The sequence below is a fragment of the Lissotriton vulgaris genome, chromosome 4_1 (genome assembly GCF_964263255.1).
Source record: "Lissotriton vulgaris chromosome 4_1, aLisVul1.2, whole genome shotgun sequence".
In the NCBI taxonomy this organism is placed as follows: domain Eukaryota; kingdom Metazoa; phylum Chordata; class Amphibia; order Caudata; family Salamandridae; genus Lissotriton; species Lissotriton vulgaris.
This window is the reverse complement of record NC_141691.1, coordinates 116,778,895-116,923,073: the sequence shown is the minus strand read 5'-3', so window position 1 is coordinate 116,923,073 and position 144,179 is coordinate 116,778,895.

Genomic DNA, 144,179 nt, shown 5'->3' with positions numbered 1-144,179 from the left:
AAGCTTTGAGATCCAGACAGGCTTTGCTGGGACGGCTGGATTTTCCACAGTGGTGGTTGGCTTCAGGAACACGTCGCTTTGTTTCGATCTAAATTCATTTAAGTCCTGTATAACAGCCAAACGATCTTTGATATAAAATTCTTTATTTTTGACCAATGTGCCCTTCATGTCAAGGTCCGGTACCAACATTCTAGTCCCAGATAGGACCTCATATGGAGTGTTTCCCCTTAGAGAACTTCTTGGCAAATTATTTAATGAGCGCTGGACCTCATAAAGATGTTTGACCCACCCATCACCCGAACCTAATACCCTAGCTGTTATAGACTGCTTTATGTCCCGTTTTTTTCTTTCCACAACAGAAATTCCCACAGGATAGAATGGAGACGAATACCGCAATTCTACGCCCAAACTGGCCATGGCTTCTTTGTAAGCTCGAGAGCTAAATGCAGGAACCTGGTCAGAGTGTAGTGTGCCAATTGCGTATGTGCCGATAAAGACTAGCAAATCCTTTATAACAGTTCGAGCGTCAGCCGCGATCTGAGGCCAAATCCATAGGAACCTTGAACACGAATCCACTGCGACCATGATATATTTATAGTTACCATCCCTTTGTAAGGGACCACAGTGGTCCAGGTAAGCACAAGGTAATGGTTTATCTGAAATTAACAGGGGCATCTGCGCAGGACATTTCACAGTAGATACTTTCATCTTTTGACATATTTCACAGTCCAAAACATAGTTTGTGGTCTGTTTCCTAATGCTGGGCCACCAGTATCTCTGTTTTAATAATGATACTGTGGTGGAAACACCTGCATGAGCAGAGGCGATCCCTTCATGTGCTGCTAGGATTAGTCCTAATCTATGTTCCATGTTTGGTATTACCCTATCCCCCACTCCAGGGATTCGAGCAAACATAACATTGTTCGCATCAATTGTATACAAGTATTTGAGTGGAAACTTTTTAGGTTACTCTGCACCGCTGCCTTTGCTTGAAGCATTGACAGCCAATATTATTTCACTGTCTATTTTCGTTTTTGAATGAGTGATTGCATCTACGGAAGCTGTTTTCACAGCCCCCTTCGTGGCTTCATCAGCCAATGAATTCCCTTCAACGTGAACGCCATCACGTTGCTGACTCAGCGTGTGTATCACATGAGTGTTTTCTAGTCCATTTTGCAACTGAACCACTTGTTCCTAAAGCGTTTTATGCTTGATTGTGCCACCTTTTGCATCTTTGAAACCATTTTGAAGCCAATTCTGTAAATATTTATTATATGATTGAACACAGTAAAAGGAATTGCACACTATGAGTGGGGGTAATTCGCGATTCGTAGTTTCAAGGACCATTTTAAATGCTTGTAGTTCAGCTCGATGAGCTGTACAATCTCCTAGAGATTGCGTTTTTGTGACCATTGGTTTTAATTTGCCATTGCGCATAAGACCTTTAACGATCGCGCAGGCAGCATTATAAGCTTATTTCCCCCGTAGAGGGTTGTGCTGATCTGTCAGTATAAATTATAAATACGTACTGGTCAAGAGGGAGAATTTCAGTAGGCAGAGGACATTCGTGTTCATATTGCAGGAATGCTTGAGTTTTCAAATAAGGATTAAAAAAATATTCAACATCAGTTGCAGCAAGTGAATAAACCCATTGTATCCATCTTGGATGAAAAGCTTTTGCATTCGAATGCTCGCTTTTGTAAATGCCTCTAAGGCTGGTACAGGAGTTACGACCATAATGCGTGTCCCCTGTGCTAGGACTATTTCTTTTGCTACAGCGGTTTGAACTGCTGTCAGAATTTTTTCTGTTGATGTAAGTTTTATTTCTGCTTGTGTGTACAAATATGATTTGTATGCAATTGGTACCTTTTCACCTTTGTTAAAAGTTAAGTAGGTGAATCTGCGTTGACTCAGATTGATTTGGATCATTAAGTTGTGCACGTTTGCGCTTGTTTGTAAGTGTTTTGTTACTAAATATCTGCTTGAAGTGATTGCAGGATATCTGTGTGTTCCTGTGTCGAATGTGTGATTTTAAAATCAGGTTTGATTAATTTGTAGAGAGGTTTAACCCTTTCTGCGTAGTTTAGAATGTATCCCCCACATGCATCAACCTATTTAGGAAGTGCAAACGGTGCGAATCGGTAAAATCGGCCATTTGCACTTCCTAAATAAGTTTTTGGGATGCATCATGCTTTTTTGTGAAATTCGCTATTTTTAGCGATTTCCAAAAATGCGATTGCTTTTAAGGAATCGCAAATTTGCGATTCCTTAAAAGCAATGCATGATTGTTTTTCTAATTGCGAATTAGCAATTAGAAGGTGCAAATTACCACAAGGTTGAACCTCGTGGTAATTTGCGAAAAGTTTTGAAAAAGCTCAAAAATGCATTTTTTAAACGTTCATGTTTCAGACACACATGTCCTTAGGACATGTGTGTGTGAAACATGCACTTCAAATTACATTTCTGAGGTCCAGGGGGGGTCCTTTGGACCCCCCTCTGCACCCTTGGAATGCATTAAAAAATTGCGATTTTCAAAAAGAAAATCGCAATTTGTTAAAGCCTTCCCATTGATCCCTATTGGCCTTTTGGCCCATAGGAATCAATGGGAATTGCGAATTCGCACTTTGGAATTCGCATAATATTTGCGATTCGGTAAAAATTGCGATTTTTACAGAATCGCAAATAATTTGTAAAACTATACATGCATCCCATTTTGCGAATTCCAAATTGCGATTCCCTATTTTTCGCAATTTGGAATTCGCAAAAGGCCGGGATGATGCATGTGGGCGTTAGTTCTTCCAAAATTCAGGAAACCTAGAATCGACTGTAAGTTTTTCAGCGTTTTTGGAGGTTGGAGCAGCGCACACTTTTCTAAAAAGTTGGATGCCAGGCTTTTGCCTTCACTTGATAGTTCATATCCTAGGACAAGGAGATGGGCAATTCTTAAATTTTTTTAATTGAATTTATAACCCTCAGAGGTGAAGCCCAGTATAATGGTGTTCACCCTGTTCAAGTACCTGTCCAGGTCATCGTCTGTCAGATAGATATCATGGACATATGACAATGCCTCGTCATCATAAATTTGTAGTAACTCTGTTACCCTTTCTGAGAATAACCCTGGGCTGTTCTTGAACCCCTGTGGGAGTCGACAAACTTGATGTTGGGTCCCCATTATTGAGAAAGCTGTCAAATACCTGCTTTCAGGTGCTATGTTTGACAAAAGAAACAGTAAGAAATATTTAATGTGGTTTTATATTTTTTATGAACAATTTTATTCATTAAAGCTGTACTGTGTGTATTTTGCACTGCAAATGTTTTACAACAAGAGTTTAGGTGTCTTTAATCCAAAACTAGATGATATGTATTGTCTGGTCTGGAAACAGGACACAACGGAATGTTAATTGATGAGGTGCATGTTTCAATCATCTCTTGGTATTCAAGTTGATCTAAGATCTCCATGACCTGTTTTTTAGCTTTTTGCTTAATCGGGTACTGCCTTTGTGCAGTTGGTTGATTCTTTAACTGAATCTTATGATGAGGTGAATCCTCATCCCATCCTACATGAATTTTGTAATATGCTGGGTCCTGGGCCACTGCCCATTTCCTAGCATAAGCATATTTTAAATGTACTGGAACATGGTTGGAGAAGGCTGGCATAATGATGTCTTCTCCATGTGGGCACTCAGTGACAAATTTTAGTGGCCAGTCCTGTTCTTCTAGAAGTATATCATAACCCTTTTTAAAGATGCTCCGAAAAGAGTACTTTAACTTTTCTTGGTATGTCTCCCTCCATCCGGAGTGTTATTTCATATAACCTATGTGGAGAACTAACCCTGGTGTCTACAGTCTAAACTTGAATGTCCTCATTCAAGTCCACTGACTCCAGAAGTCCCTTCAGGTTCTGGCAAGCTATTGTTACTTCTGCTGCATTGTCCAGCATTGTCTGAGCCCATTCTCCATTCTTGAGTCGTGTTCTCAGAATTCTCGACATGTCTGATCTTCAGACCTGCTACCTTCTTCTTGGAGAATTGAGGTTTTTGTTTGTTTTTCTGAACGTGCTGATCGTCTTTGGACTTCACGCGTTCTTCTTTTTGATCTGACCGTCCTCTGCTTTCGGATGTCTGTGACGATATCTGAAAGGTACAAGCAGAACGTGTATCAGTATCTTATACCTGTCAGGTAATATCTCAAATTTTCCCTAGTCCTGAGGTTATACCTCCTTTCAGAGGGCTCCTTTTGAGGAGATCTATCTCAGTATTGAGAGCGTTTCTCTTTTGAATGTTGTTTGTTATTTTCCCACTATTTTTAGAAGAGTTAGGATTGTGTTTAATAGAGTCCTTCTCGGGACCTTCAGACAGTTGTGGTTTAACTGGTTTCCCACCGAAACTGTCTCTGCCTAAATCTTCATAGGATGTTTTAATTATTCTTGCTAATTCTTTTGGTTGTTCTGTTACATCAAATTCCCTTCAATTCTGGTGGATTGCCACTGATGCTGTTTATCCTTTAATATTAGATAAAATTATTGTCGAGACCTGGTCAACATTTTTCAGTAACTTCATACCTTAATTCAGAGCAGGCTCTGCCCCATATTTGTATTGAAATTGTTTCAGGACATCAGGTATTACCGCCATAGACGGAACACCATGTGTTTTAGTGTAGATAGCTGCAAAGACTGTGCCCCAAGTGGTGCAGTCTTCCAGATGTGGTATTATCCCCATTGGTAAACAGATTGTTAGAATTCTGTGTTTCTCATAAGGGCTAGTATTAGGAAATACCGCTTCGATTTGAGTATTTTTTTGAGCTACCCAGAATGGAATCTATTCACGTTTGTGGGCATTTTACCCATGATTGTGTGTAAAGGCTCTGAAGTGTTTTTTTGCGCATTCCCCTTGTGAGAGGTTTGTCTTGGAATAGCTACTTTTGGTTGGACTGTGAAAGTCTGCATGACATATTGAACCAAATGTCTATGGTATGTTATGTTAACGTTTATTTATAAAGTGCGCGGCTACTCCCTGGAGTGTCCCGGCGCTAGAACATCCAACTGTCACGTAACATAGAACACAACCAACCCACTGCTAATGACTCACAGCTGAAAGACCCATGTCTTAAGACTTTTCCTAAAGGAAAAAAGATCCGGTCTCTGTCTGATCGCCGGAAGGCTGTTCCACAGCTGTGAGGCAGTTGCATGAAAAGATCTGCCCCTTATGCGGGCACGTAGCACCCTAGGAGTGATGATCAAAGTTGAGATGAGGATCTCAAGGTGCACTGAGGAGATAAGGCTGAAATATGGCTCTAAGATAAGAGGCTCCGAACATATGGAAAGCCTTAAAAACCAGGACCAGTGCTTTAAACTGAATTATTTTCCGTATCGGAAGCCAATGAAGAGAAGACAGGAGCTGGGTCGTGTGCGTTCTAGAACCTGTCAAGAAAATGGCTCTGGCGGCCGAGTTCTGAATCACTTGGAGTCGGCTCAGAAGATATTCAGGAAGACCGAGATACAGGGAATTAACATAGTCCAATCTGGACATTATCAGCGCCTAAACCAATGTCTTCCTGTATGGGATCGAAAGCAATGGCAGGACATTTCGCAGCATTTTCAACAGCCCAAAGCATATCCCGGCTACCGAGTGTACTTGGGCCTTCAAAGAAAGCTTGGAATCCAGCTTAACTCCCAGATTTTTCACTGTGGAAACGGCTGACACAGGGGGCAACATATCCCGGGGTCACCATTCATGCCAAATATCCGGAGGCTGAGGCCCGAAAAAGATAATCTTAGACTTCTCGGAGTTGCATTTTAAATGGTTGTAACTTAACCAGGAGAATACTTTGGAAAGACAGGTGTTAATTAATTTGCAGTCAAACTAGACTCCCTTCTCGCAGGTGAACAACAGCTGAGTGTCATCAGCGTATGACACTATTTTGGCACCATATTTCTGAGTGAGAGGGGCCAGGGTGGCCATATACAAATTAAAAAGTGTGGGGCTCAAAATAGAGCCCTCGGGCACCTCCACATTCAAAAGAGGGATTGCCGCTGAGAAAGGAGGTGACCAGATGGTTTGAGGGCGGTTGGCAAGAAAAAATGCAAACCAACTCAACACCGTGCCTCCAATACCGCTATCACTGAGTCTTTCCAGTAATCTCCGGATAAGGCACAGTGTCGAAACCTGCAGACAGATCCAACAGCACCAAAACAGCTCTCCCTCCTCTGTACAGTATAGCTTTAATCGTTTCTGCGACTTCCAGTAGGGCTGTTTCGGTACTGAAACTGGCTCTGAAGAAAGATTTGCTAGGGTGAAGCAAATCATTGGTCTCCACATAGTTCATTAAGACTTTATTAACAAATGTTTCCAAAACCTTCGAAAAGAAAGGCAAAAGCAATATGGGTTGATACATTTTGATTAACTCTTTGAGTTGAGCAAGTAATTCATCATTTGACATTTCTTCAATGTCAAGTTGAGGTGTGTAACCGGCTGAAATTGGCCATCTTGCTCCTGGTCTACCTAGTGGCCCGAGCCTGGTAATGTGATTGTAGAGTTTTAGGGCGCCTTTAAACCAGAGAGCATGCTCCTGGTATGCAAGTGCAATTTCAATATCCTCTAAAGGAATATATTCTTCAGGTGGTTCCTCTTCTTTGTAGAAGTGAAACATTTTAGTTACTGGATGTGATTCAGGGAATACTATCCACAAGTAGAATACCTCTGTCTGGTGAGTTTCATGTGCCTCTATCACAAAAACTGCTCTACCACCTCTTGGTGTTAGGCCATGTTTTATAGGTTTTAGAGTGATTGCTCTCCTTATATTTGGAGCGATGATTATAGCATTCTCATCGGTTTCATTAAAACCTGTGAAATCAAAAGCTGATGCGACCTCGTCGGTTACAGCTCCACCGGTTTCGGTGTTAGTCCCGTTATTAGACATTCTTTCATGAAAAATGCAGAGCAAGTTTCAAGGGAACAAAGATAAGGTGCACAATATTTTTGGAATACTGTATCGTTCAACGTTGAACAAACCAAACAGCTAATACATAGGATTTTTGTCCTACTCGGCTATGGCGGCTATTATCCCTACCCATTCCAGACGTTTTATGGAGTATAATGAGTAGGGAAAAGCACGACTGAGTTACTTCAGTATCTAGCGTTAAATCAGTGCCTTACCAAACCATTGGGCGCCATGTAGTGTATTTCCTATATCCCTGATAGGCTCTGCGCATTGGAATAATATACACTATAGTTGTGACATAGGATTGAGGTCAGTATGTCTCTATCGAGTACATTGAACTTAATTACTTGTGTGTGCCAGTTAACTCATAGGTCACTGAAAACTTCTCGAATAAACAAGAAGGGATTAGTTTCTGACAACCGCATAAACATGACAACTTTGTTTCCCTTTAGAATCGTAACAGTCTCAGAAATGTGGAAAGAATAGATAACAGTTTCACTCAGTCAATCGAGCATGCTTCGTCTCTACAGAGTTTACACAGAAAAAGGTACACGGCCGTTTCAATAAAAAGGGTTTATTGAACAGTCTTATTCTCATGCAAGATATGAACTGCTACAATCGCAAGACAGAATGCAAAGTATAATACGTTCAGTGTTAGTGGTAAGATAAAATAATACTGCAATAGCATGGCTTGCAGCTATGACATATATTCATAAAAATACATACTATAAATAACACAGGCTAAAATGTGAATATTCATCTGGTGCTTCTAGCTAGTTCTACCCCAGTGTACTTAACCTAAGTGTAGTACGAGGTAAGAAGTAGGTACTGTTTTTCTATAGTCTAGTTTAGCTATAGTTAAGATTGGTGTGCCAAGATTTGCCAAAAGCCCCTCTAGGTTCTAGTCTGATCCATACCGTAGAATGAGGGAAGTTGGAATCTCTTTCGGGGTCTCGATCTCTAACACCCCGCAAAGGAAGTCAGAAACACTCGAGCTGGATTCTCTCTGAGGAGGATGATAGCATCTAGTCAGTGCGTCAGGCGGGGACTAGAATTCCTTCTGGACTTGCCGTGGCGAGCCGTGCAAGTATGCAGCCGTGACTTACCATGGCAAATGAAGGTATATTTATACCTTGAAGGTGTTTAGGAATGCCAGTAAAGGCTTAAGAGTCTGGTTTTCCAAGAACTCGAACTTGTCACATGGATGGAAGGATGTAGGTGGCCATGCCTGTATTTGGTTAGCATGGATAATGCCTAAATAAGGATTGGATATCTATGCCTAAATAAGGGCAATGTGAATTGTGCCTATATGAGGGCTTAAGTTGGAAAACATGTATTCGGTATCTAAATCGACACACAACAGAGCTAAAAACATGGCTCTTTAACAGTTAGGCTCCTTTCCTGCTCAGTAGTAGCCAGCGCCAAGACACCTCTGGGTAGATGTGCGCTTAGCAAATTGCTGTAAAATAACATAACTTCCACACAGTGGTTGGGTAGCACTTGCTCGCCAACGTTATGTTGCAGAGCGATGAAAATGTTACCCCAGACCACGTCCTGTGAGATTTCTCAACATAGGCGATCGCAGATGGTCACTTTCCACTCACGTTGTGGAAGCTGCCGCTCGAGTAGAAATAGAAATCATATTGTATCGCAATAAAAATCAGTAAAGCTACAGTTAAAAAAGAGGTGTTTATGAAGTCACTGAGAACCCCAAAGTGAAAAATGTTGTCCTACGCAACTAAAATCGTATGTTGTATGTGGGTCACTTTCATAATTATTATCAACAACACCATTTTCTTTCCCACAATAAATGAGTTTTTTTTCATGGTTGTTTCTTAGCCCACATTTCTGAGACGTGTGTGGTAGTGTAAAAAAAATCTTGGTCACTTTTGTCGATGCCACAAAGGTTTAAGGTAATCAAATCAACATGCGTATGGAAACATTTGCAACTTTGTGAACCCCTAGTTTGACGTGAAAAATTGGTTACCATTTGGAGAATGTGCACTTTTGCTGTAAGTGTGATAAGTCCCCATTTGGTTTCAGGAAACAGAGTTCAGTTTGAGGTGGATTTTTAAGAATATTTTGATAACAGCGTAGTAACCAACTGGACTTTTAAGAATGTTTTGCTAACAATTTAAATGTTGAGCACCCATACCTTTGATATCACAACTCCAGCCTAAAAGAATTATGCATTCTTCTGCTTTTACACATGTACAATGTAATGTTTTTATACAAAACTCCCCCTCCATCCATTACTCATTTGTTAATGCTTATGATAGATACACAGCGGTAGAAGAGTAATGGAGGAGGCAACCCAAAAAAATAGTCTCATCTTCTTCAGCCACCTTCATGTGATCTCAAGGACAGTGCTGAATTTGAGCCTGTGGTTGCATGTGGAGGCCATTGGCATTGATTTTTTGGGTACGGGCACTTATTTTTCCATATGGGACACTTTCCAAGAGTAAGAGGGAGAAAAACATACAAACAGATAACATGGAGGAAGAAAAAGACAGAAAAACTATGACAAAGGGAGATAGCAAGGACCGGTAAGAGTGAGATAAAGAGGAAGGGGATGTCAGCTAGTAAATTAAAGAGGCATGAGGTGGATTGTTGACTGCGCAGCCTTGGTATTCAGTGCGCGGACTTTTAAAAGGGTCAGAGCCAGGCTTCTAAGCAGAGCTTTGGGCACCGACACTCATACTTTGACACATTATGCACTGATCAATGGTCTTGACACCTGCCCCAACCTTCTGCTGACCATTCATCCCTTCCCCCATCCCAATCTTAAGAAAAAAATACTTGGCTTCTTTCCACTCTTTCCTCAGAATCAACTCCTAATTTCCCTTCCCAAATATAAAAAATATTGTAGGTCAAACTGAAAAAAGCTGGCTCCCTATCACTCACCCTGTTACCCTTTTCATATACCATCCCCCAGGCTCCACCCAAATTGAAAATATACCCGGCTTCCTGCTTTGCCCACCTCCACTGCCCTAACATGGGATGGGGCAGTTAGTGCAAACATTGCTCCGCCCATCTTTTCCTGCATCCCTCAGGTCTGCAGAGACCTGGGAGAAGAGGATGGAGGTGGGTGAGACTGCTATTCCGCAGCATCGCTTGGGTCGCCACAGACCCCGCTAAGGGGAGATAAAAAAGGGGAGGTAAGTAACACAGGTGTTGAGCAGCCTTTGTTTGCCACTGTTGTTACGTCATAGCAGTGAATAACCGCATTTCAAATGCAGTTGTTCATGCTAATAGCTCTCAATGAGAGTCATACATAACATAAAATTATAAATGGGTAACTGAAAATAACAAGGATGTTTTTATACTGAAAGGTTTAGATAGATATATACCATCCACCACCAACCTCTGTGCCTTTCCTTGGCTTCTCTACAGAAAGCTCGTCTATATGCTCTCACAATGAGATTGAAGAGCTGGAATTAGGCTGACAGCGCGTCTGGGAGAGCTGCTCATCAGCGTGTTTTGACACAGTCAGTGCGGGTCAGGGGAGACCAATTTTGACAATAAATGTGCTGGTTGGTGCAGCCAGCACTCAACCCACAATCTCAGAACCATCAGTGGATACAGATGATAGGTGGAAGAAGGTAGATCAGACTCCAGTCCCCACAGACCCAGGCCAGGTGGGGGGATACCTGGGCAACAGGTGTTACCACTGGTGATGTAATAACAGTGGCACACATTGAGGCTCATTTATGAGCCCTTGCGTCACTTTTACGACGCTGGTGCGTCACTTTTTGTGACGCACCAGTGGCGTAAAAGATGCGCCTTGTTCCGCCATATTTACAAAGTGACGCATCTAGGTAGATGCGTCACTTTGTAAAACCCTGCGCCACATTATACCTGCACGAGGTATAATGTATGCAAGGGGGGCGTATTGACGCAAGAAAGGGATGTAGAAGTGACGCAGTGAAATCTATCAGATTTCACTGCGTCACTTCTAGGATGCAAATGCATCAATTTCTTACGGCTGCCTTACAGCAGGCGTAAGACTGACACAGGCCCTTTCACATGGGGCTTGCCTCATGTGAAAGGACACATTGCTGGAGTTGCGTCACTTTTGTGACACACTCCAGCAATGCGTCACTTTTGCGCCATACAGATACGTCAGAAATACTGACTTATCTGTAACTCCTTGCGCCATGATGCTTCATACTGTAAATATGACGCATCATTGGTGTCGCAAGGAGGGCGCAGTGAAAAGTGACGCATCGCTGTTTTCATGCAGCGATGCGTCACTTTTCATAAATGAGGCCCATCTTGTTCTCCACTGTTGTATGTCATAGCAGTGAATAACTGGATACCGAATACAGCTAATTAGGCTAATTGTCAATGATGCCAAGCATAACAACACTGTTTTGTTGTCAGGGTTTGGGCCCTGTTGGCTGCAGATAATAATCAAGGCTTCCTTTCCAGGTTACTTCAAATTTGAAGATCTTTTAACTTGAGCAATTGAGGCCTATCTGAGGCACAATTCAAACCTGGTTGCTCAATAAGATCTTTGTCACTTTAAGAGCAACCTTCAAGAGTTTGGGTCAGATTTGTCATTCAAGAGGAGGGACAAGTGATACATGTTGTGAGAAGTTGGCCTGGTATGTGATGCTCACTAGTTCTAGTGATCACCTTGTACCATGCCAAGCAACCCTTATGATGATTGGTTGTAAGTCAACCTTATAGACCAGCTATCCTAGTGGTAGCGTGGACAAAGCAGTCTTAGGCTAAACTCTGAAAGGCATGTGAAGCAAGCTGTTTTACCATATACAACCCCTTTGAATACCAAATGAAAGGACACCACACAGATATATATTGAAAATATATATATATTTATTAACTACAAATATCCCCTATACTCTTTATGAGCACAGAAGCACAAGCGTTAAAACAAAACACAGTTAAAATACACAAAATTTGCACAATATGGATGAGCCCTAAGGGCCACCTAAACCATATACTAAGAAAGTAGTATAAGAGATACCAATCGAAAAAGAAATAGGCCTAGGGCCTTGGGAATCGCTGGAGCTGATCGGGACTAGCAGTGACTAAGTCGGGAAAGGCCCGCTGGACTCGGGTGCAGTGTTTAAAGTGCACGCACTCACCAATGCAATGTCTATGGTGCGTAAAAGTTACAGAGTTAGTTATTTAGAAACCTTCCGAGTGACCTAGAGGAGTGAAACTTAAGACACAGACACTAGAGGTGTGTACCAGTGTGGGAACACCGGCGTTGCTGAGTTACCTCACCCACAGGACGCGGGTGCATAGGGTCGAAATAGTGTCGGGTTTCGTCACGCTGGTCGATGGTGCTTGGAGCTGAAGATGCTGCAGGCGGCTCGATGTGAAGAGTTCCGGTAGATCCAAGGGTGGATCTGAAGTGGTGAAGACCTGAAAGCAGAGGGGACAATGTTCAAAGTCACTAGCCAGTGACTACCGTGGAACCAGATTGGAACAAGGCGATGTCGGGTGCAAACAGGCGATGAGGTGTAGCTTCTCTCTGCAGCCATGTGGACCCGAAGAGGTCGAGGACGTCCAGGAGTCAATCACGAGCTGTCCCACGCAGGCTTCTCACTGTTGGCGGTGTCGGCAACTTGATTGGAGCAAACAGGCCTTGGCTAATGCAAGCCACGCAGGAATCAAAAAAGGCTTATCACTCGGACCAGCAAGGTCAGAGCGGGTGCTCCCTTTTACAGGAGCGAGGGCAAATCTGGAGCAACCAGACCCGCAGTGTAGTTTGTAGGTTTCGTCGCCAAGATGGCCGCTGACCACGTGGCAAGTGGCCGGGATGGCGCGTCGAGTGGCACAATGCAAAAGGGCCCCACGCAGATCGTGGAGATTCAGGGGGCTGATCTTCGGTGCAAGGGCTGCTCTGTGGTGGGGCTTCTCAGTCCCCAAAGCACAACGTCGAGGGTGCCTCGGATGCTGCGCAGTCAGCTCTTCGGGGGTCTTTCAAGAGGTCCGGTCCCACGTCTCTCGGTGCCTCCACGGATCCCTTCTTTGCAGGGACTGTGAATCGGGCTCTGAGAAGTTTGGGCGTCTGGGTCTTGTCAGGCTCTGGGCTCGGGCTCCGGCAGGAGGCGGCGGCAAAGCAGACGTTGAGTTGCTGGATGGTGCCTGTGTTCACAGGGTGGCCACTCCTAGGCCACAAGGGAGATATTCTTTAGTCTTCTGTGCAGCAGAATGTTGAAGTCCAGTCGTCTTCTTAGTTTAAAGTTGATTTCAGGATGATCTGAGGTGCTATGGCACTGCTCCCACTCTTATTCCCAATCTGAGGGATGGATCACCTGCTAGGTCCCTCCTCTGGGTGGGACCAGGAAGGGGAGTGGTTACACCCCCTTTCCTTTGTCCAGCTCCTCGCCAGGCCTGGGTCTGGAAAGTCCCAGGACCGGTTTGGACTGGCTTATGCACGGGGACACCTTGTGTGCCCCGGGCATGTCTGTTTCTATTCAGCCCTGTCCTACCCAATACACAAAATCCTGTCTGGGGTGGTGCTCGCACCTCCCAAGGCAGGAAACCCTTTGTCCAAGCCTCCCTCGCTGGAAGGACTCCCAGCAGCAGGAGGTCAGACTTGTGTCTGTGGTGGCAGCATCCATTTTGTGATGCTGAGGCTCTGGTTAACTTTAACCGGGGTTAAGGCTATGTACATGTCGTGTCCCTCTAGAAGGGTGGAATGCTATCCCCGTCGACAGAACTGTCGAGGGGATAGTATTCCAAATCGTATGACACCTTACTCGACATGTTTTGATAAAGCCAAACCAAAGTTAGCATATAACCGCGAGGATTATAATGCACTTAAGAGTATATGGTATGGCAATATCCCGGAACAGCTAAGGGAGTTGTTCCCGACAGCTGCAGACAGGCTCAGCTCATGCTAGAGCACCATCTCACATGAAACCACGCACTCTGCCCCCAGGATTGCAGGGGCCTTCCATAGGAATGGCTGCTAGGTTAACATGTGTCCAGTTAAGGTTAGATATAGGGATACTATATCTTAGTAAGAGGTGATTACACCAACTTACCCCGGCTGAGTGATCAGCCAGTTGTGTCAAAATATGGAGGCCAGGCCAGGGGTGGCACAATACATGCTGCAGCCCCTGGTAGGCCTTGGATGCACCTATGCCCTGGGTACCTATGGTACACTGGTACAGGGCCCTATAAGGTGAACCAGTTCCAATTGTGTATGCACCTAAGGTACATGGAGTCCATTTTAAGGAGAGAGCAATCAGCCTGGGGCCCTGAAAAGCAGGATCCCAGGCCAACTATGTCAAAAACCAGCTAAACACCAGGCAAAATGTTTGGGGGTAACCATAGTCAGATCTCCACCTTCCTACACATGTTCATTAGTAAATAAATATTAACACAACCAAAATCCATCACAACAGCCAAAGAGGAGTTGGAGCTCCGAATAGAGCTCTTAGTTATAATTTAGGGAGTAAAAATGACTCTGCTAGTTTCAATCAATCAATCAGGATTTATATAGCGCGGCTAATCACCCAATAGGGAAGCTAGGCGCTTGCAAGTCCCGGAGGCTCATTCGAGCTGCCAGGTCTTGAAGGCTGTATTTCTAGGACTGTATGGCATAGCCCAATAGCCTCAATTTTTTTATTTGGTTTTATTGTATTCATGGTTTGCTGTAAAGAGTAATCCAATCCTCATCTTGGAACGAGCTTCCCTGGCGCGCTTTAAGTTGGGGAAATTAAAAGAGTGGCTGGAGTGTAGTCTTTATAGGGTATAACAAAAGGGGTGTCTTTATATTAATTAATTTTCATGCAGATATCATCCCAGGAGGATGGTGCAGTGACAGGAAAGTATTTGTTTAGGAAGATTTGTACTGGGCTGGGTGGTAACCTCTCCCGGGAGAAAATGTTAAGTTAAAATCAGCAGTCACCCTGAGCCCCAGCAGAGGGAGCTAGAGAGAAGAGATGAATGATCCACTTCAGACTGACGCAACAATTAAGCAGAAATGTGAGAATGACTCAAAAGAGATTTTAGAAATAAGGTAATAAACCTAATGTGTCCTCGGTTTTTATTTTCCCTAATTTTATAACACCTCAGAGAATGACGTCCATTGGGAGCAGCAGAGTCAATGGGTCATCCCACATTAGAAGAGATGAAGGCTCCCATTGGATAAACTGAGGTGCTCATGAAAATATTCAAAGTAGGCCCAGGAGCGGAAGTCCTGTTTGTCTGAAACACATGCTCGCCTTTCCGGGGAAGGAGCATTTGAGGTTCGGGCCAACCCATAATCATCCCACCTCACCCAAATGACCAAGGCAGCTAGTCAGTATTTATTGAAAACTCAGTTTAAACTCAGTTTAGCCTAACAAATGACATTCACATGTGGATGCATACAGTCTAATCGTAATAAAAAACCTTGCTGTATCTGTGTGCAGAATCCTCAGCGTCTCGTGTCAGTGTGTCAGCATGGAAGTCTTTTTCCAATGGTTTGCCTATCGAAGATGTGGTGCTTATATACCCGAAAGCGACCCTCAGAGATTCTACCTAGATGTGCCATGGTATTGTGGGCATGACGGCCACATGTTGACGATAGTGGTGACCAGCCGCAGTTCGTGCAGGTAACAGCGGTGGGGAGGTGGGTCCAGGTAAGGGGAGATTTCGAAGGACGATGCTGAGGGAAAATTAAATAAATAATTTTAAAAAATGGCAGGTGGTGACCCTTATACAGAGTTATTATGCAGAAGATTGTAATCCTGCTGTGATACTGATAAACCTCATGCATAATAAATCAGGCTAGTTTTTGGAGAAAACTACACAACATTTATGCAGCACCTAAATAGGAAACAGGTCAGCGCAGACCCATTATGTTGAACAATGGTAGGACAAATGTAAAAGGTCGTGCAACTACCTAGGCCCATATTGGGGTACTTTGTGGTTCATAACAATCCGTTGGAGCAAGAAACTACATTTATTTTGTTGAACTTTGCAGATTATGCAGCAGATGAAGGTTTATGTGGCAAATATAACAATTATGCGTAAAAAGCTGTGGCTGCAGAATCGTATATTTCTAATGGCCCTGCATTCAGGGAGTGCGAAAAGAAAGACTGTAAGTTGTCAATTTGTTTCTAATACACAAAAAGTGTAAATACCTGTAAATGAACTGTACTAATATTTTAACATATATCAGCATTTATGAAAGCGCTAATGAAGCACATTTCGTTTTGTAATTCTGACGTGTGATGGAAACAAATTAATTAATAGAATCAAAACAAATCTTGGTGATGCATATATGATTAGTATTGTATTGTATTGCAGCATTTGTTTAGCGCTTACTACCCCTATTTGTGGCACTTAGATGTTTTACATGGGTAGCAGCTATGCCATATACGATGATGTGTGGTTGGAAGGGTGTTGTCTTTGTTTTGTGATCCTATGTGAAAAGTGTTTCTATGTTGTGCATATTGACAACAAAAGTGTGGTTATTGTGTTATGGGACGTATCAGTGTGGTGGGTGATGAGGTCAGAGAGACACAGTACGCTGGCATTTTTAACAGATTTGCAGGTCCCTTTATGGTATTTCTTATGATTACAGACTGTGAGTATTTGTGGGTCTGAGCTGGCATGGTTATAAGGAGAGAAAAGTGGTGAGATGTGCATTGTTACTATCATCCCATATATGAGCGTCATTGTGAGATGTAAAGAAACGGCCATAGTATATATGTATTTGATACCTACAGTTTTGGATTAGATTAAAGTTTTACATTTGACCGCAGTGTGTGACATATCTCTTTAGTACTGGTGATAAACTACTCTTGTATCAGATATGTCTTATGTCCATTTAAGAGGTGCAAGTTACAGTTGGCTGTCGATCACTGAGTATTAGTGTGGGACAGAAATGTTGTATGTGAAAAAACAAAACTATATAATACCCTGGGGAACCATAGGTCAGGCCTCTTTAACCTATCTGCTTTTCGGAAATAATTTGATAGTTGGGTTGTTTCCAATCTTTGTATTGTAAGCTGAAGATAGAGCTTGAGGGTGTTACTATGTTTAGTGTTCTGTTGCTGACATGTGGGGTGGTGTAGTTGTCTTTGAAATAACCATGTTCTCAACTGTTTTCTGTAGAGTACACTCCTGGGTGCTTTGAATGCTGGCTGGTAGTGAGTTCCAGAGCTTGGTGGCTTGTATTGAGAAGCCAGTGCCTCCTACGGATTTCTTATTACAAGGTGGTATCTGGCATGATGATAAGTGGTGCAAGTCTGGAGTGCAATGTCCTGTTTTGTTTGTATTGCTTGAATTTAGCTTGTATGCATAGCGGTCCTTTTCCTTGGAAACTCTGTGGACAATGCAAAATGCCTTGAACATTGCCCTTGTTGCTATATATAGCCAGTGGAGTAAACATGTTGGGTGAAGGCAGAGGAAAAGCTGGGCAGCAGAATTTTGGATTAGTTGTATTTTGCCTATGAATAATAAATGTGTGCCATGGTATAGCCTGTTGGCATAGAAAAGATTGGAGATTATGGGCCTGATTTAGATTTTGACAGAACTGGTCCCGTCATCACTTTTTCAATGTTTTCACCATTTTTACTACTTGGCAATCCACCCGCTCTATTTAGATGTTAGCGGGTCCATGGACGATAGACCATCCGAGTGCCGCTAACTCTGCTGGGATTTCCCTCCTGAGTCAACGGCAACCAAGGCAAAGGCGGCTGTCGGAGAGAGTCCAGACAGGATTACCACCAGCCTAATCACGATGTGCCTTTCCATCGGGACCAATGTGGTGGGGTTACCTCCATACTTGAGTTGGCAGAATTTAAAGTAATGAGGTAAAACATACCTTTTTTATGTTTTCCACTTCCATTTTTGTCTTGAACTCCATGGTCCAGGTCCCTCCTTTGTTGCTACAACTCGACCATGACGCTATTTAACTCCGTTATCAACAGAATCAAAGGTAATTTTTCTACACATGTCTTACAATGAATCGTGTGTCAACATTTCCTATAGCCTCATGTATTTTTACCTTGCGCTTACATGCAAGATTATTCTTATGTGTAATCAATTAGTGTTCGTTTTACAACTAATCAATGTAAAATTTATACACCTGTATTGAAATTGATTTATTTTTTTGTTGTGGTTGTGGGCGTTGTGTTTGTGGTGTATGTGGGTGTACATTCAATAGTGTGTGAAAGCTGTGTGTGCTATGCTTTATGTACAAAAAAGGGGCATGACACATTACCTACACATATTTTTTAACCACACACAATCTATATGTGTAGTGGCACATTATAAAAGGAGTACTTACCAGTCACTCCATCAGGAAACTGCTGCTAGGACGCTGACAGCACAATGGAAACATCTAAATTGGCCCTGCGCAAACACACCAGCTTGACAATGGCGGATTACTGTTAACCAGCAATGGAGTCTGAACTTGTGACCGCTGCCACAGAGGGATGATGGGAGTCATTCCAAGATCAAAATCAGGCTCTATGAGTTTGAGGATGGTTTGCAGTTTGTGTTGGTATCCAAGGGATGGAAAGATGCAACATAGGGCTTCAGTACGTTGTTGGTCAGAAAGACCCCAAACGGCAGACGACTTCTCCTAAACCATGTCGGAATCTACGTTTCCGACCGACTCGGAAACAATTCTAATCGGTCGATTTCGATGGAAAGGTAACCGTTTGGTTAGTCCGAATCGGTTCTGACCGGCATACAGAGACTCCGCGTCAGTCGAAGCTGAATCGTATGTTTCCGACTGACGTATTACAATGTCGGATTCGGACAGCTTCCTGAATCGGACTGTCTGACACAGATTAACTGTTGGAAACTGACTTTGGGGGCCTGTAGCAGGTCCCCCTTCACCCTGAGGCCTCGGTTGGGGCCCATGGGGGTACCCAAGGACCCCCCTTTAAAACCATAAACAGTGTGGCAGGCACCATGGGGTGCCTGCAACAGGGTGCAAGGGTTTCCACAACCACCCTTTTTTTCAACGGCAGCCTGTGTTGTCGGTCAGGACACAGGCTTACTTTGAAGTCAATGAGAGACTTTCCGAACGGTGTTCAGAAACATCGTAATCGGTCGGTCAGAACCGATTCCGACAAGGAGTCGGTCAGATTGCTTTCCGACCGTCATCGTAATGAGGCCCATAGTGTTTTCATTATATAGAAGGCGCTCTGACGTTATTAACATGTGGTATCAAACAGAGGCCTGACTCCATGTTTACCCTTTGGTTTCTGACTTCTCTTGATATTGTTGGAGGAGCCTTTTGTTTCTTATACTATATGGTGGTAGGCTAGTGTTTTTTTCATTATCCGCTGGTCATGAATGCTGAAGTATTTAGTTTTAGATGGATATTAATAATCCATGTGCACATGGCCCAAAGGCAGTCAGCAAGTTTTAAATTATAGAGGTCTTCCAGACCATCTATTTTTAAAATGATTTGAGTGTCATCTGCATGGTTGTAATAAGTGAGGTTGAATGCTTTAATTAGATTTGGTAAGGTGGTTATGTAGATGTTGAATAATAGAAGGGATATGATGGACTCTGACGGACTCCACAGTATTGGGTGTGAGGAGTTGATGTGAAAGGTGGTACCAACACTAGTTCAAAGTCACAGCTGAGAGGCCAAGGATTCAATAGGCATTAGCTGAACTACATCTCCGCTTTCACATGTGGAATATGTGAAACAAAACTTTGCTGGACAGGACAGTCTTTGGGAAGGACCAAGATGTCTGGTCAAGTGAGTGGTGGCCTCCCTCTCTTGGAGCCTGCCCCACCCCCTCTCAATCTGCCAGAAATCTGGGTGTGGTGTTTGATACGTCACTCTCGATGTCCCTTCAGGTGAATCGGACGGTTGCAACCTGTTGGGGAGTAATCAGAACTCTCAATAGAATTTGCAGCTATCTGTCCCTTCAAGCCCGTAAGCAGATTTCAGTTGCCCTTGTTGGTTCCAGGTTAGATTACTGCAACTCTCTCTACATGGAGTCCAACAAGGGCCTCATACATCGGCTGCAAATCGTGCAGAATGCTGCTGCACGTTTCGTCCTAGATCTTCCTAGGGCATCTTCTGCTACTACTGCGAGGAGAGACCTTCACTGGCTGCCTATCCAGCACAGAATTTACTTTAAAATTCTCTGCTTGACCTATAGAGCCCTCGAGGATGGACCTAAAGGCGCCATCAGCTCTCTGCTTACTCGCTACCATCCCACAAGGTGTCTCCGTTCTTCGGGACACTTCCAGCTTGTTGTCCCTTGTTTCAAGCTCACCAGATGGGGAGCCAGGGCCTTCTCTGTCTCTGCCCCCCAGCTCTGGAACATCGTGCCTGTGGAGATCAAAACTCTACCCTCCCTAGACCTGTTTAAAAAGGCCCTAAAAATGTGGTGCTTTTCAAGAGCCTACATAGGTTGAACTTCAGGGTTTTTGTTATGAGCTGGTTCTTGAATTAGGCGCCTTGACGCCCATTGGGCTAAGTTTGCGCACGACAAGATTCCTTTATTATTAGTGAGTCATGTTGTTCTTAAGGCAGCAACTTTCATGACCTTTCCAATTCCTGATACATTAGTGGTTGTCACTACCTAAACATACCAGCCATTCAGAAGCAATGTCCGACCAAGAATTCTCCTAATTCCAAATTGGCATAGGGACTAACTATACTCCTGCCTACCGCCTTTCTAGGGGCACTGACCTGTTTTAAAATATAGCCTGGTGAGATAATGTATCTGCTCTAGAAATCTTTATTCTGTTTGCAGGAGCCAAATAGTTTGTTCGGTTAATTTGCACGCCGAATAGGGCTGCAAATACCCGAACTAGCAGCAGTGTGAATCTGAAATGACACCATATAGCCTAGAAGTGTAGGAATGTAGTGTGGGAGCTCATTTGTGGATTCCTGCACATTCCATTAATTCAGTCTGCTTTCACTTTTGTTTTGCTGTGTAACGTCAGAGCCACAGCTGCACAATACAGCCGAACAAAAAATCTGACTCGGGGCTTGTGGGAAACATTTCCTTCACATGTTAAAATCTGGTTTGCGATGTCAACATTATCGGCGCCATCTTGCCCCCTTTTTAGGCTCGTATGTGCGCGTAAGCAGCAGCCATTTTGAGTGTCATGGCCTCTCTGCCCAGTGCCGCTAGCTAGCGCGTCTCTCCCTCTGACCTCGCAAGCATCCCCCGCGCTAACAGCCCCCGCTCTCTCATGCCTGAACCATAAACCTCCCCTTCAGCGCAACCCTGCCTTGGAACCCCATCCTGTTCCCAACTCAACACCCTCCCTCCATTCCTTTCATGATCCTGTGTCCTTTGATAAAACACCCCTTTTCCTCTGTGCCCGATTGTCCTGCTCGTTCCCAGGCCACCACCTGGCCCTGCGGATGCTGTTTATTGCCCCCATACAGTAAGCAGCTGCCCCCATTCAAAGGATCCCCGACTGATCAAGGCCCCCACCCCATGAGATCCGATCAGACACACACAGTCCGGGAATCAACGGAATATCCTGCTGTGCGATAGTCATCACCTACAGTGACCGGGGTGGGGACTTCTACTGTAAATGTGTGTGGGAACGGGCTTGAAGCGGGGATTCCGAGGATGCCTTTCCGTACTTCAAAGTGTTTGCAAGAGTGTACCACATGCAATAAACTGTAATAAAGACCATAAACCTGTGTATAAGAGGCCAGGCCTCAGGGATGCTGCTAGAGCACCTCGAGAAGATACCCTGTTGTCTGATTTGACGTGTTCTGCTCATTCGGAATAAACTCTTGTTCCAGTCTTCCAGTCTCCAGCGCCTGCCTCTTTGTTTGGTAATATTAAAAGGTATGAGAGGCGGCTAACGCCGGGCAAATACTGAAGGGTTCTTGGTCGAAATCGGCCCTACCTTTCCACAATTGGCGTCCCAAACGTGGGGCCCATCAGCGACACGTGGATCCAGTGGGAGAGGTCCCAACGACAGAGTGAACGACTGCAACGATCGGGAAGTGCACCTGCCCGATAGACCCTCGTCTGGCAGCCGATCATCCGAACTTCACCGGTTCCGAGCAGACCTCTCTCGAGTGATCTACGGTCCTGACTGGGAACCACCAGGAGTGCCGCGACAGAAGATAGAGGACGATTGGGCGCTGGATTCGGAAGACAAGAAACTGTCGATGCGGTCCGGGTAAGGTCGTGTAACACGACAAATTGCGAAATGATTGTTTGATTGTTTGGAAAATACTAGTATTACTCTTTGAATTGTTGGTTCTCTTTGGAGATTCGCTGTCTGCAAACGGAGAAGAATAGATTCTCTGTTCCTTTGCAGGTAGTGAAGGGTAGGTAACGCAGACTTTTGTCCCCGTTGTAACCTGTCGTGCCTATCTTTCTCCCCCACTGATTGATTGTTTGCCCGAACATTGTTGTTCGCGGATTGTTCTCTGGAGATTCCCTGTCTGCAAACGGGGAAGAACAGGTTCTCTCTTTGCAGGTAGTGAAAGGGTAGGTAACGCAGACTTTTGTCCCCGTTGTAACCCGCCGTGCCTACTTATTCTCCCCATTGATTGTTTGATTGACCGAACATTGACTGTTCGATATTGGTTCTTTTGAGGTATTCTCTGCTTACAAATAATGAAGAATAGAAATATTCTGTCTAGTCTTTGCAAGCAGTGATAAGATAGGTAGTGCAGACTTTTGTCCCCGTTGTAATCCGTCATGCCTATCTTCTCCCCACTGATTGGTAGTTGGTTCAGCCCGGACCGTTTATTAGAGGTAGATCTTCCGGCTCCACCGGAGGGCACCCCTAATAAAAAAGGACATATATATATAAATATATATATATATAAAATGCGGATTAGCCGCTGTATCTTTCTAGCAAACTATGGCATAAAAATCGCTAAGAAAAACAAAAGGAATCGAGCAAAATCAGTAGGCCACTGATGGGATCCTTTTGACCCCGCTAAAATAGAAACACTAGGAACAACCCTTCACGAGAAATATGAAACTAGTGGGAGGAACCGAGCTCGACACCATGATGGCAGCAAGGTAGCTCGGCTCCGCCGCCCATCCCGCCCAATAACGACAAACCCTATACAAATAAAATTCTACTGATACCCACCATCAGTGTTGCCCGATTGGGCAAGATCACGCACTATTGGGCTATACTTTTCCTGGTTACGCAGTAACATTTTTGTTTGTGCTAGTTGCCAGATTATAAACATATATACAGCACTCCAACAAAGTAGTATGATAAAACACTTTATTAAGATAACTATTTACATGGCAGCCTGCTGCAACATCAATCCCAAATGCATTTACCGTCTGCTCGACGCTGCCCCTGTCCCTCCTTCCTTAGAGTAGCAACATTGGGCTACTTTGGGCTACTTTTTAGTCGGCTTTGGGCTATAGAAAGCCTACAAAATCCGTCAGCCGGCGAGGTGGTATCAGTGGCGGCCTGAGGTGGAGGACCATTGTGCGAGTAGGCCGGAGGCAACACAACGCGCCGAGGCCCGTCCCCGTATAGCTCAGAGGTGGTGTCCAGCAAGGTGTGGGCGGGGGATGCCTTGATGATGGCCCCCCGCACCGAAAGGTGGAGACTCCTCTTCCGCACCGGAATTGCCATTAGCGTTTCACTCGGCGACCCCCCCCCCGCGGTCGGCTGGCCGGGGGACCCGCTCCGGTGGCCGTGGTGAAGGGGAGCCGCCGTGGGACTCTCAAGATGTCAGCCGGCTCCCCGGATTTGGGCCTGGTCCACTGGGATGGCTCTGGACTGCCATGGAGCTCGGATGCTTGCCTGCTCGGGCATGAGCCCCACTCTTGAAGACGTCCTCTCCGATTTAAAAGCTTCTACGAGAGTCGTTGGCCCTCGACCCCCACGGGCTTCCGGTGGGGGCAACCGCCACTATTGCTCGATCATTCCCCATTGACTTGCCTCCGCCTCGGGTGAACGCCGCCTTATCCCCCATCTGGTGCCGTGAGAGAGGCTGACTCGGTGCATCGGCGGAGGGATACGCCTGCTGTCCCACTCTCCGGAGTGGCCGCGACGTTGCCACGAGATGATGGTGCTCTCATGATGACGCCAGCCTTTGTCTGAATTACCAGGAGACACTGTAGACTACCAACTTGATCAGTTCCGGTGGAACCTCAGCGTGACCCGGTAGGGAAGATTTGCTTTCCTCACCTTTGAGCCAACGGTTCATGCTGCGTGTCCTTTCTGTTGCCATTAACAATTTTTTTTTTGAACTGCCGAAAGGGGTTCTGGTCCGGCCGTTAGTTATGGGAGGCATTTGGACTATACTCTGGACCCGCCCGGCCTCGCCCCAAAATGGCGCCAGTATAGGCGGGACTTGCAACTCCTTATGGCGTTCCCGTTACTTAGCCTTGATGTTATAGGATATGTACGCGATCTTTGTGCACATGGCGGGTGGGGAAGGGTACTGACTGGGCATGCGTACAACCCTATTGATGTTGGTCCTTCATTATTGATTATTGTATTATCGCAGCTTCAAAGTGGTGTTACTCATGATACTTGCCAGCGGTGTGTATCTGGACGACTCTATTGCAGCTGATCCTATTATACCTTCAATGATATAAATTAACCTTCATGGATTCTACAACTGTTAGTCACGTTTAGTTTCTCACAATTAAATGACTCGTCCGTTACGAATTTTTTTTATACTACAGTGTAATCTCTCCTTACCTTATGCGCTTCCGGCCTGCACCGTGGCCGGCCTATATGGTTGTAGGTCCGTATTTGTATGCTGACATTTTTCACAATAAAGGTTTTCAAAGAAAAAAAATATATATATATATATGGAATCAGCGTCATAACAGTCGCCTAGATTGGTAAGGTTTTGAATAATGGCTGTTATTTTCAAATAGTAAAGGACAGATAATGCAGACCCCTTGTCTGAATTTAGGATTGATTGAGATTCATTTCCATCGTGCCTGTCTTTTCCAAAAGTTGTTGTTAAATGGTTGCCTTTTGAATTATTCGCCGAATATAAGGTATGGTATTTTGTCCCATAATGTACGACTAATTAAGAAGCAAATGCACAAAGGAGAAACTCAAATTTAGGGACAAGTAAAATGAAGCGCTTCGATTATAAAAAGTAAAAAGGATATAGTACACAGAAAATAATGTGAAAAGAATAGTCAAGATTCTACATTCCTACAGCAGAAGCAATCGGTAAGGATCCTGATATTTAAATATACCGATGAATAGGACAGTAGATAAACCGGGAATCTACAGTTGTAAATTTCCCGGAAGTATGTAATAGACGGCCTATCATTGGTTACCTTTGCCGCACTACCAGTTCCTCTGGGCTTCAATGCCGAAATGCCGGGAACTGCATCCCAGAGAGATAGATCAGGCACGCGGTAAGTAGAACATTTTCGTCTTTATGCACGCTGATATGCTTTGAATGTTGCCCCCTCCCCCTCTTTTCTTTTTCTGTAGGTTACATCGGAGTTTCGACTGAAGAATGGAGTGGACATGGACCGCACCGTGTTCCACGCAGGGAAAAATCTAGACTAGTGCTGTGAGATGGTGCGTGGTGTGCAGAGGCTGACTCCGGGAGCGTGAAGAATTGTATGGTATGACTGTGCGTGTGGGCCCTGATTGTACGGTATGAATGTGTATGTATTGCATATGTCTGGGTCGATGAAGAGAACGTTTTTGTATGACTGAAGTGTTGATCGAACGGTCAATGGGATGTGAAAATAAGCCCGAATATGGTACCTCCTCACTTAAGAAATGGCTCTCCCTCTCCCGGAAGCTAGTAAATAGGAGGGTGGCCTATACCAGAAACTTAAAGGATTATTGCAGTACGACGAACCCGACTCCAACCGATATCCCAAATGTGCAACCAAAATAATGCACACCCGTGAACCAATTTATGTGCTGACTAAGTAAGAGAAGTTAAGAGTACCCCGGGTTGGGGTTCATCCGAAAACCCCCCCTCAGCCCAGAAGTTAGGGATAGTGGCGTGTTTTAGATTTACCCCTTCTTCTTCCATCCTCATAGGAAATAAGAAATTGTACCATTGCACGACCGGCTGACACCCCTCCTTTACCTAAGCTTGGCCACGGTGAGTATAAGCACGACTGGACTAGTGTCCGACCGAGTAAAGGAGAGTAAGTATTTTTTTAAATGAGGCCTCCAATAAAACGTCTACTATTAGGAAGGGAGGAGAGTGAAAAGCTCGACCCCCAAATAAATTAAGTGGGAAACTGAAACTGCGGAACAAGCATGAGAAAGAAAGGAAAAAGAGAGGTCCCTTTGCCCAAAATAGCTCTGTGTTTTGTCTTAGGTTTTCGTACTTGATGTATGTACTGTCGCCCCCTATCCGGTATTCATGTGTACGTAAACGTTGAATTTATGTTTTCCCTCAGCTTGTGTTTTTATACATTAAACTGGCCCGTACTGTTCTATGTTGTGTGTGCACCGAGTAGCCTATTATCGTACACGTCTCTCTCTCTCTCTCTTTATGCTGTACGTGTACCAAATAGCCTATTTTATGCGCACGACGCTCTCTCTCCCTCTGAGGGCTCCCTTGCTCTCTTAAATAAATGACGACACTGTACCTCACCGGTACATGTATAATTGGCCTAAACACGACAAGTGTTTGAACAAATTGACAGAAACAAACGATCGTATCTTGCCATGTTACTACCTCTCCTTTCTGTAAAATGATGGAACTTAATTGGCTGAGAAAGAAAGGACAGGTAAGACGGCTGATGTCCCCTAATCTGGCCCTTAAAAGGGAACTATATGTCAGTGGCTCTTTGTTTTAGTGCTTTTATAACACCACCTTCACCGTTCAGATCACCCCACCCATTGCACAATAGTAGTGTACTAGCCGTCCCAGAAAATTTCAAGAAATATAGCTGATGACCTTGTTTTTAAAGATAAATCGTCTAAAACTGGTAAAGGTTAGCCGTTGTTTCCAGAAAGGGAAATGCTTAACATGTACCACCCCACCCCCGAAAAAGGTGCCTATAAGCCCATGATAGTAGCACCTCACATTTTTTCATAAAATTAGCAGACCCTGAAGAAAAATATAGCTCAACAGGATTTGTTTTGGAAAGACGAGTCTCTACCGGAGGAGCCGGTTTGAAATTGATAGACCATGTAATTGATGAATATCAGACTTCTTGCCACGTTTACAAATGTAACAGGAATCGCCACCTAACAGACATGATGATGGAAATTTGTAGAAATGCTTGCAAAACCTGCACCACAGCAATGATTTATGAGTTAACAGCATACCCCGATGTAAGGGTTTATGGACACCCACCCTAGCGTGACGATAAACGTTTCCCCGACTACTTGGGGTTGGGAGAGAGATTGAAGTGTGTAAACGTCTTCCCCTGCCAGTTCTCTAAGACTTGTTTTTGTACCTATTTAAAGATAAACGTGCAGTTGTCGGAGGAGAGGGGTCGGACGTGACGCACAGCCTGGCTGCAGATCATGGAACCTCTATGACCTCGACCAAAGTGGAGCTACAGAGCAAAGAGATGCGGGACGAGGCACCATTCCCAACATGGAAAGTAATGGAAAGAAGGGCTGTCCAGAAGCCCCCTGCTTGTTGATCAGTTCGTGCCGAAAGTCCCAGCCCATCGAGCCCGATTGATGGGCCCACTTGCTTGATAATTCTGCTCTCCTTGGTCCATTTCAGGTCTGATCCCACTCCACCCTCTCTTCCTTCGGCCTCCCCAAAGCACGCCCCCACCCCCCTTTTTCATATGGAATTTTTAACTTGACTTGAAGAAGAAACACAGCACAAAGATAGAATAGGGTTTGTAACGAAAAAAGAACGGAATGCGGGTACCCCGCTTAAAGGTACCTATGATAGATTAGTTAGGGAACAGGACAAACAGGACTGTGGTCCGAGAGCAAAGAATGGCCACACCCTGCAACGCGAAATTTGGACTAGAGCTGGACGCATAGCTCCACCGCCGGTGCTCAACAGTGCCAACGAAAGAAGAAGAACAACGAGAGCCTGCCAGTGATGGCTGGCTGTAATAGGACACTGGAAAGAAGAACTCTTTTTGAACATTACCCTCCCCCTCTCTGACTGTAACTTGTTTGAATTCCTCTCCCAACCACTTTGTATTGACTATCACCCAATCGAGTTTTTGAAACATTACATCGGTCACTTTCAACTGTACACGGATAGCTAAGAAACCGTTAACTCTGTATCATGATGATTGTCAAACACCAGTCATGCACATGAATATACTGTCTAGTTCGACCCCCATGAAGTCTAGACCTCAAGTAATGTACTTAATAGCCCTTATTCTGCCAGAACATTCTTTGTATGACGTCATGTTTGTATTCGAACGAACTCCCTTCTTCATCTAAGTAAGGTCTCCATCTCCGGGTCTAACGTATGACGCCGCAAATGTAATTTGTATGCACTGCCTCTCGCCTATCACATTGACTACATATGGTTACGTACGATTCTGTCAGCATTGATAGCAGGATTATTTCCATCTGCACTAAGACTCTGGACTTTGAAGGAGAACGTATGAAAGTATTGTACGATGTCGAGGTTGGGGATTTGATGAAGATAGATATCGACTAGGCAAACTGGCTAGATATGTTGAAAAGGGAGGACTGTTAAAATCTGGTTTGCGATGTCAACATTATCGGCGCCATCTTGCCCCCTTTTTAGGCTCGTATGTGCGCGTAAGCAGCAGCCATTTTGAGTGTCATGGCCTCTCTGCCCAGTGCCGCTAGCTAGCGCGTCTCTCCCTCTGACCTCGCAAGCATCCCCCGCGTTGACAGCCCCCGCTCTCTCATGCCCGAACCATAAACCTCCCCTTCAGCGCAACCCTGCCTTGGAACCCCATCCTGTTCCCAACTCACACCCTCCCTCCATTCCTTTCATGATCCCGTGTCCTTTGATAAAACACCCCTTTTCCTCTGTGACCGATTGCCCTGCTCGTTCCCAGGCCACCACCTGGCACTGCGGATGCTGTTTATTGCCCCCATACAGTAAGCAGCTGCCCCGATTCAAAGGATCTCCGACTGATCAAGGCTCCCACCCCATGAGATCCGATCAGACACACACATTCCGGGAATCAACGGAATATCCTGCTGTGCGATAGTCATCACCTACAGTGACCGGGGTGGGGACTTCTACTGTAAATGTGTGTGGGAACGGGCATGAAGCGGGGATTCCGAGGATGCCTTTCCGTACTTCAAAGTGTTTGCAAGAATGTGCCACATGCAATAAACTGTAATAAAGATCATAAACCTGTGTATAAGAGGCCAGGCCTCAGGGATGCTGCTAGAGCACCTCGAGAAGATACCCTGTTGTCTGATTTGACGTGTTCTGCTCTGTCGGAATAAACTCTTGTTTCCAGTCTTCCAGTCTCCAGCGCCTGCCTCTTTGTTTGGTAATATTAAAAGGTATGAGAGGCGGCTAACGCCGGGCAAATACTGAAGGGTTCTTGGTCGAAATCGGCCCTACCTTTCCACACACATCCCAACTTTGATTTGAAAACAAAATGTTTCGGGTGTTTTTACCAAAAACATTTTCTGTTTCAGTACCGTGAAAGACCCATTGAAATCCACTGCACTGTGAAGGTAGTGTGGACAACCTCAACTGGTCGACTTCCCTAAAGCCAACAAATCCATGCAGCCTGATGTCCAGTCCAACAGGAATTGACAACAAGCTGCAGGGATGTGAAGGTCATATTGCACTAACTTCTTTGTTTCATGATCATAGGGTACCTAATCTTTTCCAGGAGGCCCCTAGGATGGCAGGCTTCTGGTACTGGTGAACAGCAAAAAGCACAGTTGTCAAAGAAAGGTAGCAGGTGCTGCGAATGGCCATGCACAACCAAGAGAAGGTTTAAATTGCCATACATGGTCTATGGAGAAGAGGGCTAGAGACAGAATAACAATATTGAGAGGTACAGAGAAGATAGAGAGAAGAGGTTATAAAAGAGGAGAAGATTAAGAGAAAGAAGGGAGAGAGGTCAGGAGTGAAAAGATAGACGCAGCAAACATAAAGGCGTAGCGGTGAAAAAGTTGAGAGATTCAGTAGGGACAGAGATTAGGAGATGAGGAGAGGATAGAGAGAGTAAATGAGAGACTAAAGGAGCAAAATGAGGGCTAGATACTTGTGTAGAAAATATGATTTGAGATTTTAAGAGGAATTTGTAGCTTATAATGTTTTGGGCAATACTTCTAGCCCAAGACTATTTGAATGCACATTTTTGCATTTTATTCTATAAAAGGGATCTTAATTTAAGATACGAAAATCACCCTGCATAGTGGTCTTTAAAGTCATAATAGGGTCAAAACATTGTTACATGATCTACATCACATTTTGCAAATTGCTTAAAAATGGCAGCCCTTTGTTATTTATTTCTATGTGCTCTTTGTGAGAAGTGCTGACACCTTCTCTTTTAATGCATATCAGCCACTTCTTTTTGCTGTTATAGTCACTGGAAAGTACAACATACCTGCTGAGAAGTCCAAGTTCCGTTAAGGAGGTCATTTGGCTTTCTAGTGTTCATTTAAATATGGCAGTCTGTTAAATGTTTCATAACATGAAGCTTGACTTTTATCTGCACCTGTTGTAATGCTGAACAATCCCAATGCAATTAATAATGCAAGTAAATATTTTCAATTTTTAGTACACATGGCAGGCTTCCATGTTTTTTACATTCACCACTTTGAAAAGTGCACACTTATCAAAGCACTATTAGCCAAATAGAGGGTGCCACCTTGTGGATTCTTTGCAAAGAGCCTAGTGCATGTGAAAGAGTGGAGAATGTCCATCATTCCGGAAGTGGAGGACTTTGTGGCATCCAAATGGGAGGTAACATACAAGAAGCAACAAAGATAGATGTTATCACAGAGCAGGATCCCAGATGCAAACTGAAACAACCATTCAGAGGCAGTGCTGCTTCCTGCCCATCTAGGACTCCTCTAACTGGAAACTGAACTAATGTGTTCAGCCAGGCGACAGGAATCAAATAAACCAATTAAAGGCTCAAACCATCACCTATATTTTACCATGCATACCTGTCTTTATAGTCAATGTGAAACAAAGGCCTGCTTTTTGTGCAACACCTTTTGCACAACTTGCCTGTAACTATGAGGGCTATTCCAATGCCAGAGCCTACGTCAAGTCCATGGAGTTTTGACTGGTGCTTTTGATCAAATCTACTTGAACTATCAATCTTTTGTTGCAACCTTATAGCGAAAGTCATTGTGAGAACTTCCAAACTTACCCTGTAAAATGACATCTAAATTCTGCTTAATTTTCACCATTATTGTAACCCTGAAATGTTTAAAGCACACTGTATGCTGCTAATTTACCAAAATGTTCTTGATGGATGTGTTGTATAAGCTATCTGCAAAGTCATTTTAAATTAGATATGAGTTTAAATAAAACTTCACTTACAAACCTGGGTGAGATTAGGAAACACCATAATTTACAAATCAGAAGTTTCCTAACTTTACATAAGGTAAAGTTTATCATTTTGGGCCTTCCAGGTGTGATGATTGCTTGATGCAGATTTTCTCGGGTAGGACATCCTCCAGCAAAAAAATGTTGAGTCTGGAGGATGGATATCCAACCCCTTAGGTAAGAGTTGTGGGAGGGAGGGTCCTGAACAGTGGCCAGCTCATTAAAAAAATAGAGGTTCTTAAGGCTTCTCACAAAGCTTGAACAGTTTAGAAAATAGACAAAGCGGCGAGTCAGCCTACTTGAAAACTTTACAACTCTCTACTTTAAATACTAATTGAAAGAATTTAAAGTTGGATTCTGGAATGTTGATTGAGTGAGCTTTAATATGTACCTTAAAAAAATCCATGTATTCCTTTACAGAGAATCTCATGGATGTGCACCCTGAATATTGAAACAAGAATATCAATGGCACAGAAAATCTAGGACAGAATATGAAATCCAAAATATTGACCGGCAAGTAAATATAGATTTTTCTTGTTCCAAATATAGGTATCTTGGTGCAATTGACTGGGGGAATGAGCCCACTCAGGGCAATACAATGTGTTTGCAGTTTTCAGGACTACTATTACCAGCATGCTGCTGACTGTCTCGTTGTGTGCCCCACGGAGGGCATTCTTTCCATCAATAAAAGGTTGGAAAGTGTAAAGCGGCCAACGTCTTGGCCCCTCTGTGCATAATCCATGAATAAGGGGCGTCATCGCCTTGAAACGCGTCGGATTCGATTTTAATACAATGAAGGTTAAGGAGGCGAGCATTTGACAGGCGTTATTACCGGATGGTGGGTAGCGTGCAGTGTTCCCTCTCAGAGCTCAAGGGCTCCTTGTTGATCTACGATAGTATGCACGGCTTCCCTTGGCCGTGGAGAGGTGAACCACTTTTACCCTTGACTAGCAGCAGTCTGGGTGAAAAGAGCTTCTGAATGGAAACATGTTCCAGTATTTGAAGTGGTGCGTGCCACCAAAAGAAATACTATCAAACAACAACGGTCCTTGACAATGAACTATACAACCTTTAAATAATTATAGGCCACGATCTGCACTATAATGAATGAGGTGTCCAGCCGGACCCTATAATTTAATCAATGAAAAAATAGAAAGCAAATACAAGAGGGCACATATATAGTGGGACACAATCCTGTATGCAAGACATTAAACAAGGCAACACAAAACAATATTTACAGGGTGAGATATTTGTCAGGCAATTTTAAATTAGTGAGACGCTAGTGTAATAAGAAAAATCAACCTAGCTGTACTCATCAAAACACAATCATGTCACACAATGGAGAACTATTGTTTAAACAACATCAACTGTCGACGGCGTTTCGATCCCATTACCAATGGAGGATCATCATCAGGACAACCAATGTATTGCCTGAATATGTAAGCCTAAAGTACGAAGAACCGGGTCCAAGGAGGAGTTGCAACTGGGCCTGAAGTGCCAGTACGGTGCCACAGAACAATAACGGAAACTTCAAGGTTGAACCAACCTATGGGTGGAAAGGTCGTAAGCCCCAGGAGGTGGCGCCGCTGTGCCTCGTGCCTCAGGGCTCAATTCTGAGCCCGCTATTTTTTAATCTGTATCTCCGCCCTCTCGCTGATTTAGCAGAGCGAGCAGGCCTAGAACTTATGACATATGCGGATGATTCGCAGATTATTTTTTCCCTCACCAACTCTAAGCCTTCATCCCCCTCTGCGTTGAAAATAGTCCTTCAGGAAGTCTTCAGCTGGATGTCAACAAATCAGCTGAAGCTCAACGGGGAGAAGACGGAGATTCTTCTCCTAGGTAAAAAGAGAGATCTATGGCAGGATACCCACTGGCCGCCATCCCTGGGTACTTTTCCCAGCCCGGCCACTCAAGTCAGAAACTTAGGGGTATGCATCGATGACTCTTTATCGATGAAACAGCAGGTAAACAAAGTAGCTGGTACGTGCTTCACTATCCTTAAATGGTTGCGGAAGATCATTTGGATGCTGCCTATAGATACCCAGAAGACCGTAGTCAATGCACTGATTACATCTAGGCTTGACTACGGTAACATCTTATATCTGGGCTCCAACTTAGCTGTGATTAGGCGGCTCCAACTGGTCCAGAACTCCGCAGCCAGGCTGCTTTGCAAGATCCCTAGGACAGCTAGGATCTCGAAACACCTAAAGGACCTGCATTGGCTTAGAGTTGAGAACCGGGTCCGGTTCAAAGCATTGACCTATATGTTTAAGATCAAGGCAGGGACCGCGCCAAAGTACCTGCAGAATCTGATTAGGCCCTACGTTCCTGAACGCAACCTCCGCTCCTCAAATGGAGCAAACTTTGTGGTTCCTAGATTTAAACTGGCCCGTATGGGGGGAAAGTCTTTTTCACATCTGGGACCAGTTCTTTGGAACTCTCTGCCCTTGGCTCTGCGTAAGGAGGTAAATCTCGCCAGCTTAAGGAAAGGCGTAAAAACCTGGCTCTTTGATAAATAATTGCGGTCTTTAAATGGGTTGTTTTCTGTGCTTTCTGTGTTCTCAGCCTTCCTATCTTTGCGCCGGGAAACCCTTTGTGGGTATCTGCGCGCATTATAAGTGCAAAAAATAAATTAAATAAATAAATAAATAAATAAAAGGAGACGGGGACCGGGATAGTCCATGGGTTGCCAGGAACTTGGAAGACCAAGGCGGTAGAGGAATTGATCTTCAATTCAGGGGTAACCTGGAGGCTAAGAATAAAGGGATCAGTGTCCCAGGCGGTGGCACCACTATGCAACGGTTTCTTAAAGGAGAATTAAGGATGTGAAGATCATATCTAAGGTTACAAGGAACCTTTCGAGTGCACGGGGTTGAAGAGTAAGGTGGCAGTTCCGGCAGGATGAAGAATGATAGTGTTCACAGAGGACATCTAAAGACGTCTGGAGGGCAGAATGGCTCAAGTCAGACCAACTTCAAGTCAAGGCAAGCAAACCGAAAGGAATACAGCACGCAAACTTGAACTCCTACCTACTGAAGGAAGAATATTGTTGCAATTGACGGGGGGACTGAGCCCACACAGGGCAATACACTTTGTTTGCCGTTTTCAGGACTACTATTACCAGCATGCTGCTGGCTGTCTTGTTGTGTGCCACACCCATGGAGGGCGTTCTTTTATTCAATAAAAGGTTGGAAAGTGTAAAGCGGTGAACGTCTTGACCCCTCTGTGCATAATCCATGAATAAGGGGCGTCATCGCCTTGAAACGCTTCGGATTAAATTTTAATACAAGGATGCGAGCATTTGACAGGCGTTATTACCGGATGGTGTGTAGCGCGCAGTGTTCCCTATCGGAGCTCAAGGGCTCTTTGTTGATCTACGATATATATATATATATTCACTGAAAAAACCATGGGTTATAGACCATATATAGTTAGGAATTAGCATTTACAAAACCTTATTTTACTCACACAAAACCATTGAAATTTCATACATAGTTAGTTGCACTAACTATATATCGCGCACCCGCAATCCACTGCTGATCATGTCACATATTACATCATTCATGACATGATCAGTGACATCACTGATGACATCACTGATGACATCTCAAATGACATCACTGATGACATCACTGATGACATCTCAAATGACATCACTGATGACATCACTAATGGCAACATCCAGTGACTGTATGTTTCTGAAAAGTCAAAATATGTCTTACATATTGAAGAATGAGTGGATGTATAAGTGTCTGGATGAAGGATTTAGTAGGTGCATGACTGACTGTATGAGTGAGTGATTAAATGTGTCTCACTGAGTGCATGGGTTAGTGACAAAACTGTCTTAATTTGTGCATCATTATATCTGTTGTTCTGTAAACTGCTGCATGTGTTGATCAGTAGCTTTATGATTAAGTATATGGGTTATTGATTGGTTGCCCAAGTATTTGTATGGGAGAGTGAGTGTGTGTGTGTGGGTGGCTGTGAGGTGTGTGACTATGTGCATAGATGTGTGAGCAGTTGATTCACTAGATGTATGGGTTCAAAAGTGCATGTGGAAACAGCTGTATGGGCGGTTGACTGTGTGCATTAGTGAGTGAATGGATATCTCAGTGCTACATGTCAAAGTAAGTACATATGTAAAACACAGTACATGTGAGAGTTGACATATATAAATAACTGTGCATAAGAGCCAGTGAATGTGTGAGTGGCTGTATGGATCATTGTGAACTTGTATCAGGGATTGTATAACAGAGTAAATATGTGTTAGTATATGTTTGAATAAGTAAGGTGTGTATAACTGTATAGTTGAGGAAATGGAAGTGTGATTGATTCTTTGCATGACTGACTAGGTGTGTGAGTAACTCCATGGATGAGTGACAGTCTGTGAGTGTCTGTTTACTCTGAGTGTATCTAAGATTATATTAGAGTCTGAAGAGGTTCACCGTATTATCACATGAATGATGTCATCAGTGATGTGATCAGTAATGTCAAATGAGATGTCATCAGTGATGTCATTTGAGATGTCATCAGTGATGTCATCAGTGATGTCATCAGTGATGTCATTTGAGATGTCATCAGTGATGTCATCAGTGATGTCATCAGTGATGTCATTTGAGATGTCATCAGTGATGTCATCAGTGATGTCATTTGAGATGCCATCAGTGATGTCGTCAGTGATGTCATCAGTGATGTCACTGATCATGTCATGAATGATGTAATATGTGACATGATCAGCAGTGGATTGCGGGTGCGCGATATATAGTTAGTGCACCTAACTATATATGAAATTTCAATGGTTTTGTGTGAGTAAAATAAGGTTTTGTAAATGCTAATTCCTAACTATATATGGTCTATAACCCATGTTTTTTTCAGTGAATTTTCAAGGTTTTGTAAATGCTAATTCCTAACTATATATGGTCTATAACCTATGGTTTTTTCAGTGAATTACAATGGTTTTTTAATAGCAAATATCAAAAGCTTTAAAATGTCAAGTACGTGGTAGGTAAAAACATTTTCGTGTTTATGCACGCTGATGTGCTTTGAACGCTGCCCCCCCCCCTCCTCTTTTCTTTTAGGAGTATTCTCTCTTTGCAGATAGTGAAGGGTAGGTAACGCAGGCCTTTGCCCCCGTTGTAATCCGTCGTGCCTGCTTCCCTCTCCATTTGATTGATTGTTATCCTAGCATTTATTGTTTTGGAATTGGTTCTCTTTGGTTCATTCTCTATTTACAAACAAGCACAGAGTCGCAATACTCTGTTTAGTCTTTGCAGATAGTGAAAAATCGTTAAAAAAACAAAAGGAATCAAGCAAAATCAGTAGGCCACTAATGGAATCTCTTTTTGACCTCGCTAAAATAGAAACATTATGAACAACCCCTCATGAGAAATACGAAACTAGTGAGAGGAACTGAGCTCGACACCACGATGGCTGCAAGACAGCTCGGCTCCGCCGCCCACCCCACCCAAAATAACGACAAACCCAATGCAAATTTTATAAATATATACAACACACCAGCAAAGTAACAGGGTAAAACGTTTTATTAAATAACTATTTACATGGCAGCCTGCTGCAACATCGATCCAAACAAGCCTTTGTATTTGGGGCTCAAAATCAATAAGTAACAGGGTAAAACGTTTTATTAAATAACTATTTACATGGCAGCCTGCTGCAACATCGATCCAAACAAGCCTTTGTATTTGGGGCTCAAAATCAACCATCAATAGTAAGATTTTCATAGGTGAGTGTAGGTTCATGGTTTTCCATCCACAGACTAAAAGCCTGGAGTGGGAGTGAAAGAACAATAACTAGGTAAGAAGGAAGGCAGAGGCTGTGGGAAGGACTCTGGATATGGTATGTTGCTTGGTCCCTGAGATGCTTCGATGTCACTGCCTTGCACAAATGGCATAAGTCCTGGATGTTGGGTGCCATAGTTGAGGGTTCCGAGCAGCGCTTGTTACACTGTCTGAAGCTTATTTGCACCTGCTGCAGCTTCACTATTCTCAAAGTAAGTGGGGGCTTTTTGTGGACCTGACTGCATTGGAAAACAATGTGATGCGGTGCCTCCCTGAACCGCTTGACGGAGGCCCCCGAGGGGCGGTGTGATGGCACGGACTCGGAGGGGCGCTTGGCTCCTGCCCCCTCCCCAAGTCTTGTTGCCCTGGTGTGGCCTAAGATCGCCCCCGACATAGGCGGCCGGCTCCCGGGGTCAGGCGGAACTTTTTGCCTTTTAGTGACTCTTCCATTCTGGACCTTGTCCCACAATCCGTTTGACCTGAAGACACGTCCTGCGGTGCCCTGGTCCGACCATCACATATACCTGCGCCAGGAGACGGCGTGGGGTGCACTAGAAGGGAGAGGCGGCGCGAACGAGCCCCCCCCACCTCCCCAGGTGGGGGTTTCTCAGCTACACCCCAGCGCTTCACTCGACCAGCTGACTTGCGCCCACTCTTGCGACACAGTGCCTCGCTCGGCCAGCTGAATTGCGCCTGCTCTTGCAATTACAACGTCTCACCCGCCATCCAACGGAATTGCACCCAATCTTGCGGTACAGCGACAGACGGCTGCTACGGAGCTCACGAAATGGCGGTCGGCTCCACAGACTTGGGCCTGGCCTGCAAGGATGGCTCTGGGCAACCGTGGAACTTGGACGCTTGACTGCTAGGGCATGGGCCCCATTCCCAAAAGAGTCCCCTCAGCCTTGAAGATTCTACAACAGTCACCGGGACCCCCGACTCCCGCAGACTTCCGGTGGGGAGCGACTGCCATGATTGCTCGCGGAATGGCCACGACGTAGCCACGGGGTGCTCTCATGCTGACGCCAGCTTCAGTCTGAAACATCCAGAAACACTGTAGACTACCAATTCGATCAGTTCCGGTGGAGCCCCAACGTGACCCGGTAGAGAAGAACTTGCCCTCCCCTCTTTGACTGATGGTTCTTGTTGCCTGTCCCTTCTGTTGTCATTTAACAGAACTTTTTGGACTGCTGAAAGGGGTTGTGTTCCGACCGCTGGTTGGTGGAGACATTTTGACTATATTCTGGACCTGCGTTGTCGCGTAATGCGTCATATGACGCGCCGCGTTAGCGCACCCGGAAGTGCTCCGGTGCGCGAGGCGCAGCTTCCCGGAAGCGATCCAGGGCGCGGCGCGCAGCGCGCAATGTAAGCGTAACAGGTCATGTGACTTGTTAATAAAACTTTTCATTGGTTCATTTTACTTTTGTTTTTCTAATGATGGAAGGCTTGGTCAAATGACCTAAAAATAACACTTTTCATTGGTTTAGAACATTTTTTTTCCCCAAATGATGAAAGCCCCACCTTTTTTTTTCTCACTCTGACTTGTAAAGAAAAGGACCCAGATGCATTTACAGTTTATCACTAACAATGTTCCAGGCTAATGTATTTTCCCGGGAAATTTACAACTGTCCTGCAAGTAAAATATTCCTATTTCGAGAAAAAGGGCGTTTCTTCGCCCCATGAGGGAGCCGTTGAACAAAAGAGGCTCGACCTGCTGTCTTAGTCGCTGATAGGCATGAATATCGGATTCTTATCGATCACTTTATGTTGCAGGAGTGGAAAACACAACAGCCCTTGACCATTTATCTTTACTGCTTTCCTGCGTATTATACCTTTTAACCGTCATGTAATCGGGCTGCTTTATTTCACTTGCCTTTTACTGATTCGAAAACAGTGGCTATTATTCAAAACTTTACCAATCTAGGTACTACTACCATGTTTTGTTTTAAAAACCTTTATTGTGAAAATGTCAGTATACAAATACGGGCCTATAACCACGTGGGCCGGCCACGGAGCAAACTGTAATCGTATATGATGAGGGGACATTTACACTGTAGAAGAACGTAACGGGCGGGCCATTAGGCTGCAAGAACTAAGGTGTCTAACAGTTGCGGAATCGGTGGACGTACATTTTATAATTAAAGTACGACAGGGCCAGTTACAATAAAATTATCTAGATATACATTTGCGGGCAAGTACCATGGGTGACGTTAATTCGAACTTTCAATAGTACAGTAATCAATAACACAACAGAACTTAATATCAATAGGGATGTCCAAATGTTCAATCAGTACTCGTCCCCGCCCGCCATGTGCTTCAAAACTGCATACGTATCTCCTGATATCAAGGCTGGGCAACCAGTACACACCAAGGAGTTACGAGTCCCATTTATACCGGCGCCATTTTGGGCGAGGCCGGGCAGGTCCAGGATATAGTCAAAATGTCTCCACCAACCAGCGGTCGGACCAGAACCCCTTTCGGCAGTCCAAAAATGTTCCGTTAAATGACAACAGAAGAGATAGGCAACAAGAACCATCAGTCAAAAGAGGGGATGCTTTCGGGAATGGGGCCCATGCCCTAGCAGGCAAGTGTCCGAGTTCCAAGGTGTCCCAGGGCCATTTTAGTGGACCAGGCCCAAATCCAAAGAGCCGGCCGCCATTTTGAGAGTCCTGTTGCAGCCGCCTATCGCTGCACCGCAAGAGTGGGCGCAATTCAGCTGGATGGTGGGCGAGACGCTGTAGCCGCAAGAACGGGCGCAACTCAGCTGGATGGCGGGTGAGGCACTGTGCCGCAAGAGCGGGCGCAATTCAGCTGGATGGTGGGTGAGGCACTGTGCCACAAGAGCGGGCGGAACTCAGCTGGATGGAGGGTGAGGCACTGTGCCGAAAGAGCGGGCGGAACTCAGCTGGATGGCGGTGAGGCACTGTGCCACAAGAGCGGGCGGAACTCAGCTGGATGGCGGGTGAGGCACTGTAGCCGAAAGTGCGGGCGCAACTCAGCTGGATAGCGAGTGAAACGCCAAGGGGCGCCCCACTGCAGCTGAGGAGCCTCCACCTGGGGAGGCCCGTTCGCACCGCCTCCACCCCCCCCCCCCCCCCCCGGGGCACCCCACGCCGTCTTTCGGCGCAGCATTGTAGGATGGCCACACCAGCGCAACTTGCTGGACACCACCTCGGTGCCATCCGGATCTCGGCGCGTTGTGCTGCCTTCGGCCTATTCTCACATCGATCCGCTACTGACGCCGCCTCACAGGCCAACGGATTTTGTAGGCTTTTTATAGCCCAAAGCCGCATAACAGGTCATGTGACTTGTTTATAAAACTTTTCATTGGTTCATTTTACTGTTGGTTTCCTAATGATGGAAGGCTGGATCATATGACCTAAAAATAACACTTTTCATTGGATTGGAACATTTTTTTTTCCCAAATGATGAAAGCCCCACCTTTTTTTTCTCACTCGGCAGTCCAAAAAGGTTCAGTTAGATGACAACAGAGGGGACAGGCAACAAGAACCATCAGTCAAAAGAGGGGAGGGCAAGTTCTTCCCTACCGGGTCACGTTGCGGCTCCACCGGAAGTCATCGAATTGGTAGTCTACAGTGTTTCTGGATGTTTCAGACTGAAGCTGGCGTCAGCATGAGAGCACCACCATTTCGTGGCTCCGTCGTGGCCATTCCGCAAGCAATCATGGCAGCCGCTCCCCACCGGAAACCTGCGGGAGTCGGGGCCCCGATGACTTTTGTAGAATCTTCAAGGCTGAGGGGACGCTTTCGGGAATGGGGCCCATGCCCTAGCAGGCAAATGTCCGAGTTCAAATGTGTCCCAGGGCCATTTTAGTGGACCAGGCCCAAATCCGAAGAGCCGGCCGCCATTTTGAGAGTCCTGTGGCAGCCGCCTATCACAGCACCGCAAGAGTGGGCGCAATTCAACTGGATGGTGGGCAAGACGCTGTAGCCGCAAGAGCGGGCGCAACTCAGCTGAATGGCGGATGAGGCACTGTGCCGCAAGAGCGGGCGCAACTCAGTTGGATGCCAAGGGACGTCCCACTACAGCTGAGGAGCCTGCACCTGGGGAGGCGGGGGAGGCCCGTTCACGCCGCCTCCCCCCCCCCCTGGGGCGCCCCACGCCGTTTTTCGGTGCAGCATTGTAGGATGGCCAGACCAGTGCGGCAACTTGCTGGACACCACCTGGTTGCCGTCCGGATCTCGGCGCGTTGTGCTGCCTTCGGCCTATTCGCACAACGGTCCGCTACTGACGCCACCTCACAGGCCGACGGATTTTGTAGGCTTTTTATAACCCAAAGCCGACTAAAAGACAGACCAAAGCAGCCCATTGTTGCTACTCCGGGGAAGGAGGGGCAAGGACAGTATCAAGCGGACGGTGAATGCTTTGAGATGGATGTTGCAGCAGGCTGCCATGTAAACAGTTGTTTAAAATGTTTTTTTTAACGTGTTTACTTTGTTGGAGCGTTGTATATATTTATAAGTTATTAAAGTGTTATAATCCTACTACTCTGTTGGAGTGCTATATATTTTTGATGTGACACATAATTGTGAAGACTTTGATGTACAAAAAGGCATCCCTGGAATCTTCCGCTTCAGGCTCGGTCCCACACATCCTTACAGTGAGAATCCCCTCCCCAATCACAATACAGGATCGTTATCAGATAGTAGGAACGCGTGTGGTGTGACGGATCTCATGGGGTGGGGGCCTTGATCTACTGTAACTCCTTTGAAGAGGGGTGATTCTTTACAGTTGGGGCCATAAACTACATCCGCAGGGCTAGGTGATAGCCTGGGACCGGCCTGGACAATCGGACACAGAGGAAGAGGAGTGTCAGAGGGTGCAGTAGTGAATAGGGTAAAAGAGAGGTGTCGGGCGGGCACAGGGTGTGATTCTCAGGGAAGAGCAGCGCAGATGGGGGAGGTTTATGGCCCATGCATGAGAGAGAGAGCATGGGTGACCAGTGCGTGGGGGAGATGCTTGCGAGGGTGGGGAGCCATGCTGAGGATCGGCGGCGTGCAGAGAGTGGGTCTGGTCAAGGCATCTAAAATGGCTTCAGTGCACGACAAAAGTGTGGCATTGGAATAAAGGCAAGATGGCGCAGACAATGTTTATCAATACGGATTAATTTATAACAATTATTTTTAACAATATATTTACTCGCAGTGACAAAATGGCGGTCAACACTTCCTGATTTCCTTCGAATCGAACGTTAACAGACGTCACACAGCAAAGCAAAAAAAATCCGCTCACGCGCAGCCGCTGGAAGACATGTATCAACATATATGAGCATCCTCAGCCACCCTCAGAAAACATAGGGGGTCAGGATACGTCTCCCGTACCCCCTTATACCCATTTCCCACATTGTTTTTCCTCCATCTTGTAATTTAATTGAAACGAAACACAAAATGGCGAATTCCCGTTTCGCTACCGGTTCACGACCCGGTTCGCGAACCGGGAAGTGCTTCTACCGCGAAAAATCAAATTTTTTTAATTTGCCCCACGGGACCCTTTAATAACCCCAACATCATTCCTAGGGGGTCAAGAGGGGTCTACCTTGCCCCCTTTCATTAAATTCCCTCTTCGTTTTTTTCCTCCTCTTGTCTCTCGATCCTACCGAGAGACAAGATGGCGGCCGTTCCGGACTGTTTAGAATGTTGACAGACACCGGAGAGCCAATCAGCTTCGCTTCGCAAAGTTCCGTTACGCGAAAAGTACGCGAACCGGAGCGCTACCCGGGACGCTGTCACAGATATATCTGTTTTTTAAAACGTTAATTTCTCAAAATCCACTGGAGCACATATATTGAGACCTAGCAAAGGCACATCGGGCTAACAGTCCCTACAATTTTGCCAAGTTTCGTGCAAATCCATTCAGCCGTTCGAGCTAAAAGTGAGGCCAACCGCTCTATGGAAAAATGAATGGGAAAAACGCGTTTTGGGACCCCCCTTTTTCCTCGGCCCCCCCTTGACGAAACCCCCCAACATTTTCCTGAAAATTTCAGCCGATTCCGTCCACAAACGCCAAAGTTATTAGACATAGAATTTTCAAAAGTCCCATAGAGAAAAAATCCTAACTATAAATACCTACTGGCGACCGCCAGTAGGTAATATGTATATATATTCACTGAAAAAAACATAGGTTATAGACCATATATAGTTAGGGATTAGCATTTACAAAACCTTATTTTACTCGCATAAAACCATTGAAATTCGCATATATAGTTAGTTGCGCTAACTATATATCGCGCACCCGCAATCCACTGCTGATGATGTCACATATTACATCATTCATGACATGGTCAGTGACATCACTGATGACATCTCAAATGACATCACTGATGACATCACTGATGACATCTCAAATGACATCACTGATGACATCAATGATGACATCTTAAATGACATCACTGATGACATCTCATTTGACATTACTGATCACATCACTGATGACATCATTCATGTGATTATACGATGAACCTCTTCAGACTCTGATATAACCTTAGATACACTCAGTGTAAACAGACACTCACAGACTGTCACTCATCCATGGAGTTACTCACACACCTAGTCAGTCATGCAAAGAATCAATCACACCTCCATTTCCTCAACTATACAGTTATACACATCTTACTTATTCAAACATATACTAACACATATTTACTCCCTTATACAGTCCCTGATACAAGTTCACAATGATCCATACAGCCACTCACACATTCACTGGCTCTTATGCACAGTTATTTATATATGTCAACTCTCACATGTACTGTGTTTTACATATGTACTTACTTTGACATGTAGCACTGAGATATCCATTCACTCACCAATACACTCATGCACACAGTCAACCGCCCATACAGCTGTTTCCACATGCACTTTTGAACCCATACATCTAGTGAATCAACTGCTCACACATCTATGCACAGAGTCATACACCTCCCAGCCACGCCCATACACACTCAGTCTCCCATACAAATACTTGGGCAACCAATCAATAACCCATATAGTTACTCATATAGCTACTGATCAACACATGCAGCAGTTTACAGAACAACAGACATAATGATGCACAAATTAAGACAGTTTAGTCACTAACCCATGCACTCAGTGAGACACATTTAATCACTCACTTATACAGTCAGTCATGCACCTACTAAATCCTTCATCCAGACACTTATACATCCACTCATTCTTCAATATGTAATACATATTTTAACTTTACAGAAACATACAGTCACTGGATAATGTCATCAGTGATGTCATCAGTGATGTCATTTGAGATGTCATCAGTAATGTCATCAGTGATGTCACTGACCATGTCATGAATGATGTAATATGTGACATCATCAGCAGTGGATTGCGGGTGCGCGATATATAGTTAGCGCAACTAACTATATATGCGAATTTCAATGGTTTTATGCGAGTAAAATAAGGTTTTGTAAATGCTAATCCCTAACTATATATGGTCTATAACCTATGGTTTTTTCAGTGAATTTTCAAGGTTTTGTAAATGCTAATCCCTAACTATATATGGGCTAAAACCTATGGTTTTTTCATTGAATTTCAATGTTTTTTTAATAGCAAATATCAAAAGCTGTCAAATGTCAAGTATGTGATAGGTAAAAACATTTTCGTGTTTATGCACGCTGATGTGCTTTGAACGCTGCCCCCCCCCCCTCTTTTCTCTTACAAGTACTCTCTCTTTGCAGATAGTGAAGGGTAGTTAACGCAGGCCTTTGCCCCCGTTGTAATCCGTCGTGCCTGCTTGTCTCTCCATTTGATTGATTGTTATCCAAGCATTTACTATTTTAGAATGTATTCTCTTTGGTTCATTCTCTGTTTACTAACAAGCACAAAGCCGCAATACTCTGTTTAGTCTTTGCAGATAGTGAAAAATTGTGTAAAAAAAAAAAAAAAAATCGAGCAAAATCAGTAGGCCACTAATGGGATCTCTTTTTGACCTCGCTAAAATAGAAACATTAGGAACAACCCTTCATGAGAAATACGAAACTAGTGAGATGAACTGAGCTCCACACCATGATGGCTGCAAGACAGCTCGGCTCCGCCACCCACCCCGCCCAAAATAACGATAAACTCTATGCAAATATTATAAATATATACAACACACCAGCAAAGTAACAGGGTAAAACATTTTATTAAATAACTATTTACATAACTATTTTATACTTTTTGTTGCCTGATCCGGCTAGCTCAATCGATCGAGCATGAAACTCATGCACTCTGATAGCAAGCGTTGCTGCTGATGCTATGCAAACAAAAACTGGTTTTCAGTTTGTACATTCTTCAAGATTTTTCATCCAAGGCTGGTTGAGAGTTTGTAGAACGATGGCTTCAGATTTTCAACATACGGTGTGGTGGCGCGGACTGGGAGGGTGCGCTTGACTTCTGCCCCCTCCCCAAGTCGTGTTGCCCTGGCGTGGTCTAAGATCGCCCCCGACATAGGCGGCCGGCTCCCGGGGTCCGGCGGAACTTTTTGCCTTTTGATGACTCTTCCATTCTGGACCTTATCCCACAATCCGTTTGACCTGAAGACACGCTGTAGTGGGGCGCCCCTTTACCGTTTCAGTTGCCATTCCGCCCGCTTTTGCTACACTGTGCCTCTTCCGCAATTCAGCTGTTTACCGCCCGCTCTTGCGACTACAACGTCTCGCTCACCATGTAGTTGAGTTGCTCCCGCTCTTGCGATGCAGCTATAGGCGGCTGCCACAGGACTCTCAAAATGGCGGCCGCCTCTTCAGATTTGGGCGTGGTCCACTAAAATGGCCATGGGACACCTTCGAACTCCGACGCTTGTCTGCTAGGGCTTGGGCCCCATTCTCGAAAGCGTCCACTGAGCCTTGAAGATTCTACAAAAGTCTTGGGGGCCCCCCCGACTCCCGCAGGCTTCTGGTGGGGAGCGGCTGCCATGATTGCTCGTGGAATGGCCATGACTGAGATACGAGATGGTGGTGCTCTCATGCTAACGCCAGCTTCAGTCTGAAACATCCAGAAACACTGTAGACTACCAATTCGATCAGTTCCGGTAGCGCCCCAACGTGACCCGGTAGGGAAGAACTTGCCCTCCCCTCTTTGACTGATGGTTCTTGTTGCCTGTCCCTTCTGTTGTCATTTAACAGAACTTTTTAGACTGCTGAAAGGGGTTGTGTTCCGACCGCTGGTTGGTGGAGACATTTTGACTATATTCTGGACCTACGTTGTCGCGTAATGCGTTATATGACACGCCGCGTTAGCGCACCCGGAAGTACTCCAGTGCGCGAAGCGCAGCTTCCCGGAAGGGATCCGGGGCGCGGCGCGCAGCGCGTAACGTAAGCATAACAGGTCATGTGACTTGTTAATAAAACTTTTCATTGGTTCATTTTACTTTTGTTATTCTAATGATGAAAGGCTTGGTCATATGACCTAAAAATAACGCTTTTTATTGCTTTCGAACATTATTTTTTCTTAAACATATATGTTATAATGTTTCAGGCTAATGTATTTTCCCGGAAAATTTACAACTGTCCTGCAAGTAAAATATATTCCTTTTTCTAGAAAAAGGGCGTTTCTTCGTCCCATGACGGAGCCGTTGAGCAAAAGATGCTCGGCCTGCTGTCATAGTCGCCGATACCCCTGAATATCAGATTCTTATCGATCACTTTATGTTGCAGGAGTAAAAAACACAACAGCCCTTGACCATTTATCTTTACTGCGTTCCTGCGTATTATACCTTTTATCCGTCATGTAATTGGACTGCTTTATTTCACTTGCCTTTTACTGATTCGAAAACAGTGACTAAAATTTAAAACTTTACCAATGTAAATACTACTACCATGTTTTGTTTTAAAAACCTTTATTGTGAAAATGTCAGTATACAAATACGGGCCTATAACCACGTGGGCCGGCCACGGAGCAAACTGGAATCGTATATGATGAGGAGACATTTACACTGTAGAGGAATGCAACGAGCGGGCCATTAGGTTGCAAGAACTAAGGTGTCTAACAGTTGCCGAATCGGTGGACGTACATTTTGTAATTAAAATACGACAGGGCCACTTACAATAAAATTATCTAGATATACATTTGCGGGCAAGTACCATGGGTGACGTTAATTCGAACTTTCAATAGTACAGTAATCAATAACACATCAGAACTTAATATCAATAGGGATGTCGAAATATTCAATCAATTCTCGTTCCCGCCCGCCATGTGCTTCAAAACTGCATACGTATCTCGTGGTATCAAGGTTGTGCAACCAGTACACAACAAGGAGTTACGAGTCCCATTTATACCGGCGCCATTTTGGGCGAGGCCGGGCAGGTCCAGGATATAGTCAAAATGTCTCCACCAACCAGCGGTCGGACAAGAACCCCTTTCGGCAGTCAAAAAAGGTTCAGTTAAATGACAACAGAAGAGATAGGCAACAAGAACCAACAGTCAAAAGAGGGGAGGGCAAGATCTAAAGCCATTGTTCTACAAACTCTCAAGCAGACTTGAATGGAAAAATCCTGAAGAATGTACAAACTGAAAACCATTTTTTGTCTGTATAGCATCACCAGCAACGCTTGAGTCAGCTTTGTGTGAAGCCGCCATTTTGATTCAATCAATAGCGTCCCCCTGCACACATTCAGGGACCTGGTCGTGTCTAAAGGTCAAACGGATTGTGGGACAAGATGCAGAAAGGAAAAGGAAAAAAGTTCCGCCGGACCATGGGAGCCGGCCGCCTATGTCATGGGCAATCTTTGGCCACACCAGGGCAATAGTGAAGCTGCAGCAGGTGCAAATAAGCTTCAGACAGTGTTACAAGCGCTGCTCAGAACTCTCAACTATGACACCACCTCCGTGCCATCCGGATCTTGGCGCCTTGTGCTGGTTCCGACCTATTCACACATCGGTCCGCTTCTGACACCACCTCATAGGCCAACGGGACACCCCACGCCGACTTTCGGTGCAGCATTGTAGGATGGCCACACCAGTGCGGCAACTTGCTAGACACCACCTCGGTGCCATCAAGATCTCGGCGCGTTGTGCTTCCTTCGGCCTACTGTAGCCGCAAGTGCGGACGCAACTCAGCTGGATAGCGAGTGAAACACTAAGGGGCGCCCCACTGCAGCCGAGGAGCCTCCATCTTGGGGGCGACGCACAGCATCACATTGCTTTCACAAACAGCCCCCACTGACTGACGCGACCTCACAGGCCAACGGGGCGCCCCATGCCGACTTTCGGCGCAGCATTGTAGGATGGCCACACCAGTGCGGCAACTTGCTGGACACCACCTTGGTGCCATCCGGATCTTGGCGCGTTGTGCTGCCTTCGGCCTACTGTAGCAGCAAGTGCGGGCGCAACTCTGCAGGACGGCGAGTGAAACGGTAAGGGGCGCCGCACTGCACATCAGGTGCCTCCACCTGGGGAGGCGAGAGAGGCCAGTTTGCGCCACCTCCCCCCCCCCCCCCCAGAAACCCCACGCCGACTTTCGGCGCAGCATTGCAGGTTGGCCACACCAGTGCAACTTGCTGGACACCACCTAGGTGCCATCCGGATCTCGGCGCGTTGTGCTGCCTTCGGCCTATTCGCACATTGGTCCGCTACTGACGCCGCCTCACGTGCCAACGGATTTTCTACGCTTTTTATAGCAGCGCGTAACGTAAGCATAACAGGTCATGTGACTTCTTTATAAAACTTTTCATTGGTTCATTTTACTTTTGGTTTCCTAATGATGGAAGGCTTGATCATATGACCTAAAAAGAACACTTTTCATTGGATTAAAACATTTTTTTTTCCCAAACGATGAAAGCCCCACCTTGTTTCTAGATGTTTCAGACTGAAGCTGGCGTCAGCCTGAGAGCACCACCATCTCGTGGCTCCGTCGAGGTCATTCCGCGAGCAATCATGGCAGCCGCTCCCGACCGGAAGCCTGCAGGAGTCGGGAGCCCCTAAGACTTTTGTAAAATCTTCAAGGCTCAGGGGACGTCCGAGTTCCAAGGTGTCCCAGGGCCATTTTAGTAGACCAGGCCCAAATCCGAAGAGCCGTCCGTCATTTTAAGAGTCCTGTGGCAGCCGCCTATCGCTGCACCGCAAGAGTGGGCGCAACTCAACTACATGGTGAGCGAGACGCTGTAGCCGCAAGAGCGGGCGATAAACAGCTGAATGGAGGATGAGGCACAGTGTAGCAAAAGCGGGCGGAATGGCAACTGAAACGGTAAAGGGGCGCACCAGTACAGCAGACGAGCCTCCACCTGGAGAGACCCGTTCACGCCGCCCCCCCCCCCCCCGGGGCGCCCCACGCCGTTTTTCGGAGCAGCATTGTAGGATGCCAAAACCAGTGCAACAACTTACTGGACATCACCTGGGTGCCATCCACATCTCAGTGCGTTCTGCTGCCTTGGGACTATTCGCACAACAGACCGCTACTGACGAGGCCTCCCCGCGCACCCCCCGGGACGACACACGACGTTTTTCGGAGCTGCATTGTAGGATACCAAAAACCAGTGCGGTACCCAGGTAACATCACCTGGGTGCCGTCCAGAACTCAGCACGTTGTGCTGCCTTGGGACTATTCGCACAAAACACAGCTACTGACCATTGTTGCTTCTTTTTTCAAAAAAATGTTTAAATGTATTTACTGTTTTTGTTGCGTTATATATATTTATAAGTTATTAAAGTGTTATAATCCTACTACTTTGTTGGAGTGCTATATATTTTTAATGTGACACATAATTGTAAAAACTTTGATGTACAAAGAGGCATCCCTGGAATCTTACGCTTCAGGCTCGGTCCCACACACCCTCACAGTGAGAATCCCCTCCCCAAGCACAATACAGGATGGTTATCAGATAGTAGGAACGCGTGTGGTGTGACGGATCTCATCGGGTGGGGGCCTTGATCTACTGTAACTCCTTTGAAGAGGGGTGATTCTCTACAGCTGGGGCCATAAACTACATCTGCAGGGCTAGGTGATAGCCTGGGACCGGCCTGGACAATCGGACACAGAGGAAGAGGAGTGTCAGACGGTGCGGTAGTGAATAGGGTGAAAGGGTGGTGTCGGGCGGGCACAGGGTGTGATTCTCAGGGAAGAGCAGCGCACATGGGAGGAGGTTTCTGGCCCATGCATGAGAGAGAGAGCGGGGGTGACCAGTGCGTGGGGGAGATGCTTGCGAGGGTGGGGAGCCATGCTGAGGATCGGCGGCGTGCGGAGAGTGGGTCTGGTCAAGGCATCTAAAATGGCTGCCGTGCTCAACAAAAGTGTGGCATTGCAAAAAAGACAAGATGGCGCAGACAATGTTTATCAATAAGGATTAATTTATAACAATTATTTTTAACAAAATATTTACTCGCAGTGACAAAATGGCGGTCAACAGTTCCTGATTTCCATCGAATCGAACGTTAACAGACGTCACGCAGCAAAAAAAAAAACCGCTCACGCACAGCCGCTAGAAGACATGTATCAACATATATGAGCCTCCTCAGCCACCCTCAGAAAACAAAAGGGGTCAGGATACGTCTCCCGTACCCTCTTATACCTAGTAATTTAATGAAATCGAAACACAAAATGGCGAATTCACGTTTCGCTACCAGTTTGCGACCTGGTTCGCGAACCGAGAAGCGCTTCTACCGCGAAAAATCTAATTTTTATTATTTGCCCCACGGGACCCTTTAATAACCCCAACATCATTCCTAGGGGGTCAAGAGGGGTCTACCTAGCCCCCTTTCATTAAATTCCCCCTTCGTTTTTCTCCTCCTCTTGTCTCTCGATCCTACCGACAGACAAGATGGCGGCCGCACCGGACTGTTTAGAATGTTGACAGACACCGGAGAGCCAATCAGCTTCGCTACGCAAAGCTCCGTTACGCGAAAAGTACGCGATCTGGAGCGCTATCTGGGACGCTGTCACAGATATATCTGTTTTTTAAACGTTAATTTCTCAAAATCCACTGGAGCACATATATTGAGACCCTGCAAAGGCACATCGGGCTAACAGTCCCTACAATTTTGCCAAGTTTCGTGCAAATCCATTCAGCCGTTCGAGCTAAAAGTGAGGCCAAACGCCCTATGGAAATGAACATGGGAAAAACGCGTTTTGGGACCCACCCTTTTTTCTCGGCCCCCCCCTTGACGAAACCCCCCCAAATTTTCAGGGGCTGCTCAGAAACAAAATGTGCCATTTTCCTGAAAGCCGATTCCGTCCACAAACGCCAAAGTTATTAGACATAGAATTTTCAAAAGTCCCATAGGAAAAAAATCCTAACTATATATACCTACTGGCTATCGCCAGTAGGTAATATATATATATATATATATATATATATATATATATATATATATATATATATATATATATATATATATATAACAACACAGGTTAGCCCCAAAGACAGAAAGCCGCAGGCAGGAGAGGATTTTCAAGGGAGGCCGTCTACAAAGGAGTGGAACTGGAAAGCAGGGCAGATTGCAGAACGAGGCCTGGCAGCGCCCCACTTGGGTTTTACATACTTTTAACTTTGCCACTGAAGACGGGCTCACTTGAGACATTGACATTAGCCCGGCACTACAGGACCCACAAGGCCTCTGGCCACATCCAATGGGGTGGGTCCCTGGAAGGTACAAAGTGCGGGAAATACCGTCCGAAGTTGTGCAGTGATATAGGCATTGAAGAAGGGAACTGGCGTTCCCGAAACGTGTCTGGCGTCTTGTGAACTATGTTGCCTGTGTTCACGCCTCAATCTGCCGGCAAGTTGACTCCCTATTAAATTTGAAAATCCTCTCCTGCCTGCGGCTTCCTTTCTTTGGGGCTAACCTGTGTTGTGAGATGTTAGCGGCTGAGCCCAGCCGCAAAAGGAGGCCCGCTGCGCTGTGACAGACCATTGTTGAAATCAGGATGGTGTTCGCATACGAGGGAGGCAGTCTACAAAGGAGTGGAACTGGAAAGCAGGGCAGATTGCAGAACGGGGCCTGGCAGCGCCCCACTTGGGTTTTACAAACTTTTAACTTTGCCACAGAAGACGGGCTCACTTGAGACATTGACATTAGCACGGCACTACAGGACCCACAAGGCCTCTGGCCACACCCAATGGGGCGGGTCCCTGGAAGGTACAAAGTGCGGGAAATACCGTCCAAAGTTGTGCAGTGATATAGCCATTGAAGAAGGGAACTGGCGTTCCTGAAACGCGTCTGGAGGCTTGTGAACTATGTTGCCTGTGTCCACGCCTCAATCTGCTGGCAAGTTGACTCCCTATTAAATTTGAAAATCCTCTCCTGCCTGCGGCTTCCTTTCTTTGGGGCTAACCTGTGTTGTGAGATATATATATATATATATATATATATATATATATATATAATAATGATATATATAGCATATTTATTGTCTCATGCACATTTGCACTTTATCAAATTGAGTGTTCTTTGATTTATGCTTTACAAGAGGATACATGAATTGATTCCAGAAAGGGGATTCTTGAAATGAATTGTTTCGTGGTTTATGCAATGCTGGAACTTGAATTTAACAAACCGTTTTTTTATATATGGAAATTGGGAATAATTGTTTATGTTATGCACATAAGGGTATTCGTTATTTTGCACAAGGTACTGTAGGCACATTTATAATAAATGGTTGATGACTTGTACATGGAAAATATTATTTTTTTGACTATGGGTTACATGCATTTAAGCTGATATTAATAACATATATTTTAAATGTATTTTACATTTTAGATTCAGCGTAAACATCGTTCAAACAATTTGGCTGCTTAATTTCATTTATGTTTTTATTTTTAGTCAAAGGGATGTCGAAAAATAACTAGTAACTTCTTCATGTCTATGAAATGACCAATTGCACTTGCACTTTATAAGGCGGTGAAAACAGTCAGAGAGTTGTCATGTGATCAAGGGCAGAATCACCCGAAACGTGTAATGGCAGAGCTGGCTAAAGAGAAATATAAAAATCTGCGCATACCTGGGTCAGAGTTTCTTTTCATTTCACTATTTTGAAAGTTGCGTGCAAAGCTCCTTCATGGCGCGTTTCGGCCACTTAGCCCTTGGCCACATGACCACATTACGTACATGCAGAGTTTTTATTGGTGATACTTCCACCACCTGATTAAGCATGTGACTACGCCCATAGTAGAGCTAAACAAAATATTCAAACGTGTGGCTTAGATACAGTGTACAGAAAGTATATTGTAAGCTGACAGATTAATTGAACACAATCACGTCTTATATATAAATTCTAATTATACCCACATTTCACAAACTAATGATAGAAATGCATTGGATGAAATCATATCATAGCTGAAATGCTCAAAACACCTAGCTAATTCAGCACGTTAAAATATTTACATTCTGTACAGGTTAAATACAACTGGCCACATAAATATCCACATAATAGTAAATATTTTCCATAAATAGTTGATACTTTGTCATAATGTCCTTGCAAATACTACTTGTGCAACACATTTATTGGCCTCAAAGGGCCTTATCAACTATAATAATTCATAAAGAATAGGTCTCATAAGTAGTCACAAAGTGCAAACCTCCTGTGCAAAATGCAAAAAAGTGTCTAAACTGCTTGGGTGATAAAAAATATGTACAAATATAAACATGATAAACTTTGTTTCAGGTGGCAAAAAGACGAGAAATGCTGTTATACATCAGAATTACTCCCATCTGTTCACGCTATAATTTGCCTAGCCAAAAGACCCCCTTTGGACAAGTGTTCAAACTGAAATTCTATTTCCTAATTAATCAAGCCGTTTTCAAAGATCAATAATTCTAAAAGGAACCAATTCTGACATCAAACAATTGATTATTGGATGTAGTGAATGGGTGTGATTCTGGTCATGTTACTGTGGTATTGAGAACCAATACCAATTTATACACATTAAAGCCAGGCACAGGTAATAACGTGGACAGAAACCATACCACATTAAAATATTATTCGGATAGTTAATGCAACAAATCTGAGCCTTAGATCTAATTTAAAACCACCTTATTATAAAAGTATATAAAAATATAAATATAAAGATATAAATGTATAAAAAGTGTGTGGGTTAACATTAAGATTATTTGCATTCATAACTGATACAGTAGGGGCAAAACAGTACAATTTTAAAACTTAGGGTCAAGGATTATAAAAAATTGTACATATCCTCCCCTGTGTTAAGTCCATGCAGGTACTTTGTGCCAAGCTCAATGATATACTTGGACTCTAATTGACGCAGCCTTTTTTCCCTGTTCCCACCTTTTTTGTCTAACGGTACACATCACATAATATTGTAAACATTTAAGATCATTACCATGCTCAGATTTAAAATGCCGGGCCACCGGGTACGTTGCATCGTAATTAACGATGACCCTTAAATGTTGCAATATACGGACATGTACCTGTAATTTGGTACTCCCTATGTATTTGTACCCGCATCTACATTCCAAAACATAGTCCGCATAGTCTGGCCTGCATGTATAATGAATGCCCTTTTAACTCGATAGGAGTGGGATCAAAAGGTGTAATGTATGTACAAATGTTGGTTCCAAATTTACAAGCACATCAAGTGCTACACTTGTAAAAACCTTTCCGCGAAACCAAGCAGCTGGTTTTGTTTTCTAATTCTGGGCCAGTCTTAACCAGGTCATTATGCATGGAATATGCTTTTTTACAAGTGAAAGTCGGTGTGTCTGGGAGCACTGTTTTCAAGGTACTGTCAGTTAGTACTATTCACCATTGTTTCTTGATAATGGTTTTAATCTCTTGGGCTTGTTTACTATACATGGTGATTAGACGGCATTGATTAGTGTCTGTATTACAGTCCTCACTACTGCCCTGTATGAGAGTACCTTTACCTTTGTTTTGTTCTGCCGCACTTTTCAGTAAAATCAGTCTATCCTTAGTGTTAGCTTTTTTGATAGCGGCATCCAGTTACAAGCGTTATAACCTCTCTCTATGAATCTCTGCTTAGCTGCTTGTTGGTGAAATATCAAATCGGCTTCCGTACTGCACGCTCTACGAATACAGAGAAACTCGCCGTATGGAAGACTGGTAATCATGTGTGCCGGGTGGAAACTCTTTGCGTGTAGCAAAGTGTTACCGGCGGTGGGCTGGCGATATAGACTAGTTCCTATTGTGTGAGCGGATGCCTGTACTTTGATGTCTAAGAAATTGGTACTGGCTTGGTCTATGTGTGCCGTGAATTGCTAATTCATATTATTCACATTCAATTTGTTTACAAAATCTTCGGCTTCACTAGACGACCCTCCCCAGATGACAAAAATGTCATTGATATATCTCCACAATTTAACCACATTTTTCTCCCATATAATGCAGTGTTCTTTGAGTAGGACATGCTCCTCCCACCAGCCCACGTGGAGACAAGCGTAGCTGGGGGATAAGCATGCCCTCATAGCTACTCCTTGTAGCTGTTGAAATAATGCCGCATCAAATGTGAAGATGTAGTTGTGCAGATACAATCCAATCATGCTAAGTAGAACTTTGTTGTTAGTGTGTAATTATAAGGGTCTTTTCTCTAGATGAAACTCAACTGCATTGATGCCATCTTGGTGCCTTATGCTGGTGTAAAGGGATGTGATGTTTAAAGTTAAAAACCGAAATTAATTCGACTATGTTTGCGAGCTTAGTTTTTGGAGAAAATTGTTTAATCAATGTACCTAGATGTGTTTTCAAAAATACTTCTTTTGGCCAATATTATGGGCCTACCCAGTACTTGACTAACCCCCTTGTTCACTTTGGGTATAAAATACCAAGTCGGCATTACAGGATAATCATTGTTCAAAAATGCCTATTCATCCTTGCTAATTAGTCCTTCTTTTCTCCATCGGTTGAGGTCATCTTTATAATCTTTACCAATTTTCTTGACCTCGGCTGGATGTATTTAGCTGTAACATTCCTGGTCATTTAAATGCCTGAAGGCCTCGTTTTTGTACTCCTTCTTATGCCATAGCACTATATTGCCTCCTTTGTCACTTTTATTTATGATCACTGAAGAATTATTTTTTAGCTTTTTCATCAGCTGGAAGTATGGTGCATTATTCTTGTGAGAAACCTTGTTGTGCTTTATTGTAGCAATGTTTAGTTTCTTAAGTTCATCAGTGACTCTATCGTGAAAGATGTCAATGTCATTACGTGGCATATTAGGAATGAATGTTGATGGAGCTTTAAACAGACTGTGGCATGTTGATGACAAGCTGACATCTGTTATATGTACCAAACTTTGAGTGCTGGTTACTGCCGGTACATGGGGGTCACTTTAACTCCCCAATCGATTTAGGGTTCTCAGCAATGGCACATCTCCTGCTGTTAATTCCCTATTACATTCAGAACTAGTTTGTTGAAGATTTGAGTCTCTAGGGGATTGTCGTTTGATGGTATAATAGTTTTTGAGTTTGAGCTTCCTGATGAATTTAAAAACATCTATTCTTGTTTCCCCATAGTAAAAAACTGCTCTCAGGACAGAAACTTAAACCCATAACAAGCAATTGTTTCTCCGCTTGACTGAGCTGCACATCTGTTAGATTGATGAAGGTTTGGTCTACATTGGTTGATGCTTCTGCCACCTTTTGTTCTGTTGCCCTTTCCCATTGCCTTTTGGAGCATTTGCGTCTCTCTCTCCTTCTGTTGTTCCTTTTGTGCTTGAGGCATTCTTGCCATTGTTTCGTGGTCGTAGGGACTGTTTTCTCTGTTCCCGAATAAAATCCATCTCCTCAGCATAACTTAAAACTCACAAATCGCCTCAAGAGCTGGCCGCATTTTCACGACTTGGTGCTGATTCCGAATTGCTTGGGACAGTGCTGCTGTTCGATATTGAGAGACATGATTCTTGATTGGCCGATGTATAAGGGCCATGCTGGGAACAGTTCTCTAACTACTTTCTGTTTCCTTAGTGAATCAAATTTGCTTGCGAACGTAAATACCTGTCCCAGTTCATAATTGTTCTTGTTGCGTGCAAATTTGTACGCTTTCCTGTTCTTGATAACTTCCTCTTGCTTTTTAAGGCGCTCATGCATTTCCCGGATACTTTTTTCAATATAATCCTTGTTATTGGGATTTTCCTTTTTGCTTATTTCAATATTGATGCAGGAAATGTCTTTGATGTTAAAGTCCTGGTCAATTTTACCGTATTTAATGAGCAAACACACAAGAAGCATGGAGGCCACCAAAATGCTCTCTGCTCATTCTTTTAGAAGTAGAGCATTTGGACTCTCAAAGCTTGGGGCAAGCATTCTTCGAAGTCCCCGAGGAATTCTCCCTGCCTCGTGGTCCCACCATTTGATTAACTTGCTGCGATTGCATTTTTTCTAACTGTCGCAGCAGACTCTTCACATCCACGGGTAAATCATTTTCTGCTTGATTTGATGTGATGTCATTGACCATGTCAAGAATGATGTAATGTGTAACGTCATCAGCAGTGCATTGCGGGGGTGTGAGTTATAGTTAGCTCAACTAACCATAACAGCAGAATTTCTCTGGTTTTGTACGAGTGAAATGTCCAACTAACTATAAGGTGCCTGAAACCTTTTTTTTCAGTTAATTTCTACGTTTTTTTAATGCTAATTTCTAATTATAACGTTTTTAAAACCTATGTTTTTTCAGTGCATTTTGAAGGTTTTATAAATACTAATTTCTATCTACAATGTCCCTGAAACCTACATTGTTTTTAAGTACATTTTTCAAAAAGAATGTGCATACTTTTTGTAGTGAAATACTAACTGTAACAGTAGTCTGTTATAAGTTATAATTTAACAATGTTTAAAATTTAGTTAGCACTAATTAACATCTGAGTGTGGAAAAAGTGTGAAGCAGCAGCTATGATACCTGACTTCGAACAACAGCATTTATGGTTTGATTACCGGCTCCGGCGGCAAATTAGCCCACCACTATGTCATTGTGGGCAATACCTTGCTTAATCTTCCCGACGCCCCTGAGCGTCGGGAAACCTCTCTGGAGGTTGCTGTATGCTTTACAAATACTGGCATTTTTTTTATTTAAAACTATAGTGATGAGAAATATTAGCACCTATTTTTTTTTCTTCTATTCTGAACAATATTTTTTTCATATCTTCTATTTACAATTACGGTAATTAATAGATGTTTTTAATCACGAGAAAGGAAATGACACAGTTTGCCGGGTAACAGTTTTTAAGCTCTCCAATGTATGTACATATTAAGGAGCTTATGTGTGTGAGGATCGAAATCGAAACCTTTACCGCTTCAGATTTTGTAACTTTTGCCAACACATGCACAAGTTAAACGGTAAAAACGTGAGCAAGTGTCAACTGTAAAACGTGACATCTAAATAGGCGGAGCCGCATGTTTCTTTCATAGACTACTCAATAACCAAAAAGTATATAAACCACACCCATTGATCGATTAGTTTTGTTTTTGCAAGTTATTTACGCATGTCCATTCTGTGGTGCAGGTTCCGTTTTCTAGCGTTGGATTCTTCTTTTGAGACAACAAAACATATTACGGAGTTGGAAGTTGTTTGATAATGGCATAGCAGATATTTATAATACATAGCTATTTGTGATTATTTAAAGATTTGTATTTAGAAAAAAAGTGTTATTGATTGTTTTTGCCATTTATATGTAACATCAGCAGCTTCTATTCAGAAACAGACAGAACAGAGAAAACACTGTTCCTTTTCTCGCTCCTTTGGGCTCATATAGTGTGACTTTGTATATTATAATATTGACACTATACTTGACTTCAGAGGTGTTGGTGACCCGTGGGCACGTAGACTAAAGATTTATGTGTAACGTTAGCAGCTTCTGGTTCTTACTCTGTTTCTCCCCTGGGATTATATAGTGTGAATATGTATATTATAATATTCACAGTCATTATGATCTCAGAGTAGTTTATGACCCGTCGGCACGAAGACAAAAGATTTCAAAGTCCTGGAGAAAAGAAGCTTTGAACATATTCACCGCTGGAAAATATTTTGTTATTCATCTTGTTTTGTGTTCATAACTTTATTTTCCTTTTCCTATTGTCTGGCATCAGTGACACGCTGTAAATTTTAGTATAGTGTCCTTTTTTCAGACAAGAGTTGGAGATTTGTTGGCGCCAGGAGTAAACCATCTAAAATATAGCTTACTGACCTTTATAACTTACTTGATCAGATATTTTTACAGTGAGAATATTTTTGAGAATTGCAGTCTGAAAAAATATTGTTTGCATATGTACTTTCTTACTGAATGCCTTTGATAAACCCTACATTTCTGAATTATATTTTTGTATTTCTCTTTTCATCTGTTGTGGTTCCTATTCTCCTTCTCCCTATAGAACATATACCAATAGTAGTGATATTATACTACTATGCTATATGTTCTTAAAGGAGTACGTGCTCTCTTAGTGGAGCAGAGAGCAACCTTTAAGCACTAGGACAGAAATTTCCCGAGTTCTACAAAATATGAATTGTAAAGATTTTGAGTTTTTTGTTGTGGTCCTTATTCTTGTTCTCCTGTGGAATACTATAAACTCATCCTGTATATTTTAATACTGTAACTTTAGTAGTTCAAAGGAGTTGGAGATCTATCTGTGTGAGAAATTAACAAAATATACTACAGTTATTTCAGTTGATAACTTACAGTTTGTAACACTGCTAATGTTTTATAAAATAGTAGTTTCTAAAAAAAAGTTGTATACATAGTGCTTCAATTAATATTTTGATAAAGCGTACATTTCTATGTAATATGACGTCATTTGTGTTTAACTGTTTTTTACTTCTTATTGTTGTTGTGACCTGAGATGATGTAGTGCGGGAGTGTTTGTTGTCGCACTTCTTTTCTACTTTATCTAAAAGTAACCAATGCCCTTTTATATTAGCAAGAATATGAGGCAACACTTTTACAAACTATAGGCATCAAAAAAAGGCAGGGTGTGGCCACGCTTAAGGGATATTTTTATAAATTGCGTTTTTATTTGTCACCCCTCTGATATATACAGCTTCACTTTCCTAAGAAAGTATATTTGTGATTGCTTAATAAAAACTGTTTCAAACCTAGACTGACATTTTTGCAGCGCATCCACACCTCCCCGTCAGAAAAGTAAACACCACATTCTAAGTAAATAGTGCTCCTGGGAAGTCTCTCACCCGTGGTCCTAATAAAAAGAAGACCGCAACACACTCTGTTATTTTCCCTCCATGATTTGTAGGCCCCACACAAATTATATAAATGGCTCTTAAAATATATAAAAATCTATTTTTATCCTCACAGTCCATGTCCACCACCTTGTGACCACTGTACAGAGTTAATAGTGTTCCTACCCTCCCCTCTACCACTTTTTTTCCCTTACTCCTTTGAAGTGAGTCACAAAATGGCTGACAACAATTAACCAATCCCAGCCAATAAGGAGCAAACTTGTATTCAGAACCCTTTAGCCAATAAAATGCCCATGGTGTTCAGCAGAGGGGCAGGGAATGGCTGCCAACACTTCTACTTTTAATGCTTCACAGCCAATGAACATTAAGCTAGGGAAGGTCCTGCTTGGAACACGTTACCCAAACAAATGTCCTTGATACTCCGCAGAGGGGAAGGGAATCTCTGACAACACTTCTCCTTTTAATTGTTTACAGCCAATGAACATTAAGCTCTGGAAGGTCCTGCTTGGAACATGTGAGTCAATCAGATGTACTTGCTACTCCGCGGAGGGAGAGGGAATGGCTAGCAACACTTCTACTTTCAATGGTTCGCAGCCAATGAACATGAAGCTTGTTGTAGAAACACCTCAGCCAATTAAACATTAATTTTCTTCTGCGCACAGGGACAGAACACTTCCTCCCACATAATATTAAATTTCACCTAAACAAAGTGACACTATCCGTGATAAAAGTGAGCACTGCATTACAAGTAAGCATTACTGTGCATTATATTAAAGGAAAGCTGCAATACGGCGCATAGTTTCCACAAGCCTACTGAACATTGCCGCAATACCACGCATCATTGTTTTGTGGACCTGATTTCCACGGCCTATGCAACATTCACACTACCTGTGTGTGTACCCTACACAGTGCTTGCTGCAATACGGCGCATTATTTTCCCGACAGGATTTCCAGAGACAACTCCACCTTGCCGCAATAACGCGCACTGTTGTTCAGCCGACGTGATTTCCACAGCCTACGCAACATTAAAACTCCGATCCTCTGCACTTTACAGACTGCTTAAACTAAGTCCACAGTGTTCCTACTATATCCTCTTATACAATTTTTCTCTTTTTTTCCCCGTACTCCTTTCAACTGAGTCACAAAGTGGCTGCCAACACTTCCTAGTTTCAACCGTTCACATCCAATGAGCCCCAAGCTCGTGCTCGTAACGCCTCAGCCAATCAGATGTCAGAATTCTCAAATATCGATATCTGTAAATTTTGATATTTCTCAAAAACTACTGAACGGATTTACAGCATTTAAAAAAAGTGTGCTTTCTGTAAGAAAACCTTTCTCCCTGCCAAATTTGGCGAAATTCCATTCAGCAGTTTAACCTGTGGCCTTGTCAAAAGTTTCCTATGGAAATTGCATGGAAAAAACATGTTTTGGGACACCCCTTTTTTCTTAGCCCCCCCTTGATGAATCACCCGCAAACTTTCATTTCATTTCAAATAGGCTTTATTCGATAGCAAGTATCATAAAAACATTTCAGAATCGTAAAAAAGTATAACATTTGCATTTCATATCAAAGTTAAAACATTTAAAACCTTGCTATACAAAACCACTCTAAGAAATAAGCATCATATCCAAGTCGGCATTCCACCATTAAGTATCAAATTTACAGATTTACTAATACAAATATCTCGGACATAACAATTAAACAACAGTACTTTACAAATCATTCCTGTATGTAAATTTACTCTCAAAGCCCTGAATTTAAATACTATTTATTTGGACATACTTCCTTGTTTTGTGCTTTTGTACGGATAATCCATGCACATCCCAAGTACTTAGCAACGCCACATACAAACAGGGACCTGGATGAATCTGTTCTCAGGATACGTAGGGCCACAAGATGGTGTCTAGTGCCAGTTGGAAGCAAATAGGCGTGAGCCATTTTGCCCTGGCCTGTTTGTATGCTGGGCATACAAAGAGTAGATGAGCTATAGTTTCTTGCTGAACATCACAGCAGGGGCAGTTAGCTAAAGTGGAGTTTATGGGATCCCATTTTGCCAGAGTGGTGTTTAGCATTAGGGACCCAAATCTAAATTGCATATATAATGCCCTGTCTCTAGGTATCCTGATGAAATCTAAATAAGGTTCCTGGGAACCAACTAGTTTATGCTGGAAGAATTAATCAGTTAGCATCCCAAGCCTAGAATTGAGTAGGAGCTGGTGATTAACCCAGTTCCAATAGTTTTTTTTTTAGGTCACTCTTGGTCGGGGGAACCTGGTTAGCCCAGGATTCTGCAAAAACCCAATTTAGTCAACAGGTTTTTCATGTCCCAAAGACATTTAACCCTTTTGTTAGTATCCAGGGTAATCAGCTCGGAAAGACCAGTCGAGTAATTAGAAAGTTCGGGGGTGCGTCTTAGTCTTACCCAGTACAAGAGGGGACGAAGTCTGGCCACCTCACTATAAGGGCGTCTACCCATGTCAAAGAATAAAGGCTTAAGTGGGGTATTGATGGGGACAGATACCAGTTCTCTGATGAATTTGTTCTCTGATCTTCCAGTCTCTTCAGTTTTTTCAAAGCCCCAGAGTTCAGCACCGTACATTGTTGAACTCACTGCTTTTCCTTCATAAACTACTAGAACTGGGGCTACCAGTCTAGTTAGAGAGTAACGTTGGTCTCTGGCGATGGCACCCGCCACCCGCTTGTGACTCAATAACATCTTGTTCAATTGCGTCCCCCAGTGCATTTTATCAGAAAGCCTAGTACCCAGGTAGTCAAAGGAATGGACTCTCTCTAAAGGGGAACCGTTAGGAGTAAGTTTATTTCTAAAATGTTTCCAGGATTAAAAGCCATAAACTTAGGCTTTGAGATGTTTATTGTTAGGCCCCTTAATGTGCAGAACGATTGAAAGCGGTTGAGGAGTTTCTGAAGTCCCATCGGGGTTTTCGAGATTTGATGGGTATCGTCAGCAAACAAGAGGGTTGCAATTTTTTCCCCCGCCAGGGTGGGAGCATCAGCTGGAACTTGGCTCAGGAAACTAACCACTCAATTCACATAAAGTAAAAAGAGGGTAGGGGCGATCACTGAACCCTGGCAGACCCCCCTGTTGACCGGTATCTTCTCAGTAGTTTGCCCTTGATCCCCCCATCTAACTCGGGCATAAGTATCCTCATGAAGGCGTATTAAGAGATTTAAAATGTAGGAGGGTATGCCCTATTCCTGGAGCACTGACCATAGCTTTTCGCGTGGCACTAGATCAAAAGCAGTCTTAAGATCTATGAACGCAAGGGAAAGGCTTCCCTTGCCAATAACAGAAGAAGTAATCTGAATACTTGGTCTACTGTGCTGGTCGCTTTCCTAAAGCCTGCTTGGTAGTTGGAAAGAATACCTTCCTCCTCCACACAAACCTGATTCCTATTTAAGAGGGATCTGCCAACCACTTTCTTCATAGAATCCAGTAAGCTAATAGGCCTGTAGTTGGCAGGGTCCTGGCGATCTCCCTTTTTAGGTCTCGCCCTGGAATTCGCATCCGAAGGATGCGTCCAGGGTCGGAGACTTACAGTTATCGGACACGGGGGAATGAGGACAAGAAACTGTCACGAGCTTTTGAAGGCAGATTTGGCAGATTTGGCAGATTTGGGTGCGCGAACGCGCACGTTCTGTCCTGCGCCGCGCCGTGCACTTCCCTCCCATACTCCCAGCAAGTCAGCCTAACGCGCATGCATGCACACACACGCGCACACGCACTTACACTTACACAGACACGCAGGCACCCAGACAGGCAACCCCCTCACCCCCCCCCACATTCACACACACACACACGCATACACACAGACTCCAAGACACATACACACACACACGCACGCTCACACACATACACAGCCTGCCGCCGCATGCGCGCGCACGCACACACATGCCCCCGCCCTCGCAGCCCAGCAACAAGGCGAAGCCCCACTCACCGGCTTCCTTGGTGCAGCGGCTCTCACCGGCAGCAGGACTCTTCCTCCCTTCTTCGGCACCGGGGCGCAGGGTAGGCTCCTGCCTGCTCCGGTGCTCCAAACAATCGCGGCTCTTCCGTGGGAGGCGGGGTAGGCTCCCGCCCTCCTACTTCCTGTTTCCGGTTGTCCCGCCCGGCCTGCCTGACTTCCTGGTCGCAGGCCGGCGGCGGACTGCAGCACGCGCTTAAATTATGTCAACAATCACAGATCCTGCTGTCATGCTTGGCCCCGAGGTTAGTATCAGCCTCATATTTAAGGGCGTGTGGAGAAAATGTTGTGAATTGTTAATAGAGGTTAAGAAATTTACATATTGGTGCCCGCAGGTTGGTAGTTTAACCTATTGAAGCTTCTCCGGAAGCGCCCCAAAATGTGAGAGTTGGAAGAATCAATTGTTCGTATGCATGGACAGCCGAGACTCAGTTTGAGGATGTTTCTAGATGACTGTGGATTGTATCTTATTAATGCGCTACGATATGCTTGTTTTAGAAGTCCACATGTTCTGCTTTTGAAGTACCTACTTTTTGCTGTCATGTTTGAGCTTGAGTTCTCATCCTGCTACAGAAACGAGAGCTTAGACACTTAAGCAGTGTAAACAGAATGTGGCTATGTTGTATATTATGTATAAACAAATGCAGTTGTAATAACCACTTGGAGGGAATCTCCAAGCTCTGACAACTGTGAGTGATGTTGCAACCCCAAGTTATGTCATTACTTTTATGTAAAATGCTGGGGCACCCCAGAAGGGGTCCCAGTGAAGAGCTAGATTGTCAAAGCTTTAAAAAAGGACAAGACCTCCCAAATTCTTCTCAGCAAAAAGACTGAGGGTTGGCCCAGGCACAGTGAAAGAGCACCCCCGTTCCCACCCTCAGATTAAATCTAAATGTAAGGTTTTTGTGGGAATAGGACATGGTGTGAGAGGCCAAATATCTGGTACTAGCCCAGTCTTGTTGCTGGTTGTCCTCAGCTGGTTAGAGCTCCCCACACTGAGACCCCCCTCACACATTTGTGGATGGAGTCACAGAGAGCCTGGGCGGTATCCATCTTGGCAGCAGGTGTGTTCAGGATATCACACTGATCTCATATTATTGCGCTCTCTGATACACTGAACATAATTTCACAAAAGTTCTTTAGAAAAGTTTAAGCTATTGCCATTATAAATTACAATAACTTTTATTTAAGTATTAGTTATATAAAAAAAAATTAAACGCCATTGTTATTTGTAATATCAATACATCTAAGTCATGTAAATACAAAACATATTGCATTACAAATGCTATAGGTATCACATTTGCGAAAGTTATAACTATTGGCATTGTAAATGACAAAGCTATTAATTTAGGTATTTAAAAAAAAGCTCAAACTTTCCTAATGCGAGACCTATTGCATTGCAAATGCTTGTTATGTATGGGTATGACCTCTGCTCCTTTCCATGAGTTCGGGACTTCCACTCCTTCCATTATGTAATTAATTAAAAGCAAGATATATTGAGCCCACTTCTGTGGTTCCATTAAAAACAAATCGCCCGGGATACCATCTGGTCCTGCCGCCTTTGCAGGAATGATACAATTAATTGCGCTCACAATCTCATTCAGTTGGAATGGATTGCTAGCTTCAAATACAAGTGGGGCCTGGATTTGCTGCAGGTGAGTTGTGCGTAGCCCCTCAGCTTCCTCAGTGTACAATTGAGCAAAATGATCCCACCAAGCCTGATTACCAATATGGTTTGGGATGGGGGTGTTGTCACTCCTTTCTCTCTTCTTAATTAGAGCCCAAAAGGAAGCGGAGTCGCTCTTATTACATGCCTCTTTTAAATCCTTCCAATGGGCCTCATTCCAATCACGCCTAGCTTGTTCCAGAGATAAGTTATACTCCTTCCTCGCTTTTTTGACCATGGTAGCGTTTTTCCCCTTTACCGCTGCAATTAGTGCTTGCCTTTTCTCCTTGCAGAACTCTGTGTACCATAAGATGGAGCTTTTTATTTGCCTCTTTCTATGGCCACTACGAGGTCCTCCAAGGAAATGGGCACCGATCTGACCAATTGTTTCTTGATGAATTAGGGGAATCATCTCCCTCCCCTGCGCTACAACAAGTTCAACTGTCTTTGACACCAAAATTGAGGAGATATAGTTAATTTTAAATACTTCCCTACCACCTTGGACCACCTTAAGTGCCTACCACAATTAAAAAGGATTAGCTCCTTAGTGGGGAGGGGAACGTTCAGAGTAATATTAGTTTTTATGTTTGGTAAGGCCCATCGATTCCTTATTTTTAACATTAAAGGATTGTGATCACTATCAATAGTATGCACCACTTCCATGTCAATGACATCCGCTCAAAGGCGTAAGTCCACCAAAATATAATCAATACGGGATGGGCATGCAAGTTTATTATAAGTATTTTCCCCCTGTATGTCTGATAAAGTTCTGCCATTTACAGCTCTAAGACCATGTTCTAGTATTAAAGCATTTATTTGTATTATAATCTCAGACCATCTTTTTACTGGAGGCAAGGCTAAAGTGAGCACTGCCCATTTGCTGTCCTCATCGATTGTCCCTAAATGATCTTCATAGCTTAGTGGCTCCAATGTGCAATTGAAATCGCCGGCCACAATACTTTTTGCAGGGGGGAGCACTCAGTTAGGTGTTCTTCCAGCTGTCTCAAGATAGCCGAGGACTTGCCACTCACAGTCCCTCTTATATAGACATTAAAAAGCTCCAGTGAATCTCCACCCTTTGGGCCTTTTATTGTTAGCCACATGATATCCTAGCTTTCGATGTCATGTGGGAAGGCTGACCAGCCCAGATCTAATCTGATCCATGCTGTTAGACCTCCTGAATGCCTGCCCTTTCCCGTAGAGACTGCCGGGGTATGGAATGTACTGTAGCCAGAATTATACAGCACCATTACACTCCAGTGGGTGGATAGATACGAGATAGGAGCTGATCTGTAAAATAATTTTGGGGGAAAATTTTGTAAAGATTTGTAAAGATTCGTCAAACGACCCTATATATATATATATATATATATATATATATATATATATATATATATATATTCGGGAACAGTCCACTCCAATTCGGCTACACAAACAACCAGCACACGATACCATAGGTTTGTGAATATTTAATTCAAGCCCCTACCCCCACAACAGACGCGTTTCGCCAAAGGGCTTCGTCAGTGTTCACCTGTGTAGTACTATACAGCGCCATTTAAAGCCACCTCACGTTTTCACATCATAAACATAAATGACGGTTTACATTTTCAGCAGAAGAATAGCAGCTGCCATCTTTTAGTGTGCAAGTTCGCAAAGACATACATATATTCATCATGGCGTTGTAATATCATAAAGTGCTCAGTGCAATTTAAAAACATTCAGGTAAGCAGTTACTCTTTTTTGTCAAAGTGCATGCATGCTGAGATTTTGTGTCAAGCATTGTTCTACTATGCCATGTTTATAATAGCATATTATTAGGACCAATACCCTTATTTTAACATCGTACCCTAGACTTTAACCTCTTAAACTTCCGCCCTGGATGGGCAGAGGTGAGACTATTGATTATGCACGTTTTATTAAGCCCTGAATGGGCAAAGTCAAGTAGAACTTTCAATGAGACTCAGAGAATGTGGCTTGTGCAAGATCCTGCATGTGGGATAAGGTACTGTCAGGTGTTATTCCGTACCCAGTTGTTTTTACAGATGTACCCACATTTCCTCATTTTTGTTGAGTCCTCAGGGAACCGTTGTTTTTAGCCCAATTATATATTTGGACTCAAGAGTACGGAGTACTTTCTCTCAGTCACCACCCCTTTCGGTACGTTCCACTTGGTCAATACAGTAAAAGCTAAGCAGGTCCCTGTTGCTTTTGTGGAATTCCGCGAAATGTCGTGCCACAGGGTACGACTTATCTCTATTCGCAATTGTCCGCATATGTTCGAGAATTCGCATTTTAGTAGGCTTGATTGTACTGCCTATATAGCGTTTCCCACACGGACATAGGAGGCAGTAAATGGTGTACTCCGAATTACAGTTGAGTAATTTTTTGATGTTTTTCTCGGGCTCATTTTCATCAGTTTTACCTGGGTATGTTCTTATTATTTTACTATTTTTACAGGCCTTGCAGGCTCGACATGGAAAAAATCCTTTCGATTTAGAGATTTGTGCAGACTTCTTCTTATTGGACACATAGTGACTATGGACAAGATGGTCCGCCAGAGACTGACTACGTTTGTATGTTATTACAGGTCTTTCTGGAAGGACTTTTCTCATTACATGGTCAGTATTGTGGATATGCCAGTTCTTTTGAAATATGTGCATTATCCTTGCTGACTTCGAGTTGAATGTGGTTATCATTCTGGGACTCTCCTTTTGTTTTGACACCTGTTTTGCTACCAGTAGTTGTTCTCTTGGGATTTTATTGGATTTCTCTTCCGCACTTCTCAGTACGTTGTGAGAATATCCTCTGATCTGGAATCTCGTTTTGGCTTCCTCCTTTGCCTGAGCGTACTCCTCCTCGTCCGAGCAGTTTCTTTTCAGGCGAAGGAATTCGCCATACGGAATGCTCCCGATTAGGCATTTGGGGTGCTGGCTAGCTGCGTGTAAAACAGCATTCCCTCAGCAAGGATAATGCACATATTTCAAAAGAACTGGCATATCCTCAATACTGTAATGAGAAAACAACCGCCGAGGACAACCCACCGCTGAGAGGCGGGCCCGCTCTGGCTTCAGTGGAGGCTTGAACTAAAGGGAGGAAGAGATGCAAGGTTCCTTTTCAGGGCTGGAACCGGCATCAGTGCAATTGGACTGCGTGAAAGCAGGGCTGTCACGGCTTTGATAACAGGGCATTAACTCACCTGAGTTGGAATTTTGGAACAATTTGGATTGAAAAGCGCACCCATTGAGGAGTGATGACACACGAACTACAAACACCATGAGGCTGCGCGAGAGCCACGCCTACCATGGCAGGTGTTTGAAATACAGACTGATCGTGTGCAGCGCGAACTTTTCATTTCCCTCTGCAGCCACTGATGAAAGAAGGTGATATTCTGAAACGCGTCTGGCTTTTACTTATGGAGATGCCTGTTCTATGAGCGAGATGACTGCTGGCAAGTTGTCTGATTAAAGAAGCACTTCAGTCTATGTGATCTTCCGTGTGGTTTCCTCTTTGGTGCTTCCTGATACGATGGATATATTCGGCTTGCACAGCCGCTGAGGACAACTCACCGCTGAGAGGCGGGCCCGCTCTGGCTTCAGTGGAGGCTTGAACTAAAGGGAGGAAGAGATGCAAGGTTCATTTTCAGGGCTGGAACCGGCATCAGTGCAATTGTACTGCGTGAAAGCAGGGCAGTCACGGCTTTGATAACAGGGCATTAACTCACCTGAGTTGGAATTTTGGAACAATTTGGATTGAAAAGCGCACCCATTGAGGAGTGATGACACACGAACTACAAACACCATGAGGCTGCGCGAGCGCCACGCCTACCATGGCAGGTGTTTGAAATATAGACTGATCGTGTGCAGCGCGAACTTTTCATTTCCCTCTGCAGCCACTGATGAAAGAAGGTGATATTCTGAAACGCGTCTGGCTTTTACTTATGGAGATGCCTGTTCTATGAGCGAGATGACTGCTGGCAAGTTGTCTGATTAAAGAAGCACTTCAGTCTATGTGATCTTCCGTGTGGTTTCCTCTTTGGTGCTTCCTGATACGATGGATATATTCGGCTTGCACAGCCGCCGAGGACAACCCACCGCTGAGAGGCGGGCCCGCTCTGGCTTCAGTGGAGGCTTGAACTACAGGGAGGAAGAGATTCAAGGTTCCTTTTCAGGGCTGGAACCGGCATCAGTGCAATTGGACTGCGTGAAAGCAGGGCAGTCACGGCTTTGATAACAGGGCATTAACTCACCTGAGTTGGAATTTTGGAACAATTTGGATTGAAAAGTGCACCCATTGAGGAGTGATGACACACGAACTACAAACACCATGAGGCTGCGCGAGCGCCACGCCTACCATGGCTGGTGTTTGAAATACAGACTGATCGTGTGCAGCGCGAACTTTTCATTTCCCTCTGCAGCCACTGATGAAAGAAGGTGATATTCTGAAACGCGTCTGGCTTTTACTTATGGAGATGCCTGTTCTATGAGCGAGATGACTGCTGGCAAGTTGTCTGATTAAAGAAGCACTTCAGTATATGTGATCTTCCGTGTGGTTTCCTCTTTGGTGCTTCCTGATACGATGGATATATTCGGCTTGCACAGCCGCCGAGGACAACCCACCGCTGAGAGGCGGGCCCGCTCTGGCTTCAGTGGAGGCTTGAACTAAAGGGAGGAAGAGATGCAAGGTTCCTTTTCAGGGCTGGAACCGGCATCAGTGCAATTGGACTGCGTGAGAGCAGGGCAGTCACGGCTTTGATAACAGGGCATGTGCAGCGCGAACTTTTCATTTCCCTCTGCAGCCCCTGATGAAAGAAGGTGATATTCTGAAACGCGTCTGGCTTTTACTTATGGAGATGCCTGTTCTATGAGCGAGATGACTGGCGGCAAGTTGTCTGATTAAAGAAGCACTTCAGTCTATGTGATCTTCCGTGTGGTTTCCTCTTTGGTGCTTCCTGATACGATGGATATATATACACTCTTTCTTTTGGAGGAGACTGTTGCTATTTACTTTGCGTCATGCCAGAACGCATTTTTTAGTGCACCCGCGCTACTCAAGTGGTTCAAACGTCCTGGCAAGCTCCCTCGAGCATTCCTGTTGGACTGTGTTAGCAGTTTTCGTTTGACACCCACCAAGACGTCTGGAGGAAAACGGCGGTCGGGAGAAATTGCTTCTCCTGTCTGGGCGACCAGGATCCCTGTGCCTGACCACGCTAATGGACTCTGTGCGGAGTGGTGGTAGCGATGAAAGGGGAGACCAGAGGGGGAACTGGACGTTGGTGACTTCTTACCTCCCGGCAGGTTCGTGCTTGGCGCCTGTCATCCAGTGCCATTTCCAGCGTGTTTCCCCGAATGCACATCCCTGAAAACCTACGATGCACCATACTGAAGCATTGTGGGTCTTGTAGTTCTCCCACACAGGACTACATGGTTGTGCCTACAAGGGGGCGGAGTAAAGCACTTAAAGCATCATGGAGACAGGACTATTTTCGACACAGCACTTACGTTTGGAGAGGGGCGCCGAAGAAGGCCTACAAGCCGAAATGCATCCGCCAGAGTTCTCACCGAAATAAAGTGCTCTCTTTGAATCTCCCCTTGGGTCACTACTCTTTCTTTTGGAGGAGACTGTTGCTATTTACTTTGCGTCATGCCAGAACGCATTTTTTAGTGCACCCGCGCTACTCAAGTGGTTCAAACGTCCTGGCAAGCTCCCTCGAGCATTCCTGTTGGACTGTGTTAGCAGTTTTCGTTTGACACCCACCAAGACGTCTGGAGGAAAACGGCGGTCGGGAGAAATTGCTTCTCCTGTCTGGGCGACCGGGATCCCTGTGCCTGCCCACGCTAATGGACTCTGTGCGGAGTGGTGGTAGCGATGAAAGGGGAGACCAGAGGGGGAACTGGACGTTGGTGACTTCTTACCTCCCGGCAGGTTCGTGCTTGGCGCCTGTCATCCAGTGCCATTTCCAGCGTGTTTCCCCGAATGCACATCCCTGAAAACCTACGATGCACCATACTGAAGCATTGTGGGTCTTGTAGTTCTCCCACACAGGACTACATGGTTGTGCCTACAAGGGGGCGGAGTAAGGCACTTAAAGCATCATGGAGACAGGACTATTTTCGACACAGCACTTACGTTTGGAGAGGGGCGCCGAAGAAGGCCTACAAGCCGAAATGCATCCGCCAGAGTTCTCACCGAAATAAAGTGCTCTCTTTGAATCTCCCCTTGGGTCACTACTCTTTCTTTTGGAGGAGACTGTTGCTATTTACTTTGCGTCATGCCAGAACGCATTTTTTAGTGCACCCGCGCTACTCAAGTGGTTCAAACGTCCTGGCAAGCTCCCTCGAGCATTCCTGTTGGACTGTGTTAGCAGTTTTCGTTTGACACCCACCAAGACGTCTGGAGGAAAACGGCGGTCGGGAGAAATTGCTTCTCCTGTCTGGGCGACCGGGATCCCTGTGCCTGCCCACGCTAATGGACTCTGTGCGGAGTGGTGGTAGCGATGAAAGGGGAGACCAGAGGGGGAACTGGACGTTGGTGACTTCTTACCTCCCGGCAGGTTCGTGCTTGGCGCCTGTCATCCAGTGCCATTTCCAGCGTGTTTCCCCAAATGCACATCCCTGAAAACCTACGATGCACCATACTGAAGCATTGTGGGTCTTGTAGTTCTCCCACACAGGACTACATGGTTGTGCCTACAAGGGGGCGGAGTAAGGCACTTAAAGCATCGTGGAGACAGGACTATTTTCGACACAGCACTTACGTTTGGAGAGGGGCGCCGAAGAAGGCCTACAAGCCGAAATGCATCCGCCAGAGTTCTCACCGAAATAAAGTGCTCTCTTTGAATCTCCCCTTGGGTCACTACTCTTTCTTTTGGAGGAGACTGTTGCTATTTACTTTGCGTCATGCCAGAACGCATTTTTTAGTGCACCCGCGCTACTCAAGTGGTTCAAACGTCCTGGCAAGCTCCCTCGAGCATTCCTGTTGGACTGTGTTAGCAGTTTTCGTTTGACACCCACCAAGACGTCTGGAGGAAAACGGCGGTCGGGAGAAATTGCTTCTCCTGTCTGGGCGACCGGGATCCCTGTGCCTGCCCACGCTAATGGACTCTGTGCGGAGTGGTGGTAGCGATGAAAGGGGAGACCAGAGGGGGAACTGGACGTTGGTGACTTCTTACCTCCCGGCAGGTTCGTGCTTGGCGCCTGTCATCCAGTGCCATTTCCAGCGTGTTTCCCCGAATGCACATCCCTGAAAACCTACGATGCACCATACTGAAGCATTGTGGGTCTTGTAGTTCTCCCACACAGGACTACATGGTTGTGCCTACAAGGGGGCGGAGTAAGGCACTTAAAGCATCATGGAGACAGGACTATTTTCGACACAGCACTTACGTTTGGAGAGGGGCGCCGAAGAAGGCCTACAAGCCGAAATGCATCCGCCAGAGTTCTCACCGAAATAAAGTGCTCTTTTTGAATCTCCCCTTGGGTCACTACTCTTTCTTTTGGAGGAGACTGTTGATATATATATATATATACTGCGCCTCTGGCCTGGTCGCCTCCTCGCTCCTCTACGCTCCTGCTCCAGAGCCCCCCTGCTGACAGAGATCCTCACCGCCGAGCGCCGCCGATAGCAGCGCCCCAGCCACCGCAGGGCCGTCCGCTCAGCCGATCCCGTTTTCCCGCCGCTTCCTGCCTGCGGCCCCGCCCCCTCGCCAGACGATTGGCGAACGCGACCCCACCTCCCAGCTGACCCGCCCTCCCGGCTCCCTTCTTATGTCGCCCCCTCAGCGACCGCGCAGCGGATGCGCGCAGCGGGAGCACCGATTGAGCGCCGAAGATGCGCCAAAGGTAAGCCCGTCTGCGCCCGTCCGCGCCTGGACCGCGCCCAGTGCCAGGACCCCTGGCCCCCGCAGACCCCAGCCCACCCGCCGGACCTTCGACGCCACCGAACTCCACACACTCAACGCCGGAAGAATCCCGGGGTGCTACCGAGCCACCCCAAGACGCACCGACGGACCCTTCTGCTGCAACGCCTGCAAGTTCACCTGCATCCGGACCTGCACCACTCCAGCAGTGCTCAAGACCTCGACGAGCAACAGCAGCAGCCACCTAAAGTGCATCCTGCTTAACACCCGCTCCGTCCACAGACACGCCGTCGAGCTCTGGAACCTGCTCGACACTACTTCACCAGACGTCGCCTTCCTCACGGAAACCTGGATGAACGCCTCTTCAGCGCCCGACATCGCCATCGCCATCCCAGACGGCTACAAGATCATCCGAAAGGTCCGCATCAACCACACCAGAGGAGGCATCGCCATCGTCCACAGGAACACCATCCGCATCACGACCAACACCGACGACACCCTCGCAACCGCCGAGCACCTGCACTTTCAGGTCCACATCAACCCCAAGACCACCCTCAGAGGCACCCTCATCTACAGACCCCCGGGACAACGCACACAATTCAGCGAAGACATCGCCGACTTCATCAGCCCGCACGCCCTCTGCTCCGCTGACTACATCCTCCTAGGGGACCTCAACTTCCACCTGGAGAACAACAACGACCGTAACACCACCACCCTGCTGGCCAACCTCGCCAACCTGGGATTCAAGCAACTGGTGACCACCCCCACCCACTACGCCGGACACACACTCGACCCCGTCTTCTCAACCAGCAAGGACATCGCCTTCAGCCACGCCACCGGACTCCACTGGACGGACCACAGCTGCGTCCACTTCAGCTTCGGAAGGACCGCGATCCACCACCACCAGCAACAGGTTGCAGCAGGAGCTGGAACAAGATCACAGCCGGCCAGCTTGCGACCTCCCTGAACATGAATCCTCCCACCAGCACAACGAACCCTAGCCAGGCGGCCACCAACCTCACGAAGTGGATCAGCGACTGCACAGACGAGCTCGCTTCCCTGAGGACCCCGCCCAGCAGACCCGGTAGCAAGAAAGCCCCATGGTTCACAGACGAACTCAAGAGCTCCAAGAAGAACTGCCGAGCCCTCGAGAGAACCTGGCGCAGAGACCCAACACCGGACAACATGACTGCCCTCAAGCTCGCCACCCGAAAACACCACCAACTCATCCACGCCACCAAGAAAACTGCATTCAAGGAACGACTGGACAACAACGCACACAACAGCAAGGAACTCTTCAACATCGTCAAAGAGCTCTCCAAACCCAACGCCGGAAACAACGACATCACCCCTTCGCAAGACCTCTGCAACTCCCTCGCCTCCTACTTCCACAACAAGATCGTGGACAAACACAACAGCTTCAGCACTCAACCGACGAACGCCAAGACCGAACCACCACCCCCCACCACCACCCTCCGCGCCTGGACTCCGATCAGCACCGAAGACACCGTCCGCACGATGAACTCCATCCACTCCGGATCTCTGACCGACCCCTGCCCTCACCACGTCTTCAACAAGGCCGACGCTGTCATCGCACCCCACCTGCGGGACATCATCAACACCTCCTTCGACACCACTACCTTCCCGGAGAGCTGGAAGCACGCCGAACTCAGCGCCCTACTCAAGAAGCCATCGGCCGACCCCACTGACCTCAAAAACTACCGCCCCATCTTGTTGCTCCCGTTTCCTGCAAAAGTCATCGAGAAGACTGTCAACAAGCAGCTGTCCGCCTTCCTCGAGACGAACGGATCCCTCGACCCCTCGCAGTCTGGCTTCCGGGCCAACCACAGCACCGAGACCGCCCTGATCGCAGCCACCGATGACATCCGAGCGCTGCTCGACAACGGAGAAACTGCGGCCCTCATCCTCCTCGACCTCTCCACGGCCTTCGACACTGTCTGCCACCGTACCCTAGTGCAACGCCTCAGCAACGTCGGAGTCCAGGAGAAGGCACTGGAGTGGATCATCTGCTTCCTCGCCGGAAGGACACAGAGAGTCCTCCGTTCAGATCTGAAGCCACCGAAGTCATCTGCGGCGTTCCTCAAGGCTCCTCGCTCAGTCCAACCCTCTTCAACGTCTACATGAGCCCCCTCGCAGACATCGCACGCCAGCACAACCTCAACATCATCTCCTACGCCGACGACACCCAGCTGATCCTCTCCCTTACCAACGACCCCGCCACCGCCAGAGCCAACCTTCACGAAGGGATGAAAGAGGTAGCCGAATGGATGAAGAACAGCCGCCTGAAACTGAACTCGGACAAGACGGAAGTCCTCATCTTGGGATCATCACCCTCCGCCTGGGATGACTCCTGGTGGCCCCCTGCCCTGGGCACCGCTCCCAAACCTACGGACCACGCACGCAACCTGAGCTTCATCCTGGACTCCGCCATCTCCATGACCAGACAAGTCAATGCCGTCTCCTCGTCGTGCTTCAACATCCTGCGCATGCTACGTAAGATCTTCCGGTGGATCCCCACCGAGACCAGGAAGACGGTCACCAAGGCCCTCGTCACCAGCCGACTGGACTACGGCAACTCCCTCTATGCCGGAACCACTGCCAAACTCCAGAAGAGACTCCAGCGGATCCAGAACGCCTCAGCAAGACTCATCCTCGACATCCCCCGACACAGCCACATCTCCGGACACCTGAGAGACCTGCACTGGCTCTCGGTCAACAAGAGAATTACCTTCCGTCTCCTCACCCACGCACACAAAGCCCTACACAACCAAGGCCCAGGATACCTCAACAACCGCCTCAACTTCTACGCTCCCAAACGCCAGCTTCGATCGACCATCCACGCCCTCGCCGCCGTCCCCCGCATCCGAAGAGCCACCACAGGGGGACGGTCCTTCGCCTACCTCGCCGCCAAGACATGGAACTCCCTCCCCACCCACCTCCGCCTGACCCAGGACCACCTCGCCTTCAGGAAGCAACTCAAGACCTGGCTGTTCGAGCAGTAGCGGACCCCCCCTCCCCCAGCGCCTTGAGACCCTCTGGGTGAGTAGCGCGCTATATAAATGCGATGATTGATTGCTATATATATATATATATATATATATATATATATATATATATATATATATATATATATACAGGGTGCGGTATTTAGTAGTGCAAGCAGTATTTAGGAAAGAATGCACCTATAGAGCAGAGCTATAATGTTTGGTCATAGATGAGGGCCATGCCCCCCAAAAAAAGATATCTGGCTACAGGCCTCTTTCAAAGGTCTGCATCGAGTGGCCCTTTGTGAAAGATCCTATCCCACTGACCGGCACGTTGGCAGTCCTTTCTACCTTGAAGAATTTAGTCCACCTCACCCCATTTAGACCCTCAGCCCCTGATTCTTTCTCGAAGCTTGAGTCCCAACCATCCTATTGGTGAGACCCTCACTTCCTGCCAGAAGAACAGCACTATAACAAGTACAGAGACTGAATATACATATTTAAAATGTAATTTAGAAAGATGTGTCTCAATATTCCATTCTAGCAGTCCATTCTTGTATCACATTATTCTTTTCTTTTCACAGCACTATAATCAGATGGCGAGTCCTGTGTACCCTGTTACTGACTGACAGCTGCCTTTGGAACCATAAATTGTTCAAACACTGCGTGATTCTGAAACTCTGTCAAAACCTTGCACTCTTCATAATACAACTCTATTGCCACCAGGTGGTTTTAGGGCATTAACGCACCTTATCGATTGGATGATGATATTCAATTCGGATCGGATGACGAGAGTATTCTTGTAAATTTCATAGACTCTTACAAGAAAACCACAGATAACACAGTCTACACATATCCATAAACTCGCAAATAAAAAGTACAAAAATAAATCTTCTCCCACACACTGAATTACTCTTACATATCCATCAAATGTGTTACAGTTGTGAAATGGCCATAGGTCCTTGCAAACTAGGCTCATTTCATAGCTGTAATGTGCTTTTTACTTTTTAGATCGAGTGGCTATATCTACTTTTTCATTGCAAATGAGAGGTGGAAATAAATATATATGTATATAAATATTAGTTAGCGGGTGATGCAACATGACAGGGGTACAAGATTAATAAGCCTATAATGTTGATCATATTTGTATGAACATAAGTCAAGATGCCTGCGTTATGGATAGATATTATATAAAATGTGGCTTTACATGGGATAAATTTTAATGACCATTGATTTGTTCAATGTGTAAGTTTTTCTTCTAAGTCTGTTAGAGTAAGCTTTCATATGGTAGTGTGGGGTTGTTTAAAGTGATGTGATATGACGCAGGGCAGTCATGTGATCCAGACCTTGTCTCAGCGTTGAAACCCGTCATTGATGATAGCCTTAACCAGTGATTTTGTTTTTAACTGAAATGGAATAAATATGTGTAATTCACACAGAAAGGGTGTCCGTACATGTTTTGCTTGTTGAAGTTTTTGGAGAATCAAGGACTTGGTTTCTTCATGTGTTATGTTATGTCATAGTAACTGGTAAAGCACACAATTACCCGAGGGTGTCTTGGCGCTGAGTTTGGGTGTTACAGTGTAGAGGAGCAGAGGAGGTGAAGCATTAAAAAGCCATGTTTTAACAAGTTTCCTAAAACTCAGTAACGTGGGAGCTGATTTGATATTAATAGGCAAGCTGTTCCAAAGCACTGCCACTTCAGGGGTGAAAACAACTGCCCCCTCCCCCACCCCATTTGAGTCTCTTAAATCTAGGGCATGAGATCATTAATGTATTTTTAGATCTTAGGAATCGTTTGGGTATGTACCAAGAGAGATATTGTTTGAGGTACCTGGGGCCGGATTCGTGTAAGGCTTTATAAGTAAGGCGCAGAGCCTTGAATTTTATCCGGTTAGCCACTGTAAGCGAGTGCAGCTTTTTGATACAAGCTGAGACAGAACGAGATTTGTGCAAATCAAGGATAAGCCTGGTGGCTGCGTTTTGAACACTTTGTAATTTCCTGTTTTTAGACCTTAATGTAGCGACCATTGCAATAATCCAATTTGGAAAGAATTAGTAGGGAAATAACAGTTTTTCTGGAGGTGAGGGGAAAGAACAATAGAATCTTCTTAATTATTCTAAAAGTATTAAAACTAGAGGAGATGACAGAGCAGATGTGTTTGTTGAGCTGCAATTTATCATCAATGACTATGCCCAGATTTTTTACTTTTTGGACCGGGATGGAAAGAGTTCCCAACTCCGTAGGCCAGCATGCTTGGCTCCAGAATTGGGGGTTTGTTGCCAAATAAAATGACCTCGGTTTTCACTGAGTTCAATTTAAGGCAGTGCTTACCCATCCAGTTACTGACTGCTCTCATACAGTCGTGGAACTGGGAGGTATTAAATTCTACTTCGTTTGATGCCGAAACGGCAATTTGTGTGTCGCCTGCATACGAAGTGGGTGAAAACCTGAATGTTCTAATAAGAGAGGAGAGTTTGATGATATATGTTGGGACGGGAAGTCTCCTGCATGTCTCTGGTGAAAGTGCTTCCCCTGCCTTAGGCTAATCTCCAGGCAAGTCACTCAAAGGCTACTGTATGGTTTCTAGATCCCTACCTCATTGAGCATGACAATCATACATGTCCACTGAGGTCTCCCTGTTTACATGGATTGAGACCCTCGAGCTTGGCTTTGAGGTTGAGGGTTCATGCCTAGTGCACCCCTATTTTTCAGAGAGTGGCTACTGCCCTCTTTATTGAGGCTGTGGTAGACTGACAGTGGTGGCAGCAATAAATCTATAGTCAGGAGGGGTGAGTCCCTAGGCACCCTCCTGGCCAAGTCTGTGCAGTCTGCCACGCCTGTGGTCCATTTGCCTTTGTCTTCTTGATGTGTGTTTGAGAGCCCGTGGGTGAACTGGGAAAAATGGTGATTTGAGCCAGTGTGAGGAATGCAAGCCATTCTGCTGGACATCCCAGCTCCCCCGTGCCCCTCCCCATTTCCTTGGAAAGGTCTGGTGGGCTGGGGTAGACACTCAGCTCTTATCTGGGTTTAGCTGCACTAACTATGCAAAGAAGAACCTCCCCCACTGGTTAGGGCCTCCTGGGTTGGAGTTAATTAAAATTCCTCTTAAGGGAGTTGCATGGCCTGATACGAGGAACTTGTGCATGCTTTACCCATGCATTGAACACCCCATGAATGGTTTGTGATTGGAGGTGTATTCAGGATACAAAAGTAGCAGACCCTCTGTATGAGCCTATCAATCAGAGGTGATAAAAGTCTGGCCTGAGTGGTCAGCTGTTGTTCAAGACTGGTCTATGACTGAAGAGGCGGCCACACCAGGTCCGTCTGAAGATAGCCAGGCAGGATCCGCAGTGTGCATGCAGGAGATACGACACTGTTCACTGAGTCTAGAACTAAGGCATCAGCAGCATGAGAAAAGACTAGCTGTTTCTGTGAGGCTGGTAGAGCGGAGCATGCGCTTTTGAACAAGGGAATTACAGACAGCTGCCCAAGGTGTGAAAAGGAAGCTTACAGCACATCAAAGGAGTTGGCGTGGAAAGGAAACTTGCGGCATATCAAGAAAAGCTGGTGGAAGGATGCTTGCAGCATATTGCTCTTGTATTGTATTGTATTGTATATTGTTCTTGTTTAGCGCAACTGCCACCTTACGGGTATCCCGGTGCTTTTTGAGAGAACCTAATCAGATGGAGCTGGCCGATGGCAGGGCTGAATAGTGGGTACTGAAATCTAAGTAATTAGAATGGGGTCACATCCAGGTTTTTATAGCAGGTCAGTGCAGTGCAAGTTTCTCCAAGTGGGGCAGTATGGTGTTCAGTGGGGGAGAGGATGTGGTGCTATGGTCCGAGCTGCTGAAGTGGAACTGGTGAACCAGGTTCAGTCATAATGACCAGGCTCCCAGACCACTCTCTGGGGAGATCATTCCTGTGCTACACCTAAGAAGGCGCCGCAAGATCTGAAAAGCCCTGGTGTCTTAGCACCAGCAGGTGGACCCTAGCGGTGGCAAGTGTGAATTAACCTTGAAGACCTGTCCACCACTATCCATGAAGTCCACCTCCAGTCTTGGGGACAGACCTATGAAGCAGCACACCATAGAGTGGCAGTGACTCTGTCACTGAGGTCACAGGACCCTTGAGCAGGGTGGCTCTAGGGCAGTGAGACCGCACCGGACGCTAACTTCAGGTCAGGGCGTCTTGTTTGTATGTATAATATGGTTTTAAAAGCACTTGCTGCCTCCTTCCTGGTCTCCAACATTTTTGGGCAACAATAAAAATGTCTTGATAACTCCAGTGATTAATGTTCTTAGTAGAGTGAGATGCTGTTTTGTCTAGTGGAAGGATTGACTCATGAAAAGGAATGGCAGAGGTGTAATGTGCATGCTGCTAAGAACATGTGCCATGCAGATCACAAAGTGCACATGTGAATGGGTCAGTTGGTTACTGCTTTTGTCAGAGAAACCCTATTGTTACTTGCAGTTAATAAGTTAAAATACTAACATAGAACAGTGAGCTATTAACTGTCATGTAAGAGCTGCATGCAAACTCCAAGGTATAAATTAGAGCGTTATGTTTTTTTCCCCAGTCTTCAATTATCCTAATGTTGCAAAAAAGGGTTCATTTGGTTAGAAATCAATTCTGATTATTAAAGAGAACCCCCAACCATGGTATTATGTAACGTGCTTTGACACCCTACACTGGTATTAGTGGTGCTGTACATTTTTCGATACTCTATTATTTTGACATGTTTACACATGCTAACAGTCACTGCAAAGATTTTTCCTTATTAGTACTAGTGGAACATACAACTGCAGCAGTGATAAAGGTGACTAGTCAACCTTTGCAAAGGGCCCTCCACTTCACAGCAGCACGTAACATTTTTAGTAACTTTTTAAGTGTTTGAGCTATAAACAATTTATTAGTTAAAATGTGTCAGATTATGCAGCAGATGATGTATTATGTGGCATATATGGCAAAGCCATAGTTATGTGGAAAACATTTGTAAACTAGGATATTTTGCTGTTCATGTTTGAACTGCTCTTGTGGAAAAAGGGAGGAGAAGTGCTGATGACAGAAACTCCATGGCTGGGAGACAAATGGCTTGCGATTCCACTTTTAAGGATGTTTGGGACATTCTGTGATTGGAAATTTATCCCACTTTGTGAATGTGTTTTAATGTCAATAACAAATATTTAACCTTAACCCCTTCGCTGCGGCGGCCATTCCGCCGCAGCGATAGGGGGGGGGGGGGGGGCGGCGGCAGGACCATGACGGAACCGCTCCGTCATGAGCACAGCGCAACCGCGGCTCATGACAGAGCGGCTCCGTCATGAGCATGCATGGGGTTAAATAAACATGTGTATCTATTGGTTAAATTAAATAATGTAATAAGCTGTAACTAGTTAGTGAAATGGGAAACAAATACTAGAAATTGGAATATTTTTCTCTTTCTGCCACACCCCTCACTCCACCCACTGACCCAATCCATTGGTTATTCCCGCCCTCTGATTCTCCTCCCACAGTTCTCCAACTTTTTTCCCCCCACTTCGACCACTGCCTGGCACTAGCATGCATTAGAGACAACTGTGGGCTTTTACCACTGGGTCTCTTAGAGAATGACACCTCAGGTCCATACATGGGGGCTAAACACAACACGTTTCTAGGTTCTCCACACAGTGTGTTTGCTATTTGACGCCAGACTTCTGCAGCTTGTGTTGGGGAAATTAAACATCTCCTTCTGCTTGTATAAAACATAGCTGCCAAGTGGCATTGGCACCATGTCGTGTCCATTCGTAGCTTTTATCTAACAACACTTTGCATGCTGGAATGTTTAACCCCTTACTTAGATGGTCACAGCACAACTCCTAGAATGCAAGGTGCTGTTGGCTTAAAATCAAGGCCTGGCTGGCGGTGTCACACGTGACGATAGAGCCCTTTGGAGGCAATGGTGAATCTATAGTTCAGCAGGCGTGTCTATACTCTTAGTAGATGGTAAATACCACCAGTGTTGACACACTGAGGTCTGAGGCTTCTGTTTGTTATGAAGTAAGGCCCAGTCTGGTGGTTCAGGTCAGTCCTTGTGAGAGAAGCTGCTGGACTTGTTTTTTACCATGCACTTTGAATGTATTTTCACCTTGATGCAAGAAGAAAGTTGGATTGTTTCACAAAACATGCTTGATTTTTGTATATTGCTGGACTGGTGATTGCTTTATTTTGCACTTTGAAAGTATTAGCACTTTTTCTTTTGCTTTACCAACTACAGTTTGTATAGATTGTCATTAGGTACTTCCTTGCTGATATGGTTTATTTTTATTCTACATGCAGTGTTATTTATGGTGTTGCTTGCACTTGTCTGCAATACATGTGGCTTACATCTTGTATTTAGCATTGTTTACACTACAGAAACGATAAATTAAAGCAGACAAACATCTGCATCAATGTTCTGAAGCATCTAAACAGTTTTCTTTCTCAGCCTTGTTTTTCTGCCTGTTTTGCAGTGCTTACTAATAAGACATTATGATTGAAATTGCTTCCTCAGTTCACGGTATTATCATGTACAACCCTTGACAGTCGCTACTGTGTGGCATAGATAATTCACCAGTCTATTTCTCTTGACTTTCGAAGGATACTGAGTTATAGCTTGTGTACTTCTCATGTATATTGTCAGTCGAGTTTTTATGGAATTGCAGGTTTGGGTTGGTCTTTCAAAGTTTTAAGGTATTGTCAATTCTATTTCAGACCCTTCATTGTTGTTCTTTGTTCTTCAGCAATAGGCAGTTCCTGAGACAATAGGATCACTCCTCAGCATTGTTCTGATTGCTGCCTCAGTTAAATAATCTGCTTTAGACATTATTGTTGCAAATGGCATAGCTTGTATGTTAAACGTGTTTCCGTCTTTCTCATTAGAACTTCGAGAAAGACAATATAGAGGCATTTCATTAAAATGTTGGAGGTTTCAAAGAAAAATATGCTATATTTCTGGGTGGTAGGGCAAAGTGGTAGATAGTGGTCTGCGATGCCAGGGGAGGGGGGGCTCCATGTGCTTTGCAGGGGGGCCCCCTCAAGTTTTGTTACGCCACTGGGCCCAAGTGAGTTTAACTTCGTCACCCGGGACTTCTGGGAACTTGACCCAGAAGCCCTTAAGCATATTCACCCTAACTCAACGGGGTATATGAGTGTGGCAATTGTCAATGGAAGGAAGGTTCCTGCCATGAGGGACACTGGTGCCCACAGGACTATGGTTGAATGCAAATATCTCAAACCTGAAGAGATCATTCCTGGTTCCAAGGGGTATGGACTTGTAGCCAGTGTTGATGACATGGAGTACCATCTTGCTAGAGTGCAGGTAGGGTTGAATCGCAAGAAGGCCATGGTCAATGTCGGGGGTGAGAGAAGCAGGGTGCTGGGTGCTTTCTGGGGAATTATCTAGTTGAACCTGGGTTAGTACCAGGCCCTGAGTCCTATATGGCCTGGATTTGATCAGCTGTGCTCACTAGGGCACAGACTGAAAAACTGCTTCCTAGTGAAGTGGGGACCACTCTAGTGGAAGAGGCACTAGAGGGGAACAGGCCAGAACAAGAACTAAGGGCAGATTCTGAGAAGGCACCTGTCCTGGTGTCTGCACTACCTGCTCCGGTTGGAGAGGAGGGTGAGCATCCAGAGGCGGATAAGGTGTTGGAGTCTGGGTCCCTGCCAGAGCTGCAGGTGCTGCTTGTGGCAGGAGGACCGTCCAATGAGGAGTTTTGTAAGGCACAGGCTGAGTGTCCTACACTTGTTGGCCTGTGGAAGACTGCTCAGGAACAGGTCTCTACTGGAGTAGTCGGAAAGCACAAGGTGGCTTGGGAAGATGGACTCATTTACAGTGAGCCTGCTGACCCAGAGCCAGGAGCCAGTAAAAGGTTGGAATTTTCTGCTGAAGCTAGCCCATGAAGTACCCCTAGCTGGGCACTTGGGCATCAAAAAGACAAAGGACAGGTTAGCACCTCTGTTTTACTGGCCAGGAGTTGGTCAGGATGCGGAGAAGTTTTGCCATACCTGCCGGGTCTGTCAGGCCAGCAGCATGTCTGGTGGCCCAATGAAGGCACCCTTGGTTCCCCTACCAGTCGTGGAGGTACCCTTAGAGATGGTGGTGTGTCTTCCCAGGAATTACACAGTTTCTTTACTTGCAATGGCGGAAGAGTTGGAAGAGGAGAGCGAGTCCCTCCCTGACTTATTGGAAGGTGATGAGAAGGATGGTTCAGTTGAGGGAGTTAGGCTTGCCTCTGAACTGACACCTGAACAGCAAGTGGAGTGTAATAAGCTGCTGGGGAGATTTTCTAATCTCTTTTCACTACCCCTGGGATGATGCCTGTCTGTGTGCATGACATAGACACAGGGAGAAGTGTGGCTCACTGGTTAGAGCAGGCAGACCCTGAAGCAGAGGCCAGACCCGGGACCAGGGTTCAATTCCCGATGCAGCAGGGTCTTGAGCTCAAATGTCCACGGACTCGATAATTCTCGCTTTGGTGCCTGACCTAATCATGGGTTCGCACTCTGCAACTCTGGGCATTAAGCTTGCTTAATCTCCACAACGGCCCCCGCGGTGGGATGCCTGGCTTTCACCTTGGGGATGCCCTGTAGGGGCTATCTCACAGGGAAAAGCCAAGACGGGTTCCCAAGGCAAGCGCTTAGAGACCCCTGGGTGATAAGCGCTATATAAATCCACTATACAATACAATACTATACAATACAATACACCCTGCCTGTTAAGACCAAGACAAATATGATGTCATACCGGGTTCAAGAGTGCATCAAGACTGAGGTGGCTAAGATGCTTCACCGGGGGGTTGTTGAACACTCCTGTAGTCCCTGGGCCAGTCCAGTGGTGTTGGTGCCTAAGCAAGGGTTAGCTGACCTGACCTTTTGTGTGGACTATCGCGGTTTAAATACTGTGACAAAAACTAATCCCATCCTATTCCCCGAGCTGATGAGCTGGTAGATAGGTTGGGTGCCGCAAAGTACCTTAGTACTTTTGGTCTAACCTGCGGTTACTGGCAGATTGCATTAACACCTGGTGCCAAGGAGAAAAAAGCATTTTCAACCCCAGGGGGCCTCTACCAATTTAAAGTTATGCCTTTTGAATTGAAGCATGCTCCCGCCACTTTCCAGCGCCTACTCAATCATGTATTGGCAGGCCTGGAAGAGTTCTGTGTGGTGTACCTGGATGACATTGCTGTCTTCAGCTACTCCTGGGAGGACCACATGGGACACCTGGAGCAGGTGTTGGTGAGGATGCAGGGGGCCAAGCTGACCATCAAGGCAACCAAGTGTCAAGTTGGGCAGTCCTCTGTTGTTTATCTTGGACATCAGGTGGGTAATAGGAAGGTTCACCCCCTGGAGGCTAAAGTCCAGGCGGTGCTGGACTGGGAGACTCCCACTACTCAGACCCAGGTAGGGGCCTATCTGGGCCTTACTAGTTACTATCTGAACTTTGTAGTAAACTATGGGACCATTGTTGCTCCATTGACAGCCCTGACCTCTAAGAAGCAGCCCAGGAAGGTGATCTGGACTGAAGAGTGTCAGAAGGCATTTGATGAATTGAAGACTGCACTATGCAAGGCGCCTATGTTGAAAGACCCTGATTACAGTCAGACCTTCATTGTGCAGACAGATGCTTCAGACAAGGGGGTTGGGGCAGTACTTGCACAGCTCAATGAGAAGGGAAGGGAGCATCTGGTGGCCTTTATCAGCCGCTGACTACTCCCCAGGGACTAGAACTGGTCTGTAGTTGAAAAAGAATGCTTTGCCATAGTTTGGGCCCTTCGAAGATTCAGGCCTTACTTGTTTGGTGCGAGGTTTGTGGTACAGACGGATCACAAGCCCCTGAAGTGGCTCATGGCAATGAAGGGGGAGAACCCAAAGTTGCTCAGGTGGTCCATATCTCTGCAGGGACTAAAAATCAGGCACAACAAATTACTCATTAGGATATTGCAGAAATGCATCAAGGTTTAATATTTTAATTTTGTAATTTGCACTTTTTAAAAAATATATATGAATCAATGTATTTTAAATTTACTGTAATATTGTACCATTTTTTTACTAAACTGAGAGCCAGAATATTTACTTAAAATATGTACAACAGTAAAAGAAAATTTAAAATAACAAGATATTTTGGAGTCAAATTGTAAGATTTTAAGCTCTGTTCTGAGGTTGATTAGAAATGTATCAAGCCCTGTGCAGTTACTTATGCTGTAAAAGTAATTTGAAACTACCCCCGAAAAAATGTTTGAATTGTTTTCGACAGCATAAGTAAATACATAGGGCGTGATACATTTATAAGCACTTTCAGTATTGAACACGTAAAATAAATGTTGACATTTGACAAATACCTAAAGTACGTTTTACTATAGTGCAATGTCCATACAAAAGAAACAGGTTTTCAGTTTATACAAATATTGGTACGACATTCCAGTAAATATTAACACACATTGCTTCCTATTTGTATTTTTAAAAATAAGAAGAAATCTGTTTTTTTGCCTTGTGTGCACAATGTACAAAGAGATTTTTCTTTTATATTCTTTTTTTATGACATAAGGTCACTACTCAAAACAAGACGAGGTGTTAAACAGTTCCCGGAGAGATTTGAAAATTATTAAGAGAAATTATCAAACTTAATATGTAAACAATATTGGGAAAATATAAAACTGTGACCAAATGGTTTCTAAAGATGTTCCCTACATGCAGGAGATAATGATAAAAAATAAGCTAAAGTTTGAAAGCCTTGAAGCAGGTCAAATATGAAAATGTGGAAAATATTTTGAGGAAAAACTTAATGATCAGTTCTACTTACAGAGATACAATAAAACTATTGCATATGTTCTTACAGCATCTTCAAGAGCAGGGGAAGGAGACATTGACCAAGAAGGAGGGAAGCAGCTGGACACAGTAACATTGAGGATGAGGGGAATGGAACAGAGGCCACCACCTAGTTATCATCTTTGGAGGTCACCACAAGTGACCAGTTCCTAGTGTTCATGCAACCTACAGGAACTGTACCAACCTCATCCTTGTCCACCACCCAGTGACCCATATCCACTCTCCATCTTGCTTCCCCCATTTGGCCAAACCAGGCCCCCTAAAAAGGCTGTGGTCTCCTTTGTAACAGGCAACTCACCCCCTGCCTCTGTCACCCCGGCTGCGCTGAGTGAGGAAGATAGTGACTTCTGATGCAGCATCTCTGTAGGCAAGACTGCGATAACGAATGTCATTCAGGGACTTACCTGCCAAATGCCAAAAATGGCTGCATTTCAGGATGCCATTCACAGTGCAATGTCTGGCATGCAGAGATTGCTTGAAAAAATAGCCTACTCACTCACCCCAGCCTCCCAACCCAAGTAGCCAAACCTTCTGCCCCAACTCAGGTCCCTACCTCAACCCAAATCCCAACTGCCACCTCAAATCCAAGCACACTCACTTCTTTGCAGGCATCCACTACAACAGACACAAGCAGTACATTTACACACACATAAACACAAACACACAAACAACATATACACACTATTGACATGCACCCACAGGCACCACACCCACCACCACACATACAACTGCCACCTCACCCAAAAGCCCCACATCCACAACCACCACCACATCTACAAGCACCACAACACACTCATTAAAACTGACACATACACAAAACTACACCTACACACAAAACACCAACCAAATCCAAATGCACACGCTCACCACAATACGAAACACAACCCAAAAAACACACATCCAACAATACACAACATAGACCAGACCCACATGCAACTGCCAAACATATGTAAAGAAATAGTAGGCAATTGTACAAAAAAAAGTGGAGGCCTATCTAAACAGTGTTTTCTACAACCCCCAAGGGACAATATAAACAAAATGTTCACTTTCCAAACAACACTAATAAATGTAACCTAATTGTACTGTTAAATATCACACTTTTAAGTTATTTACTATATGTTTTTGTATAGGTTGTTTTGAATTATGTTTGAATGATGCAATAATGTGCCTTATATTTGAATGTAGTCTGAATGATATATTAAAGTGCATATGAAGTATTTACATAATAATAAAACAAAATTGAAAATAAAAATATGGGCACCTGAACTTCAATTACTTGAACTTGATCAAAAGAGCAATTTGAATAATTTCAGTTTGGGTAATTGTTAATACATATTATTAAGGTGGCCTAACCCAGCTGTTTAGAAGGGCTGAACCCCTTTGTGAGTACTCTTAGTAAGTAGGCATTTTCTTCCTTAAACCATTTGGTGCCTTCTGACTGTCCCTGGAATACACGTCTGGGGTAAATTACAGCTGGCTTCCTGCATTACCTCGAGGCAACCACACACAAAGGCAGAGTAGGTGTGACTAAGCAGCCATCTGCATGTCGATGGGTCATCCTGAGACAGGACGAGAGGGAGGAGCTGACACTTGCGCCTGATAGGGCTGTACCTGTTCCCACACAAAGGGTTACACACACCCCTGTAGTGAGTCTGTGGCCAGGACAGGAAAATCAGGGCCTTGTGCACTTTGAAGTCTCCCTGCTTTAAATGCCAAATTGGGTATAAGTACTGGACCTCTGATACCATGAAATGGGAACACGAATGGAACTAAGGTCATTCTGCCAGGAAGAAGAGCTGTTGTACTGTAGGACGAACTGCCAACTTGTTGACTGCTTTGCTGTGTAGGCAGGCTCCCTGCTGCTTCTTGCCTAAGAGTGAGAAGGACCTGCTCTCTACATCCTTGAACCCAGGTTCTCCAAGGGCTTGCTAGCTTGCCTCCTGTTTTTGAAGTCACAGGGCCATCAAAGACTTCCTTCAACTCTGCTTCAGATGCTGGACTCTGCCAACTGTGAGCACTGCCCTGCCAAGAGGTGCTAATTCAGCCCTGGGCCTTGGGTCTGCAGCTGTTTTTCTACAGACATCAATGCATTGATGACTTTGCGCCAATCTGAACTGATGCAGAGCTCTTGCTCGACAATGACGCAGCATCTGCATCATAAGTGGTTTGATACCGACAAGGGACCAGACCACGAGGCTCGATGATGACGCAACGCCTTCATCGAAAGGGGTTTGGCACTGATGAGGGACCCGACTGCTAGGCTTGACACCGATGTATCTACATGACTGCGTGGATCCAAACCAATGCATTGATTCTTCAACTTTGACGCTTGCTCCACTCAAGGTACTTTTTCAGGGGGTCCTGTGTTAGTTCTGTAGCTTGCCTGCCATCCATCGTGGTCGGCCTGTACTGGATTTATCCCGGTCCAGACCAACCTCAAGTAACCGCTGTGCGGTATTTGCTTTTAAGCACTATATTGCAGTTCATTCTTTTAAAAATTCACATTTCAAGTTCTACTCTTGGGATTTTTGTTGTTTCAGTCTTGTTTTACTCAGCTAAATATTCTCTATTTTTCTAAACAGGTGCGGAGTCTTTTGTGGTGCTTCCACTGTGTTACTGTAATTCAAGTGCTGCACAAATACTTCACACATTGGCTCTTAAGTTAAGCCTGGCTGCTCTGTGCCAAGCTAGTAAAGGGTGAGGATAAGTTAATTTAGGTTGTGTATCTGACTTACCCAGACTAGGAGTGTGGTCCCTACCGGGACAGGGTGCATACCTCTGCCAATTAGAGACCCAATTTCTAACAATGAGAAAGCAGCAAATAGAGAGTTACAGGTCAGCAAGGTGACTTTTTTAGCTTTGTCTGATCAAATAGGGTGAGATCCATACATTTTAAAGAGAGATGCTGAAAGGATCACTGTACCATTGTTTGAAAGGTTCCTCTTGGTGCACAGTGATACTTTCCAACCTTAGCATGAAAAGGAGCGGAGTCTTAGTTGTATTTGTTGTCTACTCACCAGGAGACTGGTGTTTATTAACCATTACGGGGGTCAATGTCCCTGAATGAACTCTCATGCATTCATGAAAGCATTGACACATCCGGCACATTGCACACTACCTGGTGTGCTCTCACTTCAGTCACAGGCTAGCAGTCACAAACTTCCGAAAACACACTCACACAGCCCCACGTTAGCAGTCTCACACAACCAACAGCTCTTACACCACTCACATGGTAGAAATCCCACATTACCAACAGTGCTTTCACACCCCTCACCTGACACTGACAGTAGTTTCACACCCTTCATACTCAAGATATCAGAGACTACTGGCAACACTCTCTTATCCCACAGTACAGTTCCAACAGCACTCTCACACACACTAGCAGTCTTGCAGTCTAACACTGACATCACTCTCACACCACTTACAAACAAACAGTCTCACATGACGAGAACCCTTATAGATTACAGCAAAGGTAATATGTCTGGCCTACAACAGGAAGTGCTGCTTCTTTTTATGGGTGAGCTTCTGCATTAAGTATTGCGGAGGGCGAGTGAATTGATGGGTGAATAGTTGTTTGCATGTATGGATAATTGCCTGCCTGAGCGGTACCATTGGTCAGTTGTTGTTTCATTCACATTTTCTTCCGTGCCTATGACATACAGCACGGGGCAGTGAGAATTAAAGTATTCCTATTTTTAATAAGGAGCACTTCTACACACAATTTAGTCTGCTTTAATTCCAATGACTACTATAACAACATGTGCTCTTTGGAAAACAAAAAAACACATTTTTTGCTCTTAGCCATTTGTTTTTATATATTGACGAGTGCCCAGCCAGATCCCCCAACCAGAGGGCCTGATTCACAGAACTAACTTAAGACAAAATCATAAACTTACTACCATTTTCGTATTCACAGAAGGCACTTACTCATTTTTGTATTCACAAAAGACACATACTCATTTCGGTATTTACAGAAGTTAGGAGTCCTAACTTTAGGACTCCTAAATGCCTTCTGTGAATACCGAAAGTCTTAAAATTAGGATTTTTCTCAGTTTAGTAGTAGTAAAGTTAGGACTCCTAACTTGAGGACTCCTAAATGCCTTCTGTGAATACCAAAAGTCTTAAAATCAGGATTTTTCTCAATTTAGTAGTAGTAAAGTTAGGACTCCTAACTTTCGGACTCCTAAATGCCTTCTGTGAATACCGAAAGTCTTAAAACTAGGATTTTTCTCAGTTTAGTAGTAGTAAACATACTTGAGATGCATGAGAGGGGTAAGACAGAATAAAGATGCATGAGAGGAGTCAGACGGAATAAAGAGATGCATAAGAGGAGTTAGACGGAATAAAGAGATGCATAAGACAAGTAAGACAGGATTGAGATGGCTGAGAGGAGTAAGACATAATAAAGAGATGCATGAGAGGAGTAAGACAGAATGAAGATTCATGATAGGAGTAAGACGGAATAAAGAGATGCACGAGAGGAGTAAGATGGAATAAAGAGATGCATGAGAGGAGTAAGAGACTAGAAAGGTGCAAGAGGAGTAAGATGGAATAAAGAGATGAAGAAGACAAAAGTAAGATGGAATAAGGAGGTGTTGGAGACAAGTATGATGGAATAAAAAGAGGCACAAGAGGAGTAAGACGGAATAAAGAGCCAAGAGGGGCAGTAAACCCCATTCAAGGTGGGAAGGGAACAGAACACTTCTAAAGTTTGTTTGGGTTTGGGGAGGGGAGTCGAAGAAAATATGTAACTGAACATTGTGGCCGCCTCTTCCAGGTACGAAATTCTTCTGCATTTAGAGGTTTGCTTTGTAGAAATAACAAATAATAAAACAATGTTGGATGACACCTGCGGTAGTGCGCCTAGAAACCTGCAAAAGGCGCAGCATTCTAAATGCACTGTTGGCAACGCTTGTGACTAAGGGAACGTAGTAAACCCGAATCCGCCGGTGGTGGGGCCACGCACAAGCGCAGTCACCTCTGTGTCTGTACCTCGGGCTCGACGTGTGAGTTCCAGGGATACAGCTGGGAGGTGTGCAAGGACCCGCAGAGCAGCCGGGTACCGCCGTGACTGGGCAGAAAACGCAGTATAGCGGGATCCCGGGATTCGAAACCGCAACATATGGCGACCCCTATATGCAGGGATTGAACAAAGTCAAAGGCATAACTCTTCGGTTCACGTGCATCTTTGTGTGATGCTCCAGTTACCCCCGCGCCAGGATGATTAAAGACAAGGAGGACTGATGGCCCTTGGCTTCGGCCAGCTATTTCAGAATAAGTGAAGAACAAAAGAAGCCCTTTTTTTATAATTCTTGAATGTGGTGGACACATTCTAATACTATCAAAACAAATCAAATACACTAAACAAATTGGTGCACTGTATACTTTTATCAGTAAAACTATATGTCTCATATGGTCATTTCAATTGAAAATGTGTTGTCTGTAATGGCTGTGCGCTACCACACCATGCCTACTCCTCTCTGCACCATACCACTCTACGCCACACCACGACACCCCACGTCCCACCTCTCCACTCTACAGCACTCCACAACACTTTACTCCACATTCCTCCACTCTACAACACTCCACGTCCCTCCACTCTACTTTCTCCACGACACTTGATTCTGTGACACTCTACTCCACACTTTGTACTCCTACACTACTCCCCTGCACGCAGCTCCCTCTGCACGACTCCAAAGTTTGACACTCTCCTCCCCTCTATGCCCTTCCACTTTACTCTATGACACTAACTTTAAGCCATGCTAAACAGCAGCTGTGCTAGTGTACAACAGGGATAAAACACATTGGCAAAGTCAATAGCTCTTGCACAGGCATGACCTAATGATTTGGTTTGTTTCAGTGTAATGAGGGTAAGATTACGTTTGGTACGATACTCGCCTCTAATTCCTCATCTTTGTACTTATTTTTGTTAATTTATTATGCATAATAAGACACGCTAATATATTCAAAATTGGATGTTATACTTAAATTTCTCATTTGAATGAACATGGAAAGTGGTTTTACACCCTTTCTGCTTCCTTCATCTTTGAAAATATATGTGATAATTCTAGTTTAAAGAAAAGTACTGAAGCCCTGACCTCCAGCCTGTACTAGATCTAAGTCATAAGATTTTTGAATGCATGAAAATATCACCAGCAGGCCTCTTGGCTAGCCATGCACTAAGAAAGCACCATCTTAACCATATGGAATCAAGCACCAATATATGCTCTGTTAGGCGTTACAAATAATTATTATGGTAAAACCAGGTGATCACGACGAGAGGCACATCCATACAAAAGCTTCAAGAAAGAGTGAATGCGTGAATTACATAGAAGCCATTAGATCTCTACTACAGCCTAACACAGTATTGCAGATAAACAACTTTAAACCCTGTTGTATCTCTGTCAGTACTTTTAATTTGCCAACGAGTAAGAGATCACAGAACATAGCAATAAGAGATCATTGCATTGATGATTTAGTGTAACAATTGAAACAGGGACTGTAGCTCACAGTTGCACAGCAGTCCACCCCATACTGCTACACTACAACAGTCTAGTATCGGAGGCCTGAGAGGACATCTCAGTGTTCCTTTAAAGTGGTCACAAGTGACCATCCACCTGACAACAAGAACTAAATGCCAAAATGGAATAGAAGCAACAAGGCTGAAAAGATGCTGAATTTGAGGGCGACAGAGAATCTCAATGGCGCCTGGATGCCCCTCAGATGAAAGGCGAGAGCTACCAATTCTCATATCACCACAACAATGGTGCTGGGAGAGGTGACACGGTCACCAGAAGCATGAGGCATTGGAGTCTGTAAGGACATATGCAGGGTATTAAGTGGGATAAAAAAAGTGTGTGTGTGTGTATGTGTTGTAGAGGGGCACTCTAAAAGGAGCGTGGCCTGTCTAATTTGGAGCTGGGCTTAAATAGGTTAACTACATTTTTGTGATCCTTGAAATGTTGCCACCTGACCAGTATTTTGCTGCAAGATTAAGTGAGACGTGCAAAATTTTAAAATTAACTAAATCGCTGACATGGATTCCCTTAACGTCTTTTACATTCATTGTTCAAAAATCAATCAGTATTATGCGCCAGTAAAATTAAGGAAATTAATATAGGGACTCGATTCAATGTCAGTTTTTAATTACTAATGGGTCTGAGAAAGAGGAATCCACCCCCACTGAAAGACCTGAACATAGGCTTTGATGACAGGGCAAGGTGATGCTGGTATGGAAACATGAACGAGAGAAGGGACACAAGATAAAACTGAGAAGGCGACAGTAACATGCAGACTGGACAATGAAAAGACTGTCACTGGGACAGGCCAGAGAGGTGCACGTGTACTATGAGACACTGGGCCGCACACAAACACCCCTGATACAAAGACTCAAAAATAGGGGAAACCCACAAGCAGCAGAGAAAATCTGCAAAATAAATTAGCACACAGCACCAAGATGGCTTGCAAATGGCGAGCACTGTGCAACATTAAAAAAGTGCAACATTATAACTTTACTCTCTCAAACACACTGGCACTGGTAGTACAATTGGAACATTGCTCGCTTGCACAAGAAATAGAACAGGGCTCACTTGCAACAGAAGAGCTACCTTTCTCACTGGCACCAGAAAGGATAGACTGATCGCTGGCACCAGAAATGGAACATTATTTACATACACCAGAAATTATATATATGATCACATGCACAAGAAATGGCACTCTGTTCACATGTATCAAAAACTATACAATACTGTGCAGCCTTGATGAGATATTCACACGTGGGAAGCACGACTAGCTCAACCGCTCACACACAGCCACCGATAGTGGGACACACAAAGATCACATATTTTACTCACCCACACCCGCCTCCCCGATTGTGTAGGTCTTGCCAGAACCCGTTTGACCGTAAGCAATCACGGTAGCGTTATAGCCCTGAAAGAAAGACTGCACCAGTGGTTGCACGCATGCTGAGTACACGGCCTCCTGGTCGGGGTTCTCAGCCCCGAAGACTTGGTGGAAACGGAAAGTGCGGTCCCGTCCCAGAGTGACCTCCTGCGGTCCCACCCACAGGCAAGGCTGGTGTCCACGGAGCACCTCTACGGGCAGCAGCGGCCGCACACGCACAGATACCCACTCTGGACTGTCATCTGCTGGAAGCTTCAGACCCATGGCAGCGTAGTCAAGAACCAAGAGGAAGAACTTTCTGCATCCCCAACTAGAAGAGAGATGCCGGCCCATGTACCAAACAACACAGTCGATGAACCACCAATCTAGCACTGTAGACATAGAAGACAGACTGAACCAAGAGGATGACAAAGAAGGCGAACACAGTAGAACACAGACTATTTATGGCTATGGAAGCTAGACTAACTAAGGCTCAGGACGGCTGATAAACCACGCCATTGTTGCAAAAGACAGATTAAATCACAGTTGCAAGTTTTGGCCATTTGAATTTTAAATAATTAAAATGTTGTACTTTAAATCTGTTGACACGTTTTGCCAAATATGCAGATGATATCACATCCCAGGAATAACTGATGCGTATTTCTATCAACATTCAGAGAAGGGGCAGAAGGCAAGAAAAAACAGCACAATCAGGGGGCAGAAGAAAACTTACCTGGAGTGGCAGCGAGGCTGTTCTTGCCAACAACAACAACCCAAAAAAAAACGGCCGCCGCAAAGGTCTGAAATTTTCGGATTCGGGCGTGTTTTTTGCGTTTGAGTGACGGATGAGGTCACAGATAGAAAGAACGCAAAAAACACGCCCCCGAATCCAAAAAAGACGGGGCTTGAACCGAGTGACGCCCCTCTCCTCCAATGGCTGGCCTCCGTTTAGGAAGCCAGCCAATGGAAAAGAGGGGCGGGTTCAAGCCCCCTAACTAAAAAACATAAAATCTTCGGACTCCGCCCACTGCTACGCAGTGCGACGGTCCTCGACCTAAAAAGAGCTTCACTGAGGACTTTGTGGATTGCTGTAAATCTGCTTTCCAGTCAGCCAGCCAGAACTGAACAAGCATTGAAAATGCAATAGATTTCGCCTTTGATTAAGTTAAAGCCATTTGGTTTGCTAATGGTATTGTATAGCAAAGCAAATGGCTTTAACCTAATGAAAAGCAAGACCTTTTGCAAAACCTTAATGCTTGCTTGGTATTGTTTTTTACTGTGCTGTTCTGTGCAGACTACTTGTCTGCTCATGCAAATAAATACAGCTAGCAATCCAGTAATTTACTTTCCACTAGTTTTTCATGTTAAATAGATAGGCTGTTTCTAGATTGATGATATTAAGGTACAAGCCCAGATGGCACACTGATTCCAGTTTCCTGTATCAGATTTCTTCATCAGTACCTCTATTTGGTAACGTTTGGAGGTTTGACTGACCTTTGACTATTTGAGTTTGATCACTTTTTGCCCTTTAGAGCACATGCTCATTGGCTTAGCTTGCAAATTGAATACATTCTACTCTTTCCCTGCCAGTATAGAAACCAAGCTCTTGGCTGTGCACAGTGAGTGACCCATCTATGTGCCATATCCCAGTAGCATTCTTTGGGACATATTAGCTTCACAAAATCTTTAATTGATCACAAAAGATACTGAGCCTTGCAGTTTCTCTCAGAGTGTAAAAGCATAGGCATGCACTGGCCATACACTTAACAGGGGAATCGGATAATACATGTACTTGCGGTTTGTGTTTTTACAGAGTGGGAGGTTTGAAGAAACCGAGGCCCCTGTACATAGAATTATCTGTTTCACAAACATCAGAGACCGCACTGTACCATGCCGTGCTGTAGCACAGAGCAGAAGAGGTCTTATTTAACCCACCCCATGTTTTGGCAAAATTTACAATCATCATAAAATCTTTTGTTTGTCAATCAAAGCAAATATAAATATATTGCACAGATTACAGTAAGATAGAAACATCATAAAATGAAAAATTAAGAACAGAATTAATATCCATCATCAGCTAAAGTGACCTATTGCCTCTCGCACCTCACTGTAAATTGGCCAGCCGATCCCCTGCAACCGGGTCCTTCAACCATCCATGAGGGACATGAATGCTGTATGATGCTTCTTTCTGCTTGTATAGAGGATAATTGTATGGGTCGTTTATGATACAGGTGCTCCCAGCCATGCTGGAATCCATTTAGTATTTGCTACAAGTGGTATCTAAGATGAAGGGATGGAGCAAAGTCAGCCAAAAGATGTGAATTCCAGGGCTCTTCCAGGGCAGTGTGACGATCCTTTGTACTGGAACAAACTTGTGGGTGTGGAAGAAGAGACAGAGAAACCCTTGAAACTGGAGAGTTAACCACATACCCTTCCCTGGCCTATTGTTTGCTGGAAAGGCACTACCCACAGGTTATCAGAACTCTTGCTTACCCTCACTTTCCTGCTAATCTCTTGTGATAAAGATCTTGGTTGAATCAGTCTGAGTGAAATAACCAAAGGGACAGAACTGGCAAGAACTACTCACAGGGCTGACTGTTGAAATGCATAACTACTTCATAGTATAAAGATGGACCACAAACTTCCAACCAGTGTGCAAGGTGACAATGCACTTAGAAGGCAGGGCCAGGGAATGTTCCCTGCAACAGTGTAAGCCGGGATATAGTGTGCCAGCGAGGCTCACTAAATAATGAAGGATAATAGTCAGATATTAGATTTCTATAAATCAGGACACTTGTATAGTGTGCTTCAGTGCTTAATTTGAGCAGGTTGTTTCCGGTACTTCGAACCAGCACTTAATTGTCAACACCGGCACTTGTGATAGTCTGCCACAAGGTGGCTCCATCTGACTAATTTAAAGATGATCAAAACAACAGATGATTATTAAGTCACTATACACTAAAAATTACTATTTCCTCCACCCAGCCCATTCTTATAGCTCTGGGGGCCTGGTATTGTCTAAATTGTTTTTATTGTAGAAGTTGTGTTGTTACTATCATTGGCAGCATGGCTGATTATATGATTCCAGGAAAAGAAGAGCTTCAAAACATATGACGTCTATATGCCAATGGAGAGCAGAAATGGTTAGAAAAAGGTAGGAGAAGTGTCAATGAAAGAAACTGCTTGGCTCGGAGACAAATGTCTTATGATTCCACTTATAAGCGTATTTTGGAATATTCTGTGATTAGAAATATGTCCCACATTGTAAATTAATTAAATATAAACAACGTATACATTAAACCTCAAATAAACATGTTTATCGATTGTTTGAATTAAATAACGTTATAAGCTGTAACTGGTCAGTGAAATGCCAAACGTACTACAAATTGGTATGTTTTGCTATTTCTAGCCACACCCCTGACTCCGCCCACTAATCCAATCCTCTGTTTACTCCTGCCCCCTTATTCTCCGCCCACAGTTCCCTTACTTTTTTTCCCCACTTCGACCACTGGCTTTAGCACGAGGCAGAGAGGAAAGAGGACAGTGGTGTACCGCAAAACGATGCCCCCCTGCAGAATATGAAGGGGAGACTCGGAGCCTTCTTATCTCACATATATATTTATTGGTTGTGGGCTGAATGGAGGCCCCTTGAATAGTTGGGGGCCCCATGGCTCAGACCACCAAAGGTGTGGGAACGTATCGATATGCAGGTGCAGTGTAAGGATGTGGATAATATAAGCGTCCTTGAATTGTTTTTAATCCACGTTATCCATTTTACACAACAACTGGATATTTATTTAGCATTCCATATGTAAACAATCGTTTGTGTGTGCGCACGCGCATGTGCAGTACAAACAGAGACTGACGCCATCCACTGACATAAGCTCCTCACTGCTCCACCTAGCCAGCCTGCTTCTGTGCACACGTGTCTTGGCTCTCATTGGCTACACCTCCTTCCCCCTTTAACAGTCCAGAATCTACCTTGCCTCACTCAACCTAAGTCCCAGGTTTGTGCGACCACTCAACCTCTGCATACTGCCCACTAGGCTATATCTATGCCACACTCTCCTGTACCCTCACTATGCTTTGGTGCAGCTTCTACCAAAACCCTGTGGATACCCACACAGAGTTCACAGAGCAACTTTCATTAAAAAAATTAATTGGTAGGTCTGGGCTTACAGCGTGACTGCCTACAAGACTTACTGTTATCAATTCTTCAAAATATACAGCTAGTGGGTTTCGGTTCTGCCAATGGTAGTATTCGCATTCACCTTCTGCTACTGGCTGTTGACTGTATTATTTTGCTTACTATGGAGTGCTTGTATTGCAAAGCACAAAGAACTATGTTAAAGATCAAAAGCATGTAGAATTATCATACATTATATTCATTGTCTTATACATGTATTGCGTGCAAAAATCCATCCGTTTTTAAGCCATGCTAGACACAGTGGTCTCATTAGCCTCATGTTATTAAAAAAATCATAAATAGTACAAGCATTGGCATAGCTAATATGTCTCGCCTTTGGGACCTTATAAGTATTTAGCTATGCAGCACAATATCCTTGGTGCAACAACTGTTGCATGGCTAAACACTTATAAGGTCCCAAAAGCGAGACCTATTGGCTGTGCCGATGCTTGTTTACAATGCTTCAGCACCTTGCTTTCATACAACTTTTCATACAGCACGTCTGCCGTTCTGCTCAGCGAGCAGCAGGTGGCAGTAGCGTGCCATAAAATGTTAACCTACTTACTGATTTTGAACAAAGGAAGCCAAACTGATTTTGCCTTATTTAAACGCAAGTTGTGACCGATGGCACCAAACATCAAAGACAGTGTATTGGCAACATAAGTGGGAAAAGTGCCAGCTCACGCAGCATCAATTACCTCTGTTAATTGTATTGGATGGTTGTTTATGCATTTACACACCTTCCATATCCCTGTGGGGTCCTGGGACCACGCTCACTAAGTTTTTGGTGTGCCCTGGGTCACATAGACCAGTTTTTAGGTCTTGGCCGAGACATTTAGTAAGATGCTGGGGAAAGTGCTACTTTCCCGGCGACCAGCTTACTATCACTCGCACAAGCGCGCACGCGATGTGCACAGCACTCGCACCCCAGGGTCCATCGCACAGACTTCCTGTGGATATTAGGCCTCATCACCCATTGTGCTCCTGAAGAGGGTACCCCTGAGTACCTTTCCGCCTCTGGATCACCCTGTAACTATGCCACAGCCCTGGGTGTGGCGACCGTCGCAGCCAGGGCCCTCCACCAAGGCCAGCATTCCTACTTACATCCTGCTATTTCTAGGGGCTCTCCCCTAACCAGCAAGAATCGGTCCATGCTTATACTGGGCAGATGTACCCCTCGTTCTCAACTCACCCTGTGGCGTGCAGCACCCAGGTCTAATGAGGCCAAGTCTCCTCTGACCAGTGAATTTAGGCATAGCGCAGAACTTCCTGCGCGCAGGCTCCCACGCCTCACCTGCCAAACTCCCTGCCACAGGAGCCAGGGGTGATTTCCGACCACTGACATTTACCTGTTCCTCACTGGTTGCTAATTTGCCCTGTGTGGTCATTGTGGTCTTCATCCCTCTTTATTACTTTACCACATAACCCAGACAACTTCTGAGTTATCTTCAAATTATCCCTGGTGCCCATAGCAATGGTGTCACATAGGTTTGAGGGAATCAGTGTGTGGTGTCCATCATTAGACACTGCACCATATCGTGAAGTGCCAACCTACAGGTGCCCGGACCCTGTTATCCACCTGTGACCCTTGATACTTCTACCAGTAATGATGGCCAACTACCAGATAGTGTGTCACATGTTTAGTTAAAATCCTATTTGGTGGATTCGCTGGGACCCATCTGTGTCCCTGACAATGCTGTGTCACCCACTTCAGCCCTATAATGCCCTAGCCCTTCTCTCAAAGACACCTACAGCCTGATACCCCTCGCTGACTTTGAGAGGGGGTTTTGGGCCCAGCGCTCCCCATCTAAGTTTCTAACCTTTCACTCCCTTGCAGGCTTCAGCTCGTGTGAGCGGCTATCCCTGTCCTGGCGAGGCATATCAAAGGCCATTTCCCACCCTAGGAACTAACCTGCCCTGGGAAAAGAGACATAGAAATGGGTGTCCATGTGTCTTTGACGTATAAAAGGGGGAAACTCATGCACGCAAAACACTTGACCTTTTTTGGGCAGTCGGCCCGCCAAAACAAACTTCTTCAATCATTGTAGCCCTTTTATGTTGACCCCACGTTCTCCTCAGGTTCTTGCACCACAACCCACAATTTAACTGGCAGCTCCCACCACTGCCTAGCTCCCTGGCACTTGTGCAGGTGTTAATGTCTGCTTTGAATGGACTTGATAATCCATCACTTGGTGCTTGCTTGCCCTTAATGTAATCACATTGGTTGTGCAAGCCCCTGCCTGGCCGCAAGCTTAGATAAGCCCCTGCGGAAATCACCTGACTGTGGAAGTCGCGAAGCTACCTCCCTTGGCATCCCGTCCCTCCAACACAAGGCTTACCTCTAGGCATGTCACTAATTGTCTCCATCACGTGTATAAGGCTAATTGGGACCTTCTTATGCAAACTCCCTTATAGTACACCGTGCCGCGTCACTAGTGATGTCTGTCACTTGACCAGTCACCCTGATTGGGCACTCATTGGACCCAAGGCGCTATTAACAAATGTATATATCAAGTTGGGCAACTTTGTACACTACTACTTTCTCACTGTGTACTTCCCGGCGTGGAGATACTGCCTACGATCTCTCCACCGTAGATCCTGAAATTACTAAATAAATATGACTCAGGCCGAAATAAAATGCAGGTACACACACGCGAGCCCACATGTCCCAGAAAATACCGAGGCCGTGCCCTGGAGAACCTCCCGAGGTGCAGGACAGGGGCTTTGCGCACGCGACCCGCGGCAAAGGTCTCTGCACCCCCGCTGTCCCCTTACCATGAAAGCGGCGGCCCACAACCTATTCACCCCGACTCACAGCAAGAGAAAGCAAGCCGGCAAACGGCAGAAAATAAAGGCACCCCGACGCCAGACCAGGCCTCTGGACGCTACCAGAGGTCACACCAAACGGTGACAGGGTGAGGGGACAAAGAGGCCGCCAGGTGGGCGGGGGAGGAATTTATACCTCTCCCCGGCCCCCCAACACGGCCGGAAGTGACGACGGGACCCGAAGGGGGTCACGAACACTGGGCTGCCCCGTGTGCCATCTTGTGGCACTAAGGGGGGCTGCCCTCTTATGAGGGTCCCCTGCGGGGACGTGACGGTCGGCCCGCAGTTCATCATCTCTGACGGACGTATCGTCAGGTCTTGACAGTCTTCTCTCCACTTTCAGTCGTGTTCTACACTCTTCGTCGCAGCCGTAACGTTTTTTGAATTTTCTGTCTGTTTGTCCATCCGGTCCCTTTTGAGGTTGCCTTTCGTTCTCACCTCACAAGTTTCATATGCAACTTGTTGTGCCTGTTTGAGCCTCCATCTCTCTATGAATGACTCCGTGCCGTTCTCCTCTCAGCAGACTCTGGGTGGCGTGGTCATATAGGCAATTCCAGATTCCCCGTTTGTCCTCCGGATGTGACAATCAGTTTGTCGCTGTGTGCGATTCAGTGGAAGTCTCCTTCGACAGATCAACTTTACAAGGAACGATTTACTGCCCCTTCAGCTTCTGTTAATTATAAGTAGTGGCAGCACTTCTCCTTCTGTTCACTATATCTTTCAGTGGTGCCTTCTGCGTCTTCCTCCGTATGCACCGGTGTCACCTAGGTGGAAAGTCTTTGGCCAGCTGCAGATGTCACGTCAAAGACAGCAGAATCTTTTTCTCACGTGCGTTAGGCGGAACCTTCTGACTCGTGAGTGGAGGAGGCGGCACCCTGACTGCCTCAATGGTTTGTCACTAGAGCCTGCGAAAAGGAAGACGCCAGCAGGGATCCCCCCGTGGCTTTCTCGGCCTCGTGCACGCTTTAGAACTAAGCACAACCAAGAATTCAGGTGGGAACACAGACACGAAGAACTCCGCTGTCACTAGGACGGAAGAGTTGCCTGCAGCATGCCTCCGCTTTTTAGGTCTCGGCTAGAAACGCGCGAAGCGCTTTCTCGCCAGACAACTATAGTTGCCGTCTCAGCCAACAACGAGAGGGAAGTGGAGACAAGATCTGGCAGCGCGCAGCGTTTCACCATAGGATAACGTTGTGCGCGGCCAGGGCTTGTCTCCCCAGCATGGCATGGCAGACCGGATAGCGTTTCGCGCCTCTCTGGAATGCAGGGGGAGTCTGTAGAGGGGCGCGCAGCTGACAGGAGATGAGAAACGCGCGAGGCGCGCGTCGGAATCCGACGCTGCGATGTTGTTACTGCGCACGCGTTGCTCATGTCCAAGTGAAAGACTACAGTGTGTATACACCCTTCAGCTTGTTTATATCAATGAGTGTCTTTCTAGTTAAGTGACGGGGAGGCTCCAATATTCACAATCAAGTCTTGTAACCTTCAACCTATATCCTGTCATCAAAGTTAGATCATTGTCAACCAAAAGATAATAATAACATTTATAATTTTATTCCTGTTAAATAACCCAAAGGTATTATCTTGTGTTTGACGATGACGCAGCACTCATTCACATAGTTCTCGTGAGCTTGTTCCTCCCTCTCATGCTGGCTGGCGCCAGGCCCCAAGCTCTACCCCCTGCCCTATAGCCTGTCACCCTTTTAGACCCGCGCCCCTGATATGCATGCACCCCCCCAGCCCCACGGGCCTGCGTACGTCACCAGACCCAGCATGCGCCACACTCAGGGAGATTTTGCACTTACCGGCGAAGCTGAGGCAGGACAGCATGCTTTCCATGAACATCCCGAGAAGCAGCAGCGACAGGCACCCCACATCCATGGCCTATGGTGGGCGGACAGTGAATGCACCCCTCACGTGCCCCCTACAAATATATGAGCCCCAGGCCCATGCCAGGGGGCGGCCTGCTTGTCCGGGGCTGCCAAATGTTCGCCAACAGGCCGCCTGCCCAGGGACCATACCACAACACAAAGGGGTGTCAGGCCCCCCGAACTAATTGCATTTCAACACTTCAAAGAGCAGGCGGTGAATGGAGGACCCGTCTCCCCAGGTAGAGGGGGCAGGTCCGGCCTGTGTGGACTCTCCCGACGGGGGCTGTTTGTTCTGGGCACCCCGTCCAAACTAATTAACCTCTAAGTAGCTTTTGTGTCACTTTAAACCGGCTTAATTGGCAAAGAACAAAGGCATTTAGAGCCATTAACAGAAGTCAATTGTTTTTGAGCTCATGAAACATTTTTTTCCAGACCTTTAAAGTTCAGAAACACAGAAGGTGTGATATTTTGGGGACACTCTGACTAGAAAGACCCCTCGAGTTTGTATTTAATATGCACCCCTTAGCACTAGGAATAACCCTGTTTTCACGCACTCGCAATTTCTGCACATAAGCGTCATGAACCACAGTGTGGAGAGGCTGTCAACAGGGGGGCCTCAGTACACCCGTCGATCTCAGTCCGAGGCCGGGACAACCTCGGTCCGAGTCAGGTGCCGTCTTCTCTGGCAGGGCAGAATCTTGCTCTTTATCCCCCAAACTCGCCTCGAACACCCGAACAATGGGACAGTCACGCCCCACACTCCATCCCTCGCCCCACACTCCATCCCTCGCCCCACACTCCATCCCTCGCCCCATACTCCATCCCTTGCCCGACACTCCATCCCTTGCCCACACTCCACCCCTAGCACACCCTCTATCTCTCTCGCTCTCCGGCTATTTCTCTCTCGCCCTCCCTCTATCTCTCTGTCGCCCTCCGTCTATCTGTCTTTCGCCTTCCCTCTATCTATCTTTCGCCCTCCCTCTATCTATCTATCAACTCACTATCTATCCTATCACCACAGCATCACTCTGCACCACCACAGCAAAATGCTTTTAAGTGCAACAGTAACTTACAATATTTTTATAATATAATATTATTGCCAACATTGCTTAATATTTTGCAACAGCTTTCATCTTGCAAATCATCTTTATACACCAATACACACTTTGCTAAAAATGTAATGCAACACATTGTCATATACAATGCCAATAACTCAAACTTTAATGCTGCGAGACCTATTGTATTGCAAATGCTTGTTATTTCTAAAAATGTGAAAGGATTGCACGTGGTGAGGTATGTAATGACTTTAGCACTGCCCCGCTGCGCCAAGGTGACCCTGAAAACGCACCTTGTACATGCTCTGGCCAGGCGTGGCTAGGGGCTACATAATAAAGGGGTTACGACTGCATGTAGCCTATCTATGTGTCTGTGGCTCAGTTATTGGTGTGCACTGCGACACGGCCCCTAATACCCCCACATCCAAGGCCCATCATAGGGTACACTCCCAGATGTGTTCACACACACCTGGCCCTTGGACTCACAGTCATTCCCAGCATTGTCTACAAACTGCTGTCTTTGCTCACTCCTGTAATGTCTACCAGTGAAGTGACTGGTAGTAGTTAACATTATGAGCCGATCTGGAATGGGGGGTCCCAAAGGATGCCCACCCCCCACCCCCGATCTTCAGGCTGATGGCACGATCCAGTCCTGCTGACCTATTGGTCAGTTCAGGCCCGGGTGGGATGTTAGTGACAGTTAGGGTCCCTTGTAGGGTGACCAACCGTCCGTAAATTTCACGGACTGCCCGTTATTTGGGCCCCTTGTCCGTTGACCTTGAGCATTTCTTTTACAAACGCTTTTTGTCCGTAATTTTGGGTATGGCAGCAAGCTGTGCGCTCCCCTGTGACAATCGGAGCTACCTTGCACTTCTCTTAGGCTGAGGCAGCCCCTCCCGACCTCGCTCAGTCTTTGTACGGGCCCATTGTCATTCTGATGTGGCTGATTACAGGGGTAGGGAAGCAACCCGGGTCTGATAAATGTCTCATGGTCCTTCCTAACTTTGATCTGTGACTCGCAGAGCAGCACAGGGCAGAATAACAACCAAATAAAATAAACCAAGAATAATCACTGTGATGCAGCTGTGTGTGTGTGTGTGTGTATGTGTGTGGGTGCAGAAGTAGCGAAACGGAGGACAGAAAGAGAAATTATGATAATGGCAAATCAAAAAGAAGCACAAGGCAAATGGAATGAGAAAGTGAAGGAAGAATAGAATGCAAATAGTGAAACAAAGCTGGAAAGATAGAGAAAGATTTAGATTTAACAATGGAAGGAAGGACAAGAGGATGATCAAATGGAAAAAAAGGAACACAAATGAATGTTAATGTGGAATATGCAAATATGAAAAGAAAATTAAATATGAATTTAAAGAATAGAGAGAGAATGAGAGACGAAATGAGAGGATGCACAGACAGAAAGATGGAAAGAAAAATAAATGGAGGATGTAAAGAAGAAAGTAGAAAACAAAGGTGGATAGAAAGGACATAAGGAAAGAAAGAAAATGAAAAGACGAAAAGAATAAAAGACAAACTTCAATATAGGTAAATGCAGTTTTGGATCACGTTTCTTTCCTGCTGTAAAAAACATACTTTTGCATTAATTTTGCAAATCTTCATCAGGGGAACAATTTTCACAGACTTCAAAAGGAAAGACCAGGATAGCTCACTTTGCTCCTTTATTTAGTGCCATATAAAGCAAGGGGGTATTTTATTTTTCTGGCTACTCGCTTGCAATGGACCCTTGGGTAATTACAGCATGTGGCGTGACCGCCTCTGCGTAGGCCTAGGGCACAGCATGCTGCCGACAGGATGAAAGGCAAAGACTTCTGAGTGCTTTGCTCGCCTGCAATTTTCAGACCATAACAAAAATGTCTATTTTAACTCTGGTGATTAATGAATCTCCTGGAGAGATCTGAGTTTTCACTACTCCCGGTTTGGACTCATCATAAAGAAGCATAGAGGCATAATGCGCCTCTTGTAAAGCACAAAGTGTAACATGCAAAGCAAAGTATTCATTTGTATAATAATTGTAAAGACAACCCCAACCACTATGTTATGTGTTACATCCACAGTTTGTATTTCGGGGTCACTGGAATTATGTGATTGTACGGCTTCAACAATTTTCGCATGGTTATGAATTTGCCACATGTGCCACAAAATTCATCATTAGCTGAAGATTATCTGACGATATCTGAAGATTCTAATTTAAAAACTGTTTCTATCTCAAATGGTTAAAAAATAACTAAAAAAGCAGTTTTTTATTGCAAAGGCCCTTTGTAAAGGTTGACTGGCCATCTTCCTTTGCATATTAATATATTTTGGTGTTATACGGATACTAATAAGGTGCAACCTATGACCAGAAAGTGTTATATTGTGCATAAAGTAGAAAATAATACTAAGGTAATACTATGACAACATTTGCAGCATTACACTGCATAAATTCCCTTTTCTTGCCAAATAATTTAGTCAACCCTGCAGCATAATTTGGCCCTCCCTGCTGCATAATTCCAGTGACCCTATATATAGTACCTAACAGTATGGATGCCATGTGTCTCATACACCTTGTAGCCCTCCTTACCTTAAGTAACATTTTCTATACATTGATTTACATACTTATATGAGTCATTCTCTCTAAACAATAAGTGTGTGAGCTAAAGAGCTCAACACCCTACATTGGGCTGACCAGCGCTGTAAAATGAATGACATACACGTGACCGAGGGTCTATATAGAAATGAGGGTTACCATGGGAGGTTGATAGTGAGGGAATCTGTGCAGCGGGAGGTGTTTGGTGTAGGGGTGTCATGAAGTCTGGAGGCTTCTGCATCCCCTGCAGTGCGGATGGGACAACACTTCAAAGGAACCCCAAACTGTAAACAAAATATCATATGAAATACCACAAAAAGACCTGCACAGTTGCTCAAAGCTATGCCATACCAAAACGGTGAGGTGCACGATTGTCTCAACTTAATATAAATTTATTTTGACATGTACTTATGTTGGTTGTCTATTTACTTACTTATACACTATTGTACGACCTCCTCTGATGTGTCTGAAAACATACCTTTTGTCCCAAATTTCTGTCCTGAATTTTGACCTGTCCTGAATTTTTGTCCTGAATTTTGACCCTTTGTCCTGAATTTTTACACTCACTGTCCTGAATTTGCACCTATGCCACATGGCCACTCTAGTCCCTTATACAAAGAATTACCAGCTGCACATTTCTTTCATGTCTCACATTTAAGAACTACAAACCAATATCAATTGGAGTTTGTAAGGTATACTTTGTTCATACCTATTTTATTTCATTATTTTGAAATGTTTCTGTATTGTTTCAACTAAGAAAAAACACTATACATACATATTTACAATTTGTACAAAACAACATATATATTCTACAACATTAAACAATGCCGGGCACCTCGCTTTCAGGTGTCTCCCCTGTTGATAGCTGAAGGGTGGGCGGCACACCTGTTCCGTTCGTCTTGTTGAGAAGGTATTTCTCGTCTTCCAGACCATTTTTTGCATACCTCCGGGTGTTTGCGGGGGAGATGTTTGGCTGGCTTTTTAACTTCATCATACCTCAGAAGTAGAGGAATTCGGCTCTTTAGGTAAGATGGCCAAACAATACTCTTAAGGACCTAGCTGCTAGAAAACAGACAAATAGTTAATCTTTATATTGATTATTCTCTTATAGGAAAATAGGAGGCTATCTAATACAATACCTCGCCAACTGATCATTTTCCAGAACTGAAGAATACATCCAAAATATCAAAAGAACATTGTAATTTTAAATAGGTAAGATTAAACTAAATATAAACAATGGAATATTATCCCATTTCGGTATGTTTACGAGTACCCTTTCTCCACTACCACCACTAAAAATAGGAAAAACGAATACTTCCTTATCTCCCTTTATATATATATATTTTTTTAAACATAGATACCTAGAAGACTTCGAGAAGTGCTCAACCCTGGACACGACAAAGCGCTAATCTACATAAAGGGTTCCGGTGGCGGACGCTAAATATCAATCATCCATAGTAACCAGGTAAAGTTACCTGAAAACAATCTCTTGAATAGTAACAATAACTATAATACTCCATAAAAAACTAACAGCCAATACACCTCTCCCTTTTTAAGCTTAGGCAACACCTGACGCTGAAGAATTCATAATAAGAAGCAGGCATCTTACCTGGTCGTTTCTTTATAACAAAAATTTTTTTTACTAGTGAGTATCTTGTTTACAAAAAAATGAGATAAAATAAGTATTTCAGGTTTGAGTAATTTCTTTAAAAATTGAAAAGATGAGGGATAAGAATGGTGCTGTTTATCGTGTATCTATTTCTCCACCTTATGTTAAATACGGATAGTCTTTTATATATCTGAATGAGTTATTGCTTTTCATTAGACATCTGACCTCTTACCACATATCGAATATATCGAACCTGAGAGAATCTCACTGCTGTCTTAAATATTGGGTCGACAGATATCTATGTCAATTCTCCCATTTTCCCCACGTATCATTTATGAATTGTCCGTCCCCGTACGATTTGGAGAACTACAAGGAAATGACAACAATAGAGGAAAATGCAAACTAGATTGTTTTTTATTAATCATGTGTTCTTCATTAACTATGGCTGCTAAAACACAAACCTTTCGTTGTTAAAAAAAATTTTAACTTGTATAAATATGTGAATTTGAAATGATATGCATTCTTATTTTTATAGATATTACGTGGCTACTCCAGGAAGAAGGCGCTTGCCGCCGAAACGCGCGTAGAGTCATATAATTTCGCCACTTATCTACTATAGATAAAGAATCAGCTTTTTAGATTGTTCACTTAATTCTGTTTGATGATGCTTATGATATAATACACTGTGAATTTTAATTTTGTGTTATGTGAATGAATTGTTTATTTTTTTAATTGTTAAATAAAAAACGATGTCTTTTAGTCAGCTGTAGTCAATCACTTATTACCCTTTACCAATAGGGTATTTTAAACATTAATTGCCTAGGTTGTTACCTTTCATATATATGGCTTTTTTTTTTAACCAGGCCATATCCCTTATCACTGAGTGCCGAACAATTCTTTCTGTTATCATGGTTCAGTTGGCCTGCACAACTGTCCATATCTCTGGCTCATAGGGTTCTACTGAGCTTCCACCCCGGGTGGCAGTCCTTGATCACTACTCGTGACCCTACTTGCAGGTTTGGGACCCTCGCATGTCGATCTTGGGAAGCCTTCACGTTATTTGCCTGCTGCATCTGCTGGGCTTTTTTCACATCCAGGCTTCGTGGCACCCACTCAGAGTCCTCCGGTCTAACATCCCTTGGCAGCTGTCTGAACAGTAAGGTTGTGGGTGCGCACCCTGTGGTGGAATGTGGGGTCAGCCAGTATGCTAGGAGGAATTGGGGGAGACATACTTCTGCGTCTTGGGGCTGGTTCACCCCGATCCTGAGGGCTCGATTCAGTGTCCTCATGAATCTGTCCACCTCCCTGTTGCCCTCTGGCCATTGGGGTGTGATTCTTTGGTGTTTGACTGCTTTTTGTGACAAAAAGTCATGAAACTCTTGCCCTTTAAAGGGGGGCCCATTGTCGAACTTTACCTCTTCAGGCAGACCAAATATCGCAAAGGTCTTCTCCAGTGCGTGACATACATGAAGGAACACAGTGGAGGGTACTAGCTCGACCACTGGAAACCTGGAGAATTAATCTATGATCACCAGAGTGTTCTGCCTGTCAGGAAAACTCCCGAAGTCGATGCTGACCCTTGCCCCTGGAGTGAGGCATGGTGCTTCTGTCATCACAAGCACTGGAGCAGGATCCTTGCCGATGATGGTGCAGGGGTGACAGCGCTGGAGTTCTTCATCCACGAGCTCATCCATGCCTGGAAACCAGACTTTCGCACTGAGCTTTGCTTTGGTCTTGGCTGCCACTTGGTGACCTTGGTGGGCGTGCGTTACCATCCGACCGTGGAGGCTCTTGGAGATGACAATTCTCTGCCCTCGCAATAGCAGGCCTGAGGCGTTCATGTTCAGCTTGTGTCCTGCCCTCCAGAGCTGGTGATGCATGTTCTGCTCATCTGCCACCATCAGTTTGGATCCTTCAAGGAACCGGTGCCATTGTCCCTTTGCCATGGTTTCCTTCACCTTCAAGAGGGTGTCATTGGCATCCGTGGCCTCCTTTATGTCTTCTCGGGTGACCGACACCGGGAAACTGTGAGTCTCCACTATGTTCACAAAACATTTGGTGCATTCTTCGTCCAGGGATTCCTCTCTGGAGGTGTTTGATGAGGGGTGACATGACAGAAAAGTGATCGGGTTGTTAACACCGGGCCTGTAGACCAACTGGAAAGAATATGCTTGGAGCTCTATGGCCATCTTTCTATCCACTAGGGGGCCAGGTGGGATGATACGTTGAACAGCCGTAGGAGTGGCTTGTGATCCGTCAGCACCCTGAACTGGTGACAACATACGTAAAGGTGGAAGTGCTGGCACACCCATCTGATGTAAACTCACTCAACAGAGAAGAACTAAAAAAATTATTCCCAACTGTACAATATCAAAGACAGGCTAAGACTATAGATCATGTAATGATCCACTCAGGAACAGTAAATACCATATCTACTTGAACCTAAGACAGAACAAGGGAAGGGAGGGCAGAATTCCTGGTGCTTCTCGTGACTATGTGACAGCGGGAGCGCAGTCCCACTAAGTCCTGCGTTCAGAAAGAATTATATGAACTCGTGAATTGGTTCCCTCACAGAAATTCTGGAGAGTACCAAGAGTATGAGATATTACCTACAGACAAAAAAACAAAGGTAATAAACATCCAATTAGGGTAAGGATGGAAAAGTGGGGTCCAACTCCCTGATGAAAGCCAGCACCACCCGTGTAGGGACTTAATATAAGCAGAAACATGTTGGTAATTGCAGTGGGGCTATAGGGATAGTCACTTTCCCTGTATACCCCAATACATATATTTTTAATCCTTCCAGGGGTCCATAGACAGAATAAAGTACATATGTTGACCCCTAGGTTGTTTTAAATTCTAAGTACTGCAAAGTTTGGTCCCGTAATAGAGGGGATTAGACCTCCCTTCTTTTTTTGTTGTCCCATGTTGTTCTACATGTTGTTTGTGCACTATCACATTTTCTCTCTTTCTCTACCCTCACCACTGCTCTTCGTCAAAAAAAGATTGCGCTCCATCCATTGTTTTGGTCTGCAATTGGATGTATGATGCAGCCCAATGATGAAGCATGACAATGCAAAGTGTGTGAGGGCAGTATTAAGACATGTGCTGTCTTCCCTTGTTCTGTCTTAGGTTCAAGTAGATATGTTATTTACTGTTCCTATGTGGATCATTACATGATCTATAGTCTCAGCCTGTCTTTGACATTGTACAGTTGGGAGCACATTTTTTAGCTCTTCTCTGTTGAGTGAGTTTACATTGACAGTAAGGGAGCCAGAGAAGTCTCAGTCCCTTGTCTCTCCTGGTGTGTTTTTCACACCCAACTGATGGCCTAACCCTCATGATCTATTTGTGCGTAGCAGGTTTCAGTTGGCGACAACACCCGACTTGGTCATTTTTTCGTGGATGGAAGTAGGCTATAGTGGTCTGGTCCAGCAGTGCTTTCTTTAAGTTCTTAAAGGCGATCTTCTTCTTGAGGCCCCAGGACCATGGTACGCTGGTCTTCATGAGTTGGTGCAGGGGATCCGATAACGTGGCTTGGCTGGGTATGAAACTTCCGCCATATGTCACTATGCCAAGGAAACTGAACACCTCCATTGGGTTTTGCCGTACTGGGGCATTTCGGATAGCCTACGCCTTCTTGGGGTCGGCTTGGAGACCATTACGGGAGAAAACGTATCTGAAAAAGTCAACAGATTTTTTATAGAACAAGCATTTTGTTTCAGTGGAAGATGAGGCCACAGTCTGCCAGGCGCTGTAGCGTGGCCCACAGTCATTCATGGTGTTCTTCCAGCCTCTGAGAATATATGAGGATATCATAACTCAGGTTTAATACTCCCACCCAGTGCTTAATTTGTTACAGAATGTCAGTGCCCAAAGCTCTGCCTAGAAGCCTGAGGTTGGGGCTAGTAAATGTCAGCGCGTCGAATGCAGTCTTGAGTCTACCTCATGCCTCTTTAATCCACTAGCAGACACTAGTGGTCTCTTTTTCTCTCTCTTGCAGGTTCCTGCTTTCTTTCTTTGTGACGTTTTTTCCATACTTCTCTTCCTCTTCCTTTCTACTGTGTTTTTCTCTCTCTTGCTCTCGGTCATTGTCTGATGAGGAAATATTAGTCCTGGTGCACTTCACTGGCAACCACTGGCTCAAATTAAGCACTGCTTTGGCCCATTTGCTCAAACTCTGGCCCCTCTACTCACAGACTGGCCGCTACAGCTCACAGTGTGCCCTCTGCACATACTGCCCCCTCTGCGCACACACTGACACAGTCCCTTAGCTCACTCCCACCTCTGTTTTGGCGTCTTTCGCTTCCTCCATCTTTCCAATCTGTGTGTTTTGCCCCTCTTCCACTTGTGAAACATCTGATGTGTTAAAATAGATGCCTGTCACCACCGGAAACTACCAATCAAATTAAGCACTGTATTTTTTACAAGCTCTTGCTCCTGCAATATCGCTTTCATACAGCTTTTCGTTCAGCACATCTGCCGTTCTTCGCAGTGAGCAGCAGGTGGCACTAGCGTGCCATTACATTTTAACCTACTTACTGATTTTGAACAATGGGAGCTGATTTTGCCTTTATTCAAACGCAAGTTGTGACCGATGGCACCAAACATCAAAGACAGCGTATTGGCAACATAAGTGGGGAAAAGTGGCAGCTCACACAGTCGCACAAGTATTAACTCTGTTAATTGTATTGTATGGTTATTTATTGTTGTAAATAAAGGTAGCGTAGTCCTTGTAGCTCCTTGTAAGTAGTTTATTTCAAGTAAGATGGTAAATTAAGAATAAGAGGATGAAACCCCACCACAGGGTGGTGTGTTCCCTGTTGCGCTAACTTGTGGGGTGATGTGGTTAAATGCTCCTGTTTTATTTCAAGAGTGTCTCAGTTCATTTTGTGTGGACTTTAGGAACTGGATGCTTCAGTCATGCATCATAGGGATTTATGTTTCCCTATTAAGTGAATGTTACCTTATGGGAGTGCCCCAGTTATGGAACATGAGGAAGTGCCCCAATTACATTGTTAAGTGGTTTTGGGACCTAAATTACCCAGTGTTGATCATAGGAACATATGCATCCTATTACACAGAGTTTGCGGTAGCTTAGCGCTCAATTTCTGGATGTTTACCACATTTTGAGTGATATGTTTGTGATCTAATTGAAGTGACTGTTGTCACATTCGTAGGTTTTATATAATGTGTCTATAATTGTTGCTTCTTTCCCTGTCACACCGTGAGTTGGGACCCTTACACACTAACAAGCTCTCACACCAAACATTCTAGGCTGAGCAGCAAGAATAAGTACAACATTTATATACAGTCACAGCTCTTGGAGGGAATGCCGTGGGGCAGTGGGGCGGGACAGGAGGGCACGGTGGTGGGTAGTAAAGTCCGGCATACGGCCGACCCGAGTTAAGTACATAAATAAATAAAACAAATTACATTGCGCGCGCTGCAACGCAAATGGCGTTGTAGCGCATGCAATGTAATTAGTTTTATTTATTTATTTATTTACTCAACTCCGGTCGGCCGTATGCCAGAGTTTACTACCCCACCACCCTGCCCCTCCCCCGCCCTTCCCCACCGCCCCGCAGCAGTCCCTCCAGGAGCGGCAACTGTAATTTACACACCTTCCATATCCCTGCGGTGCTCGGGGAAACAGGCTCGTAAATTTGTTGGTGTGCCCTGGGTCACCTGGCCCAGTTTTTAGTTCTAAAAATGTGAAGGAATTGCAGGTGGGTTGGGGGGGTGGAGGGTATGTAATGCCTTTAGCGCCGCCCACTGTGCCAAGCTGACACATAAAACGCACCTTGCACATCCTCTGGCCAGGCATGGCCAGGGGCTATATAATGAAGGGGCTACGCCGCGCGTAGCCTATCTATGTGTCTGTGGCTCAGTTATTGGTGTGCACTGCGACACAGCCCCTAATACACTCATACCCAGGGCCCGTCGCAGGGTACACTCCCAGATTTGTTCACAGCTGGCCCTTCGACTCACAGTCATTCCCAGCTTTGTTTACAAACTACTGCCTTTCCTCACTCCTGTAATGTCTACCAGTGAAGTAACTGGTAGAGATGTTAACATTATGAGTGGATCTGGAATGGGGGGCCCCGGTGGTGGCACCCAAAGGATGTCCACCCGCCGTGATTTTCGGGCGGAAAGCGAGTTCCAGTCCTGCAGACCCATTGGTCAGCTGAGGCTTGGGTGGGATGTTAGGGTCCCTTGTCACTTTAGGAGCATCCCCAGTCAGTGCATGCAGTCACAGCTGGCATGACTTGCGGGTGATGGGGTGGGTGGCGGGTCATGTGGGTTCACAGGAGTAGGCGGGGGTTTCATTAAAATTAAAAAGATTTACCTTACTGGGTCCCGCGCTTTCCCCTCACCCACATCTCCTGGCGGGTTCCCTGTTTTCCTGCTGCTCTCTTGAATAGGAAGCAGCCAGAGACAGCCTCCCTCCCCTCCTCTAAGCCAATCACAATGCTGCAACGGCAGCATTGTGATTGGTGGGGACGGATCCCAGCAGGGCGCTTATGGGGAGGCCATAGAGAAAAGTCAGAGTGTGCATGACTGGTTTGCTCATTTTCAGAGGGCTGACCAAACAGTAAGGGCCCACAGCATTGGGCAAGCCACTCCTCCCTGACCCGCCCATACGCCCGCCCCAAACCAGGCATACCCTTCTGCTTTCTTGCAGTGCAGGAAGCAGAAACATAAAATGGTATTTAAAATACAATTTTATGTTTCTGCTTCTCGCACTGCGAGAAAGCAGTGGAGCGAGGTTCCTCTGCCCTAATGACGGAGCCGCCCCTGAGTACACATGGTCCTGGAGGTAGGAGGTTTTAGTTTAGTCCCCAATGGCATTGTTAGTTTTTGCACCACCCTCAAAGCAGGTTGAATAGCGGTTCCAACATTTGATCGGATACTTGGGTTTCCTCCTGCGACCCGACCTGCTTAGCAGTTTAGTAAAGGTGATAATTTTTCTTGTGTAATGTAGTCTGATTAGGTGATTGAAGTGTAGTATTCATCTACACTTTCAGGAGGTACGAAACATAACGCAGTTAGTTTTCTTAATTCAAATTTTAGTTTGCTGCTTGTCAAATGGTCTTCAACCAAGGATGATTTCTGAATCTTACGCTAATATGCCTGCGAAAATTGAAAGAAACATCCTTGGATTTGAGTTTCAGGATATCATTTTGTAAAAGTGCTAATCATTGCTAATTCAAAATCTATTATTACTTTCCTAGGACTTTTATTCATGGTTTTGCTTTTTATTACTGTTAAAAATTCAGTGTATGCTGAGGATTGTTTGTCAGACAGCAAAGCATACATTAAAGGAACTGTTGTGTTATTTTTGTTAGCATGAACAGTATAAATATGTGTAAATGGATGGGGTGTGGATTTAAAAGTACCATCCATCATCCCAATTGGGCTAGCGTTATAAGGTTATGGTTAGTGCTTAAAATTATCATGCAGGAGAAAAGCTTCATTAGAGAAAGTTAGAGTTAACTGATGAGGGATGTTAATGTCTTTGAAGCTGCTTTTTGGTAAGTACCCTGTGGTTCTGGAATCTAAAATTGGGCCCAAAACACTGGTCAGTACCTGCTCGGAGATAAGTTCCCACTGGAGTTAGAATATAAAATTGGTGCAAAGTCACTGACCTGTTCCAGGTCTGAGATAAGTTTCTACTGGAATTTGATTTTAAATATGGGTTCAAACTCACTGTTCTGGACGTATCTTTTTGTAAGTACTAAGTGGTTTTGGAATATTACTTTGAACCCTGTCTCTGTAAGTTTAAGTATTGTATAGGAACTTACTGTGTACAGTTGTAGTACTTTTTATGGATTTGTGCAGGGACGTCAGATGTGCGGTGGTCCCACCACTGCAATTAGAATGCGCCCGCCATACTGGCCGGCGCATCCAGGGCATTTAACAATGCGGACGGTGCTGCTGGCTGACGTCACATATTACATCATTCATGACATGGTCAGTGACATCACTGATGACATCCCAAATATATATAGGTATTTTGTTTTCAGTTTGGGGGATGTGGTGCTCTTTGTACCTTAGAAACAATTCTGAAAAATGTACATTTTATTTAATTTGTATAAGTTCTTGATCAATACATATAAACGTTATACTTTATATGTTATGTAGGAGCTAGCTAAGCCTGTCTGAATTAGTAAGTCAGTTTGTCTTGAAATTTATAAAAAGTTTTAAAATATTATTATTTAATTTTGATCTGCACATTTTCTTATTTAAAATATGCAGTCGTAATAATGTACTTATTCAAATGTACCTTGCGAGGCCAGTAGATGGCACTGTAAGATTGTTTTTCACTGATGAGATGCTGACTTGTGCTCGATGCCACTGTTCAGTGTGATATTCACAGTTGAAATAGTCACAAAATGGTGGTTTATGTTTTAATCGGGCCTATTGTTTTTCAAAAAGAAAATATGTTCTGGGATCCGATTTTTTTTTTAATGTTAATTACTGTGAGAACGTGTTTTTTTAATAAACGCATTAGATAGTTCACTTTGTTTAATTTCCTGTTTCAAATCCCGCCATTTTAGTTATCATTCTAGTGTGTCATTATTGTAAAAAAAAGATGATGGCCTTCTATTCCAGTTTTTCTATCGTCGTTTACTGTCTCTCTGTAATTTTGTGAGTATTTTTTTAAAACGTTCTTTAGATGCCGAATTGTAGATTAACATTTCTTTTCATTTGAATTGTTCTTTAAATTAATTTTTTTTAAAATTCGTGTTCAAATCATGCGTTGATTCGAACGTAGTGGTTGATTCATTTTATATGTTAATTGAATATTTTTTGTGGTTCAGTAAGTCGTGGTAAAATACATAGGGGGCCTCATTTATGAGGTTTTGCCGGAGGGAAGCGCAGCAGGCCTTCCTGCTGCGCTTCCCTACGACAAAAGCAAAAGGCAGGAAAGCGCCATTTCTATAAGATACGGCGCATTCCTGTCCTTTTCACCTGCGCCGGCGCACAATGGGCTGCCTGCGCCAACACAGGCAACTTTGCACAATAGTGCAAGGGTGCCTGCGTTGCGGGGATGATCATTTTTGTACAGGAAGGGAAACCTTTCTTTACAAAAATAATCACAAAAGGTTTTTCCTCTTTCTATGTGTGCTGCAGAATGCACCACACATAGAAAAAGGAAAAACTAGGAGAAATAAAGATATTTCTCCCCGTCGTGCCTCCCTTACGCCTCCCCTGGGGAGGCATAAGCTTTTTCCACTGCCTCAGATTTACGATTTCTCGTAAATCTGGGGCAGTGTCAAAAGCCCATGGATGTTGCTGGGGACGCCCCCAGCAACACCAATTGCACGCCCCTTTAACGCAGAACACTGCATTAAAGGGACTGATATTTATCAGGCAGCATTAAGCCAAAAAAAGTGGCTTAGTGCTGCCTGATAAATATCACGCAGGCTTCTGCTCCACGGAACGTCACAAACGTTCCGATGGCGCATGAGGCCTCATAAATGAGGCCCACAGTAGTTTGGCTTTGGTTGTTGTTTAGCCTTCGTGATTCAGGCACTCGTGATTTTGGAAGTAGTTGTTTAATCATACAACCATGACAGGTGCTGTATTACAGCCAGACCTGGGGGCATATCAGAGAGATAATGGAAAACAGTGGCCCATCAATCTGTATTCATTTCATGCAGCATTAACGGAGAACTTTCAATAAACATATGCACATTTGTTTGAGATGTATATATATACTAGCAGCCCGTCCCGACCTTGTCCGGGAGCAATCAGGCTTCCCCGCCCCGACATTGTCCAGAAGCCCGGGCCCCCACCCGGCCCATCCCCCGCCTGCCCCGACCCCCGCCTGCCCTGACCCCCGCCTGCTCCGAAATTCTCCGTGGGTCCCCTTACCTCAGCCGCCGCTCCTCCCCCTCGCTCCTCAGTTTACCGGTACGCCGCTCCTCGCTCCTCACTGCCGCTGGTCACCGCTCCTCCCGCCTGTCTGCTGCTCGTCACCTCACCGCTCCTCCCGCCTGTCCGCTGCTAGTCACCTCACCGCCGCTGGTCACCGCTCCTCCGGCCTGTCCGCTGCTCCTCACGTCACCGCTCCTCCCCCGCTCCATGTCCGCCGCTCCTCGTCGTGCTCCTGGACGCCGCTCCTCCCCGCGCTCCTGACGTTAGCACGCATGTCGCAGCCGGCGCTACTTCGGAGGGACTACTTTTTTTTATGCACATTTTTTAAATAACGTCTTTTTTTAAATTTACATAGCCTATAACCATCTGCACACCCTGACGATTACAACGGTGTATCAGGTGTGTGGATTGGCGCTGTGGTTCCCGAGTTAACCCGCCTCAAAGCCTCAAAGTTCTTCCTTTATTATAGTAGTATAGATATATATATATTTCTATCCAAAGATCATCCTGTAACACCGTACTTGTACTTTCTACCTAAAGTGCACAAACTTGTTACCCCTACACCAGGTCGACCCATAATATCAGCTATTGGGAGTATGACGGAAAATATTTCCAAATACGTTGATTTCTTTCTCCAGCCCCATGTGGCGAGTCTTCCTTCTTTTCTAAAAGATACCACTGACTTTTTGACCAAGATTGGTAATATTGTTTGGTGCAGTGACTATTTGTTTTTGATCCTTGATATCGAATCCCTCTACACCTCTATCAACCATCAGCATGGTGTAAATGCATGTCAATATTTTCTCAATTCACGTGCCATTTGTTTCAGAGAACACAATTCTATGTTATGTTATGTTATGTTATGTTAGGAGGTTTTTGTAAAGCGCACTATCACCGTAGGTTTCCTGGCGCTGATTGGGATACTGGGAGGGGCAGATTAGAGTTTATCCAGATTGGGGGTAGAGCCAGGTTTTAAGGGACTTACGGAAAAGGATAAGCAATGTGACAGATTTGAGAGAAAGAGGAAGAGAATTCCAGAATGTAGGGGCAAGATATGAGAAACTTCGGCCTCCCATCCTTGTAAGCTTAAAGGGTGGGATGACCAAGAGGTGAAGATGGGAAGATCTGAGAGTGCGGGGGGGGGCAGTAGGGGGTGATAAGAGATTTCAGAAAGCTAGGTGAAGGGCCAGTAAGGGACTTGAATACTAGGCAGCCGATCTTGAAGGCTGCCCTGAGATTGATGGGGAGCCAATGCAGTTTAGCAAGGAGGGGCTTGGCCGACTGCCATTTGGGGGTCCTAAATACAAGACGCGCCGCTTGGTTCTGCACGACCTGTAGCCTGTGGAGCAGGGTTTTAGGCAGGCCATGATAAAGAGAATTGGAAAAGTCCAGCCGGGACAGGACTAAGGCCAGAGTGACTTGAAGTAGGACAGCGGGGGACAGGAGGTAAGCAACCTTCCTGATCCTGCGGATCTGAAACATGCAGGACGAAACCACTGCCCCCACCTGGGCCTTGAGGGAGAGTTCGGAGTCAATAATGACACCCAAGCTCTTCACAGATGTCACAGGGACAGGGGGAGGACCAAGTTCAGAAGGCCAGAAGTGTGGACCCCAATGGGTGGAGCTCCTGCCGGGAAGAAGGAGCTCTGTCTTTCCAGGATTCAGCTTAAGCTGATTTTGGCTCATCCAGAGAAGAATATGGGACATAACAGAGTGGAAATTAGAGACAGCAGAAGGAGTGGAGAGAGGAAAGATGAGTTGTAGGTCGTCGGCGTAATTAAAGACGGTGACGTCCCACTGCCTCAGAGAGAGAAGAAGAGGGCGAAGATAGAGATTGAAAAGGAGAGGAGACAGAGAAGAACCCTGGGGTACACCGCAAGTGGAGGAGACTTTGGGTCCACGAAAGGTCCCCAGACTGACCGTCTGAGACCTACCAGATAGAAAGGAGTGGATCCAAGCCAGCGCCGGGCCCTGGAGGCCGGCCTGCTCGACACGGCGGATAAGGATGTCATGATCCACCGTGTCGAAAGCGGCCGACAGGTCTAACAAGACCAGGGCCTGGGGGATGCCCTTGTCAGCATTGTCTCTCAGAGTGTCGAGCACGGCTAAGATGACTGCCTCCGTGGAGTGGCCGGGTCGGAAACCGGCTTGGTTGGGTTCCAGGAAGTTCGAATTTTCGACAAACTGTGAGAGGCTAGCCGTTACATGGGCTTCCAGGATTTTGGAGAGATAGGGAAGGAGGGAAATAGGTCGGTAATTGGCAGGGACCAATGGGTCGGCCCCTGGCTTCTTCAGGAGAGGAACTAAAACGGCCTCCTTAAAAGAGCCAGGCACCGTACCAGAGGAAAGAGACGAGTTCAGCAATGGAAGAATGCTTTCGGGAAGGGAGATACAGATGTCTCGCAGTATAGACGGGGGGCAACAGTCATCCGGGGACCCAGACTTGACCCGGGTAGCTAGTTTTGCTAGGGTGGTCGAGTCAAGAGTAGGGAAGTGTAGAAGTGAGGAAGAGTTATGGGGAACCGGGGTGGAAACAGCGTCAGGAGAGGGGGTGGTGATAGAGTCCTTAATCATAACAATTTTTTCAACAAAAAAGTGGCTAAGGGCATTGCAGGATTCCTGGGTAGGGGCCTGGGTAGGGAGAGTCCTGGTGTCAGTAGTGAGTTCCCCCATCACCTTGAAAATTTCTTTGGATTGAATAGGTGCAGAGAGGATTCTTTCCGCGATATATGTAGATTTGGCCGCAGTGATGGCTTTCTTATACTTGTTACGCGCAGCCAAGTAAGACTCCCTGCTAGAGGTGTGGTAGTCCCTTCTCCACCTACGCTCCAGTTGGCGAAGTTCAAGATGTTGCTTTTTAAGATCGGGGTTATACCACTTATGGGAGTGATTGTGCCGTGACCGAGGGAATTTGGTGAGGGGGGCTAAGATGTCGCTAGCCGAGACAAGCCAGTGAGAGATGTCATGAGCTAGCTTGTCAGTGCTGAGGTCAGACGAGAGGGAAGGGCGAGATTTCGAGAGGAGGTCAAGAAGGACCTGCGTGTCTACAGCCCTCCATTTTCGTGCCATGCCGCCCTCAGAGGGAGGGGCTCTGATATGGCCAGTAATAGTGAGGGTGGCGTCTACCAGGAAGTGGTCGGACCAGATGCAGGGGGTGATCACCGGATGGGAAAGCTTGACCCCATGGGTCCAGATGTGGTCGAGGATATGGCCTCCGGTGTGTGTGGGGGCATCAATGTGTTGTTTTAGGGTAAGGGACGAGAGGGCCTCGAAGAGCTCAGTGGCCTGAGGGCCAGCGTCCTGATGTGAATACCAATAGTTGAAGTCCCCAAAAATGGCTACACGAGGGGAGGAGGTGGTGAGGTTGGCTATTTGTTCGACAAACGAAGGGGGAAATAGAGGCATAGGGTACGGGGGGCGGTATAGCACCACGAGCGTGACAGCGCCTTCTTTCGTGCCCAAGTTGACCACAAGGTTATCGACTACGGGGAGAATGAGCGAGGAGGTGGAGACGAGTTGCAAGTTTTTGCGGATTACTGCTGCAACACCTCCTCCCTGACGGCCGCCAGATCGATTGGCATTCAGCATGTAATAATCGGGAGGTAACGCTGCCAGAATGTCAGGGAGCGAGTCTTCCGAGAGCCATGTCTCCGAGAGTAGGAGTATATCCGGACTCTCGGTGGTCAGTAAGAGGAAAATGTCGATCTGGTGCCTAGTGAAGGAGCGAGTGTTAAGATACAGAACGCGGAGGCTTGACTCGTGGGTAGCAGGTGTAACAGCCTCTAGTAGAGGGGGTGAGATTCCCATGATTTCCAGGGAGGTAATACGAGCCCAGGTGGTGGGGTGGAGGGGGCAGGAGGGGAACTGAAAGGCTTTAAGTGTTGATTGCTATGATTAAACTGTGCCTGACCTCCAACTATTTCCGCTTCAAGAACAACATCTACCAGCAATTACGCGGTGTGGCTCTGGGCTCGTGTTTTTCCCTCAGCTATTCATGTCTTCATGTTGGTTGGTGGGAGGAGCACGAGCTCAGAGCCACACATGCGCACTGGTCGCCTTGTATCGCGCATTACTGGCGTTACATAGACAACATCTGCATCATCTGGAAGGGCACCCAAGACCAAGCCCTCTCATTTGTATCAGACTGCAACAATAACACCCTGAACCTGAAATTCACTGCTAACCTTAGCAGTACTGAAGCTGAATTTTTGGATGTACAACTGTTCATCAGGGACAACACCCTCATGTCCAAATTACATCGAAAAAGTACGGCGGGAAATTCTATCCTGCACGCACATAGCTCCCATCCTGCCCATACCATCCGCAGTATCCCATTTGGCGAATTTATTCGCATTCGCAGAATCTGTAGTGACCCTGATTCTTCTGCCACATGCCTCGAGGAATCTAAACAACGTTTTCTGCAAAGGGGTTACTCAAGAGCCATACTTGATCAAGCTTTGGCCAAAGCTTCATCACTAGATATGGCCACATTACTTAAGCCCAGAGAGCACCGCACTACTGGCACCAATGATAACCAGGATGATTCCCAACGCACTGTCAGGCTCATAACTACTTTCAGCTCACAAGAGCGCAAAATCAGACGCATCATAGGCACTGAATGGCCTATTATTCTGACTGACCCAGTCTTAGGCCCATTACTGAGTGAAACTCCTACCATTACTTTCCGGCGTGCACCATCCATGTGTGATGCGCTCGATAGAATTGCACCTGAAAATCCTCCAAAACCTAACAAAACCACCAAAATGGGCTTCTTTAAATGCACCTCCTGCCGTGCTTGCAATTTTGCCACCAATGCCACTCACTACGTTACTGCTTTCAGTAACACTCCTATTCCCATTAAGGAACACCTCACCTGCAGATCAGAGTTCGTGGTCTATAAACTGAAGTGCACATGCAACTTAGAATACATTGGCAGTACCAAACTGCCAGTCCATCAAAGAATACTGCAGCACATAAGGGCCATTGTCAACAGTGACAGCAGCTATCCGGTTGCCCAACACTTTGGGGTGGTCCATAACAAGAAACTTAAAGACCTCCAATACACGGTTCTCTGTTCAGTGCCCCCACCTAGCCGGGGAGGTGACCGTGAAAAAATGCTCAGGCAGCGTGAAACCCAACTCATTTTGTCCCTCGACACCAAAGCCCCTAACGGTCTCAACTTGACTGAAGATTTGAAAAGCTTCCTGTAATGCTTCTTCTTCTCTACAGTTTGGTGGTCTGGTCTCTGTAGATCGATTCACGTTCTAGCTTTCCTCTCTCTCGCTCAGTTTAGGCGTAACTGTTTGTCTGTTGGCCCATTTGCCAAATGTCTAGCATGGCGTAACCTTAGAATCAAGACTCTTGTTACATTTTAACTTGACTAGGATTTGTTGCCATGTTTTCCACCTTCATATGACGCCGCCATATATTTTTTTGTTTATCTGTTCTGTTGTCTTCCCTCTCCTCTCACTTGTTATTTCTCACATCTGTGGTTGGGCTCTTATATCTCTTTTTACTTTTTTCACTTATTTTTTAGCAATTTGTATTCTCCTCATTTGCCCTTATCTTGGCTCACATGTCTCATGCAGTATGTTATTTTATGCCACGTTTATCCTTATTCGTATGATCATTCATTGCTTTGTGATGATTTTCCTCTATGTTCTAATGACTAACATGTGCAGATAACTTTTTCGGGCACTATGCCGTAATTGTGTTCAGCGCGTCTCTGATCCTGTGGTTTACTAATGTTGTTTCCATGTAAACTTTATCTATGGCACTATGTCGTGACTCCCATGATACTTTACATGTTACTCAACCGCAACTAGCTTTCATTTAGTAGCGCTGTTTCTGTTTTGTTTGACATTTACTTCTTAGATTCTATTCTTTATCACATTGCACTGATCTACCTTCAACATGCAAACTTCATGTGGTACATGCTGCTTCTCATGTGAACTAAACATGTAGGATAATGTAGACACTGTTGCTTTATTTATTTTTCTGCTTTTTTATTTTTTTGGGCGTTTCCTTTCCCCAATCAAGCCCCTCCCACACGTTGTATATATATCCTCACTTTTATGAGTGCATTTGTGTGATCAAGCTCCCCAGTGGAGTGAAACGCGTTACCTCATAATAAATGTTTTGAACCTGCTACTCACTCGAGTTTGGATTATTGGAGAGCTTTACTTTTGACTGTCTGCTGTGGCGCTGGGACTCATATATATATATATATATATATATATATATATATATATATATATATATATATTCGAAACGATTCCCACCACTTCCAGACAAGCACCTGGCGAAGAAGGAAACTCAGGCCTCTGCAGCAAGTATTATCAAGCAAGAAGTATTTTATTTGTCACCTCTCACGACGACGCGTTTCGGGCTATGCAGCCCTTGATCACATTCAGCTAAAACTGCGCCATTTTTTTCTTTATATACAATTGGTGAAAGTGCACACCTGAGTTGCATTCCAGTGACATTCACAAGTTTGAAAGGCATTGAAAAAAGACTATATTCTCATGTTATGCCTAGTACTTCTTCTGTACCTGACATCAATACATGCTTTAGTCGCTATTCAAATAATTTATAAAATATTTCTAAATGTTCGTGTATTTCACATACATTAATTTTATAAATTATAGCGTTTTTTTGCAGAGTCAAATTATTTAAATACCAAACATTATATATATATATCAAACTAATGCTTCCAGCAGGATACCAGATAGTACCCCCAAGGGAGAAACGGACACTCCAAACAGGACTTTGTCTTGCAGAATTCTTTATTCAATTAACAAGTGAATCGTGAGGGTCACAATCCGACGCGTTTCGGCGAACCCAGTCGCCTTGCTCACCAGATAAAAGTGGAAAGTTCAAAACAGGTATTTAAACAGATCACCACCAATAGAAATCGCCGCTGTCATGTGACCTTTGATGAACATAAATAACAGACATACGTTCCTGAGTTAACTAACAGCGAACAGACTACGATGTATGGGTCTTTTTCCAGATAAATAAAAGATCACAAACTGTTGCACAAAATATAAATGTTTGTAACATGCATTATAAGTGAAAAATAATAATAATGAATTTATCACAGTATAAATACTTTTTAAGTAACATCAACTTGTCGTGGCAAAAGATCGATTTCCCACTTATTACTTTCAACAGATATATAGTTGCAAATCAAACTTCCTCACATTCTATTTATGGACTGTGCAAATCACTGCTTAATACAAGTCAATATAAATGTTATGAAATACAATCAAATCTGCCATTACTTAAATTGTATTACACTATGCATTTAAATTGTCCAATATGTGATCTCAATTCTGATCTCAATTATATGTCTGCATTATATTCTTGTCATATTCATGATGGGCTAAAGTTCAAAAAGTGTAAGTGTTCCAAAATTTAAAAAAACAAAGTACTCATAGTCCCAGCCGGGAAATAATAATTCTCCACCACATCTGTTAAGAACAAATGGGATGTTAGCAGCATGGAATGTGTGTTAACAAATTCCTTAATCGTTCCCTTGGGATAATTTTGATCATGACAGTTAATAATTCAGACAGCCGTCTGTATCCCCTGCAATATCAATAGTGGACCGATTCTCATGGGGGAAGAGGGTAATATCATACATCAATCAAGCTATGACTCTGGACTATTAGGGTCTAAGACTCAAAGAGCATTGGATTATATCTGTGCAAAAAGTGCCAATACATAATGTAAAACCATAAATTCATAAAAACAAATTCATGATCAAATATATATATATATATATATATATATATATTCGGTTCACTGCTGGCTGCAGTAATTCTTTATTATTTATTTTGCCATCATCGCAAAAAGAAGGACGAGATGACGCGTTTCTGCCAACGAGGTGGCCTTGCTCACATACTCGCATTGCTGAACAAACAAGATTATATACACCTGTGTGACCATCACGTGCTCGTGAAACTACAATTAAAATCAAAAGTGAAAAAACACTACCAACTAAAAACTACACATTATTTCGTTTGGCAGTTATTAGGACTTACTCACAGTAAAATGTCTCAAGCATAGAAATTGTCTTGACAACCGAATTCCTGCGAATAATTCATAAATGCTCACATTAATACATACTGAAAAAATGCATTCACTATATTGCGGAAACGGAAGAAAGAAGGGAGGGTTATCCAAAGGTACAAATACACGTTAATGCTCCATACCAATTAGATTAAATCTAATGAAAATGTATATATATATATATATATATATATATATATATATATATATATATATATATATATATATATATATATATATATATCAACAGCACTCCTGACCGCTTACGAAGCGGTAATGCAACAGGTGCGGACCTCTTCTCTGCCAAGTCAGTTAGCAAAAAGCTAAGACGACATCACACTGTCTATTTCAAAGTGGAATATTTTATTGAGACAAAAAAGTGTAGAGCTGATGCTCTCCCTGACGCGTTTCGCTCCCTCAGAGGAGCTTGGTCACATGACGCGCCCATGGCAAATGAAACAATAAATAGTGTAAAGCAAGCTCAATCACTCTTAAAAATAAGATAAAGTGCATAATGACATCAATTGACATAGTATAAATTGCATGTTTCAAATACCACATGTATATACAGATATTGTAAGCGATTGATGAAAATCCCAACCAATTTAAGCATAGTGCTTAAGTCAAGATGTTGAATAATTATTCACTTTGTTTGGGCCAAAAATAAGTAAAACCCCACAAATTAAGGGTCACACAAAGACAACTAGACAAATCCATGCATAGTGCATAAGTATCTAAACATACGGTTGAAATACAATGTTAAGCATTAATATGTTGAAATTCCCACCAAAAGGTCAGTCCACTGTGATCAAAAGAAATCATTTTCACAAAATGTTTAAATTCATTCAGGAATTACCAACAAAAAGATGATAAAAATTTCAACCCAGTTATAATCAAGTTGTGTCTACCTCAGAGTAATATACTGTAGACAATATCAAACATGATTCACAGATTGTCAACTGAATAAAAGAAAAGTGCTCTTAGTAATTCAAGTGAAAAAACTAAAAATCTAAACAATAAATTATACTTAACGGTTGAGGCTGAAGCACAGTAATAGAAAATCATCAATGTTCGTAATATACAACAATCAAATTCATGACTTTTCTACTCATGAATTACTTGTTTACTATGAGTAAACCTTCTCAGAAACTCAAAGATGTTAATACAAATCAGTTTTACAGAAAATGACTTGTATTTCTTGCGCCGTTCACGCTGAGCACGTTTGTCACTTGCGTCCCTGTCGTGCACATCACTTGCACCATGTTTGCACCAAGTACAACTTGGGTTTTGTAATTTTAACTTCCAGTGCTGATAGTACTGTCCTTTCTAATTTGTTTGTTCATTTTTGATGCCACTGGCACATAAAAACGGATATACTGAGCCTCTTTTGTCTGTCAATGATAATGTTTTTGCATATCTTTGTAATTGTCTAAGTGAATGATACCTGTTGGGATACTGTTTGTGCAAACACATATTCTTACCCCAATCCCAACGGGGTTGATGGGTTGTACTCCTGTTCTTTTCACATACTTAACATCTAGACCTTTACGTCTTCTTATCTCTCTTTCCGCAAGTCTGCAAACTGCGCCGGGAAACCCTTTTTGGGTAGCTGCCGCGCATTACAAGTGCAAATAATACTAATAATAATAATCCAAATGAAATTTGGTTTTAAATTGTATAAAGGTTGTTTTTAGGATAAATTTTACTGTTAAGAATATGAATTTGTGTTATGTGATTTTAAATGATAAAGGTGGAACTGTGGTTTATAGATCAAATGGTCTAAATAAACATATTTTTGACTTGACTTGACTAATAATAATAATAACTGGCTTCCCAGGTATTAAAACCGTACCCGCTAAAAACACATAGAAAATACAAAAAGTGCTGGTGCATACTTGTTGGAAGTGCAGAGTAGCTCAGTTCTCTGTAGATTGTACATGAGTCATAAAATCCCATGATCATAAGTTATCAAGTACAAACTAAACACTTTATGAAAAGTAATACTTAATCAGATGATATGCTCAATTTATTTTAGCTTCTGCCTGCTAATGAACCAAAACCTCCCCAGGAATTTGGCCATTGCACATACTATTAGTGGCCTTGTATCTGTCCTGATACGTAGTGCCTCTAGGTGACTAAGAGTTCCTAGTTGTCTGCAGTCAGGGGCTAGCCATATAGATAGTGTTTTTTTAGAGAGGGCATGCAAAGAGAATATGCTTAGTTGTCTCCTCTATTTCAAGGCAACATGGGAAACTTATTGTTTTCACTTGGGAGCCCCTATTCCACGATGCAGTAAAGGAATATATATATATATATATACATTTAAAATTGGACCTTGTCGGTATTTCACAGCTGTGTGATGTGTGGTCGAGGACACGCATGCAATCCTTTCAGGAAATCCAAGGCGCCTACACCAGTACCTACACAGAATTTTACAAATACCTTCAGTTGCGGCACGCCCTCCAATCCCATGTCCCTCAGATTGACCCTCTCACTGAGTTCAACCCACTAGAAGCCAAGGTCCTCATGGGTGCATTGAGAAAGGGTGGGATCTCCAAAATATACTAAACATTGATCATTAAAGCCTCAGGCACTTTGGACCACCTCAGAACACGGTGGGAGAACTGGCTGGGTCCCCTTGAAGACGACGACTGGCAAGATGCACTGTTGGCACCTAGGATTCCTACTGTCTCTTCCAGGCTGCACCTGATTCAGACATACTACCTCAATGGTGCTTATCTTTCCCCGGCTAGACTACACCGAGCAGGTCTCCTACCTGAACCCACTTAGCCTCGTTGTGGTGATACTCCCACCGATTTTTATCATATTGTATTGTTATGCCCGAAGTTTCAAGAGGACTGGTCAGCAGTGGTGGGAGAGTTGACCGAAGTACTCGGGTGGGAGTTCCCACCTTGCCTCTTAATGCTCCTGTTGGGAATCCTTGAGGCTCCGGGAGAAATAGGAATGATCAAGCGTTTTTGGGCATGGCCCTTATGGTCGCCAAATGAGATATTGCCACTTGCTGGAAAAACCCTGCCTCTCCTACACCCTCGCAGTGGCGATGGCGGGTGGACTGGAGAAAACGTTCTATGATGCCCGGGGTTGTCCCCTAAAGCATGGTTGAGTATAGGGGAAACGGCTTTGTCAATTGACCTAGGGTTCCGCTTAGGGATGCATGAGCTGTTGCTGATTTGTGCTATAGTACCCTGTTACCTGACTGCCCGTATCGTGCTGTATCGTCTTTTGGATATGCTAAATGTATGCTTGTTATAGTCTCTTTGGAAAAATTAAATGAAATCTTTTTAGTAAAAAAAAATGTAATTGCTTTTTTATAGAGCTTACTACCCCTACGAGGAGCTGTATGTGAATATTAAATAAATTTGTGTTAAATGTAACACCTTTTTAACTGCAAAGCATGGGACTGCAGATGTAAAGTCATGCCCTGATGCAATGTGGAGGTACTGCCAGGGCTTTAAGTGGGCCAGGTCCTGCCAGTGCTCAGCACCAGCAGGTCTAAAAAGCAGGTGCTGAGACGGGTTCCTAACCGGCTCTCCATTTTTGCCCTCACCCACAGGGTGAAAAATAATTCTCAACTCTGCAGCACTACCACCCTTCACTGCCTTTGAGGTAACTTCAAAAAGACTCGTTATAGTTCTTTCAGTCTCACTGTTTCAGAACTGGGGCATTTTCAATGATATATACAACGAAGACATAGTTGTTGATTTGTAGCTTATGCAACTAACAACCATTGGCAAAGCCAATAGTACTGGCTTGTAGTAGGCGTAATTTTACTTCTTAAATTATATATCTGGATGCAAGGACAGAAGCCGCAAATTACCAGCCGGGGGTCACTCTATGCTCAGCACAGATTTTTAGATTACTTTTTAAACCACGTCCTAATTACATCGACCACGCCCCTTTGAGAGGAACCCCTCCCCTCCCCCCCAACAGTTTTTCCATCCTACTTAAATCTGGGGGTACTCTCATTGTAAGTAAATGACGTAAAGGCAAACGACAGTGGAATGCCTCCCGGTGCTAATGACTGCACTATGAGACATTTGCAATTCGGATAGCCAAGGGTAGTAGTAGCGGTTCTTTGTTTGGAACCCGGGCGTGGCACAGTGTCAGAGGTCACGAAGGCAGGAGCGGGAAGGTGCGTGGCCTCCCATTCTGTCTGGGTTTGGGTCCTGGTGCTGGTTTGGTCTTGGTGCTCTGTTTTTATTGTCGTTTGAGCGACAGGTGACGTCATCGCAGGTAGGGCTGAACATCCTTGCACCCGTACTCCTGATTGGCTGTATTAAGAGTTTACTTAAGGCCATAATAAATAACGTATCTAATCAAGGAGCAAGGGGAATTCTTTGCACAAGCTGCTGTGACATGTTCTTTGTTTATGGGCTCCAGTCTTCGTTTGTTCCGCCGCAGATAAGGGAATGGGTGATTTGTAAAAAATAAATTTAAAAAAGTCTCGGAAGCTTCAACGATTTTCAAGAAGAGAAATTAAAGGAACACCTCATGTATCCCAGCAGGCAGCTCACAAAGTTAAGAAAAAAAATAGAAGCATAAGCTAAAGTGTGCCTAGGTGTAATGTGCTAACGCAAGGAGAAAGGACGTGTTCCGCTGTCATCGTGCATCAGCACATTTTAGCCAGACGTGGACCCGTAGGCGCACAGGCAAGCGTACACACCCACCCACCCACCCAGGCCTTTCTCCACTCCCTGAGCGCGGCCCTCACCAGACCGGTCCCGCAGGGGCATCGGCAAACAATGTCCAATTAGAGGCGCATCGCCTCGCGTCATTTCCCGCGGTTCCGTTAGTGCAGACGAACGACGCCTTCATCAGCCGGAAGAGAAGCCGGGTCGCGACCTAGCAGAATAAACAGCAAGGCATAAAGTTCATATTTACACAGGCGCTCGTGGGGCGCTGTTACCGCCGCCGTGGACACGTCCGCAGCACTGATGGGGCTCTACCTGGCCCGGAAGTCGCGGGCGCCGTCTGAGCCCTGGTGCCGAGGTCACGTGCCTGCTGGCACCTGGGTAAAGTGAAGACAAGCTATACATTAATTGAAGGGGTAGTGTACCTAGGTCTAGCAGGTGTACCGTAGTTATGATCTTCCCATCTGGATGATCTTCCCCAAACAATCTGCGCATGCGTATTTCACTACGCACGCGCATATGCTGCAAGACTACTTTTGCCTGTCTGTATGATCTCCCCCCTCGGCCAACGCACCTCAGCCCTGCCACAAAGTCCTGCGGTTGATGCCATTAACATCGCATGCAATTACAATGCATGCGATGTTAATGGCAAAATGCTGACTCTCACATGCCAATACGACGCACAGTTATTCCCTTCAAAAATAGAAGACTGCAAATAATCACGTCACGGACACAAAGTCCTGCGGTTGATGCCATTAACATCGCATGCAATTACAATGCATGCGATGTTAATGGCAAAATGCTGACTCTCACGCCGATACGACGCACAGTTATTCCCTTCAAAAATACAAGACTGCAAATAATCACGTCACGGAAACGGGCTTTATTACAATGCATGTGATGTTAATGGCAAAATGCTGATTCTCACATGCCAATACAACGCACAGTTATTCCCTTCTAAAAACTGAAGACTGGAAATAATCACGTCACGGAAACGGGCTTTTTCCACAATGCAACAGTTGTTCCCTTGTAAGACTGCAAATATTCAAAGCCTATCACTAATGGCTCAGGTGTCAATATTTATGGGTGGATGGATGTGGGTGTGGTGAGTGGGTGCGTGGATGAATGGATGAATGGATGGCAGATGGATTCATGGATGGCTGTCTGGATGGATGGATGGATGGATGGGTGCTTGGGTGGATGAATGGATGGAGGATGATGGGTCGGTGTATGGGTGGATGGATGCATGGATGCATGTATGGGTGCTGGGTGGACGGATGTGTGTCTGGTGAGTGGGTGGGTGGATGCATGGATGAATGGATGGCGGATGGATTAATGGATGGCTGTCTGGATGGATGGATAGATGTCTGGATGCATTTATGGGTGCTGGGTGGACTGATGTGTGTGTGGTGAGTGGGTGGGTGGATGAATGGATGGCGGATGGATTAATGGATGGCTGGATGGATGGATGGCTGGATGGATGGATGGGTGCTTGGGTGGATGAATGGATGGCGGATGATGGGTCGGTGTATGGGTGGATGGATGCATGGATGCATGTATGGATGCTGGGTGGGCGGATGTGTGTGTGGTGGGTGGGTGGGTGGATCCATGGATGAATGGATGGCGGATGGATTAATGGATGGCTGTCTGGATGGATGTCTGGATGGATGGATGGATGGATGTATGAATGGATGGATGATGAATGAATGCTCAGCCTCGCAGATGGGGACAGGGAGGGGGAGCAGGCAAATGGGGTGTGAGCGTCCGGGCATGGCCATACAACATGCATTGTGAGAAATACAAGATAACTAGCATCAAGAACCATTACTGCTTGCTGCGCTTCCTTACTGGACCATGTTTCTAGCCTCATGGGCTAGTGTGTGTGAGGCACGTCACCACGCATAGATTTTTCTATTAGTCAGCATTCTCAAGAGGTGTGAGCTAGTATTGTATTTTTGCACTAGCCCTTTTATGGTATTACAAGTCTCAGCTGACTCTTTGATGCAAAGCTGGGAAACAGAATTTAATGTCCACAAATACAAAGAGGCATGCGCTTAGGAAGATACACATCTTCAGTGAATACTTTACATAGGTTGCCACATGAATTACACCAACCTGGACTGCAGTATGATGAACTGCAGACTGACATGCTCTTTGACCTATGGAGGAATTGTGAAGCAGTTTGTCAGTTCATGCTGCACACTACACTTTGTAGTATAGTAACAGTGTACCTGCTAATGCTACGATGCCTACAGCAATGATAATAGGACTTAACACCCTCTGAAACTTAGTTAAGTTTGGTGTAACTTAGGGATACATTGGAGCGTTAAAAAAATGAAAAGGAAAGAATCCCATTGCTGGGACAAACAAGCTTCTTTATTATCCACAAAGCAGGTGCCCTATAGGTGCAACAAACTTGGCATTTAGCAACATTTTTGCGTTGGACAAAACAAAAGCAGGGTGGTGATCTCTTACACATGTTTTATGACTGTCAACTTGCTCACTCTATAAGGCTTGAGCTATCCCACTGCTATATGCTTACGAGTCCACACATTCACTCATTTGCATAAACTTGAGGTCAACTATACTGCATTCTTGGGCCATTTTGTAGTTTTGTTGTCAAACCCATCCTCCCAGAATGGAAATCAACTCATACCTTATCAGTTCATACTTAGTGGGCCTGGCTGTGTTTCATATGCACTCAGCACTTCATTAATCAAAGAAACCGGCCAACAAGGCTGGACGGGGAAACCAAATGCACCTCTGCCAAAAATACTCACCTTAAACACCCCTCTTTGTGTTATCTCTCTCTATCCTATCATCCACTCTCTCTCACTCTCCTTCACTTCTCTCACTCACTCCTCAAACTCTGATCGCTTTCTTTCAGCCTTCTTCCTTCCACCCACCCTCCCTTTCTCTCTCTCTCACTTGAAGCCTCCCTGTGCCAGCGACGGTTAACTTCGAAGAGCCGCGGAAAGTCCTAAACGTCTCAGGGGCGACCATGGGCCTTCAAATCAGCCTCCAAAGCATGCAGCCCAATGACACTGGGGAACTGCCCGGTGGATTAAAAGGTCGGGCGGCCCAGACAGACAAAACTAGTTAAATTCTGAACATATTAGATTACCTAAAAGAGATAAAACCTCAGTGAAATTCAAACACTGTCTTACTAAATTCACGCCTCTAATTATAGTCTCAGCTGTACTTTTGGAACCAAATAAAATAAAACATAACTTACTTTATAATGATTGACCAATATTTCAATTCAATCGATCTCGGTCCTGGCAACAAAAAATCCTCTTCATTTGTACAATCTTATCAAACACATCCGTGTCATAAATCTCACACTTTGATTGTAAGTAGTTATATGCAGAACTCCTCGTGATCTACTTGTCCCGCTCAACACCTGGTTATTAAATAATTCCAGCAGATTCCCGTACTTTCTGCATGCAGGCTATCATGGCTGAAATGTAATAGGAAGGCATTGAACATCGCGTTGGTATGTCGCGCGATGTAATGTCGGCGATGTAACTTGCGATCCAATTAAAAGGTCGCATTAGCGGCGCAACAACGCGCGATGTTTAAATTGCCGATGTCATCGCCGTTGCTATTTAAAAGCCGCGATGTAAATGCGCGTGATATCTATGTCCGCGATAGCGCGTCATACAACCCTTGTAATTTAAGCCATTGGCACTCATGCCACAGTAGGTAACTGCCTTCCATCGCTAGGCTGTCAGGCGAGGTGACCAGCATCCCTGACAGTGAAAACTAAGAGGAATGCCCAGGTGATTTAAGACCTGCCTGGCAACCACCTCAGTGAGATGAGACACACTTGATAAGGAGGGTTTTGCAGTCCAACCGGCCACTTCTGAACAGAAGGACATTCATGCATCCAGAAAGACAGGGTGTGTAAGAGATACCCATGACTTTGAATAAAGCGGGTATGGGACTACTACTCCTTGGAAACATTAAACACGCGCACTTCAAAAGACTCAACACAATAGTGACCGAACCAAAATGTGATGATGGATACAGAGTGAAACATAAATGTTAGAAATGTAGTTTTTTTTCAGTTTCAGTTTCATTAACTTTTATTCGATTATCATTTCAATAATCATAAAAAGTACATAGTAAAAATTTTTTAACACATGAATGAAAACACGATATTAAGAACATTTTTAAATGGGAAAAAAGAAATAGGGTTTGAAATACTGTTCAATTCTCATTTAACTAGAAATGCTACGACGTATTGTTAAGACTTCCTTAAGAAAGGTCGATATAAATTTGGCTTCATGCATTGACTTTAAAGATTGCAAGTAAAGATATGCTGCATGCGTTTGTCTGTGACCGCTAATTCGAAGAATCGGAATAATCCATTTTTTCCTTGATGTTTTATAGTATTTACAAAAAAGGACTACGTGGATCGTAGTTTGTCTAGAAGTTCCGTCACAGGGACAATTCAGCAGTTTTGGCGACCAGTTTTTCGTTTCAGGGAATGTGACTAAGCGAAAGAAAATATTAAATCGAAGTCTTGTTAGTAGATACCTTTCATAATTAGATAAAAAGTACGTCAAATAAGGCTGTATACATTTTCCAGTTTGTTGGGCGCCGATTTTTTCGTTTGATGGTTTGGTAATCTCTGTCTGGTTCCGTAAATCCCTTAGGTGGTCCAGACACATTGCCTTTAACTGCTTCCTGGAGATATCTTCTGCTGATGGTGGTTCCTCAAAATAGGAATCGCAATCCAGGTCTTTAAAGAAGTTGGATACGTAGTTTAACCATGGGATTTTACGCCAGTTTGCCAGGGCTAGACAGTCAGTAATAAGGGAGCGGGTTAGATGACATTCTGGGTTGCACCATATTCGATGCCACAAGAGAATGGGCTGACATCGGATGGTGTCAACAATGTGTTCCATGCCAAGCCCCCGATGTGAGGCTAGTGTCGGTGAGCTTTGAGGGAGGGACAGAATGTACTTTACAAAAGAGTTTTCAGTGACCTGTAGTTGGTCGATACGGCCGTGTCCCCAGATTCCAGCACCATATGTGGCCACGCTATGGCATTTTGCGTAGTATATGGTCAAAAGTTCTGATGGGGCTGGTTTCCCCAGTTTCCGTGAGAAAGATGTTAAAGCTGAAGCAGCTCGACGAAAGTGAAGGTTCCTGGCCTCAATTGCCTTCCGCCAATTCAATGCATCGTCCACTAGGATACCCAGGTATGGGTAGACCTGGGTTTTTACCAATTTGGTGTTGTCTACCATTATTGGTTTTGTGGTTTTGGTCCGAGGGCCGAAGTGCATTGTGAAGGTTTTCTTAATATTTATCTTGAGGCCAAGTGAGTCCATGAATGCTGTGTACTTATTGGTTTGGATCTGGAGTTGGTTTAGGGTCCGTGCTAAGATCACTGAGTCATCAGCGTACAACAGCGTAGGTATCGGGCGATGATTTATCTGGGGGAGATCCTGGCTCCCTTCCAGCATAGCCTGTTCGAGACCATTCGTATAAAGATTGAACAGGAAGGGAGCCAGGACGCAGCCCTGTCTTACTCCCTTCGTTATCTGAAATGGACGTGACAGCTCGCCACTGGTACCATATCGAACTCTGCCTTCAGCATTTGAATAAAGTTATCGCAGGAATGTTGTTATCGAGGGGTCCACACCCAGGTCGCTTAGTATCTGCCAGAGTTTCGCGTGCTGGACGCAGTCGAATGCCGCACTTAGGTCGACATAGACGAGGAAGATGTTCCCTCCTTTGGCGTGTACATATTTACCAGCCAGTAAAACGAGATTCAAGGCCTGCTCCACGGTCCCAAGCCCCTTCTGGAAACCATATTGCAGATCGGTTAAGATGTTGTTCTCCCGGGCCCAAGATTGTAAACGGTCCAGGAGTACCCGACCTGCAATCTTGCCCATTGAGTCCAGAAGGGAAATTGGTCTGTAGCAAGCGGGATCATTGCGGTCTCCTTTTTTGAAAATGGGCAGAAGGATGGAAGTAGACCACGAGTGGAAAAGGCCGATCTTGGATACTGCTGACATGACCCTGGTGATTAACTGTGACCAGAAGTCCACATCATGGAGGAGCAGGTCCATTGGAACACCGTCAGGGCCTGGGGCTTTGCCGGGTTTGGAGGCCCTGATTGCCTTTATGATTTCATTTAGATGAAAATGAATCTTAATTGGGTAGATGTTGTTACTTGTTGACTGGACCTCATGTGTTGTGTTTTCTGTTGCAGGGCCTGGGGCTGTTCCGAAGATTTTGGCGAAATGGGAAACCCAGTTTTCCTCTGAAATAGCCACATCAAGGTTTTCAGTGTCTGTGTTGTTGGCCAGGAAGGGCGATCTTATGGTTTGCCAAAATGCAGTACTATCTTTTCTTTGGGCACTGTCATGTAGGCGCAGCCAGAGATCTTTTTTGATTTGTTTTCTGCGGTCTTGCCTTGCTAAGTTGTAGATCTTCCTCAGGTGGGAAATTTCCTTGGGATCCCTGGTAAGCTTATGCAAGGCGTCTTTAAGTAATGAAAGGGCCTTTCGACAAGCGGTGTCGAACCATCTTGCAGTGGGGTGTTTGATCTTGTTTTTTATTTTAACAAATAACTCATCCCTTATTGTTTCCTGGATGTTTTGGAAACTGCTAACAATCGTGTGCGGTGATGCATTCAAAGACGTGCATTTAGATAACCACTGACCTGTTTTTTCAAGGACCCTCTGTGTCACCTCTTCGGGGTCGATCTTGGCCCATTTTACTGTGTACCCGTTCAGTTTATTCATGGAAAGAGTTTGTTGTTTGAGAGAACTCAGTTTTGTGGTATGGGCTCTTTTCCATTTGAAGTTGATTTTTATGCTGAGCGGGTAGTGGTCACTTGTTGGATTTGACCCAGTTTCAAAGTTCGCTAATTGCCCTTTAAGTGAGGTTGAGGCTATTATGTAGTCAATAATTGTACAATGGCCTCGCCCATGGAAAGTGGGCTGAAAATCCTGCTGCGGGTTAACCAGTTCATTCGCATAGTCCATATCAAGGGAGAATAGGATTTCATTGAGTTTGTTACCAGATAGTGAATGAGCAAAGTGAGGTATGGGGTTCCCAAGTTCGTTTTGGAGGCCGCAATTTCCGTTCTTGTGGTTTGGACACAAAGGGAGATTGAAGTCACCACCCCAAATGATGTGATTTGTGTTCATAGTATTGTCATTTTGGAGCTCTGTTAAAGTTGAGGCGATCTCCTCTAGGTTTGACCAGCTGTCCAGGGTACCTAGATTGTTATAATAGTTTATGAGTATATATTTGTTGTTTTCTTTGGATACTGTCAACTGAGTAAATTCAAAGATTTGAAATGTTGATGACTCCTTTATTAGTTTCATTCTAAGGGCGAGAGTATTAGTTACGTACGTCGTGAGTCCCCCTTTGGGTCTGCCCATATTTCCCTGTACTGCTGTGGTGAAGAAAGTTTTGTAGCCCGCAAGGTGGAGTGGAATTGTGCACCAAGTTTCTTGCAGGCACAGTATCTGGTGTTGTCTTGCTGTTTCAAGCCAAGGCCCTAGTGTTATTTTCGATAGCAAGCCTGCGATGTTCCAATATGCAATAGAGATGGTCAGATTTGTGAAGACTGTGCGGACATGGGGTGAAACTAGCGGAATATTTGCAGTTAGAGTAGCCTGAGGTTGGCAGAGTTGAATCTGCGGGAAGTTTACAGGAACTATGGGAGCTGAGATACGGTGGTAATGCGAGCCAGTGTTGTTTCTGTCTGTGACTGCGGAAGTTTTATCAGTAGCTTTATTGGGGTTGCTTGTAGAAACAGTTGAGGTTGCCGAGGAGAAATTGTCTGGGGTAACAATATTGGGGAAGCTGGAGGGAGCAATTAATGTTTCTAGATCTAAGTTTCCAGTATTACAGAAGACTGGCTCCGGGAGAACTTGGTGCTGGATGGGGTTTATTTGCTGTGATAGGGTAGAAGTGTTTATGTTCCTAGGATCAGCCCTGGATGGTCAATCGACTATCTCCAGACAGTCAAAGCGGTTTTGCGTTAGAAAGCCCTGCCAGCCTTCGTAGGAATGTAAGGGCCTATCTTGCCAATGTTGGTGTTGCCTTGGCCATTCTCTCGGAGGGTTTCTGCCTCCCTGATCAAAGGTGTACTCCGGCGGAAACCAAGGCTCTCTTGGAGGATGGCGCCAGGACTCCCTAGGTGTCTGGTGCCAGTTCCAAGATGGAGTATAGCGATGTTGTCGCGCAGAAGGGTAAAAAAAAGAGAGGTGACGAGCGTCAATTCCCCCCTTTTTTTCCAGTGCGGGCCAGGCAGAAATATGATCCACTACGGAGGGGTCTCCGCAGGTCGTTTTTGTTGTTTTGCCTACCCATACTACTCTGCGGACTGTGGATATCCCTCCCGAATGGTGGGGTTCTAAGGGCCTATTGATGCTTAACCACTGCATGACCTTGTTTTTAAGAGACCATGCAGTTTCAGGTGTATCATCGGTTAGCTCTGGTACACCGGTAAGTACTAACGTATATGGAGTGGCTTCTGGGGGCAGGTGGACTGATCGCCTATTAGCTGATGTTTTGTTGAAATTATTTTTAGGAGAAGGCTGGGGGACCGCTGACTTTGGCTGAGGAGGTACTGGCTTCTTTGTTGAGTGGCGTTTGCTGGATTTACTGGTCGCTGGTCCTGGGGTGTCTTGATTTGTCAGGCCTGTGCTAGACGTTGGCTGTTCTAGTGCCACAGTGGTTTTACTTTGATGTGGTTGGAGCTCTACAGTCTGTAAGTTATGATTTGTGGTACTTTGTATTTGATTTTTTGGGGATGGAATGGTCAAATTTGGTCGTTTTATAACTTTGGGTGGTTGAGGGTGTGGATGATTTTTAGAAGACTGGGGGGCTTTTCGCTGGCCTTTTATTTCTATACGTGTGTTTGTATCGAGTAGTGATGCCGAGAGAATAGTCATCTGGGCTTCCAGGTTTCTAATGCTAAGTTGGATGGGTTTTAAGTACTGATACAGTAAATCTTTTACCGTTGTCAGGACTTGTGAAGTGACATTGCATGTTTTACAGATGTTTGGAGTTGCCTCTTTCAAAGTTGTTTGATGTGGAACGTTAACTACCGAAAGAATTGGTATGTTTTGTTGGGGAGATTGTACTTCAGAAGTTGAGTGGACTGTAGCATGAGCGGAAATGAGAGCTGATTCTGGCGCACTATCGGTAGGTTTTGTACTACCTTTTTTTGAGATAGCTCCTTCCCTTTCTCCTTGGGAAAATAAGGTAACATTACACTGGGATTCTGTCTGGGTTTGAGTTTGGGTTTGACAAGCCGCTAGGTCGGGGGTTGCCTCGAGGTTGTCCGAGGTTAGTGAAAGGTCAGACTCTGTCTGGGTGACTGAGAGGTCTACTATAGATGGTACTGTGATAGTTTCAGAGGCTGACAATGTCACAGGTAAAGAGCAGTTTTGGGAGGTGAGGTGGATCGGGGACGTGGCGGTTGCTATAGTTCCTAAGGACGATCGCTTCGCGTTCATAAGGTCCAGTGACACTCTCTTTTCGAGAAGGGAGATGCTCTGGTTTATTACCTCATGGGTACGGGTGATGAACAAATCAATGGGGCCGGTTATTTGTGCTACCTCCTGGGCATTTTTAGATTTGCTTTTGGTAGTGCTCTTGGTTTTCGGCGGCATGTTTATAGTCTGGTAATGGATTTAAGATGTAAGGGGGATGGCCCGGTCCGGTCTCAGCCGGTCACCCAGCCGGTCACTAACGGGCAACAACGGGCCCGTCCTTGGCCCGGGCTTAGCTCCGCGCGCGTCCCGCGTTGCGCGTCGCTAATGCTGCTAAAGTACGCCCGGGAAGAGGACACAGCTGAGGATGTCCCTGCCTTCACCCTAATATGGATGGCGGTGTCTAACAGACACCGCCACCATACGAAACCCTTTTCCGCTCGGTCAACTCCTTGACCGGGCCGAAAAGCGGCGGACGGTCTTTCCGTCTGCCGCGGTCCCCCCTCCATAGTAATATAGCGGGGGGAAATAAGTGGCGGGTGGGGAAGGATGTCGGGCGGATCGCCACCACCCGCATGGCAGTGGCGATCCGCCCGACATCATAATGGACCCCTCAATGTCTGACATTGTAATAATGCCCATAATATCATTTAACAGTATGAATAGCATGTGATTGTATTCAAAGTACTACTCAAATTTCAACCAGCAAACATCCAACATGCTCATGAAAAAAAATGGAAAAAAACGAAATGATACAATAAACATAAGTTCTGTCAAGTTTGCTTTTAAATTTCAAGATAAACATGAATGAATATTGAATTACTAATTAAAAATAAACCAGAATTTCAACCTTATAGACACGAAAATGCCCAACGATGATGAAAAAAACATAAAATATTGAAATTAAACATGAATACTGCTACCAAATAATATACAAAGATTTTTAATAATACTTTTAATAGACTTAACAGATAGTTTTAAATCATTGTTCTAAAAAATGACATTTAAAAATAAATTGTTCGGAAGTATATTAATATTTAGGATTTTTTTATCATGTATTATTAAATTGAAAAATATGTTAAAAATATTAGAATTTCTTTAGATACATGCAATTTAGGGTCCGAATATCATTTTGGTACACAATATTTTTAATAAAGGAGCATTTTTGGAAGTCAATACTTATACAATTAATTATTTTTGATATTTTGGGGCCCATTAGGATGGCGGGCGGATTGCCCCGGCCAGGCTGGCGGTAGCCACCGCCAGCCTGGCGGGGGCAATCTGCCCACCATCCTCACATAAATGACCCCCGCCATATTAATGTGGCGGGGGGAACAGGGCGGACGGAAAGACCGTCCGTGCTTTTCCACCCCGGACGCCTTGCCGCAGGGGCGGAAAAGGTTTAATATGGTGGCGGTGTCTATTATACACCCCCAGCCATATTACCATGGCCTTAGTTAAATGCCTTTCCGTGGCGGCATCACTCTGGGGGCCCCCTGCGGGCCCCCAGAGAGAAGGAGAGGAGGGGGTGCACACGGAGGGTACCTGTGGTACCCCCCTGCATTTGTATTAATAAAGCGGCAGGCACTGCTCGTGCATTTCTAGCATTGTGGCCGGCGGTGCTGAGAGCACCGCCCGCCACAATGCTAAAAATGCAGGATGCGCCCGCAACAGTGGTGGGCACATCCTAATATCCCCCACGGGGCCCCTGCCCTTATGGCGGGCGGTCCCAATACCCGATAGGATGAGGGGCGGACTAATTCCGCCCCCCATCCTAATGACCCCCTTTGTCACTATACCAATCGAAATACTTTTATAAAAATTTAAAGTTCCGTATAGTAAATACAAATTTTTCAATAGATTAATTGTAATATTTGTCACCATCAGTACACAAGAGTTCATATACACTAGAGAATTGTACATAAACAAACAATGCATTTTAATGAGTAAGAAATTTATACTCACCATTTAACATTTTTCAAGATAACAACACCAAGGGGGTCATTAACATGGCGGGTGGACTTTGTCCGCCCGCCATACCCCTGGGAAATGGGACTGCCCAAAATGCCTGCAGCGGTTCCACACATCCCATTAGGATACGTCCGCCACACTGGCGGGCGCATCCCACATTTCTAACATTGCGGCGGATGGTCTGGCCATCCGCCGGGGTCCCTGCGCCATGGTATTGTGGCGGGGGAAATTGATATGCGGTGGGGGAATATGTCCGGTAGAGCGCCACCACCATGCGGGCGTTGCAGATAGGCCCAACATACTAATGGGCCCCCCAGTCTTGAAAGAAGGTGCAGGCACAACGTGGCGAGCACCATGACTGCACATGCATGCACATGTAGGGGGGTACCATAGGTACCCCCCATGCCCCAACATCCTGGGTGCCCGCAACGGGACCCCAACCTCGAAATCCGCATGCCTTTCTGGGGCGGCAACGCCCTCACAGTAAGGCTCCCTTCCGTCTGCATCCTGATATGGATGGCGGTGTCTAGCAGACACTACCACCATATGAAACCCTTTGC